This window comes from Pelophylax lessonae, assembly GCF_965119305.1.
Source record: "Pelophylax lessonae genome assembly, chromosome: 11".
Lineage (NCBI taxonomy): Eukaryota > Metazoa > Chordata > Amphibia > Anura > Ranidae > Pelophylax > Pelophylax lessonae.
This window is the reverse complement of record NC_138778.1, coordinates 203,626,604-203,770,782: the sequence shown is the minus strand read 5'-3', so window position 1 is coordinate 203,770,782 and position 144,179 is coordinate 203,626,604. Positions and strand designations below refer to the sequence as shown.

Below are 144,179 nucleotides of genomic sequence, written 5' to 3'. Positions count from 1 at the left end.
TGTCCGCTGGTCACACTACGATCGTCGGTAGAGCGGGAGAAAGGCGGTCGGCTTATGTAAACAAGCCGCCTGTCATTCTCCCCTGTGTAAAAATGGAGATCAGATGGTTCTACTATGTAGAACCGTTGATCTCTGTTTTTACAATAGGAGACATGTCCCATCACAGTTAGAAACACGCCCCTAGGACACACTTAACCCCTCCCTCTCCAATACAGTTAACCCCTTCCCTGCCAGTGTCATTTTTGCAGTAACAGTGCATATATATAGCACTGATTACTGCAGTAATGTCACTGGTACCCCCAAAAGTGTAAAAAATGTTAGTCAAGGGTCCGATCTGTCCGCCGCAATGTCGCAGTACCGCAAATAAAAAATTAAAAAAAAACGCAGATCGCTGCCATTACTCGTTAAAAAAAAACACCAAAAATGACAAAAGTCTTTCCCTTTGTTAGTAAACGCGATAACTTTTGCGCAAACCAATCAAAATACGCTTTTTGCGATTTTTTTTTTTTACCAAACATATGAAGCATAAAACAAACTGGCCGAAAATTTTAAAAAATTTTGATTTTTACATTTTTTTGGGGGGAATTTCATATAAAAAAAACGTGAAAAATATTGTTATTTTTGCAAAATTTACGCTTTTTTTGTTTATAGCGCATGATCAAAAAATCGCACAGGTGATCAAATACCACCAAAAGAAAGCTCTATTTGTGGGGAAAAAAAAAGGACGTGAAATTCGTTTAGGTACAGCGTCGCACGACCGCGCAGTTGTCCGTTAAAGTCACGCAATAAATAAATAAATAAAAAAAAAAAAAAAAAAAAAAAATCGCAAAAAAAACCCTGGTCAGGAAGGGGGTAAAATCTTCCGGGGGTTAAGTGGTTAAAAAGTAATGGATTAAAGTGAAGTCTGGAAGGGCACCTATCTTAGGATGGTATCTGTCCCCTAGTTATACAGGAAGCCCAGAAAACATGGCTACATTTTAGAGGCAATTATGATGTAGCATTAATAGATATTCTTGCTGTGTAATAAATTATATTATGAATATATATACATATACACACACACCTATACATACATATAATTATTATTATTATTTTTTTTTTTTTTTTACATACACAAAAAAAAAAGTCAAGTCAGGTCAACCATTGATGATAGATGTTTTCCTGTGAAGTCATGTATTAATTGTTCTAGCCATTATATAGTGGAAGTAATTACATATAATGAATGTCAAGCTCCCAATCTTGGCAGGACTACACGGTGTTGAAGAGATAATTTGAGTGATCCTTTGCATGACCCTGCTAGGAACAATCCCAAGAACACTGCAAGACATTTTAATACCTGTCACTATGGGAAGACTTCACCAATAAGTGGTCTAATTATAAAACATTTGTTGGAACGAATGTCCCACACATTCATGCAGGCTGGAAAAAAAAAATGTTCCTGTAATACAGGGGTGCCCAACTGGTTGCCCTTGGAGCCCTCGGATTTGGCTCGTGACCTCCTGCTCTGGGATGGCAGGTTGGTAAGCCTAGATTGTGGGTTGCCCACCTGCCATCCCAGAGCCTCAGTGTTGTGGATGGAGCCGGCGGTAGAGGAAACAAGCGGCTGTGAAGGAAGGAGTCGCCAGCTTCTGTCCCAGGCAGAGGGATAGCAAATGCACTCCACTTGGGACAGGAACATTTTCTACAGTCAGCGATTCCTGCAGATGCAGAAAGTAAAGGAAGGTCAGTTTATGAAAACCACAGTTTGGGCATAACAGCATAATATCAAAGTTTGGGCATATATTAACAATAGCTTTGCCATGGTTATTAGCCTGCTTTCACGCTGGCCCGCAAATTTAGCACGGTGCTTTTCTGCGGGTTACCTGCACTGAGCCATAGACTTCCATTATATCCTGCACTGAGCCATAGACCTCCATTATATCCTGCACTGAGCCATAGACCTCCATTATATCCTGCACTGAGCCATAGACTTCCATTAGATCCTGCACAGAGCCATAGACTTCCATTAGAATCTGCACAGAGCCATAGACTTCCATTAGATCCTGCACAGAGCCATAGACTTCCATTAGATCCTGCACAGAGCCATAGACTTCCATTAGATCCTGCACAGAGCCATAGACTTCCATTATAATTCTGCACTGAGCCATAGACTTCCATTATAATTCTGCACTGAGCCATAGACTTCTATTATATCCAGCACTGAGCCATAGACTTCCATTATATCCTGCTGCTTAGTAAGCTTTCTGAAAACGCACCAAAACTCCTCAATGCAGAAAGTAAACTGCAATGCATCCATGTAAAAATAGCTCAGGACAGTAAGGGCCCATATACATTTGAGGTTTGGAGGGCGGTAAAAGCATATAGTTCGCGACCGGTTACCAAATCCCTTGTGGCCCACACTCTTTAAAGGTTTGAGCACCCCTGCCCTTATAGATTTGTTCCTATGACCATCAGTTCCATCTAGTGGCCAAAATATGGTATCTTTTTCCTGAAGAACCTCAATGAGAAAACATACCAGTAGTAGATTATCCTCTCTCGACATTTTAAACATGGAGGAACCCTTGAAATAACTTTTTTTGCTTCAGAGAACCCTTACTAACAATGATTAGATTTACAGATCACAGTAGATGGTCAGTGGGAAGAATGATCCTTACACTTGTGGTCATTGGGAATAATTACCCCATTACAGATAGCCAAGATCAATGGTGTCAGTGGGAACTCATCTGAGAGGCAGAAATTGCTCAAGGAACCTATAGCAACCTTTGGAGGAACCCTAGTTGAGAAAACCTGCAGTAGATGGAGATGACGATCATAGGAATTAATAATAAAAAAAAAAAAAAATACAAGAAAAACACATTCGCCCAACAAATGCTTTTTTTAAATAAGCCCTTAAGTAGGAAAAAATTAGACGAGATGGCAATGTCTTTTTTGCCTAAACCAAAAATGGAATGTTTGGTATTAATATTAAATTGGTATTAGGAGTCTCCCTCTCACATACGGATATTGACTCTAAGATTGGTTTGCGTTGTATGGTTGTGTTTTATAGGGATACGCTGAGTTCTTTGTTTGTAGAGATGCCGTCATGCCATGGTATTCATGCTGTACATCAGATGGTTCCAGGAGGATACAATGGTATCAATAGTTGGACAAGCAAGAGGTTCTATATCCTGGTGGCCCATGGTTCTATATCCTGGTGGCCCATGGTTCTATATGATGGTGGCCCATGGTTCTATATGATGGTGGCCCATGGTTCTATATGATGGTGGCCCATGGTTCTATATGATGGTGGCCCATGGTTCTATACGATGGTGGCCCATGGTTCTATACCCTGGTGGGCCATGGTTCTATACCCTGGTGGGCCATGGTTCTATACCCTGGTGGGCCATGGTTCTATACCCTGGTGGGCCATGGTTCTATACCCTGGTGGGCCATGGTTCTATACCCTGGTGGGCCATGGTTCTATATCCTGGTGGGCCATGGTTCTATACCCTGGTGGGCCATGGTTCTATACCCTGGTGGGCCATGGTTCTATACCCTGGTGGGCCATGGTTCTATACCCTGGTGGGCCATGGTTCTATACCCTGGTGGGCCATGGTTCTATACCCTGGTGGGCCATGGTTCTATAACCTGGCGGGCCATGTTTTAAAAGTTAACAAAGATTCTTCGGTGTGCCATCATCCATTCGTTGGAATTTAAAACAGGAAAAAAAAGTCAGGTTCACTACAAATGACAACTACACACAAAGTAGGAGAGCCCAATGGTCAACCAAATATTTTACAAGGAGGTCCGCAATGATGACCAGTTACAAGAGATAAGGGTTGACCTTGGAACCATCCTGCTAGGATGGCTAGGGTTCCCATTTGGCGCTGAGGTTGCCACGGCTTTTCTGCTCCTGTCCTCCACAGTGGCATGCGCACCCCGGGATAATCACAGCTTCCATGGGTGGGAACCTCGGTTGTAGCCACCAGTTGGAGCTTACACAAGGCAGAGAACCATCTCCCCATTCTATGTGATTGTCTCAGCACTATCGCCAAGCACGGTCACATGGAGAAAGTCACATGCTCCTCCATTACCAGAATTTTCGGTTATTTTCTTGGCTCCCCTTTGGAAGAACGGGAAAGCAGAGGTCAGTATGCTTCTGGGGAGGGGGGGTAAAAAGGGAAATGGTTACTTCCCTTCCATGGACAAAAAATAGGCCTGTTCTATAAATGCATATATAAAAGATAAATAAACATTGGGTTGCCGAAAAAGGAAATAGTGTCCATTACGTTTTTGACAGATGGGAGACTCTCACCTGAGATGGACTCCAAGGCCCCGATGTTTTCCGGAACATTCTAGACATATCCAGATACCATAGGTCACGCTGACCCATTGAGGGTTAAATGCCCCGCACTCAAAGCAGGTCTAGAAGAGAGAAAGACATGTTCATGGCTACTGAGATGTTCCTATAAACAGCCAATCAGAACCTCCTATGCCAGTGATGGTGAACCTTGGCACCCCAGATGTTTTGTAGCTTTATCTCCCATGATGCTCATGCACTCTGCAGAGTGGATGAGCATCATGGGAAATATAGTTCCAAAACATCTGGGGTGCCAAGTTTCGCCATCACTGTCCCATGCAATGCGTCACCCAAAGAAGTAGACATTGCCTGGTCCTAGGACCACTTTTTCCTACCTTCTGTGCCCCACTATTGGCCAAATGGGCTATCAATCAAAGTGATCACCCAACAGTTAGGTGCAGATGGTAGGATCAGGAGGAGCCAGGCTCTTGGAAAGGACAGCTGGTCAATATCTACATAGCAGACCACCCCCAAAAGATCTATCTGGACAACTGTAGAGGTCTACTAACACTTATCAGTGGCACTTTAGCATCAGTTACCACTGGCGATTCTCTTGAAAGTTGAACTGCCGCACTATATAGCTAGATGGTGAAACCACTATTCAGATCTTGTCACCATTGGCCTCCAATCTGTTCACTAGGCTATGAAAGAACAAAACGCAATGGTGGGTGGTGCCACTAAAGCAAGACAGATTCCCCTAAAGAGGACACCTATTGTGGTGACACATACCTAAGAGGTACGAAACCCTTCCACATTCTATCAAAACTAAATGAGGAAAAAAAGATTTGGCTTTAGATAGGAAACCAGCCAGGAAGTGACATCGCTCTTTAACCACTTACCGCAAAGTGACGTATATTTACGTCGGCAGACTTTGTGGGGTTATACCGGGATGATGCCTCTAGCTAGAAGCACCATCCCGGTACCGTGGTTTAGAGACAACGGTCGGCCTTCCGTCGGTAACGGCCGATGTGGTCCGGGAGCAGCTCGATTGTTACCCGGGTGAGCGGGAGGGGACGTCCCCCCCCCCTCCCGCGACTTTGCCCGGGCCTCCCGTCCCACCGGGAGACCCGAGCACCCAGCTGGCACGTCTGCCGGCTGGATGGAGTCCCGATCTAAGCCAGAAACGGCTTAGATCGGGTCTCCGATGACGTAACCCGGAGGCGGCGTCCATGACGTCACTTCCGGGTTACTCTGCTGCAAAAGGCGGCAGATTTAAAAAACGGCTGTATGCAAAAATGCCGTTTTTGGCGTTTTGCATGCATGAAAGTGTAGTGGAGGGGTCGAGGGTCTTTGACCCTCGATCCCTCCATAAAGAGCACCTGTCACTGCATATTGCTGTCACAAGGGATGTTTACATTGCTTGTGACAGCAATAAAAGTGATCAGATTTTTTTTTTTAAAAAACCTGTAATAAAGTTAAAAAAAAATTAAATAAATAGGAAAAAAAGAAAAAAAAAATTTTAGACGCCCCCGTCACCGTTAGCTCGCGCATGAAAAAAAAAAAAAAAGGGTATACGGAAGTCGAGCCGCGAATGAAATCACTGTTCAAACCACACGTGAGGTATCGCCGCGATCGCCAGAGCGTGAGCAATAATAAAGAAAAAAAAAAAAAAAGAGCTACACTCACTCTAAACTGGTAACCGTTATAAAATTTTAAAGCGTCGCCTATTGAGATTTCTATTGACCGTAGTTTGTCGCCATTCCGCGGGTGTGCGCAATTTTAAACCGTAACATGTTGGGTATCTATTTACTCGGCGTGACATCATCTTTCCCAATATACAAAAAAAATGGGCTAACTTTAGTATTTTTTAAACGCAGTGAAATGTGATTTTTCGTAATTTTTCCCCAAAAAATTGCGTTTTAAAGACCGCTGCGCAAATACCGCGTGACAAAAAGTATTGCAATGACCGACATTTTATTCTCCAGAGTCTTTGCTAAAAAAAATATAATATATATATATATATATATATATATATATATATATATATATATATATATATATATATAATGTTTGGGGGTTCTAAGTAGTTTTCTAGGAAAAAATACTGATTTTAAAGAGGAAGTAAAGTCAAAAAAAATAACGAAAAAAAAAAAAGCCCTGTAAAGAGAGAGGCATAATGAGCTAGTATGCATCGCATACTAGCTCATTATGTAGTACTTACCTTAAAACGAAGCCCCCGCTGTGCCGCCACCTCAGCGACAGGACGGCGACATGTCCTGCCGTCCCGCTTCCGGGTTCGCGTCCTCCGGCCATCTGATTGGCCGGAGGCGCGATTCTATCACTCCCGCGCATGCGCGCGGGAGCCGCCGTTCACGGCACTGAGCTCTGAAGGAACGGCATGGGTGGCCGTTCCCTCAGAGCGCCTGCGCTGATGACGTCATCGGCAGTTTGCGCTGTAAATATCTCCTAAACGGTGCAAGTTTGGGAGATATTTATAGCACCTATAGGTAAGCCTTAATATAGGCTTACCTATAGGTAAAAGTTATACAAGAGGGTTTACAACCTCTTTAACTTGTAAACAAAAAGTGTCCGAAATAGGGCTGGGGGTAAAGTGGTTAAAATCAATAGAGGTTGACTTACATTGTTTTCATCCTGTACTCGAACCTCCTTCAAGACTTTTCTTGTCCGAGGACTGGCCATTGCTCTGCAAGACATAAAACATGGAGTTATAACCTCCACATAGCTCCGTCCCCATGATGGCAGCCTACGATAATTGGGGAAGTGCTTGAAGATTGTGGAAATTTCAGAGAGCCCCATGGTTGGCCCATGTCAGTCATTTCTTGCCCAACTTGTAAAACACCTCTGTGTTCCATGAGAAAGCCCATGTTCATTTCCTAACAAGACTGTGAAAGCACAGTGCTCCAGGGTTGGCCGTGTCCATCATTTCACAGAGTGTTCCATGTTCCTCATTCCCTGCCAAGATTATAGAAACCAATGGTGTTCTATGGTTGGCCCATCTCCCTTATTCCCAGCCAAACCACAGTGCTCCATGCTTGACCCAATCTTCTCATCTCCCAACCAGCTATTGAAACTACAGTGCTCCATGGTTGTCCCATGTCCCTCATCTCTTCCCCAACTCTTGAAACTAAAACACTCCATGGTTTTCCCATATCTCCTACCCAACTCTTGAAACTACAGTGCCCCATGGTTGTCCCATGTCCCTCATCTCTTCCCCAACTCTTGAAACGACAGCGCTCCATAGTTGTCCCATGCCCCTCATCTCCTACCCAAGTCTTGAAATCAAAATGCTTCCAGGTTGTCCCATTTCCCTCATCTCTTACCCAACTCCTCAAACTACAGTGCTCCATGGTTGTCCCATATCTCCCACCCAACTCCAGAAACTACAGTGCTCCATGGTTGACCCATGCCCCTCATCTCCTGCCGAACTCCTCAAACTACAGCGCTCCACGGTTGACCCATGCCCCTTACCTCCTGCCCAACTCCTCAAACTACAGCGCTCCATGGTTGTCCCATATCTCCTACCCAACTCCTCAAACTACAGCGGTCCAGGGTTGACCCATGCCCCTCATCTCCTACCCAACTCTTGAAACGACAGCGCCCCATGGTTGTCCCATGGCCTTCATCTCTTCCCCAACTCTTGAAATCAAAATGCTTCCAGGTTGTCCCATGTCCCTCATCTCTTATCCAACTCTTGAAACTAAAACACTCCATGGTTGTCCCATATCTCCTACCCAACTCCAGAAACTACAGTGCTCCATGGTTGTCCCATATCTCCCACCCAACTCCTGATCTACAGCGCTCCATGGTTGTCCTATGCCCCTCATCTCCCACCCATAAATAACCGCCATGAATTGATCAGAATACACGTATGTCCGCCATGAATTGATCAGAATACACGTATGTCCGCCATGAATTGATCAGAATACACGTATGTCCGCCATGAATTGATCAGAATACACGTATGTCCGCCATGAATTGATCAGAATACACGTATGTCCGCCATGAATTGATCAGAATACACGTATGTCCGCCATGAATTGATCAGAATACACGTATGTCCGCCATGAATTGATCAGAATACACGTATGTCCGCCATGAATTGATCAGAATACACGTATGTCCGCCATGAATTGATTAGAATACACGTATGTCCGCCATGAATTGATTAGAATACACGTATGTCCGCCATGAATTGATTAGAATACACGTATGTCCGCCATGAATTGATCAGAATACACGTATGTCCGCCATGAATTGATCAGAATACACGTATGTCCGCCATGAATTGATCAGAATACACGTATGTCCGCCATGAATTGATTAGAATACACGTATGTCCGCCATGAATTGATCAGAATACACGTATGTCCGCCATGAATTGATCAGAATACACGTATGTCCGCCATGAATTGATCAGAATACACGTATGTCCGCCATGAATTGATCAGAATACACGTATGTCCGCCATGAATTGATCAGAATACACGTATGTCCGCCATGAATTGATCAGAATACACGTATGTCCGCCATGAATTGATTAGAATACACGTATGTCCGCCATGAATTGATCAGAATACACGTATGTCCGCCATGAATTGATCAGAATACACGTATGTCCGCCATGAATTGATCAGAATACACGTATGTCCGCCATGAATTGATCAGAATACACGTATGTCCTCCATGAATTGATCAGAATACACGTATGTCCGCCATGAATTGATCAGAATACACGTATGTCCGCCATGAATTGATTAGAATACACGTATGTCCGCCATGAATTGATTAGAATACACGTATGTCCGCCATGAATTGATTAGAATACACGTATGTCCGCCATGAATTGATTAGAATACACGTATGTCCGCCATGAATTGATTAGAATACACGTATGTCCGCCATGAATTGATTAGAATACACGTATGTCCGCCATGAATTGATCAGAATACACGTATGTCCGCCATGAATTGATTAGAATACACGTATGTCCGCCATGAATTGATTAGAATACACGTATGTCCGCCATGAATTGATCAGAATACACGTATGTCCGCCATGAATTGATTAGAATACACGTATGTCCGCCATGAATTGATCAGAATACACGTATGTCCGCCATGAATTGATTAGAATACACGTATGTCCGCCATGAATTGATCAGAATACACGTATGTCCGCCATGAATTGATCAGAATACACGTATGTCCGCCATGAATTGATCACCAATACGTGAATGGTCACTTATAAAGTTTCTCCGCCCCCACCAGTGACATCAATATGTCACCATCGTCCCTCTGCCGGCCAATCAGTGAGAGTCTCCTCAGACCCGGGGACTATATTCCGGTGATTCTGCCGCTGTCCATAAAGCGTATTCCGGGTCTCATCGGACATTATTATTCTCCCACGCCGGGCGCCATAAGTGGGCCGGTTCCCTGGGGCGCCATGTCACCCATCCCCCGCAGACCACCAATGGGAGATCCCATAGACAGCGCCATCCCATTGTTACCGATGACAACCACCGGGGCGCCAAATAACCAACGAGTCCCCAACGTCACCGATCGGATTTCTCCACCGGGGAGATCACCCAGACTGGGAATAATCCGATGGATGGGGATCAATCACCAATCAATGTTATTTATTAATCGGTTCTATGGCTCCAGGAAGAGATCTGCTCGGTGTGATAGAAGATCTCTGGAAGATGGAGATCCTCCATTCATCGGTCATCCGATCTCAGAGGGGGAGGGGAGGACACACTGACACTCAGGCCGGAGATCCAGGGTGGGGGAAGGGAGGGGGTTCTCACCTGCGGGCGGCGGGTCACGTGATCCTGTGCTCGGTGCGGTCGGTAGATCGGTCGGTGGTGATCGGTGATGTCAGTGTCTCTCCGCCGCCATCTTCCGGCTACGTTGCAGCCGCGCAAAGGATTGTGGGAAAGGCCGGCATTAACTCCTCCTCCGCCGGAGGACCCGAGACCCCGCCCCCTCCCCTGTGTACCAATATATGAGGTGAGGAGAGTCCCCTCCCCCCTCCCATCACCTCACAACGTACACAGGGGCCACACAGGTAATAGAGGGGCCCACAGGGGCCACACGGGAAATACAGGGGCCACACAGGGAATATAGGGGCCACGCAGGTAATACAGGAGCCACGCAGGTAATACAGGGGCCACGCAGGTAATACAGGGGCCACACAGGTAATACAGGAGCCACGCAGGTAATACAGGGGCCACACAGGTAATACAGGGGCCACGCAGGTAATACAGGGGCCACACAGGTAATACAGGGGCCACGCAGGTAATACAGGGGCCACGCAGGTAATACAGGGGCCACGCAGGTAATACAGGAGCCACGCAGGTAATACAGGGGCCACACAGGAATTATAGGGGCCACTCAGGTAATACAGGGGCCACTCAGGGAATATAGGGGCCACTCAGGGAATATAGGGGCCACACAGGTAATACAGGGGCCACGCAGGTAATACAGGAGCCACGCAGGTAATACAGGGGCCACGCAGGTAATACAGGGGCCACGCAGGTAATACAGGAGCCACGCAGGTAATACAGGGGCCACGCAGGTAATACAGGGGCCACGCAGGTAATACAGGGGCCACGCAGGTAATACAGGAGCCACGCAGGTAATACAGGGGCCACGCAGGTAATACAGGGGCCACACAGGTAATATAGGGGCCACACAGGTAATACAGGAGCCATGTAGGTAATACAGGAGCCACACAGGTAATACAGGGGCCACACATGTAATACAGGAGCCATGTAGGTAATACAGGAGCCACACAGGTAATATAGGGGCCACACATGTAATACAGGAGCCACACAGGTAATATAGGGGCCACACATGTAATACAGGAGCCATGTAGGTAATATAGGGGCCACACAGGTAATATAGGGGCCACACAGGTAATATAGGGGCCACACAGGTAATATAGGGGCCACACATGTAATATAGGGACCACACAGGTAATATGGGGGCCACACATGTAATATAGGGGCCACACCTTTGTTTGATGTCAGCTGACATCTAGTGGTGGTTTAGAGCCACTACAACTTGTTTACTGTGTGATTTTGGTTTTTCCCTGTGTTCCTCCCTCCTGTTTAATCAATGAATCAAAAAATATTTATATGGAAATTTGCAAATGCACTTCTTTCATTCTGATGACGTCCAAGGATGCCATAGTGGGGGAATAAATACATTTTCTAATTCATTCGATATTCGTATTCAGATAACAAACGGATACAAATTTCGCTCTATTCATTATTTCAGATGCACATGATGCCAGTTCATATTGTCCAATCAGCTCATGCCATTGCTCCTGGTGGGTTGGACTAATGTCAGAAAATATCCAATTCTTTAATGCTGAATATATATAGCAATCTTCTGGAAAAACTGCAACATTTTCTGCATCCACCCGGACCAACGGATTTACGAAACAAATGCTGATAACGAATCCGGTCACCACAGCAAATGTGACAAAATTACATTCTACAGAGAAGAAACAAAACGCATATTTCCAGCTTGCGCATATCTAGTAACCCCCTGCACAGCAGGTAATACAGGGGCCACACAGGTAATACAGGGGCCACACTAACAATACAAAGTCCACACTGACAATACAAGGGCCACACAGCTAATACAGGGGCCACACTGACAATACAAAGTCCACACAGGTAATATAGGGGCCACACAGGTAATATAGGGGCCACACAGGTAATATAGGGGCCACACAGGTAATACAGGGGCCACACAGGTAATATAGGGGTCACAGGGGAAATACAGGGGCCATGCTGACAATACAGGGGCCAACTAAGACAATACAGGGGCCACACTGACAATACAGGGGCCACATGGGTAATTTAGGGGCCACAATGACAATACAGGGTCCACACAGATAATATAGGTGCCAAACTGACAATACAGGGTCCAAACGGGCAATATAGGGGCCTCAATGTCAATACAGAGTCCACACTGGCAATATAGGGGCCACACTGACAATACAGAGTCCACACAGGTAATATACCGGCCGCAATGACAATACAGGGTCCACACAGGTAATATAGGGGCCACACTGACAATACAGGGTCCACACAGGTAATATAGGGGCCACACTGACAATACAGGGTCCGCACAGGTAATATAGGGGCCACACTGACAATACAGGGTCCACACAGGTAATATACCGGCCGCAATGACAATACAGGGTCCACACAGGTAGTATAGGGGCCACACTGACAATACAGGGTCCACACAGGTAATATAGGGGCCACACTGACAATACAGGGTCCACACAGGTAATATAGGGGTCACGGGGGAAATACAGGGGCCACACAGATAATATAGGGGCCAGACTGACAATACAGAGTCCACACAGGTAATATAGGGGCCACAATGACAATTTAGGGTCCATACAGGTAATATAGGGATCACAGGGGAAATACAGGGGCCACACTGACAATACAGGGTCCACACAGGTAATATAGGGGCCACACTGACAATACAGGGTCCACACAGGTAATATAGGGGCCACACTGACAATACAGGGTCCACACAGGTAATATAGGGGCCACACTGACAATACAGGGTCCACACAGGTAATATAGGAGCCACACTGACAATACAGGGTCCACACAGGTAATATAGGGGCCACACTGACAATACAGGGTCCACACAGGTAATATAGGGGCCACACTGACAATACAAGGTCCACACAGGTAATATAGGGGCCACACTGACAATACAGGGTCCACACAGGTAATATAGGGGCCACACTGACAATACAGGGTCCACACAGGTAATATAGGGGCCACACTGACAATACAGAGTCCACACAGGTAATATAGGAGCCACACTGACAATACAGGGTCCACACAGGTAATATAGGAGCCACACTGACAATACAGGGTCCACACAGGTAATATAGGAGCCACACTGACAATACAGGGTCCACACAGGTAATATAGGGGCCAGACTGACAATACAGGGTCCACACAGGTAATATAGGGGCCACACTGACAATACAGGGTCCACACAGGTAATATAGGGGCCACACTGACAATAGAGTCCACACAGGTAATATAGGGGCCACACTGACAATACAGGGTCCACACAGGTAATATAGGAGCCACACTGACAATACAGGGTCCACACAGGTAATATAGGGGCCACACTGACAATACAGAGTCCACACAGGTAATATAGGGGCCACACTGACAATACAGGGTCCACACAGGTAATATAGGGGCCACACTGACAATACAGGGTCCACACAGGTAATATAGGGGCCACACTGACAATACAGGGTCCACACAGGTAATATAGGGGCCACACTGACAATACAGGGTCCACACAGGTAATATAGGGGCCACACTGACAATACAGGGTCCACACAGGTAATATAGGGGCCACACTGACAATACAGGGTCCACACAGGTAATATAGGGGCCACACTGACAATAGAGTCCACACAGGTAATATAGGGGCCACACTGACAATACAGGGTCCACACAGGTAATATACCGGCCGCAATGACAATACAGGGTCCACACAGGTAATATAGGGGCCACACTGACAATACAGGGTCCACACAGGTAATATAGGGGCCACACTGACAATACAGGGTCCGCACAGGTAATATAGGGGCCACACTGACAATACAGGGTCCACACAGGTAATATACCGGCCGCAATGACAATACAGGGTCCACACAGGTAGTATAGGGGCCACACTGACAATACAGGGTCCACACAGGTAATATAGGGGCCACACTGACAATACAGGGTCCACACAGGTAATATAGGGGTCACGGGGGAAATACAGGGGCCACACAGATAATATAGGGGCCAGACTGACAATACAGAGTCCACACAGGTAATATAGGGGCCACAATGACAATTTAGGGTCCATACAGGTAATATAGGGATCACAGGGGAAATACAGGGGCCACACTGACAATACAGGGTCCACACAGGTAATATAGGGGCCACACTGACAATACAGGGTCCACACAGGTAATATAGGGGCCACACTGACAATACAGGGTCCACACAGGTAATATAGGGGCCACACTGACAATACAGGGTCCACACAGGTAATATAGGAGCCACACTGACAATACAGGGTCCACACAGGTAATATAGGGGCCACACTGACAATACAGGGTCCACACAGGTAATATAGGGGCCACACTGACAATACAAGGTCCACACAGGTAATATAGGGGCCACACTGACAATACAGGGTCCACACAGGTAATATAGGGGCCACACTGACAATACAGGGTCCACACAGGTAATATAGGGGCCACACTGACAATACAGAGTCCACACAGGTAATATAGGAGCCACACTGACAATACAGGGTCCACACAGGTAATATAGGAGCCACACTGACAATACAGGGTCCACACAGGTAATATAGGAGCCACACTGACAATACAGGGTCCACACAGGTAATATAGGGGCCAGACTGACAATACAGGGTCCACACAGGTAATATAGGGGCCACACTGACAATACAGGGTCCACACAGGTAATATAGGGGCCACACTGACAATAGAGTCCACACAGGTAATATAGGGGCCACACTGACAATACAGGGTCCACACAGGTAATATAGGAGCCACACTGACAATACAGGGTCCACACAGGTAATATAGGGGCCACACTGACAATACAGAGTCCACACAGGTAATATAGGGGCCACACTGACAATACAGGGTCCACACAGGTAATATAGGGGCCACACTGACAATACAGGGTCCACACAGGTAATATAGGGGCCACACTGACAATACAGGGTCCACACAGGTAATATAGGGGCCACACTGACAATACAGGGTCCACACAGGTAATATAGGGGCCACACTGACAATACAGGGTCCACACAGGTAATATAGGGGCCACACTGACAATACAGGGTCCACACAGGTAATATAGGGGCCACACTGACAATAGAGTCCACACAGGTAATATAGGGGCCACACTGACAATACAGGGTCCACACAGGTAATATAGATGCCACACTGACAATACAGGGTCCACACAGGTAATATAGGGGCCACACTGACAATACAGGGTCCACACAGGTAATATAGGGGCCACACTGACAATACAGGGTCCACACAGGTAATATAGGGGCCACACTGACAATACAGGGTCCACACAGGTAATATAGGGGCCACACTGACAATACAGGGTCCACACAGGTAATATAGGGGCCACACTGACAATACAGGGTCCACACAGGTAATATAGGGGTCACACTGACAATACAGGGTCCACACAGGTAATATAGGGACCACACTGACAATACAGGGTCCACACAGGTAATATAGGGGCCACACTGACAATACAGGGTCCACACAGGTAATATAGGGACCACACTGACAATACAGGGTCCACACAGGTAATATAGGGGCCACACTGACAATACAGGGTCCACACAGGTAATATAGGGGCCACACTGACAATATAGGGGTCACACTGACAATACAGGGTCCACACAGGTAATATAGGGGTCACACTGACAATACAGGGTCCACACAGGTAATATAGGGGTCACACTGACAATACAGGGTCCACACAGGTAATATAGGGACCACACTGACAATACAGGGTCCACACAGGTAATATAGGGGCCACACTGACAATACAGGGTCCACACAGGTAATATAGGGGGGCCACACTGACAATATAGGGGTCACACTGACAATACAGGGTCCACACAGGTAATATAGGGACCACACTGACAATACAGGGTCCACACAGGTAATATAGGGGTCACACTGACAATACAGGGTCCACACAGGTAATATAGGGGTCACACTGACAATACAGGGTCCACACAGGTAATATAGGGACCACACTGACAATACAGGGTCCACACAGGTAATATAGGGGTCACACTGACAATACAGGGTCCACACAGGTAATATAGGGGCCACACTGACAATACAGGGTCCACACAGGTAATATAGGGGTCACACTGACAATACAGGGTCCACACAGGTAATATAGGGGCCACACTGACAATACAGGGTCCACACAGGTAATATAGGGGTCACACTGACAATACAGGGTCCACACAGGTAATATAGGGACCACACTGACAATACAGGGTCCACACAGGTAATATAGGGGTCACACTGACAATACAGGGTCCACACAGGTAATATAGGGGTCACACTGACAATACAGGGTCCACACAGGTAATATAGGGACCACACTGACAATACAGGGTCCACACAGGTAATATAGGGGTCACACTGACAATACAGGGTCCACACAGGTAATATAGGGGTCACACTGACAATACAGGGTCCACACAGGTAATATAGGGACCACACTGACAATACAGGGTCCACACAGGTAATATAGGGGTCACACTGACAATACAGGGTCCACACAGGTAATATAGGGGTCACACTGACAATACAGGGTCCACACAGGTAATATAGGGACCACACTGACAATACAGGGTCCACACAGGTAATATAGGGGTCACACTGACAATACAGGGTCCACACAGGTAATATAGGGGCCACACTGACAATACAGGGTCCACACAGGTAATATAGGGGTCACACTGACAATACAGGGTCCACACAGGTAATATAGGGGCCACACTGACAATACAGGGTCCACACAGGTAGTATAGGGGCCACACTGACAACACAGGGTCCACACAGGTAATATAGGGGTCACACTGACAATACAGGGTCCACACAGGTAATATAGGGGCCACACTGACAATACAGGGTCCACACAGGTAATATAGGGGTCACACTGACAATACAGGGTCCACACAGGTAATATAGGGGCCACACTGACAATACAGGGTCCACACAGGTAATATAGGGGTCACACTGACAATACAGGGTCCACACAGGTAATATAGGGGCCACACTGACAATACAGGGTCCACACAGGTAGTATAGGGGCCACACTGACAACACAGGGTCCACACAGGTAATATAGGGGCCACACTGACAATACAGGGTCCACACAGGTAATATAGGGGCCACACTGACAATACAGGGTCCACACAGGTAATATAGGGGTCACAGGGGCCATACTGGCAATACAGGGAATATAGGGGGTCTAAGGAGGTATAACAAGGAGGCAAAAAATAGCAGCCCCCTGGAACCCCTGCAGAGCAGCCAGACCTGGAGGGGGAGGGGCAGCATAAGGTGCCACTCGGGGACCCTATTGCTGGTTATTTGATATTTCTGCATTAAGGAAACCCATTAAAATGAATGAGCTGCCAGCGTACCCTGAGTGCCCAGAATCAGAGGGGACTCTTTGTTTTTGGAGGCGCCATGCAGCGCTCAGTACTGCCACGCATGGCGGCACACTGCTCCCTTAGTACATTGGGGTGCCATTCATAATGAACATACGTTGCCATAACACAGAGGTGTAAATGGGACCCTTGCTGCACACAGTTACATGAGGGGAAAGCGGCATCTTGACCTTCTGTCCAATCACAGGGGCAGTTTGTGACCAGGCTGTTTTTCTTTCGACTGCAGAAAATTGGAGTCGCCAACCTGGCTGTGCTGCCTGGATCAGAAGACTGGCTGAGCAGAATTACAAATCCATCGGCAGGTAGGACAGTCCATGTGTTTGTATGTCGGCTCTGTATTAAGCAGGTTGGTCGGAGTTCTGCTTTAGGGTAAACCATGCTGGAGCGATGACAGGTTCACTTTACAGTGACAATAAAAGATAGAGGTCACCTTCTACCAGGTACATATTTTTATTGAAGAAGCCAATCTTACTGGTTGGCCAGTGGAAATGGGTGGAGCCGGCTTCATGTGGGGCTTGATTGGGACCTGGGGACTTTAAAGTGGACCTGTCCTGTGCCTATGATAAGCTGTTGGTATCAGCACAGAGGGTTGTGCTCTATGGGGAATACAGGGATTCTGAACACACCCTGATGAATGACAGAGGGCTTGTTATGCCGTATTCAGGACACCAGGGGGCAGCAGTGCCCACAGTACAACCAGCAGCACTCCGCTCTGCTTGGTGGTGGAATTCAGTGTAACAAATGTTATGGCTCACATGACACAAACAAATAAATCTTTATTTTAAACATTTCAGCGGCTTTTTCAAACATTTGAGCTATGTAAGTTATTGGAATCCGCTTGAAGTCCAGTTGAACTTTCAGTTTAAATCCATTAAATGCGTTCCAGGTGAATCAAAACCAAAAAAGTATACAAAATCCAACCGTTTGTTCTCTAGAAAGGAGCCACAACCTGAGAAGGAAAGCCTGTCCCCTGCTAGCATGCTGAAGAGAAGGACCCTTATGTTCAATGTGGAAGCAGTTGCCTCTCTGCAGAGGTCCAACACGTCCTCTGATGAGTCAGAGCTAGAGCTCTTCAAAGCAAAGCGCATGCTTCCTGATTATTGGGGATTTCTAATTGGGGGTGGGGGGGCATGTTGGACCTCTGCAGAGGGACCACTGCTTCCATGCAAGTCCTTCTCTACAGCATGCTGGTAAGGGATAGGCTTCTCTACTCAGGTCCAACACACCCACTGGCTGGAATGCTACAAAGCAAAGATCATGCACCCTGATTATTAGTAATCTCTAACTCTGATTCAACAGGGGGCGTGTTGGACCTCTGCAGAGAGACCACTGCTTCCACGCAAGTACTTTTCTACAGCATGCTGGTAAGGGAAAGGCTTCTCTACTCAGTTCAACCTGTCCTCTGAAGAGTCTGCGCTAGAACTCTTCAATGCAAAGCTCGTGCTCACTAAATATTGAAGATTTTTAACGCAAGGGGGAATGTTGAACCTCTGCAGAGGGACCACTGTTTCCACGTAGGTCCTTCTCTACAGCATGCTGGTAAGGGACAGGCTTTACTGCACAGGTCCAACACACCCTCTGATGAGTCAGAGCCAGAACTCTTCAAAGCAAATTTTTGGAGATTTCTAACTCCGCGGGGGGGGGGGGGGGGGGGTTTGTACACAATTGCTGTTTCCACGCAGGTCCTTTATAGCATGCTGGTGAAGGACAGGCTTATCTGCTCAGGTCCAACACACCCTTCGGCTAGAATGCTTCAAAGCAAAGTTTGTACTCCCTGATTATTTGGGTTTTCTAACTCGGGGGGGGGGGGGTAGGACCTCTGCAGGGGGACCACTGTTTCCACGTGGGTCCTCCTCTACAGCATGTTGGCAAGGGATAGGCTTTTTTGCTCAGGTCCAACACACCCTTCGGCTAGAATGCTTCAAAGCAAAGCTTGTACTCCCTGATTATTGGGGTATTCTAACTCGGAGGGGGGGGGGCGGTTGGACCTCTGCAGGGGGACCACTGTTTACACGTAGGTCCTCCTCTACAGCATGCTGGCAAGGGACAAGCTTTTTAGCTCAGGTCCAACACACCCTCTGGCTAAAACGCTTCAAAGCAAAGCTCATGCATCCTTATCATTAGGGATCTCTAACTCTGATTCAACAGAGGGTGAGTTAGACCTCTCGAGAGGGACCACTGCTTCCATGCTACAGCATGCTGGTAAGGGACAGGCTTTACTGCTAAGATCCAATGTGTCCTCTGATTAATCAGAGCTAGAACTCTTGAAAGCAAAGCTTGTGCTTCCTGATTATTGGAGATTTCTAACTCGGGGGGGGGGGGGGGGGGGAGGTTGATCCTCTGCAGAGGGACCACTGCTTCCACGTAGGTAGGACAACCTTTTTCTACTCCGGTTCAGCACATCCTCTGATGAGTCAGAGCTAAAACTCTTCAAAGCAAAGCTTGTGCTCCCTGATTGTTGGAGGGGTGGTGTGTTGGACCTCTGCAGAGGGACCACTGCTTCCACACAGGTCCTTCTCTACCACATGCCAGCTAAGAATGGGTCTTTCTACTCTGCTATGCTCACCGTGCCCTAGAGCACGATTAATCGTTAAAAAATCACTATCTCGATTCCCCCCCCCCCTCACGATCGTAAAGCGGAGTTCCACCATAAAATGATACTTACCTCCATCTTCTCGCTCCGGGTCACCTGAAAAACAAATGGATAATCGCAATTTATTTTTTTACTTACCTCGTAGAGAAAATATACTTACCTTACTTCCTCTTCCTCCCCTCTGCGGCCACGACGATTCGTCACTTCCTGGCTTTGCAATGATTCCTGGGAGCTGAACGTCATCCCTCCCAGGAATCAATGCACTGCACCGGCCCCGACGTCAGTTTCGGTGCAGGCGCGTCATACCTTGCTAAACAGCCTCTGGGCATGCCCAGAAGCTGTGCAGGGATGACGCTGCAGCCCCGGAAGTGACGGCGGGGCCGGTGCAGTGCATTGTGGGACCGAGGAAGACGGAAGAGGACGCAGAAGAGGACGCGCTGGCTTCAAGCTGCCCACACCTGAGATGGCAGCGCTGGAAAATACATTTTCAAGGTAAGTATTTCTTCTAAAAGGTAAGTGCAACCCGGGACAGATCAGAGGCTAGCCATTGTGGAATGCACTAGTCCTGACTGTCCCAGGGGTATTTTTATTAAAAAAAAACGTTCACTGGGTGGAACTCCGCTTTAAATTGGCAGTTCCTGAGCTGTTCTCTGCTCACTCACAGCTGTCAAAAAAAAAAAAAAAAGCCTCCAGCAAATGTTTATTAACATTGTTAAGGCTGCTAGATAACTATAAGCACAATGTTTTACAATGTATCATTTCCTTCTTTTAGATCAAAGGAATGAACTTCCATCTGTAGGGCAGTTTAACCTCCTTAAAGACTAAACCTTTTTCTGACACTTGTTGCTTACAAGATAAAAACAGTATTTTTTGCTAGAAAATAGAAATGTATGTGTGTATATATATATATATATATATATATATATATATATATATATACAGTGGGTACGGAAAGTATTCAGACCCCCTAAATGTTTCACTCTTTGTTATATTGCAGCCATTTGCTAAAATCATTTAAGTTCATTCTTCTTCCTCATGAATGTACACATAGCACCCCATACTGACAGAAAAACACAGAATTGTTGACATTGTTGATTTATTAAAAAAGAAAAACTGAAATATCACATGGTCCTAAGTATTCAGACCCTTTGCTCAGTATTTAGTAGAAGCCCCCTTTTGATCTAATACAGCCAGGAGTCTTTTTGGGAAAGATGCAACAAGTCTTTCACACCTGGATTTGGGGATCCTCTGCCATTCCTCCTTGCAGATCCTCTCCAGTTCTGTCAGGTTGGATGGTAAACGTTGGTGGACAGCCATTTTTAGGTCTCTCCAGAGATGCTCAATTGGGTTTAAGTCAGGGCTCTGGCTGGGCCATTCAAGAACAGTCACAGAGTTGTTGTGAAGCCACTCCTTCGTTATTTTAGCTGTGTGCTTAGGGTCATTGTCTTGTTGGAAGGTAAACCTTCGGCCCAGTCTGAGGTCCAGAGCACTCTGGAGAAGGTTTTTGTCCAGGATATCCCTGTACTTGGCCGCATTCATCTTTCCCTCGATTGCAACCAGTCGTCCTGTCCCTGCAGCTGAAAAACACCCCCACAGCATGATGCTGCCACCACCATGCTTCACTGTTGGGACTGTATTGGACAGGTGATGAGCAGTGCCTGGTTTTCTCCACACATACCGCTAAGAATTAAGGCCAAAAAGTTCTATTTTGGTCTCCTCAGACCAGAGAATCTTATTTCTCACCATCTTGGAGTCCTTCAGGTGTTTTTTAGCAAACTCCATGCAGGCTTTCATGTGTCTTACACTGAGGAGAGGCTTCCGTCGGGCCACTCTGCCATAAAGCCCCGACTGGTGGAGGGCTGCAGTGATGGTTGACTTTCTACAACTTTCTCCCATCTCCTGACTGCATCTCTGGAGCTCAGCCACAGTGATCTTTGGGTTCTTCTTTACCTCTCTCACCAAGGCTCTTCTCCCCCGATAGCTCAGTTTGGCCGGACGGCCAGCTCTAGGAAGGGTTCTGGTCGTCCCAAACGTCTTCCATTTGAGGATTATGGAGGCCACTGTGCTCTTAGGAACCTTAAGTGCAGCAGAAATCTTTTTGTAACCTTGGCCAGATCTGTGCCTTGCCACAATTCTGTTTCTGAGCTCTTCAGGCAGTTCCTTTGACCTCATGATTCTCATTTGCTCTGACATGCATTGTGATCTGGAAGGTCTTATATAGACAGGTGTGTGGCTTTCCTAATCAAGTCCAATCAGTATAATCAAACACAGCTGGACTCAAATGAAGGTGTAGAACCATCTCAAGGAGGATCAGAAGAAATGGAAAGCACCTGAGTTAAATATGAGTGTCACAGCAAAGGGTCTGAATACTTAGGACCATGTGATATTTCAGTTTTTCTTTTTTAATAAATCTGCAACAATGTCAACAATTCTGTGTTTTTCTGTCAGTATGGGGTGCTATGTGTACATTCATGAGGAAGAAGAATGAACTTAAATGATTTTAGCAAATGGCTGCAATATAACAAAGAGTGAAAAATTTAAGGGGGTCTGAATACTTTCCGTACCCACTGTATATATATATATAATTTTTTTTTTTTTTTTTTTTTAGCAGAGACACTAGAGAATAAAATGGCAATCATTGCAATCTTTTATGTCACACTGTATTTGCGCAGAAGTTTTTCAAACGCAGTTTTTAGGGAAAAAATACACTTTAATGAATAAAAAAAAAAAACTAAACAGTAAAGTTAGCCCAATTTTCTTTTGTAAATTGTAAAAGACGATGTTACGCTGAGAATTGTAATCTTTATTCTAAGCAAAAAAAATTGTGATTCTTATTTTATCCAGAATAATTCTGCTGCTCCTGCTGAGTCAGAGCTCGAGCTGTCCAATTATCAGGCAGCATTAGCTTTGGTGATTGGAGAGTTTTAGCTCTGACTCAGCAGGGGGTGTGTCGGTCCTTAGCAGAGAGACCGCTGCTTCCACACAGAGAGGGGAAGGGTGCCAAAGGTCCTCCTCTGTGGGTGGTCCTTTACTTCAGATTAATTTGCGTACTGTGTGAGCGACATTCTAGCTGTAGTACTGTAAACCCGGATGCACCATCATGGGGCGGATCCACTCATAGGAAGTTGGTTGAATGGCGCTGGCCCCGAAAAAGGCGGACACCCATCAGCACAGAGGACGTTCTGTGGAGGGGGCAGTACCAGAATTATTTTAATTCATGCTGAGCTATTTATTTTATATCCTGGAGTTCTGCTTTAACAATTGCTGAGATAAGCTCATTTAGCTCTACTGGTTACATAGAGGGAGGGGGATGGTGAAGCACAGTCACTGTATAGCTGCTATGCTGGAAGCAGAGCCCGCATATGGAATACACAAACACCCTCCCCTATTTTATTATACATGTTAGTGTGTGTATCTGAATAGGACCTGGCATCAGCCTCTTGCAGTCCCCTGTACAGCTGGGCTGGAGTGAGAGGGAGAAGCAGCACAAAGAGCCAATCAGTTCATGTGCTGGCAAGGGGCATGTTAATAGGAGGAGAGAGCAGAGAGACAAACCCATCACTGTGCTGCTTCCCCTTTCACTGTCCAGGACTCCCCTCATATCCAGAGCTGTCTACTGCAGTACTTTATTTCTGCCACTAGATACCCTCAGTCTGTTGCTGGCCATCAGACTGAGGACATCTACTGGCAGAAAAAAAGTACTGCAGTTGACCGCTCCAGATAAAGGATGAGAATTGCAATCTGATTTTTGTGTTTTTATTCTCTTTTAATCAGATAGTATTTGATTTATTTATGTTTATCACGCTCACATCTGTACCTAGAAAACAGTGGACAGACCGGAGCTCCCTGGTGAAGATAGCTATGCACAAATCCATTAAAAAAAAAAGGAGTCCTCTGTCTATTCTGTAGCAGTTACCACCCAGCGGGCGGCTCACGTTTTTTTTTCCGCTCAGCTAATATTTTTTCCCCTGATGCATGGAAACTGCATGAAAACGCGGGAGCAGAGACGGCTTTACTGCCAGGAACAGATAAATAGAAAGGCGGAAAATACCATTATTTCTGGAACAAATGCTGCACAACCCAGGGTTTATGTTCTCCAAAGCCAGGGAAAATTGAATACAGAATCGCATTCCTGCTCCTGAATGTGGGGTCTGAGCGGCTGCGGCGGAGCCCTTCCCATCATGCTGTGCACATTTGTAGCCCTAGACATACGGGCGTGTGAAGAGGGCGCTCATTAATGTCAATTAATTTCCTTTCCTAAAGCACCATTCATCAGTAACCATCACCATGTTTTACCATTTATATCGTCATTTGTTGCCTCTCAGCGCTGCTGATCTTCTGCAGCTTATTCGCAGCCACTTCCTGCCTACATGCTCTCCAGGGGTGGCTGCATGGCATTTCTCAGGGCGGGTTTCCTGATGGTGACAACAGTTGACCACGGCTGTGTAATGTATGTGGGAAACGGCTCGTAGCCTCCTTTTTAGAAGTCCATGTGACAGGGTGACAACGCAGGAGGACAGTTAAAAGGGCGTTGTCACCCTTTAACAGGAAGCATCTGAACAAGGTGGGGTCACCAGGGATTATTTTAGCATGTGCTCACAGTGGGCATGGTTGTTCCTATGAATCCCATGCCAGGGGTTCAACCGGCATGCCACCAACCCCCCAATATCCTTCCACCCACTGCTCTGCACACCGATGGCCGCATGGCATATTTTCAGGGCGGGTTTTCTGATGGTGACAACGGGGGACCATGCCGGCATCAAGTGTGTTGTTTCACCCATTTATAGTCTCTGCTTGGAAGCCCATCTGGCAGGGTGACAACACAGGAGCACTATTGGGAGACAGGAACAGATGGTTGTCATCCTATAATAGGAAGTGTCTGAACAAGAACCTTCATGGCAGGATCACCAGGGAATATTTTTAGGGTTGGTACACACACTGGGCAAAGTTGTCACGAACTGTGCCCCCTTTCAATTGACATGGCCGTTCCTCCCCCGTTTGACCAAAGTGTGCGCAATTTCAAAGAGTAATACGATGCTGTAGGTATTTATTTACTGGGCATAACATCCTCTTTCACATTATACTAAAAAATTGGGCTAACTTTACTGTTTTCTTATTTTTTAATTTATGAAAGTGTTTTTTTTTTGTTTTTTTTAAATCGGGTTGGAAAAATCGCTACGCAAATACTGTGTGACATAAAAAAAATTGCAATGACCGCAATTTTATTCCTTAGTGCAGTGATGGAGAACCTTGGCACCACAGATGTTGTGGAACTACATTTCCCATGATGCTCATGCACCCTGCAGTGTAGATGAGCATCATGGGAAATGTAGTTCCAAAACATCTGGGGGGGGGGCCAAGGTTCACCATCACTGCCGTAGGGTCTCTGCTAAAAAATATTCATAATGTTTTGGGGGTTCTGGGGGTTTTGGGGGTTCTGAGTAAGTTTCTAGCAAACAAACGATGATTTTTACATGTAGGAGAGGAATGCCGGATCTCACCTGGCATTAACCACTTGCCGACTGCCGCACGACTATTTACGTCTAGTCAGCCCCTCTACGTCGCTAGCCTGTGAGGGTTTTGGGGGGGTCCGCTCCCGCGCGGTCACGGACCCCCCCCCCCCCCCGCACGCATGTGACCGGTGGACCCGATGTCCGCCAGGCACTCGCGATCGACGGTTACAGCGGGAGAAAGGCAGGCGGCTGATGTAAACAAAGCCGCCTGTCATTCTCCCCTGTGTAAGGGTGGAGATCAAACGGTTCTACTATGTAGGACCGTTGATCTCTGTTCTTAAACATCAAGACACAGCCAATCACATTTATAAACACGCCCCTAGGACACACTTAACCCCTCCCTCTCCAATACAGTTAATTCCTTCCCTGCCAGTGTCATTTTTACAGTAACAGTGCATATGTATAGCACTGATTACTGCAGTAATGTCACTGGTAACCCCAAAAGTGTCAAAAATGTCAGTCAAGGGTCCGATCTGTCCGCCCCAATGTCGCAGTACTGCAAAAAAAATCGCAGATCGCCGCCATTACGCGCTAAAAAAAAAAAAACAACAAAAATGACAAAAATCTTTCCCTTAGTTAGTAAACGCAATAACTTTTGCGCAAACCAATCAAAATACGCTTTTTGCGATTTTTTTTTTTTTTTTTTTTTTTTTTTTTTTTTAACCAAACATATGGTTAAAAAAAAAATTGGCCTAAAATGTTAAAAAATGTTGATTTTTACTTTTTTTTGGGGGGAATTTCATATAAAAAAATGTGAAAAATATTGTTATTTTTGGAAAATTTACGCTCTTTTTTTGTTTATAGCGCAAAAAGTAAAAATCGCACAGGTGATCAAATACCACCAAAAGAAAGCTCTGTTTGTGGGAAAAAAAGGACATCAAATTAGTTTAGGTACAGCGTCGCACGACCGCGCAATTGTCCGTTAAAGTCACGCAGTGCCGAATCGCAAAATAGGCCCTGGTCAGGAAGGGGGTAAAATCTTCCGGGGCTTAAGTGGGTAAAGAGGTTAAACCCATGAGTGCTTTTTTTTTTACCACTACAATTCCTTTATACTGGATTATGAAATTCACAAATGCAGCAATTTAGAAATTGGATGAAAGGTTTAGCACTGGGAAACACATTTTGAAAGATACAAAGTGCATTTTATATACAAACTATATAGATCAGACCAATATGAGGGACAAATGAGGAGGAGGAGAAGGGACTTTGTTGTGAATTGGAGACAGTCCCTTGAAATCAGGGACAGTTGGAAGCTATGTGATATACAGGATGCCCACCAGAGGGAGCTATTCTAATATAAAACCTGGAAATATGGAACAGCAAACCAGAAAAAAACTAAAAGCAAATCCATAATTCCCATCAACTGAATGTCACCGCAATAACGTAAAGACGTCTATTTACTAAAAAATGTTCATTCCATTGAAAGCCGCAAAAAAAAAAAAAAATGTTTACAAAACAAAAATATTTGTATTGAATTGTATTGTCTTCCCTCATGTTGTAAAGCGCTGCGCAGACTGTTGGCGATATAAAAATTCTGTATAATAATAATAATATTTAGAGACCCTGAAGTATGGCGATTCTTTTTTTTTTTTTTTTTAAAGTAGTAAAAGACGTTGGTGAAATTTTTTACAATAAGATAAAGGCATTCCCATCTTTTTAAAAAAGCGTTTTCACTTTAAGTGCCTGTTGCCCCAGTGTGTGTGTGAGACCATTGTCAGGCTCTTTTGTTTGTGATTAGCGTGACATGGCTCCTTTAAGAGGGACCCTGGCCCCTCCCTCCTCCTTGCTATGGTGAGAAATAGAGGTTGGGGGGGGAGGAGAGACTTGGCATCCATGGTGTGGTTACAGTGTGATCCCAGAATCTGTCCCCGCTCAGGACTACTGAACATGGTCTGCGCTGGAGCATCCTAGTCCTGGGCACAGGTCTCCGTACCCCCCCCCACCCCTCCCCCCTTCTCCAGTGACAGGATGGGATGCTGTACTGGGAGATGCACCTTGATCCTCCTCTGCACCGTCCAGCTGGTGAGTACAAGTTATAGACTTCTCTCTTCCAGGGGCAGGGACCCCAAAACTGGGGGGGGGGGGGTCATCACTCTCCCATCTCTACATCAGCCTTGGACACTAGCGGAGACACCTATGTCCCTTCCATATCAGCTCCACATATTCTCATCTTAATTACAGGGAATGAAGCAAGATTAGTGAGACTGCATAGGAGGAGGAAGAGGGGTTTACTCCTTCATTCCCCCCCCCCCAATTCCTGATTTCATTTACATTACAGGGAGTAAGTCAGACTGCCTCCTCACTTGGCATTGCTTGGGGGGGTCACTTTGATCGCCCCCCCCCCCCAGGTCCCTTTTTAACTTATCTTGCAATGCAGTGAGAGGAGTGGGACTACCTCCTATGCTTGGGATTGCTGATAGGAAAGGGGGTTCTCCTTCTCACCCCCCCCCCCCCAATTAATTTATGTTACAATGTAGCGAGATGAGTGAGACTGCCTCCCATTCTTGGTATTTGGGGGGGGGGGGTTGGTATTGCTGATAGGGGAGGGGGTTCTCCTTCTCACCCCCCCCCTTCCTAATTAATTTATGTTACAATGTGGCGAGATGGGTGAGACTACCTCCCGTACTTGGTATTGGGGGGGGGGGGATCACTTTGATCACCCCCCCCCCCCCAGGTCCCTTTTTAACTTGTAATGTAGTGAGATAAGTGTGACTACCTCCCATGCTTGGTATTGCCAATGGGGCAGGGGGTTCTCCTCACACTTCCCCCCCCCCCCCCAATTAATTTATGTTACAATGTAGCGAGATGAGTGAGACTACCTCCCACATACTTGGTATTGCTGATAGGAAAGGGGGTTCTCCTTCTCACCCCCCCCCCCTTCCTAATTAATTTATGTTACAATGTAGCAAGATGAGTGAGACTACCTCCCATTCTTGGTATTTTGGGGGGGGGGGGCAATCACTTTGATCACCCCCCCCCCCAGGTCCCTTTTTAACTTGTAATGTAGTGAGATGAGTGAGACTACCTCCCATGCTTGGTATTGCTGATGGGGCAGGGGGTTCTCCCTCTCACCCCCCCCCCCCCACCCAATTATTTTATGTTACAGTGTAGCGAGATGAGTGAGACTACCTCCCATGCTTGGTACTCTCCTTCATATCCCTTCTTATCCCCCCCCCCCCCCCCAATAAATTTATGTTACAATGTAGTGAGATGGGTGAGACATACTTGGCATTGCTCACAGGAGGATGAAGAGGGGTTTCACTGTTATCCCCCCCCCCCCCATTCCTTTTTAAATTTACATCACAGGGAGTGAAGCAAGATGAGTGAGACTGCAGAGGGGTTTACACCTTTATCCCCCCCCCCCATTTCCTTATTTATTTACAATACAGAGAGTGAAGCAAGATGAGTGAGACTGCCTTCCGTACTTGGAATTGCTCATATCAAAGGGAGATCTCACCCCCCCCCCCTCTCTCTTTCTCTTTCCCTTTTTAATACATGTTACACTGTAACAGGTTGAGTGAGACTGCTTGGAGCACGGGGGGGGGGGGGGGGGAGAATAAGGGGGGTTCGCTCTGATATCCAACCCCCCAAAAAAATCCTTATTTAATTCACATTACTAGGAGTGCAGCAAGATGAGGGAGACTGTCTCCTTCCTTTGGCATACCCTTTTTAATTTGTGTTACAATGTACCAAGAGGAGCGAGACTGCTTCACTTGAGATTGCTCTTAGGAGGAAGGGTTTGGGGGGGGGGGGAGGGTAAGCTAGTCTTCTCTCCCCCCCCCCCGGTTCGGTTTTTAAATTTTTAAATATACATTACAGGTAACGAAGCAAGATGAGTGAGACTGCTTCACTCACAGGAGAATGTATTGGGTGGGGTGACTCTTATCCCCCCCAATTGCTTTTTTTGTTTCAATTTACATTACAAGGAATGGAGCAAGATGAGTGAGACTGCCTGCTTCGTTTGGTATTTCTTCTGGGGGGTGGCTCTTGCTCCCCCCCCCCCTCCATTTAAATGTTTTTATTTTTATCGTGCTGACAATATACACAGGGCTTTACATACTATATATTCACAGCAGTCCCTTCCCCGAGGAGCTTACACTCTAATGTCCCCGTCACACATACTGAGACAGGAGCCATCCCACCTGCATGTGTGTGGAGGGTGGGAGGAGATTTGTACACACAGGCACCAAGGATCCCAGCGCTGCGAGTCAGAAGTACGACTACTGTACTGCTACATTCCATTACAGAGACTGCAGCGAGATGAGTGAGACTGCCACCCCTGGCTCAATAATGCCTGTAGGGCATCTGATAGATATAAAAGGCTGAAGGGTTGTACATTTTTTTTTTTTGTCTTAATAAAATGTTGCGTACTGTGGTATGCCAGGAATTTATTATTATTATTATTATTATTATTATACAGGATTTATATAGCGCCAACAGTTTTATGCCAAGAATTATTTAATATTATTATTATTTACTATTATTATTATTTTTTTTATTTGTTTTATTAATTATTATTTACTATTATTATTTATTATTATTATTATTATAATGCAGGATTTATGTAGCGCCAACAGTTTTATGCCAAGAATTATTTAATATTATTATTATTATTATTATTTACTATTATTATTTTTTTTTTTCAATTTGTTTTATTAATTATTATTATTATTATTATTTACTATTATTATTTATTATTATTATAATGCAGGATTTATATACCGTAGCGCCAACAGTTTTTGCCAAGAATGTATTATTTAATATTACTATTCTTATTTATTATTATTATTTACTATTATTATTATTTTATTATTATTATTTACTATTATTATTATAATGCAGGATTTATATAGCGCCAACAGTTTTATGCTCCTCTTTGTGCTTCAAGGATGGTTGGGGCTGTCAGATACCTGAAATGGTCACACCCAGCCCACCCAGATTACTCCCACTTTCCTGGCAGTCCCACCAAGAATAACACACCAACTTTCCCGGGCAGTCCCACCCAGATCACGCCCACTTTCCTGGGCAGTCCCACCCAGATCCCACCCACCCTGATTAAAGGGGAGTGCTGGGAACTATGATGTAAGTGGAGGCTCTGGTTACCAGAGACCCCCTTATATAAGAGTTACACTTTCACCAGAGTCTGCATTGTTCCCCCTTACATCAGAGTTCCCAGCGTTCCTCCTTACTTCAGAGTTCCCAGCGTTCCTCCCTACATCAGAGTTCCCGGCGTTCCTCCCTACATCAGAGTTCCCGGCGTTCCTCCCTACCTCAGAGTTCCCGGCGTTCCTCCCTACCTCAGAGTTCCCGGCGTTCCTCCCTACCTCAGAGTTCCCGGCGTTCCTCCCTACCTCAGAGTTCCCGGCGTTCCTCCCTACCTCAGAGTTCCCGGCGTTCCTCCCTACCTCAGAGTTCCCGGCGTTCCTCCCTACCTCAGAGTTCCCGGCGTTCCTCCCTACCTCAGAGTTCCCGGCGTTCCTCCCTACCTCAGAGTTCCCGGCGTTCCTCCCTACCTCAGAGTTCCCGGCGTTCCTCCCTACCTCAGAGTTCCCGGCGTTCCTCCCTACCTCAGAGTTCCCGGCGTTCCTCCCTACCTCAGAGCCTGCAGAGTTCTCCCTTTCATCAGAGCCTGCAGAGTTCTCCCTTTCATCAGAGCCTGCAGAGTTCTCCCTTTCATCAGAGCCTGCAGAGATCTCCCTTTCATCAGAGCCTGCAGAGTTCTCCCTTTCATCAGAGCCTGCAGAGTTCTCCCTTTCATCAGAGCCTGCAGAGTTCTCCCTTTCATCAGAGCCTGCAGAGTTCTCCCTTTCATCAGAGCCTGCAGAGTTCTCCCTTTCATCAGAGCCTGCAGAGTTCTCCCTTTCATCAGAGCCTGCAGAGTTCTCCCTTTCATCAGAGCCTGCAGAGTTCTCCCTTTCATCAGAGCCTGCAGAGTTCTCCCTTACAGTGTGAGAAAACTCTGCAAGTGCAGATGTAAATAGGAACTCTTAGGATTCAGGTATAAAAGTGGAACTTTGAAGATTCAGATGCAAGGGGGAACTCTTGTGATTAAATCCATGTAATTAGGAATGTTATTTAATCACAAAATTATATGTATAGTGGTGAAAATAATGATTTGATTCCCTGCAGATATTGAAGGTTTGCCCACTTACAAAGAAATGACGGGTCTATAATTGTTATCTTAGGTGTATTTTAAATGATAGAGACAGAATATCAACCTAAAATCCAGAAAAAAACACGATACAAATGTTATAAATTGAATTGCAGTTCAGTGAGTAAAATAAGTATTTGATCCCCCCTACCAACCAACAATAATTCTGACTCGCACAGACTGGCTACAGTGTGTGCTCATGTGGTACACAGATTAGTCCGGTCATTTTAGGAAGGTTCTCCTAATGACCATTCAATATGTGTACAAAAGACACCTTACCACAGAATCTCTTTCGTCCAATCAAACCTCACCATCATGGGCAAGACCAAAGATCTGTCATAGGATGTCAGAGACAAGATTGTAGACCTACACAAGGCTGGAATGGGCTACAAGACCATCAGCAAGAAGCTTGGTGAGAAGGAGACAACTGTTGGAGCGATTATTCGCAAATGGAAAAAATACAAAATAACCATCAATCCCCCCCCCCCCCCCCGGTCTGGAGCTCCATACAAGGTTTTGCCACATGAGGTAAGGATGATCATGAGAAAAGTGAGGGATCAGCCCAGAACTACACAGTAGGAGCTTGTGAATGATCTCAAAGCAGTTTGGACCACAGTCACCAAACAAACCATTGATAACACAATACGCCGCCATAGATTGTAGTCCTGCAGCGCCTGCAAGGTCCCCCCTCCTCAGGAAGGCACACATACAGGCCCATCTGAAGTTTGCCAATGAACATCTAAATGATTCAGAGAAGGATTTGGAGAAAGTGCTGTGGTCAGAGGAGACCAAAATTGAGCTCTTTGGCATTAAGTCCATTCTCCGTGTTTGGAGGAAGAAAAATGCTGACTATGACCCTAAGAACTCCATCCCTACAGTCAAGCACGGAGGTGGAAACATGATGCTTTGGGGCTGTTTCTCTGCTAAAGGTACAGACCGACTTTGCCACATTGAGGGGCCAATGGACAGGGCCATCTATTGTAAAATCTTGGATGAGAACCTTCTTCCCTCAGCCAGAACACTGAAGATGGGTCATGGATGGGTCTTCCAGCATAACAATGACCCAAAACATACCGCCAAGGCAACAAAGGAGTGGTTTAACCACTTTAGGACCGGAGGATTTTCCTGCTTTACGTCCAGGCCACTTTTTGCAACTTGGCACTGCGCAACTTTAACTGACAATTACGCAGTCATACAACGCTGTTACCCAAACGAATTTTACGTCCTTTTTTTCCCCACAAACAGAGCTTTCTTTTGGTGGTATTTGATCACCTCTGCGCTTTTCATTTTTTGCGGTATCAATAAAAAAACGACAATTTTGAAAAAATAACAATATTTTTCTACTTTGACAGTTAAAAAATATCCAATATATTCAATTTTTGTCAAAAATTTAGGCCAAAATGTATTTAGCTACATATCTTTGACAAAAAAATTTTTAATGAGCGTATTTTTAACCGCTTTAAGACCGGAAGATTTTACCCCATTCCTGACCAGGCCATAATTTGCGATTCGGCACTGCGTTATTTTAACGGACAATTGCGCGGTCGTGCCCAAACTAATGTCCTTTTTTTCCCCACAAACAGAGCTTTTTTTTGGTGGTATTTGATCACTGGTGCGATTTTTACTTTCTGCCACAATTTTGAAAAAATAACAATATTTTTCACATTTTTATATGAAATTCCCCCCAAAAAATGTAAAAATCAAAATTTTTTAACATTTTAGGCCAATTTGTTTTCTGCTACATATGTTTGGTAAAAAAAAAATCGCAATAAGCGTATTTTGATTGGTTTGTGCAAAAGTTATTGCAGCTACTAACTACGGGAAATTTTATGTCATTTTTATTGTTTTTTTTTTCTAACTAGTAATAGCGGCGATCTGCAATTTTTTTTGCGGGACTGCGACATTGCAGCGGACAGATCGGACCCCTAACTGACATTTTTGACACTTTTGGGGGTACCAGTGTCATCACTACAGTAATCAGTGCTATAAATATGCACTGTTACTGTAAAAATGACACTGGCAGGGAAGGGGTTAACGTTATTGGTGATCAAGGGGTTAATGTATGCCTGGTGCTTACTGACGTGTGTGGGGGGAGGGGGTTGTGTGACACAGACACAGATCGCAGGTTCAGCTATGCTGAATCCTGTAATCTGACCCTGCCTGTCACATAGGAGATCCGCTTGCTTTGTTTACACAAGCGGGCGGATCTCCTCACTCGATCCCTGACGATCGGGGAAGAGCGGCGGTGATTACCGCCGCTCCTCCCCTGGCCCGACTCCCGCAGTGTCTGAATACAGCGGGAGCGAGGCTCCGGCGGCGCGCGCGCGCGCGCCGCCCACAAGGGGAGGAGTCCAGCGACGTAGATCTATGTTGCTGGACGATAACAAGCCACATTGCTGCAGTACGCTCCATGTGAGTGGTCGACAAGTGGTTAAGAAGCACATTAACCGCTTGCCGACTGCTCACAGTATATTTACTGCGGCAGTCGGCCCCTCACAGGCAGAGTGACGTAGGTCTACGTCGCTCGCCTGTGAGGCTCTGGGGAGCGAGCGCGCGCCCGCGGAGGCGCGCTCACGGACCCCCCCGCGCGTGTGACCAGCGGACCCGATGTCCGCCGGTCACTCGGCGATCGGCGGGGGAGATGGAGAATGTCAGGCAGCTTGTGTAAACAAGCCACCTGTCATTCTCCTCGCTGTAAAGACACTGATCACATGGATCTAGTATGTAGATCCGTTGATCAGTGTCCTTACAGCTCAAGCCACAGCCAATCACAGTAGAAAGCACGCCCCTAGGGACACACACAGCCCCTCCCTCCCAAATAAAGTTAACCCCTTCACTACCAGTGTATTTTTACAGTAACAGTGCATATGTATAGCACTGATTACTGTAGAAATGTCACTGGTAACCCCAAAAGTGTCAAAAATGTCAGTCAAGGGTCCGATCTGTCCGCCGCAATGTCGCAGTCCCGCAAAAAAATCGCAGATCGCCGCCATTACACGTTAAAAAAAAAAACACCAAAAATGACAAAAATCTTTCCCTTTGTTAGTAAACGCGATAACTTTTGCGCAAACCAATCAAAATACGCTTTTTGCGATTTTTTTTTTTTCTACCAAACATAGGTAGCAGAAAACAAATTGGCCGAAAATTTTAAAAAATTTAGATTTTTACATTTTTTTGGGGGGGAATTTCATATAAAAAAATGTGAAAAATATTGTTATTTTTGCAAAATGTACGCTCTTTTTTTGTTTATAGCGCAAAAAGTAAAAATCGCACGGGTGATCAAATACCACCAAAAGAAAGCTCTGTTTGTGGGAAAAAAAGGACGCCAAATTTGTTTAGATACAGCGTCGCACGGCCGCGCAATTGTCTGTTAAAGTCACGCAGTGCCGAATCGCAAAATACCCCCTGGTCGTTTAGCAGCCAAATCCTCTGGGGCTTAAGTGGTTAAGGTCATGGAAGGGCCTAGCCAGTCTCCAGACCTTAATCCTATAGAAAATTTATGCAGAGAGCTGAAACTTCGAGTTGCCAAGCGACAGCCAAGAAACCTTAAGGATTTAGAGAAGATCTGTAAAGAAGAGTGGACCAAAATCCCTCCTGAGATGTGTGCAAACCTGGTCACCAACTACAAGAAACGTCTGACCTCTGTGCTTCCCAACAAGGGATTCTCCACCAACTACTAAGTCATGTTTTGCATAGGGATCAAATACTTATTTTACTCACTGAACTGCAAATCAATTTATATTTGTATCATGTGTTTTTTTTTCTGGATTTTGGGTTGATATTCTGTCTCTATCTTTGTCTCTATCATTTAAAATACACCTATGATACCATTTATAGACCCTTCATTTCTTTGTAAGTGGGCAAGCTTACAAAAACTGCAGGGGATCAAATAATTATTTTCCCCACTGTAAAATTTATACTACAAGAAAAGAATTTGCTGTGAGCCAATAAAGGATTCTGATTTGGCTTGAAGAAAAAGTGGCAACTCTACACAAGACAGCAGGAAGAGGGCCTGCTGCATACATGTAAAAGTGCCCCGCAACTGGAGTAAAGGGCTCTGGGATCATTTTTAAGGGCCCTCGGGGTTGGAGGGAAGGGTCCTGGGACCAGAGGTCAGTGGGGCCCTTCATGGTTTCTTACACCAGGGCCTTGCAAGTTCTAGTTACGCCTCTGATTTGTCATGTTTGAAAGTGCAAGAAAACCCCCAAATTTTGGCTTGTCACCAAAACAGGTATAGAGGGGAAATCCTTTAGTGGGGACACCATTTCTGGTGACACACTGGGATTCCTTCACTTTGGAGGGATTTCCTCTCACTTCCTGTTTTGACTATGGGACAGGAAGTGAAGGGAAATCTCTCCAGTTGGACACAGATGGCAAAAAAAAAGAGGTCCTAACCCTACCTTACCCTACCCAAAATGAAAAAAGTTTTGCTTTAAGATCTACTTTCAAGATAAGGGCATACTGCACCGAAATGCATGCACGCTATGGCACCCGTATCCGAGTCTTACATGGTTCTGGTGAAGCTAATTTTACATGTTGTTATTTTTTGAATAATTTTCCCTGTTTGGGACATTTCATTCCTCTCCCCACCTTCCCCCGCCTCCCTCCCCCCAGGGCCACTTCTCACGCTTGTGGTGTTTATTGATTTGATAGATGAATAAGGGATCTGCTGTGACTTGTCATGGTCCAGCGTCGCCGATGGAACTTAATGTCCCCCGGGGGTGCACAGATCGCTTATTCTGGTTCTGTAGCAGAAACATAACAGCTGTTGCAGATGTAGAGAGAGACAGGTGACACTCACTGCTGGACGAGCCCGCTGCCATGGAACTACAAGTCACAGCATGACCTGCCAGCTGGTGCTATAACAGGGATGGGCTACCTCAGCCATTGTGGAACTACAAGTTATAGCATAACCTGCCAGCTGATCCTATACAGGGGTAGGCTACGTCAGCCATTTTGGAAGTAAAAGTCACAGGATGACTTACCAGCTGGCCCCATACTTAGGGTAGGCAGCCTCAGCTATTGTAGAACTACAAGTCACAGCTTAACCTGCCAGCTGGCCCTATACCAGGGGTAGGCTTCCTCAGCTATTGTGGAACTACAAGTCACAGCATGACTTGCCAGCTAGCCCTATACCAGGGGTAGGCTACCTAGGCTGTTGTGGAACTACAAGTCACAGCATGACTTGCCAGCTAGCCCTATACTAGGGGAAGGGAACCTCAGCTATTGTGGAACTACATGTCCCAGCATGAAATGCCAGATGGCCCTATACTAGGTGCAGGCAGCCTTTGCTAATTTGGTACTACAAGTCACAGTGTGGCCTGCCAGCTGGCCCTATGCCAAGGGAAGGCAGCCTCAGCTATTGTGGTAATACAAGTCACAGCATTAAATGCCAGATGGCCCTATACTAGGGGTAGGCAACCTCAGCTACTGTGGAACTACAAGTCACAGCATGAAATGCCAGCTGGCCTTATACCGGGGGTGGAGGACCTCTGCTGTTGTGGAACTACAAGTCCCAGGAGGCATGACAAGACTGACAACCACAGGCATGACTCCCAGAGGCATGGGATTTGTAGTTTCACCAAAGTCACATTCACTTCTTTATAAACCGACCCTGTGTGGTGCTCCAGAGCAGGAAGCAGAGCCTGCCTATGTAATGAATACATAGAACCCATTAACATCTATAGAAACACATTCCCATGCTGTGAACATTCATCTGCACATGGAGGAATGTGGAGCGTCCGGCCTCTCCCGGTTGTCAGTATGCAATGAGGTGCAGCATGAGAGAAGATTCCAGTGCCGTGATTGGTTTATTGAATTCCATATTTGACATTGCATTGTAGAGCACTGCACATGGGTCACTTTCTCCGGCCCCTACTCAGTGTTGGGGGTAACTAGTTACAAAGTAACTAATTACAGTAACTAAATTACTTTTTTTGGTAACTAAGTAAAGTAACTAGTTACAATACTAATATTGGTAACTACACTACTTTACTAGGCTATAAGAAGTAACTACACTACTTTACTAGGCTATAAGAAGTAACTACACTACTTTACTAGGCTATAAGAAGTAACTACACTACTTTACTAGGCTATAAGAAGTAACTACACTACTTTACTAGGCTATAGGAACGCCCTTTCCTGCGTTACCCAAGCCGTGCGATACAATCGTTATTTAGAAGAATAGAGAGGGATGAAGTTTATGACTTTTTGTTGCACTTTATGTTTTATTCTGTTTTTTCAGGTTTTGTTCTCATTTTTCCCAAAGCCTGTGTTTATACAATAAACTCTATGCAGAAAGAGTGTCATGTATCTTCTTCTACACCGTCAATTATGAAAGAGGAAAGTAAAGTAATAAGTAGTGAAGTTACTTTTCAAATGCAGTAACTAGTAAAGTAATCTCATTACAATTTACAGAAGTAACTAGTAACTAGTTACATTTTTTGAGTAACTACCCCAACACTGCCCCTACTTATCAGAGACCCTCCGCCACTCTCATAGGACCATGCTGGGTGGAAGCTCATCAAGCTGGACACAAAAACTGTGTTTAAGGATAGAAATTCACCAAATGCCTTGGCAAACCCAGATATTGCTTTGTAAAGTAGTAGTGACATCATCAGTGTACTTTGTAGAAGGAATCCCATCTGTGCTGCCCTGGAATGCTGCTGAATCTCCCTCGCTAGTGGTCTGACTTATGAGGGGACCACTCCATAGACCCAGGTGAAGGATCTCTCAGGGACTCTGTCCTTGCTGGGTTGTCCCCAGGACAGGATGGCCCGTGTGACATAGCCGCTGGGATAAAATGACAACTTCACATAAGAGGACTCCTGTACCTCCACAGACCTCCTTTACCCCCCCCCCCCCCCTCCATGGACCACTTTATAGGGAATGAGCCATCTTTGCCATCTTTGAATGTCTTTGTTTTGTACATCATGTAGAAATGATTATTGGACAAACTCCCCAGTCTGCAGCTTTCAATCTGAATATCTTTATTATTTAGCAGAACAGAGTTTAAATGATGTACAAAGTCTATTTTATACCTGACACAGAATCCCAGATGAGGACCGAGAGCTCTGTAGATCCAGAGAAAGGCGAAGAAACCCCCCCCCCCCCCCCGGAGGCTTTTGTAGCCAATTGTGTCTCAGTGCCGGCTCATCACACTATAGCAATGTCTGACAACGCATGTGATTCGCACCGCACTGCTCTGAAAATCACCAGCGATGTCTGTGCGATGTGAATTCAGCCATACAGATTAGTGATCGACCCATATCGGTTTTTCGTTGCCGATACCTACTATATTTTGGCCATTGCATATCGATATTGGACGATATTTTTGTACATTTAAAAAAAAGTTGTTTTTTTTTTTTTTTTTGACAGGTACTCTTGTGGAGGGATCTGGGGGTCTAAAATACCCCAAACCCCTCCTCTGCACTTAAAAGCATTCAAAACGCCAAGTTTGGCTCTTTTGAATGCTGTCATTTTTTTTAATCTGGCGCCAGTACCCGGAAGTGATGTCACTCATGACATCACTTCCAGGTTTTTGCATGGAGACCCGATCAGAGCCGAATGCGGCTTCGATAGGGTCTTCGGCAGCCGTGCAGGCCGGTTGCTCGGGTCTCGCAGAACCCGGCGGGAGGGGGGGGGACGTCCCCTCCCTCTCCTTGTAATGACAGCCGAGTGGCTTCTCAGCCGCATCGGTTGTCATTTCAAGACAGCCGACCGTTGGCTATGGACGCCGGTACCGGGGTGATGTCTCTAGCTGCTGGCATCACTCCGGTACAGCATTTTCCGAAATATCGGCAATATCGGCCACCTTGGTGGCCGATTCCGATATATTGGGGAAAGTGCATATCGGCCCTCGATACATCGGCTTTTCCGATAATCGGTTGATCCCTAATACAGATTGTATGGCTGAATTTGCATCGCATTCGGACCAAAGTTGTGCAGGACCCTTATTTTGGTCCGCACCAGAATCAAATCGGATGGGTGTTCACATCTAATGCGATCCAATTCCTGTCTGAATTGACAGTTCAGACTGCGATATGCGAACCAATCTGGGGTTGTCATTAACTTTGTATTAACACTCCCAGCAGTTTGCATAGGGCAGTGTGACTGCCTGGGAGTCGGGTGCGATGCGGGAATCCGCAGTGGATTCGCAGGGTTCCCCCATCACACCAATGTGAACCGGAAGTCAGAGGGGAAAAAAAAAAGTAATTTCTGACCCCAAATCTGGCGATCGTTATTCCCCCCCGGACCCCACATCCAGAATTTCACTGCTTATTGCTGGATGGTATTGGCATAAACAACCAATTCCCTCTCCTATAAGGCTCCGTTCACACCTATTACATGGAAATATAAAAATGGCGCTCCTGATGGAATAGCACTAAAAATGTGTTACATTAATAAATTAAATTATTATTATACAGGATTTATATAGCGCCAACAGTTTGCGCAGCGCTTTACAATGTAAAGGGGAAGACAATACAGTTCAAAACAGGAGGAACTAGAGGGCCCTGCTCGTTAGAGCTTACAATCTAGAATTAAATGGATACAGCTGCCATCAATTTTTTGGTGTACCCAAAAACATAGGAAAAAAGGGGGGGATTTGAGGCGCCGTAACTAAAAAATTGCTAATTGCAAAATATAAATAATGAATATATAAATAAGATACATAAATAAATGAAAAATGAATAAATAAAATTAATAAAAATAAATAAAATAAAAATAAATAAAATGAAAAAATAAATAAATAAATGAAAAAATAAATAAATAAATGAATGAAATTATTAGGTGATAAAATACATTATATATAAATACAATATTAGGAAAAGTCTATTAATTCCACCACAATTGTGACAAAGTGCTCAAACAGGTCCTCTTTTTCAAGCACTTTATGAACAGGAGGACCTGTTTGAACACTTTTTTTTTTTTTGCACTGGATGAATTAATGGACTTTTCCTAATATTGTATTTATATATTATGTATTTTATCACCTAATAATTTCATTCATTTATTTATCAATATATTTATGTATCTTATTTATATATTCATTATTTATATTTTGCAATTAGCAATTTTTTAGTTACAGCGCCTCAAATCACCCCCTTTTCTTCCGTTCACACCTATGCAGTTTTCTTTTGATCCGTTTCTACAGTGCTTTTTGCTGTGCGTTTAGCATTTTTGCCACATTTTTTGACACTTTTTTTTTTTTTTGCTTTGCATTTTTTATGCTTTTTTTTTTCCTTTGGCCAATTAGTTGTTGGGCAGATTAAAAAAATGCTAAATTGTGGCAATAACGCATTACATGCTTTTCTGCAGCTTTTTAATTGAAGTCTATTGGGCCATAAACACACTGTTTTGCGTTTTAAAAAAAACCCTGACCCTTTCCATAGAGGCAGCGGCTGAAAATAGCATAGATACTGTATGAATGTGTCCCATAGAAAAACGTGTTTAATGGACTGTAGTGCGTTTCTGCAAAAAGCACTAAAAAACACAAAGGTGTGAACCAGGTCTAATGGGACAGAGGGAGGGAAGGAGGATCCGCTGGGTCTGGGTGATGTCTTCCTCCTCTCTTCTCATTTAGCAATTCTCTCCTCCACTTTTTCCCTTTTTGCCTTCATCCTTTACTTATGCCTCGTACACACGTGCAGATTGTCGGACGAAAAGATTCGGCCGACGACCGATCGGCCGATTGTCGGCTTGTTAGTATGATGCTTCCGACAGCCGACAGCGCACTTTCGGTCGAACAGAATCTGTCGTGCAAGCATTAAAATTTTTGTATGCCGACACCAGAACGGCCGATTGTTCGCCAGTCAGTACAGAATTCGGCCGACAGACAGCAGATTTGCAAGACTGGGCATGCTCAGAAAAGAAAAAAGACAAGGAAAGTTAACCATCACATGACATCACTTCTGCAGTCGGCTGTTGTTGGCCGACAAAATTTGTGTGCAGTCTTTTGCAGTTTTCAACAGACACGACAGCCCTGGACAAAAAACGGCCGATCGTTCGGCCGACAATCTGCACGTGTGTACGAGGCATTACCTTTTCCTTTTCTTTATTCATCAAAGCTTATAAACAAAAGGACAAACAAATATACATACAGTGGGTATGGAAAGTATTCAGACCCCCTTAAATTTTTCACTCTTTTTTATATTGCAGCCATTTGCTAAAATCATTTAGGTTCATTCTTCTTCCTCATGAATGTACACATAGCACCCCATACTGACAGAAAAACACAGAATTGTTGACATTGTTGCAGATTTATTAAAAAAGAAAAACTGAAATATCACATGGTCCTAAGTATTCAGACCCTTTGCTCAGTATTTAGTAGAAGCCCCCTTTTGATCTAATACAGCCAGGAGTCTTTTTGGGAAAGATGCAACAAGTCTTTCACACCTGGATTTGGGGATCCTCTGCCATTCCTCCTTGCAGATCCTCTCCAGTTCTGTCAGGTTGGATGGTAAATGTTGGTGGACAGCCATTTTTAGGTCTCTCCAGAGATGCTCAATTGGGTTTAAGTCAGGGCTCTGGCTGGGCCATTCAAGAACAGTCACAGAGTTGTTGTGAAGCCACTCCTTCGTTATTTTATCTGTGTGCTTAGGGTCATTGTCTTGTTGGAAGGTAAACCTTCGGCCCAGTCTGAGGTCCAGAGCACTCTGGAGAAGGTTTTTGTCCAGGATATCCCTGTACTTGGCCGCATTCATCTTTCCCTCGATTGCAACCAGTCGTCCTGTCCCTGCAGCTGAAAAACACCCCCACAGCATGATGCTGTCACCACCATGCTTCACTGTTTGGACTGTATTGGACAGGTTATGAGCAGTGCCTGGTTTTCTCCACACATACCGCTAAGAATTAAGGCCAAAAAGTTCTATTTTGGTCTCATCAGACCAGAGAATCTTATTTCTCACCATCTTGGAGTCCTTCAGGTGTTTTTTAGCAAACTCCATGCGGGCTTTCATGTGTCTTACACTGAGGAGAGGCTTCCGTCGGGCCACTCTGCCATAAAGCCCCGACTGGTGGAGGGCTGCAGTGATGGTTGACTTTCTACAACTTTCTCCCATCTCCTGACTGCATCTCTGGAGCTCAGCCACAGTGATCTTTGGGTTCTTCTTTACCTCTCTCACCAAGGCTCTTCTCCCCCGATAGCTCAGTTTGGCCGGACGGCCAGCTCTAGGAAGGGTTCTGGTCGTCCCAAACGTCTTCCATTTGAGGATTATGGAGGCCACTGTGCTCTTAGGAACCTTAAGTGCAGCAGAAATATTTTTGTGCCTTGCCACAATTCTGTCTCTGAGCTCTTCAGGCAGTTCCTTTGACCTCATGATTCTCATTTGCTCTGACATGCATTGTGATCTGGAAGGTCTTATATAGACAGGTGTGTGGCTTTCCTAATCAAGTCCAATCAGTATAATCAAACATAGCTGGACTCAAATGAAGGTGTAGAACCATCTCAAGGATGATCAGAAGAAATGGAAAGCACCTGAGTTAAATATATGAGTGTCACAGCAAAGGGTCTGAATACTTAGGACCATGTGATATTTCAGTTTTTCTTTTTTAATAAATCTGCAACAATGTCAACAATTCTGTGTTTTTCTGTCAGTATGGGGTGCTATGTGTACATTCATGAGGAAGAAGAATGAACTTAAATGATTTTAGCAAATGGCTGCAATATAACAAAGAGTGAATAATGTAAGGGGGTCTGAATACTTTCCGTACCCACTGTGCATTCATATATATACAGTGCATCCGGAAAGTATTCACAGCGCTTCACTTTTTCCACATTTTGTTATGTTACAGCTTTATTCCAAAATGGATTAAATTTATTATTTTCCTCAAAATTCTACAAACAATCCCCCATAATGACAACATGAAAGTTTGTTTGAAATCTTTGCAAATGTATTAAAAACTAAAAAACAAAAAAAATTCCCATGTACACACTGTAAGTATTCACAGCCTTTGCTCAATACTTTGTTGACGCGCCTTTGGCACCAATTACAGCCTCAAGTATTTTTGAGTATGATGCTACAAGCTTGGCACACCTATTTTTGGGCAGTTTCTCCCATTCTTCTTTGCAGGACCTCCCAAGTTCCATCAGGTTGGATGGGGAGGGTCGGTGCACAGCCATTTTCAGATCTCTCCAGAGATGTTCAATTGGGTTCAAGTCTGGACTCTGGCTGGGCCACTCAAGGACATTCAGAGTTGTCCCGTAGCCACTCCTTTGTTATCTTGGCTGTGTGCTTAGGGTCGTTGTCCTGTTGGAAGATGAACCTTCGCCCCAGTCTGAGGTCCAGAGAGCTCTGGAGCTGGTTTTCATCAAGGATGTCTCTGTACATTGCTGCATTCATCTTTCCCTCTATCCTGACTAGTCTCCCAGTTCCTGCTGCTGAAAAACATCCCCACAGCATGATGCTTCCACCACCATGCTTTACTGTAGGGATGATAATATTGGCCAGGTAATGAGTGGTGCCTGGTTTCCTCCAGACATGACGCTTGCCATTCAAGAGTTGAACTTTTGCTTCATCAGACCAGAGAATTTTGTTTCTCATGGTCTGAGAGTCCTTCAGGTGCCTTTTGGTAAACTCCAGGTGGGCTGTCAAGTGACTTTTACTGAGGAGTGGCTTCTCTCTAGCCGCTCTACCATACAAGCCTGATTGGTGGAGTGCTGCAGAGATGATTGTTCTTCTGGAAGGTTCTCCTCTCTCCACAGAGAAACGCTGGAGCTCTGTCAGAGTAATCATCGGGTTCTTGGTCACCTCTCTGACTAAGGCCCTTCTCCCCCAATTGCTCAGTTTGACCGGGCAACCCACTCTAGGAATAGTCCTGGTGCTTCCATACTTCTCCCATTTACAGATGATGGAGGCCACGGTGCTCATTGGCACCTTCAATGCTGCAGCATTTTTTCTGTATCCTTCCCCAGATCTGTGCCTCCATACAACCCTGTCTCTGAGGTCTACAGACAACTCCTTGGACTTCATGGCTTGGTTTGTGCTCTGACATGCACTGTTACCTGTGGGACCTTATATAGACAGGTGTGTTCCTTTCCAAATCATGTCCAATCAACTGAATTTACCACAGGTGGACTCCAATCAAGTTATAGAAACTCTTTTTTTTATTGCATTTATTGAACAGATCTAAACGAACACATTTATTGGTAAATTTAACAAACCGGGAGCACATACTGTATGAGATGTTGGGATTGTTAGAATTGACATACACTTTATCAGTAAATGATGGCCATAAAGTTTTATCCTTCCCCCCCCCCCCCCCCCCCCAACATGCACGAGGTTACCTATTATGTGCTGCGGATTATTGGCATTTATGTCCACAGGTGTCCTAGGTGCATGTATATGTGTATGTATGGTAGGGTGGGGTGTCCTTTTAAAAAAGTCCTTTTTTTTTTCTTTTATAAATTTTAACAATATAATTGTTCTTTTTTTTGTTTATATAACTATAAACATAAGTTTAACTAAAGCCCCATTCACACTTGTGCGACTTGTCATGCATGGCAAGTTGCACTGCATGTTTCTAAATGAGTACCGCTTATATTTGTGTGACTTAAAATTGCAGCAACTTTAAAGTAGTTTCTGTACTACTTTGGTTCAGCTTTCATGCGACTTGAGGGCCATAGACTTCAATGTTAACCCTCAAAAGTTGCAGCTACATGCAGGGCAGCCATCAGGGGGGGACAGCCCATACACATGTAAGGGGCTCAGGCATTCCGAGGGGTCCAGACGCCAAGGCCCCAACCAAGGAGACCGAATAGTTGCAGCTGCAGTAACTAGCAATTGCTAAAGCATAGCGGGTGCAGAGTAAGCTGATGCAGCTGAAGGGATGTCTCTTTGCTGGATTGCGTTGTCTCTTTGCTGAAAATATGAGGCTGTCTCTTTGCTGGATTGGGATATCACTTTGCTGAATATATGAAGCAGTCTCTTTACTTGATTGGGAAGTCTCTTTGCTGAAAATATGAGGCTGTCTCTTTGTTGAATTGGGATATCTCTTTGCTGAATATATGGGGATGTGAAATCGAAGTGGGTGCACTGAAGGACTCGGTGGGATGGCCAGTGGGCGGATTCGGTGGGACGGCCAGAGGGCGGGCCCTGCGGAATGTTGGTGGTCAGGCACGGTGGGGCCCAGGCCTTAAGCTGTGTAAGGGGCCCCAAAATTTCTGATGGCTGCCCTGGCTACATGATATACATGCGACTTGTGTGCAACTTTGCTAAGCATAAACAATCACATAGTCTGCTTTTCGACCCCCCCTCTCCTAGCCCAATACTCCTGCAGAGAAGCCCCTCCTGAGAAAATTGTCCATCTATCTCTGTTCCCGGTGTCCCTTCTGCAACAGAAAGGGGCTCTAACCTTAACCATAACCCTAACCCTAGCCATAACCCTAACCATAACCCTAGCCATAAACCTAACCCTATCCATAGCCCTAACCCTAGTCATAACCGTAGCCATAAACCTAACCCTAGTCATAAACCTAACCCTAGCTATAACCCTAACCCTAGCTATAACCCTAACCCTAGCTATAACCCTAACCCTAGCCATAAACCTAACCCTAGTCATAACCGTAGCCATAAACCTAACCCTAGTCATAAACCTAACCCTAGCTATAACCCTAACCCTAGCTATAACCCTAACCCTAGCCATAAACCTAACCCTAGTCATAACCGTAGCCATAAACCTAACCCTAGTCATAAACCTAACCCTAGCTATAACCCTAACCCTAGCCATAAACCTAACCCTAGTCATAACCGTAGCCATAAACCTAACCCTAGCTATAACCCTAACCCTAGCTATAAACCTAACCCTAGCTATAAACCTAACCCTAGCTATAACCCTAACCCTAGCCATAAACCTAACCCTAGCCATAAACCTAACCCTAGCCATAAACCTAACCCTAGCTATAACCCTAACCCTAGCTATAACCCTAACCCTAGCCATAAACCTAACCCTAGCTATAACCCTAACTCTAGCCATAGCCCTAACTCTAGCCAAAGTCTGCATGAATACGTTTCTGATATTCCAATATATACAGTAACTGTATCTTTTATACAAATCCTAAAACGTTATCTTTGAGCTCCATTCAGTGATATTGCCTGGGCTGAGATCAGTCTGCTGCAGGCAGGAGGAAGCATTTCCTCAGTCTCCTCTCCCCCAGGGATCAGGCTGTACATTGTAACTTTGTAGCAAGTCTCATGGTGAGAGGCTGCAGCAGGGGTTGATCTGTGTCAGACATTTGTGATCAAAGACCAGAGCTGCACAGGCCACACGATTTTACCTGTCCAGGAAGTAGATAATGAACCTGGATGATGCCTGAACAAAGATAGTTTTATCCTTCTAGAGAGAATAGTGGATGAAGACATTAATGCTGTGAGTGGTAATAAATACCCGAATGTGTGACAATGACACATTACTCAGCATGAACAAGTGTATCTGATGACAGGTCCTCCTAGTTATTTCCATGAAATTATCACTTCCAGGCATGTGGTTGACAACTTTACAAAGCCTGCAGCTCCTTATTAAAGGATGGGTGGGTGAATTGTGTAGAATCCCTAGGTGGATGAATTGTGTAGGATCCTGGGGTGGGTGAATTGTGTAGAATCCCGGGGTGGGTGAATTATGAAGGATCCCGGGTCCCGGGGTGGATGAATTGTGTAGGAGTCTGGGGTGGATGAATTGTGTAGGAACCCGGGGTGGATGAATTGTGTAGGAACCCGGGGTGGATGAATTGTGTAGGAACCCGGGGTGGATGAAATGTGTAGGAGCCTGGGGTGGATGAATTGTGTAGAATCCCGGGGTGGGTGAATTATGAATGATCCCGGGGTGGATGAATTGTGTAGGAACCCGGGGTGGATGAATTGTGTAGGATCCCGGGGTGGATGAAATGTGTAGGAGCCTGGGGTGGATGAATTGTGAAGGATCCCGGGGTGGATGAAATGTGTAAGAGCCTGGGGTGGGTGAATTATGAATGATCCCGGGGTGGATGAATTGTGTAGGATCCCGGGGTGGATGAATTGTGTAGGAACCCGGGGTGGATGAATTGTGTAGGAACCCGGGGTGGATGAATTGTGTAGGAACCCGGGGTGGATGAAATGTGTAGGAGCCTGGGGTGGATGAATTGTGTAGAATCCCGGGGTGGGTGAATTATGAATGATCCCGGGGTGGATGAATTGTGTAGGAACCCGGGGTGGATGAATTGTGTAGGATCCCGGGGTGGATGAAATGTGTAGGAGCCTGGGGTGGATGAATTGTGTAGGAACCCGGGGTGGATGAATTGTGTAGGAACCCGGGGTGGATGAATTGTGTAGGAACCCGGGGTGGATGAATTGTGTAGGAACCCGGGGTGGATGAATTGTGTAGGAACCCGGGGTGGATGAATTGTGTAGGAACCCGGGGTGGATGAATTGTGTAGGAACCTGGGGTGGATGAATTGTGTAGGATCCCGGGGTGGATGAAATGTGTAGGAGCCTGGGGTGGATGAATTATGTAGGATCCCGGGGTGGATGAAATGTGTAGGAGCCTGGGGTGGATGAATTGTGTAGAATCCCGGGGTGGGTGAATTATGAATGATCCCGGGGTGGGTGAATTGTGTAGGATCCCGGGGTGGATGAATTGTGTAGGAACCCGGGGTGGATGAATTGTGTAGGAACCTGGGGTGGATGAATTGTGTAGGATCCCGGGGTGGATGAAATGTGTAGGAGCCTGGGGTGGATGAAATGTGTAGGAGCCTGGGGTGGATGAATTGTGTAGAATCCCGGGGTGGGTGAATTATGAATGATCCCGGGGTGGATGAATTGTGTAGGATCCTGGGTTGGGTGTACTAGGAGGCACGCAGTGGATGTGCACAGGCAGGCACTGTGTACTCAGTACATAGCAGAAACCTGGGTGGTCATTATGGTAGGGGGTTGGGGTGGAGGATTGGGACTCCAGGGAGGCCGGTTTCCAAGCACCCGTTGTAGGAACGTCAGTCTTCCAGAATCCTGATCTCTTCAGGAAAATGGAATTGACTGGTTAACTACTTAACCTCTGCTAAGCTGCCAATGAGCGATTATTTACCTAATATCTCTTTCACTTAGTCAGCCATCTCAAGCCTCAGTTGGTTGCTTTGCGCCGGTGCTAGACCCCATCGCAGCAAACAAAGGAAGATTGTATAGTGTAAGGCTAGCTAAGGCAGGCCTCTCCTCTCGTATGGCAGACCTAAGGATCAGTACGAGCAATGGTTCCAAAAAATGTGAACAACTATGAAAGCATTGCACATTGGAAACAGGATTATAAAATACCCATGTGTGTTATGTGCACAATGACCTAAAGAGGACCTATCAGTAGAACTCTTGGCATGCATGAGTAGAGCACATGTCCACATCACCAATTCACATTTTTCTTGCCATGACCTAATGGAGACTTATACATACAGGCTGTGCATGTGCCCTCCAATCTCAGGTAATTGGATGCGCAGACACTGAGCACTGATTGGGGGGGAATGATATGGGGGTGTTGCATGTTCCTTCGTACCCAGAAATACAAGATATTTTTATGGGACACTGAGCTGTGTGGTGAGGGTGGTGGAAGGTAAAATAAACCTGTTACTTTGCTAAGTACATTGGTGGCCAGTGAGAAGAATGTACCTTACATTGGTGATCAGTGAGAAGAATGTCCCTTACATTGGTGGTCAGTGGGAAGAATGTCCCTTACATTGGTGGCCAGTGGAAAGAATGTCCCTTACATTGGAGGTCAGTGGGAAGAATGTCCCTTACATTGGAGGTCAGTGGGAAGAATGTCCCTTACATTGGTGGCCAGTGGAAAGAATGTCCCTTACATTGGAGGTCAGTGGGAAGAATGTCCCTTACATTGGTGGTCAGTGGGAAGAATGTCCCTTACATTGGAGGTCAGTGGGAAGAATGTCCCTTACATTGGAGGTCAGTGGGAAGAATGTCCCTTACATTGGAGGTCAGTGGGAAGAATGTCCCTCACATTGGTGGTCAGTGGGAAGAATGTCCCTTACATTGGAGGTCAGTGGGAAGAATGTCCCTTACATTGGAGGTCAGTGGGAAGAATGTCCCTTACATTGAAGGTCAGTGGGAAGAATGTCCCTTACATTGGAGGTCAGTGGGAAGAATGTCCCTCACATTGGCGGTCAGTGGGAAGAATGCTCCTTACATTGGAGGTCAGTGGAAAGAATGTCCCTTACATTGGAGGTCAGCAGGAAGAATGTCCCTTACATTGGAGGTCAGTGGGAAGAATGTCCCTTACATTGGAGGTCAGTGGGAAGAATGTCCCTTACATTGGAGGTCAGTGGGAAGAATGTCCCTCACATTGGTGGTCAGTGAGAAGAATGCTCCTTACATTGGAGGTCAGTGGGAAGAATGCTCCTTACATTGGAGGTCAGTGGGAAGAATGTCCCTTACATTGGAGGTCAGCAGGAAGAATGTCCCTTACATTGGAGGTCAGTGGGAAGAATGTCCCTTACATTGGAGGTCAGTGGGAAGAATGTCCCTTACATTGAAGGTCAGTGGGAAGAATGTCCCTTACATTGGAGGTCAGTGGGAAGAATGTCCCTCACATTGGTGGTCAGTGAGAAGAATGCTCCTTACATTGGAGGTCAGTGGAAAGAATGTCCCTTACATTGGAGGTCAGCAGGAAGAATGTCCCTTACATTGGTGGTCAGTGGAAAGAATGTTCCTTACATTGGTGGTCAGTGGGAAGAATGTCCCTTACATTGGTGGCCAGTGGAAAGAATGTCCCTTACATTGGAGGTCAGTGGGAAGAATGTCCCTTACATTGGGAGTCAGTGGGAAGAATGTCTCTTACATTGGTGAGTGGCAAAAATTGGTACCCCTAATGCTTATCATAGACATTGTTGGCATTTGCTGTACCTGAATTCTGTTATTTAGCCAAGTCAGAGAGGAGAACAGAAAGGTTCTCAGCTAAGCAAAGGGAGAAAAGGAAGTGCATATTTCAACAAAGCACATTCCTCCACTGCCCAAGCTAAGAGAAGGTTGCAGCGGTTCTACATTGTTTATGAGGTGGACATGCGTGGCCAAACCCGTGTCCTCTCCAGTTTTACTGATATTGTGTATATCATTGCTACACTACTCCTTTTGCAATTTTCTTCTATTGGAGTCCAGCCAGCTTTTTGTTTGAGATATGGCATCCCCTGCAATGTTCTGATGTTTCGTGAACTGGAAGTTCCATCTTTTGCTGAGGAACTGCAGTGTTTCCTATTACAACACTGGAAATGATTATTTGAGTACAGGGCTTACCCTTCTACTGAGCAATCACTTATATTTCACTGCATTGCAGTAGCCTTATCCCAGTATCTCCAGAGCACAAGCAGGTAAGGCTCTGCAGTAAAGTTTTCTTTAATCCTTGTAATTCATATAGTCATTGATTTTCTCTCTGCACAGCTGGGATGCTCTCACGTTCCTCTGTACAGAGGTCTATTATTATTACTGAGAAAAGACGCAACCTTCGGTAATGAAGCTCTGATTTGATTGCTGTCAGGTCCCTGTATAGCAATAGATCGCAGGTTGCCATGGAGAAGTATTGTCACACACCCCCTCCACCCAACCCCATCGTCACCCTCCTCCACCGCTGGTCCTTTGTGTTGTAATCCGCCTGCATGCAGAGGAGGGAGTATGTGGATGCAAGTTTATTAGAACAACAAGGAGCCTTTTCATTTATCACAAGGGGAAAACAAAACTTTATATAACCGATTTAACAAACTTTATCCAACGGGAGAGGAGGGATTTGTCCTTCTGATCCAATCACTGAGGCTGTATGAAGGGAAAACACTGCTCTATCTTCTATCATGCAGTGATGGTGTTTATGGTGCTTGCTAATGCTTAAAGGGTCAGTCCACCCAAAAGTAATATTTTTGTTGTAGGTGGAGCCTGGCGGGCTGAGTCAGTCCCACTACATTCTCACTACTATAAAATAATGTTTTAAAATCCATCAGGGATGGTGGGAATCCCTCGTAATACGCATAGCAGGGAAATCAGCAACAATAGAGACTGTTCAGGTGTTTTATAGAGGAGCTTTACCCACAACCGTGAGTATTAAAATAAAGACACCATTAACAATGTTTAAAAAATAAATATGTACTGTTAAATGCAGGCTATCGTTTACATCAGCAGTCTCCAACTTCAGCTCAGGGGGCCGGATACGGCCCTTTGCTTGCCTGTATCTGGTCCTTTGGGCACTGTTTTTCATCCACTGACGCCCAACAATGGGGCATAAATCCTGTCACTGACAGCATCAAAAGGGCTCAATTCCTCCCACTGACACCAACAGTGGGGCCCAATTCCTCCCACTGACACCAACAGTGGGGCCCAATTCCTCCCACTGACACCAACAGTGGGGCCCAATTCCTCCCACTGACACCAACAGTGGGGCCCAATTTCTCCCACTGACACCAACAGTGGGGCCCAATTTCTCCCACTGACACCAACAGTGGGGCCCAATTTCTCCCACTGACACCAACAGTGGGGCCCAATTTCTCCCACTGACACCAACAGTGGGGCACAATTCCGTCCGCTGACACCAACAGTGGGGCATAATTACTTCCACAGCAACGATGGGGCACAAATTCCTCCAACTGACACCAATGAAAGGGCAAATATCCCCCCACTGACACAAACAGGGCAGAATTCCTTCCGTTGACACCAACAGTGGGGCACTACACTTCCAACTGATACCAGCAATAGGGCACTAGTCCTCCCACTGTCACCAAAGATAGCACATTGTTTATTCCCATTGGATGCCAGGACATTTGGCCAAGTCTGGCCCCCCTAGTCTGAAAGTCTGAAGGACAGTAATTTGGCCCTTGTTTAGAGCGTTTGGAGACCCCTGGTTTACATGATAATTTTACCTTTCAAAAACCTTGGTCATATCCTGGCAGCCATTTGCAATAAGGGCAGAGAATTATCAGTTCCTTTATACCCTGATGAGGCTCCAGAAGTTCCCCCGTCTGCGCACTCAGCGCTCTAGTCGAGGAATCATATTGTTTACATGTGGCCATTGTGTTGAAATACCATTCCGAAATCTTCCTTCTTTCCACTTCCATAGTTCTTGCCTAGGCAAGGATGATGTCACTGGTACTGCCGGCAAGCTGCTGGGATATGAACGTCATTTACCCAGAAGTCCTTGGGCAGCTCCAAGAGTCCTGAGTACAAAGGTCCTGGATTGATGGAATCTGCACACTCACCACTCTACCCACAGAATTGTTTTTACATATTGAGATACAGTGGTCATGTGTGAAATACAGTGATTCCCCACCTTAGAGGCTAGACGCAGGATTGAAAGCTCATGCACGGGATTGGTGGCACTTGCATGTTCAATCCTCTACCTGCACAGTCACATATACACATTGAATACAATGGTAATGTGTAAACAATATAACTCCGCAGTTAGAGAGCTTAAGTGCACTGGCACGGGATTGGTGGCACATGTAAAGGATTGGCAGCACCTGTGCATTCAGATATCTACCCACAGAATCATATACAGTATACACATTGGATGCAAAGGTAATGTGTAAACCTTATAATTCCCCAGCTAGAGTACTGAGTGCACATGCAAGGGATTGGGGGCACAGGCACAGGATTGGCAGCATATACAATTGTTCAGGGGCACAGGCACAGGATTGGCAGCATGTGCAAGGGATTGGGGGCACAGGCACAGGATTGGCAGCACATGCAAGGGATTGGGGGCACAGGCACAGGATTGGCAGCACATGCAAGGGATTGGGGGCTTAGGCACAGGATTGGCAGCACATGCAAGGGATTAGGGGTACGGGCACAGGATTGGCAGCATGTGCAAGGGATTGGGGGCACAGGCACAGGATTGGCAGCACATGCAAGGGATTGGGGGCACAGGATTGGCAGCACATGCAAGGAATTGGGGGCATGTGGCACAGGATTGGCAGCATGTGCAAAGGAATTGGGGACACAGGCACAGGATTGGCAGCACGTGCAAGGGATTGGTGGTACATGCACAGGATTGGCAGCACCTGTGCATTCAGATATCTACCCACAGAATCATATATACGCATTGGATACAAAGGTAATGTTAAACCTTATAATTCCCCAGTTAGACTATTAAGTGTGCAGGTGTGGGATTGGCAGCACCTGCAAGGGATTAGAGGCACAGGATTTGCAGTACATGCAAGGGATTGGGGGCACAGGATTGGCAGTACATGCAAGGGATTGGGGGCACAGGATTGGCAGTACATGCAAGGGATTGGGGGCACAAGATTGGCAGCACATGCAAGGGATTAAGGGCACAGGATTGGCAGCACATGCAAGGGATTGAGGGCACAGGATTGGCAGCACATGCAAGGGATTGAGGGCACAGGATTGGCAGCACATGCAAGGGATTGGGGGCACAGGCACAGGATTGGCAGCACATGCAAGGGATTGGGGGCACAGGCACAGGATTGGCAGCACATGCAAGGGATTGTGGGCGCAGGCACAGGATTGGCAGCACATGCTCTCTAACCACAGAATCCTATATTCCCATTGGATACGATAGCGATGTGTATACAATATAACTCCCCGGCTAGAGCACTAGGTGCACAGGTGCCACCAATCCCGCGCCTGTGCACCCAGCACTCATGGAGTTGTCTGCAGACGTCTGGCCTATATAACATTCATATCCTAGGAGTCTGCAGCCAGTACCAGTGACATTATTCTCCCCTTAGGGAAAAAAATACAAAAAGAAGCTGTAAAATTGTATTTCATCAAAAAACACTATTAAATGAGGGTGTGAAAAATTAAATGAGGATGAAAGTCCTTTTACTTTCTAGCATGTACTAAATATTGAAATGTCAGTTCTGGGTGGACCAAGCCTTAGACACACCATGAGCAGACTGTGGGAATCATTTGTATCCTGGCTCAGTCTCGCTAAGCGTATGGCGCCCTTTAAACTGACCCTGAATTGTTTAACCAGAAGAGTGTTATTTGTGTTGCAGCAGGGGGTCCTGTGGGATGCGGCAGTAATAACACTTTCCAAAATATCCTGTCCTCCCCTTTCAATGGCTACCCCGACAGATGGTCCTATTACATGGACTGCAACTCTTCTGCTTCCATTTCAGCTTCAAGGGACTGTTTCCAGATGCCGCTGAAAGAAAAAGACTCTGCGTATTGACAATGAACTTGAGCTATCCGCAGCTCTCGTACAGGAGTCTGTGCAGCCAACCTGATGGTTACCATTCAGGAAAGTCACATCTGTTCTTGGCCCATATTTTCTATCTGGTCACTGGGGAAATTCACTTCTGTTCCCGCTCTGTCCTTTCTATCATAATTCAGGAAAGTCGCGTCTGTACTCGGCCTGTACTCTCTGTTGGGTCATTCGGGAAAGTCATGTCTGTACTCATCCTGTCCTCTTTGTTGGGTCTTTCAAAAAATGCATCTGTTTGCAGGCCGTCCTTTCTAGAAATATGTGCGTACTTGTCCCATCCTCTCTATGGGTCATTCTGGGAAATACATCTATACTCCTCCCGTCCTCTTTCGGGTCATTTGAGAAATTTGTGTGTACTCAGCCCATCCTCTCTATGGGGTAATTTGGGAAATAGGTCTGTACTCATCCCGTTCTCTTTTTTGATCATTTGGGAAATATGTCTGTACCCGTCCTGTCTTCTCTATTGGGTCATTGGAGAAATTTGTGTGTACTCAGCCCGTCCACTCTATGGGGTAATTCGGGAAATATGTCTGTACCCATCCTGTCCTCTCTATTGGGGCATTACAAAAATGCATCTGTACTTGTCCCATCATCTCTATTGGGTCATTTGGGAAATACGTCTGTATTCGGCCCAACCTCTCTATGGTTCACTCTGGAAATACATCTGTACCAATCTCATCCTCTCTATTGGGTCATTTGAGAATTGTGTGTACACCGCCTGTCCTGTTTATTGGGTCATTCAAGAAATATGTGTGTACTCATCCCGTCCTCTCTATCGGGTCATTTGAGAAATACGTCTGTACTCGACCCATCCACTTTATGGTTCACTCGGGAAATACGTCTGTACCCATTTATGTCTGTACTTGTCCTGTCTTCTCTAGCGGGTCATTCGAGAAATACGTCTGTACCCAACCCATCCTCTGTATGGTTCACTCTGGACATAAGTCTGTACCCATCTTGTCCTCTCTATTGGGTCATTTGAGAAATATGTGTGTACTTGCCCGTCCTCTCTATCGGGTCCTTTGAGAAATACGTCTGTACTCGACCCATCCTCTCTATGGTTCACTCGGGAAATACGTCTGTACCCGTCTCGTCCTCTCTTTTGGGTCATTCGAGAAATATGTTTGTACTCGTCTCATCCTCTCTATTGGGTCATTTGGGAAATATGTCTGTATTTGGCCTGTCCTCTATATTGGGTAATTCCGGAAATACGTCTGTACTCGTCCCATCCTCTCTTTTAGGTCATTCGGGAAATAGGTCTGTGTTCAGCCCATCTTCTTTATTGGGTCATTGGGGAAATACGTCTGTACTCGGCCTGTCTGCTTTATTGGATCACTTGAGAAATACGTCACTACTTCCCCTTCCCCCGTCCCGTCCTCTCTATCGGGTCATTTGAGAAATGTGTGTACACGGCCTGTCCTCTCTATTGGGTCATTTGGGAAATTTGTGTGTACTTGGCCTGTCCTCTCTATCGGGTCATACAAGAAATTTGTGTGTATTTGGCCCGTCCTCTCTATTGGGTATTTTAGGAAATACGTCTGTACTCGTTCTATCCTCTCTATCGGGTCATTCAAGTAAAATGTACTTGTCCCGGGTCACTCGAGAAATACATCTGTACTCATCCCATCCCATACTGTACGTCTGTACCTGTCCTGTACTCTATCAGGTCATTCAAAAAATATGTCTGTACTCGTCCTGTCCTCTCTATTGGGTCATTCGAGAAATATGTCTGTACTCGTCCTGTCTTCTCTATCGGGTTATTCAAGAAATACATCTGTACCTGTCCTGTCTTCTCTATCGGGTCAGTCGAGAAATACGTCTGTAGTAATCCTGTCCTCTCGATGGGTCATTTGGGAAAGTCAAATCTGTACTTGGCCAGTCCTTTCTATCGTGTAATTCCCATCATAAAATTAGAGAATTGATTCAGATTTGGTTGCTTTCACATCCTTTCTTTTGCCCCCTGGTCTTTTTTTCATTTGTTAGGATTGATGGCCCAGCAGGGGGTGTTGGGTCCATTTGCTGGATGCTGTAGCCCCATCTGTCTGGCCAGCCGCCTGTTGTCGCTTTATATTTTTAGAATCCTGTTATGATGTCAAAATGGCAATCTTGTCATTTTCATCATTGCAACTTTTTGCCACTGAGAGTTTTGGTTGCATAAAAAACTGCGGTGAACAAATTCTTGAGTGTTCTTTGCAATATTTATTACAAGGAGTTTCAATTTTATTTTTTTTTAATTTTTCAAATAACTCCTTTGATGTTCGCACCTAATGCTATTCATAATGGAATGTGTATGAAATGTAGGTATTAAAAATATTATTCTTTTCAAATAAACTTACTTTTTAGCCCCCCAGCGAGCACGCTCCCATCTATAGTATGGGCATCTGAAGCCCACTTGTTCCTCTTTCTGTGATACGGCGCTGCTGGCTACCCAGCATGCACCTCCTGATCTCATAGTACAAAGTGCACCGCACTCATTGTGATGCTACATGCGGCAGATGCCCATTGACTCCTGAGATCATATCCCAAGAGCCAATAGGTGGGTGGACATGACGTACCTCGGCAGAAGTGGAAGAAAAATCATACAAATAAGGTATTTATATTGCTGGAAAAAAATTGTGTCCAAATAGGTGTCACAAACTGATCACAAACACGAGGGTGGGGGGGAGGAGTTAAAAAAAAATGCCTGGAACTCTGCTTTAAGCAGTACTTTACATATTGCACATTCACATCAGTCCCTGCCCTCAAGGAGCAATCTAAGGTCCCTATCTCACATGCAAAGCCCTCCAGGGGCAATCTAAGTCCCTATCTCAAATGCAAAGACCCCAAGGGGCAATCTAAGTTCCCTATCTCACATGCAAAGCCCTCAAGGAGCAATCTAAGGTCCCTATCTCACGTGCAAAGCCCTCAAGGAGCAATCTAAGGCCCCTATCTCAAATGCAAAGCCCTCAAGGAGCAATATAAGGTCCCTATCTCACATGCAAAGCCCTCAAGGAGCAATCTAAGGTCCCTATCTCACATACAAAGACCGCAAGGAGCAATCTAAGGTCCCTATCCCACATGCAAAGCCCTCAAGGAGCAATCTAAGGTCCCCATCTCACATGCAAAGCCCATGAGGGGCAATCTAAGGTCCCTATCTCACATGCAAAGCCCTCAAGTGGCAACCTAAGGTCCCTATCTCACATGCAAAGCCCTCAAGGGGCAACCTACGTTCCCTATCTCAAATGCAAAGCCCTCAAGGGGCAACCTACGTTCCCTATCTCAAATGCAAAGCCCTCAAGGGGCAATCTAAGGCCCCTATCTCACATGCAAAGACCTCAAGGGGCAATCTAAGGTCCCTATCCCACATGCAAAGCCCTCGAGGAGCAATCTAAGGTCCCTATTCCACTGGCTGCTAGTGGGTAAATCCAGCAGCAGATCAAGAGTTAGGCTGGCCATACATGTTCAATTTTCTTGTACAATTTTCTGTTAGATTTACCATAAACCACATAATATGGGGTCAAAACACTTTCACTTGTATCCAATTAGGTAGGCCTTTGTACTACATAGTTGAAGGTAAATTTCAAGAAAATTGTACAGAAAATTGTATAATGTATGCCCAGCCTAAGACTGCAGAGAACAGGGTGACTGGTGCTCTGGGGATAGCAGAGAGAAGCCTCAGGACTCTCTGCAGTTCGAATACATGCAGCCATCCTCCCTTTTTATAGGCGTGTGCAGTGGGTGTGCCAAGTGTGCCTTAAAGCGGAGTTCCGGCCTCAAAAACCACTGTGGGACATGCACTTGCTGACAATCACCTGAAAAAGAAATGGATAGTCCTGATTTTTTTTTTTGTTTACTTACCTTGTTATTGAAGAAAATATACTCCCCTTTCTTCCACTTCCATCTCTTCTTGCTTGCTTGCATTGACTCCCGGGAGCTGAACGTCATCGCTCCCAGGAATCAATGCACCTGGACCGGCCCCGCTCGTCAGTTCCGGTGCAGGCGCCGTCATTCCCTGCTAAACAGCTTCTGGGCATGCCCAGAAGCTGTGCAGGGATGACGTGCCTGCACCGGAACTGACAAGCGGGGCCGGTGCAGGGCATTCTGGGACCGAAGAGGACACGGACGAGGACGCTCTGGCTTCAGCTGCCCACACCTGAGATGGCAGCGCTGGACAAGACCTTTTCAAGGTAAGTATTTCTTCTAAAAGATAAGTGCCACCCGAGACAGTTCAGAGGCTAGCCATTATGAAATGCACTAGCCCTGACTGTCCCGGGGGTATTTTTATCTAAAAAACGTTTCCGAGGCTGGAACTCCGCTTTAATCTCTACATGCAGCTACATCACTAAATGCAGTGCTGCTTCCCCTGTATTAGCCCCCTGTCCCACAGTGCTGCTGGCTTCCCTCCTCTCCCCCCAGCTGCTGCAGGGGGATGTTTCAGGATAGAGAGTGGGGGAAGGGGCTAGTAAATGTCTTTTACCAGCGCCTTCCTTTTCTAAATGAACACAGTGAACACACTCACTCACTGAGTCATTTATAACTGAAGCATAGTAAACTATATTTACTATGCTTCAATTTGCGAATGAACAGGAAGCCGCTCAGCCCAGAGCACTTCCCATTCATTCACTGTCCCATTCAGCTGAGGCTGCAGAGAAAGCCATGTGTGTTTGAGCTTTGGGGTGCGCACCCTACTGCAATAGGCTGCGCACACCTATGCTCCCTTTATAATTATGCTGCAGACCGGTGCCCTTCATATGCAGGAAAAAAAAATCAGAAAAATGGCAGTTCATTAAACCTGAAAGAATAGAATGGCATAGCGGGTCAGTTCTGCGGTTTCCATCTTTGCCTTGTAGATACGGTCCTTCTCCTCGCTGACAGAGAGCCTTTGTGTCCATCGGAATGCGGGGCACGGAAGGTCAGGGAACCTGAAGACCGATACATCTGTAATGAGTTTTAATTTTCCAGCGGAATACGGCCGTTCTTATTTGCCAAGCGCTAAGGCTTATGTAATAGGATTTGTAGAGATCTCTGCATGGGCCAGGGGTGTTGGACGGGAGGGGAGAGGGATGTAAGGCGCAGGTACCTAGCACATCATTTGAAAAGATTAAATACAAATCAAGATCTGTTTGATGTTCTCTCATTGCAAATCCAGCCGGCTTAAAGGAATCTTTTCACCTTACTTCTGAAATACCGGCTGTTCATAAAGATCTTCCTGCCTTTGGTGTGCGGCTTGTTAATCGGCTTGTTAATCTAAAGAACCGTTGGTTGTAAAAAGGCAGGTGGTCAAAAAAAAATAATCATAAAGACAGAATTCCAACGGATAATGAGCATTATTGCAAACATGAGGAGGCGAAGTAGGAGGAAGATAAGGGGGAACTGTTTTCCTAACCATCTATTGATAGAAAAGGTGGACACGTAAAAACAATAATATACATGCAAAATGCGCAATGATGTCAGCACCTTCCATGCAACCATGTCATATCGCTTGCTTGAAGGCTGCATGCAGTGAAAGCCCCATATTGCAGACTGCCGGATGGGGTTATTTGGGGCCTCGTTGCAGATGCTCTTTAATTACCCAGCTCAGTCTGGCGCTCAGCACGTGCCGTGGCTTTGTCTAACGGTCTTGCATGACAGAGGATTTCCCCCGGGCTTTTACAGCTCCAGGATAGAAATGTGCGCAGACAATGAGCCGGTTTGGATGCTTTGTTTTACGGCGGGGAATTGTTTTGTGTGCCTCCAATATACACACCACCTCCCGGTGTCTGCAGCGACATCTGTTCACTGCGCTATAACCGCACAGGTTGTAGAGTCACTGCCGGCAAAGCAGCAAGTCATCCCGCCTCTGTTTAACCTATTGGAAAATTTTGATCGCTTTTGACAAAATTGCCATAATTTCCTCCTGTTTTTTTTAATTCGATCTTTCAGTAAACTATACTGAAGCTTTCAATTTGTTGGCCATGTTCGACTTCACAGTCAACCTAATTCTGGGGGTCGACTGAACTTTTAGGTGCTCAGTTTCTGGATACTATTAAAATAAGGAATTGGCGATTCTTGGTGGAAAGTGACAGAAAATTGCCAAGTGTACAGTCACCTTTTTTAATTTTTATCATAAAGATTCATAAGAACAAACCAACGCACTTTGGTTCTCAGGGGTTATGATGAGTAAGTGTAACCTTCTCAGAACACCAGTTACTGAAATGTAACAGGAGGTCATTTCCCAAGTCTAGAGTTGGAGCCAGTGATTATTGGTAATCCATTAGTCCCGGTTCACACTATAACGATGACAGCCATTGCATGTGATTCAGAGCGCACTGCTCTGAAAATCAAATGCAATGTCTGTGCGAAGCGAATTCAGCCATACAGATTGTATGGCTGAATTTGCATCGGATTGGGACAGAATACGCACAGGACCTTTTTTTGGGTCTGCAGCAGATTCAGATCGCATGGTGGTGGTTTTAGTAAATATAAACTGCTAAATAGCTCTTCTCATCAGGAGTTAGAGCAGGGCTTGACAAATTTGTTTGAAATCTAGGAGCCAGCTAAAAAAGTTAGGAGCCAGTTTTTTTTTTTCACGCATGCTGAATGGTCGGCTTCTGTCGGACCGGCTGCCATACACAGGGGTCCAATGGCGGCCAGTTTTTAATCAACTGGCTGATGTTGCCCGGCATTCGACCCGTGTGTACTTTGTTTACTTCTTCTGAGAGATATTAAAGGAACACTCCAACCACCATGACGGTGGTAGGAGTCAGAAACACTGCACATGCTGGGATATTTACAATTATGTGCTGGGGGCTAGTTGCACCCCTAGCACATGTAACGTACTGCTGGTGGGCACTGCTGGTGGGCACTGCTGGCTGGTACTACTGGCTGGTACTGCTGGCTCGTACTGATGGTGGGTACTGCTCGCTGGTACTGCTGTGGGTACTGCTGCCTGTTACTGCTGTGGTTACTGCTGGCGAGTACTACTGTGGCTACTGCTGGCGGGTACTGCTGGCGGGTACTGCTGTGGGTACTGCTGGCAGGTACTGCTGGCGAAGAGTGTGAGGAGCGGCGCTGGAGGAAGCATGCAGAGCCGATGCTTCCTGTATCTCTCCTCTCACAGACGGAGTGCATTTGATATCACTCCGCCTGTGGCCGGATGGAGCTGGAACTATACAGGAAGCATCGGCTCCGTTCTGTCACAGCTGACAGACACCGTTCTGTTGCCAAACATCCCAAGTCTCCAGCGAGGTGCGGGAGTCTCCCGCATGCGGGCATGGAACTTGTGGGTGTCAGGGAGCCGCAGCCTGCATGCGGGAGATTCCCGCACCTCGCAGGAGACTTGGAATGTCTGGCAACAAGACACCTGCTGCAGTGTAACCCAGGCGCCAGGCCGCTAATTCTAGTCGCCAATGCGACCTGGGGCCTAGGGTTTGTAGAGCAGTCTTGTGACTTCTATCAGTGTCTGTTTAAAGCTTGTAGGAGAAGTTTTCATTTTCCCCTGATTGTTCTATAAGGCTTCAGGACCCCTGACCCTTTGCCTGGACAGTGCTAATTGGCCCTGTGCTAATCACATGCACTCTCCCAAGAAAAGAAAAAAAAACTCTCTAGCAATACGCACCAACCTGAGCATGTGCAAAATGCCCCCAAGCCTCTGTTCTATCAGGAGATGGTTTGGGGACTGTGGAAGAAGGGGAGGATCAGGGAAGACAGGATCAAACAGCCTATTTACACAATGTGCAGGAATAACCCCTTAGGTTCCACAGTGAGTATAGCAAGCAAGCTTTATTGCATATACAGACTGATTTTACAGTTGTGGGTTTAGCGACACTTTAAATTTCCGAATGTGAATTTTTACGTTGCGGTAAAGTGCTTCAACTGTGAGCCAAGCATTTGCCTCGCAGGCCCCATTGCACTCAGTAGGCAAGTTTGACAGGTGGTGCCGCCTGTCAAGCTCTGCACCTCAAGTTAAATATTCAGCAGCCGCGAAACAAAGCATCATGGCCATGACATGTGTACAGCCCAGTCCAGCTGTATTGTTACAGTTCAGGCTCTCACTTTAGCTGGAAAGACAGCAGCTGGAGTTGTACACATGCAGCAGCCTCCATGCATTGCTTCATGGCTGCAGAGAGAATTATACTCCTGGACGCGACCTATTGGAGTGCAACCTTGTTCCATTCAAGTGCATTTCCACCTGGTTGTATAAAGCAATTAGGGGGTTAAACAGGCAGTGAGGAGACGACACAACACCTCCTTACAGCCTGTCAACCGCTCTTCAGAGAGCAATGCAAGTGTAAATGAGGCCTTAAAGAGTTTCCCTGAACGTTTGGCTCACCACTACAGCTGTCAAGCTTCATTTCTGACCCACCTAGCCATCTAAGCAGGGGAACTCTTTGGTGGATTATTGAGGGTCATGGGAAGTTTCCTCCTGCTACATATCAGTCATTGGTGTTGTGAAAAGTGAAACTGAACATGACCACTGATGAAGGGGCCCTTAAGATCCGAAGCGTGTTGGTTTGTCCGATGGACGTTTATTTTAAAAAAACACTCAAACTCTGAAGCTGGCCATACACAGGGCAGTTATCAGTCGATTTGCACCAGGAAACGCACAGACAGCCTGTCACACGCAGGCAAGGCAGCAAGTCATCTGTTTAACCCGGTAAAAGACTTTAGATTACCTTTTCTCTCTATTCTGTTATTTCTCTCAATTCAGACACCTTGAAAATTAAAAAAATTGTTCATTTTGTGTTTATCTGACCCCTGCCCCTCAAGCGTAAACAGGATTAAATGGTATTTTTAATATCAGCCCAGGAGCTCAGCTTTAGTATCTATAGACATTGTGCGGTTTGACTCCTGCATGCTGCACATCAGCTAAATATGAGAGTGCTGAGCTTTTATTACAATACACAGCAAGATACAGTTTTCTGAAACAAATGATAGCTTTATATTCAGCAGGGAGCTCCCACTGCTCTTCTGGAAGCTGTAAAATCTTTTTATTTTCTTGGTTCTGGCTTGCCCAAGAGCAGAGGTGGAGGAGTGGACACACCCAGGTCCCGCAGGGGAGGAGTGGACACACCCAGGTCCCGCAGGGGAGGAGTGGACACACCCAGGTCCCGCAGGGGAGGGGTAAACACACCCAGGTTCCGCAGGGGATGGGGTAAACACACCCAGGTCCCGCAGTGGAGAAGTGAACACACCCAGGTCATGCAGGGGGGAATGGCCGCACACAGGTCATGCCAAGGAGTGGTGACCACATAGAGAAAGAGTGGCCATGCAGGGGGAGGAGGAGTGGGCCACAAACGGGTCATGCGGGAGAGGAGTGGCCACACACAGGTCATGCATTGGAGGAGTGGGCACACACAGATCTTGCAGAGGAGTGGCCACACATACGTCTTACAGAGGAGTGGCCACACTCAGGTCATGCAGGAAGAGGAGGAGTGGCCACAAACAGGTCATGCAGGGAAGGAGTGGCCACACACAGGTCATGCATTGGGGGAGTGGCTGCGCAAAGATCATGCAGAGGAGGATTGGCTACACATACATCATACGGAGGAGTGGCCAAACCCAGGTCATACAGGGGAGTAGTGGCCATACACAAGTCATGCAGATGAGGAGGAGTGGCCATACACGGGACATGCAGGGGAGGAGTGGCCACAAACAGGTCATGCAGGGGAGGAGTGGCCACACACAGGTCATACATTTAGGGAGTGGCCGCTCAATGATCATGCAGAGGAGGCTTTGACACACATACATTATACAGTGGAGTGGCCACACAGAGAAAGAGAGGCTAAACCTAGGTCATGCAGGGGGAGGAGGAGTGGCCACACCCAGGTCATGCAGGGGGAGGAGGAGTGGCCACATCAAGGTCATGCAGGGGAGGAGTGGCCATACACAAGTCATGCAGAGGAGGAGGAGTGGGCAATACAGGTCATACAAAGGAGGAGTGGCCACACAGGTCATACAAAGGAGGAGTGGCCACACACAGGACATGCAGGAGGAGGAATGGCCACACACAGTACATGCAGGGGAGGAGTAGCCATACACAGGTTATGCAGGGGATGAGGAGTGGCCATCTGAAACCCCTTAAGTTTAATAATTTCTCTACATGTTTATGACTGTTAAAGCTGTAAACTATAGGGTTCATTATAGACAAAGAGTTGTTTTTCTGAGGTTGGATTTGGATATGTTAGATGGTTAATATAATACAATTATGTGCCTAGCATGGTTCTCCCTTAGTTGTGTAGGCAGACATTGAATAACTGAGTCTGTATGGAAGATATATGTCTTGGTAAGCCCCCTTCTCCTGGCTGTGAAATATGACTGCACTTGGACTGTATTAATTTCTCTATAGCTTTTACTGCATTTACTGCTGACTCGTCAGCCAGGCCATGACCATACATGAAAAGTTGCCCCGCACTGCATCCTGGGATCATTTTTTACACCTTCTCTCCCTGTCTCGGAGAGGTGACCTTACTTGCGGGAGGAGAAACATGAGCTTTGTATGCCTGAGACATTTTACTATCACTATCTTTCATTTATATAGCGTAATATATTTTGAAGGTCTATAGAGGAAACATTGAGCCATGCAAAACAATCCCCTGCCAAGTGGAGCTTGCAATTCAGTATCCTTAATGGATAAACACAGGCCAGGGTCAATTATAAAGGTCAGAGCTCTGAAAGGATAGACGATGTAGAGATAAGTTCCCTGGACTGCCTACCTTCCCCTTGTTGGATTTATATTTCATTGTATAGGATAGACGATGCAAGCGGGGGAACACCCAAAGGTGACTGAGAACACCTAGATCTTCCGAGATTCCACTCCCGGAGTCCCTTAGACACATCTGTCTAACAAATGATTCATCCCTACAGACTTAACCTATAACTGCAATACCACTTGTGACTGAATTGGGCCATTAAGGGAGCCAAAACTCTCATCTAGCACTGTGTGCATTGCCTGTCTCTTGAAAGCAGTGCTGGTTGGCCAATTTCTGGGCAATGCCATTACAAAGGGCTACTGCTCTCCCACCTGGACCACTACTTTATGATATAGTTCCAGTCTAGTTATAGTCTGGGCAATGCCATTACAAATCTCTTTTTCTCTCTCTCTCTCCCTCTCCCTCTCTCTCACTCTCTTAGTTTGACCAATGCGTTCTTATATAGGATAAAGAATGCAGCAGGATGAGTGGGAAAATCCAAAACCCCAAAGCCAGGAGCTAAATTGACTCAGTTTCCCCTGCCGGATTCCCCTTTAGAGGGGCCAGTTGGTTGAGTTTGGCCCTCATGCAAAGGCTTCCAGTCATCCTTAGACACGTGTGCATTGACGGACTCCTAAAAGCAGTATCAGATGGCATTGGCCTATTCCAATAAACCATGTAAGCAAAGAATAAATGAGACATACCCAATTTAATTGCCTCGCTGGAGCCTATTGAAACAGGTACCCCCTAGCATTGTGGGAATTTGCCAACTCCTGAAAGCTGGTTGACCAATTCTTTAGTAATGTCATTACAAATGGCCCTCTTTCTCTTAGCTAGACCATTACATTCCTATATAGGATAAAGAATGCAGCAGGATGAGTGGGAAAACCCAAAACCCTATAGCCAGGAGCTACACTGACCCAAAGGTTACCCTGCCAGGGTCTTCAAGTCATATAAGAAGACAGTAGGTGGTTGTGCACACCCAACTTTCACTATTACTAGAACATCACTTTTAGGTGGACTACTCCCAGGGGAGGTCTGAGAAGGGGACAATAGGAGCTGAGCCAGTACTAAGAAGATACTCTATCTTGGGCTGGTGAAAGGAAAAAACTTTACAGTTTGGACATCAAACCTGTGCCAGTGTAACATACTGGGTATTGTATAGCTACATGATCCCTCTTTATATTTGTGACCATAGCATCTGGTAAGGGAAGGTCTTCCAGCACCGACTTTCTTTGCGACTCTGGGATGTCATGTGACTGAATGCCAAGAGCCATTATCGACTTATATTGGAAGATGTGTCACAATAAACCATGTCCTTAAGGAACACCAACCTTTTACCATGCACCTAATCAATGTGGCACCATATCATATTTTGGGGGGTATTCTTTTTTTTTAGCCCACCAAAATCTGTTCCTACCACAAAAGGGGCCAGTTGGCCTCAAAGGTTTCTAGTCATCCCTAGACACATGGGCATTGCCGGACAAGGGCAATAGCATTTGTGCTTCTACTATGGAGGCACTGGAAATTTAGAGTTAGGACCGCAGTATATACAGAGGTCCCTTGGCGTGGGCACTACGGCTTGCGAAAATATATTTGCAAATGTGTGCAAGCAAAACCCTCTGTTTTTAATGAGAATTGTTAGACAGGTCCAATTTGTTTGTTTTGCAGGCTGGCTGGTAAGTGTACTGGGAAATCTTTTGTTTGTGATGTGCACCTTGCTGCAAAGGCCAGTTATAGGTTGAGGTGGTTGCCACTTTTTTGAACATTGCCAGACATGGGCATTGCTGGAATGCTTAAAGCAGTGCTAGATGGCATTGACCAATTCCTATGAGCCGTGAATAAATGAGACATACCCCAAGCGGAGGTCCAGTAAATGCATCGTTAACGTGTTTAGAAGATAAAAATGTGTTACGGCACAATTTAATTGCCTTGCTGGAGCTTGCCGAAACAGGTACCCCCTACCAAAGCACTTGGAATTCTTGCAGAGCTGCAGCCATACTGTTGCTCGGCAAGGGGTTAAATGCAAAATTGACTTTAGGCATCCTTCACGGGTGACCTTTGCTTGCATGCAATGGATGCCGGGAAATGAATAACAAATTGAAGGACCCCAAGGAAGGTCACCATAGCAACCCCCGGCAGGGGGTAAACCAATTAAAACAAACACATTGAGGTGGCAGGTAGGCTGCGGCGTGTGCAGAAAAGCGCACAGGTAAAGTCTCTTCCCTTTCTCGCGCTCCCCTCCAGGATCATTTGCATGCAAATCAGATCTGTAGCGAACATCGTTGGCAGTGCCAAGCCTGTCTCATCTTCACCGGGGTGACCCTGGAGGGTTGTCGCAGAGAATGCATGTAGAAAGGGCGGTGGGATAAATCCGCTTGGTATCAGGAGCAGTGGCCACAGAGACAGGATGATGGATTCCTCACAAAGAAAGTGGACAGGGATATCCATCATGCTGGAGGAGAGGCCTGGATAGCTCGCCAGCTCCCAGGAGCATTGCTGTGCCGACCGTAATTGCTGTACAGTGGCCAAAGGCCCCTCGGTGCTGAGCAAGGGTAAACTCGATAATGAGGACAGCCGATGTGTCCCTAGGCACCTCCGGCACACAAACAATTTCACACCTATATGGGCCTGTTCGGGCAGACAGCGCGAAGAGCGACAGTACATTAACCCGCAGGAACCAATAACATTTCAACATGGCTCCCAACGGTCCCTTCTACCACCCAGCCCCCTCTGCCCCTTTTCCTTTTTGCGCTCGTCACTCTGACAGCTCTAAAGAGTAGATCTATAGAAGAACACGTTGTCCACCAAAAAGGTTGATCAAGCCAACTAAGGGCTGCAGAGCTTATGCAATAATTTGCTTGAATTGTTAGTATAACTACAGGCAGCAGTTGAAGCCTTGTCGTTTTCCAAAGCTCATGCTAATAGCCTCTCTCAGCTACTAAATGTGACTAACCGGATCAAATTATAGTGTTTTGTAGTTGAGAAGATTGTGAGAGCTGTACGCCTACACAATAATAATATTAATTAGGCTGAATATTGCAGAAAGTTTGGAGCTTAAATTATACTCATTATTGGCTAACCTTTACCCTCAGATGTTCCACTCTTACCTACCTCTTTTCCAACAACCAGATATTTTTTATTCTTATCTTTTAAATACCTTTTTTTGGTGAATTGCTCCCCGCACTTCTGGATTCTCACCTGGGTGAGATTGACATATTTTTTTAAAGTACTGTAGGGTGCATGCACCACTGCGGCATCATCAGGGAGCCAGCTGTATCTTCCTGGCTGCTGGATCTGGCCCCCTGATGACATGCCGTGTTGCATGCACATCATAATGGGGGTGGCTACAGGAACCCAGAGAAGACATACTGCAATGGCACACTGCAGCACATACCTGTCATCAGGGGGGTGGCAGCAAGAACCCAAAACCAAGCCCAAGAATCAGGGGGCAGCTACAAGAATCTGGAAGAGTCAGTCCCTGATATAACGCACTGCGGCTCAGACATGTCACCAGGGAGACGGCTTCAAGAACCTGAAAGAGGCAGCCAGTCTCCTATTGTCACATTGCGGAGCATTCCTGTCATCAGGGGGGAGGCTGCAAGAGCCCAGTGAAGACATCCAGCCCCCAATGACGAGTCATGGGGCATGCATATCATCAGGGAGTGACTACTGTAATGGTTAGCGAACCTCAATCAGGTTCAAAATAGATTTCTTGCTGCTGGATCTGATTAGATTGGTAATTAGAGTGCATGTACGAGGATATCACAGACTGACACATTGTTCAGGTAAATGATACTTCCTGTTTATTTCTACTGGACAGCCTATTATATAGTTAGTAGGCGGTGTCATATGTTAGTATGTCATAAGCATAATATTAGCATAATACTGATTATTTGCAGCTTTCTGATTAGTCATGTCCATTACAAGGTGGTCCCATTCGAGTTTATGAATGTTATCTTCTCTTGAAGGCTCTGTGCCAAGGCTCCATCTTTCTTCTAACATTCCATCTCGGTGGTGGGGGGGTATCTAGTAACGGCCATTTTGAGTAAGGACGACAGGTAAAAGATATGTACATATATAGTAAAATATAGACATTTTGCTTAATTCACACGTGTTCATCACATTCCTTCACACTACAAGAACCTGAAAGAGACAGTCCCCTGATGATGCACTGCGGCTCAGACATGTCACCAGGTAGATGGCTGCAAGAACCTAAAAGAGGCAGTCAGCCTCCTAATGACACACTGAGGAGCATTCCTGTCATCAGGGGGGCAGCTGCACAAACCCAGAGAAGATATGCTGCCCCCGATGACCAGTTGTGGAACCTGCAAGTCATCAGAGGGGAGCAGGTAAAAAAACCCGGATGAGACATCCGCCCCCCTGATGATGCACTGCGGCTCATGCAGGTCACCACCGAGCCAATGCAAGAACTGAAAAGAGACAGCCGGCCTCTTAATGACACACAGCAGCACATACCTGTCATCAGGGGGGCGGCTGCACAAACCCAGATATCCAGCCCCCGATGACAAGTCGTGGAATCTGCACGTCATCAGAGGGGAGCAGCTAAAAAAAACCCGGATGAGACATCCGCCCCCCTGATGATGCACTGTGGCTCATGCATGTCATCACCGAGCCGCTGCAAGAACTGGAAAGAGACAGCCGGCCTCCTGATGATGCATACATTACCTGTCATTAAAGGCGGGCGGCTGCAAAACCTGAGGGCACAGCTGGCCCCCTGATGATGTGCAGTGGTGGTTGCATGTCATCAGTGGGCCTGCTACTAAGGGAAAAGAGATGGTGGCACAGGACTGGGTGTGTAGCTGGTGTGGGTGTAAGGCAACTGATCTTACAAAACACTGCAGGATCACTGGACATGTGTGTTTTTAGTGTATAACCCAACAAAGTGAAGTTCCCTACAGCAAGAAGATTTCTATTACGCATAATGCTACACTGGCTGTGTGGGCCCTGACAACTCATTACCTACAGAGGGCAGTACGATGGGGACCGGGGGGAAGAAAGGGGGTACGGTGTTCACCTTTTCATTTTTTTTTTTTTTCTGGAAAGGTGAACATTTTAAAGCAAATCTGTCATTAGGATAGGATTTGTAAATGAATGTCGCACTGCGATAGCCGATAATGCCAGCTGCCGTTATAAATGACTGGCTTTTGGTGCCTCCAGTGCCATGAGGAAGGCCTTAAAGCAGGGATCCTCAAACTACGGCCCTCCAGCTGTTGCTACACATCCCATGAGGCATTGTAAAACTCTGACCCTTACAGACATGACTAGGCATTATGGGAATTGTAGTTCCTGAACAACTGGAGGGCCATAGTATAAAGACCCCTGCCTTAAAGGTCATGTAAACCTGAACCATGCACATTTCCTATTTGCTCCCTTTTAGTCATTTAAACAAACCATTTAAAATGTTATTGCAGCTTACCAGTTCTTAAATGTAGCGGCTGCATTAGTTTGCTATTTTCAGACTTTTTATCACTCCAAAGTGACAGGTTCTCTTTTTTTGGCAGTAGGGTGATGTCAAAGCAGCATACCCCATCGCCTATTGCTCAGTTATTTACCTCATGTTCTGTTTCTTAACCTATTTCTTTCTTCTCTCTATACAGATCGCAGCACTAGAGCGGCAAGTCTTTGACTTCCTGGGCTATCAATGGGCTCCAATTTTGGCCAATTTTCTACACATCATCGCTATCATATTAGGCCTGTTCGGCACCTTACAGTACAGGCCGCGTTATGTCACCGCGGTAAGTCTTTGTTATTGGTGGAGTGCTTTGGGTACTACAAGAGAGAGGCACAGACAGAGCATTACCAGGTCCATGTGTACAGTAGCAAAGGATTCTGTGAAATGAAGCAGCCGTCATTGGTTCAGCAGCTTTATCCTGCTGCAAGATAGACGGGGTTGTGCTCCCTTTACAAAAAAAGTGAACCTCTGATGCAAGTAGGATCCTTTCACACGGAGCGGACCGTAATTAGATCCGCTCCGGCACTTTTTTTTTTTAACGGACACGGATGACACTTGTGTCATCCGGTCCGTATGTCCGCATATCATCCCATCCGTTTGCGGATGATATACGGACATAATGTATGTCTATGGGGATTGCGGATGTCAGCGGATGACACCACTGACATCCGATTTTGCGTCCTTTCCGTTTTTTAAACGGAAGAAAAATGGGGTTCTGTTCCGTTCCAAAAAACGGAACTGATCGGAAAGGACGCAAATCGGATGTCAGCGGATGGTCATCCGCTGACATCCGCAATCCCGTTGACATGCATTATGTCCGTATATCACCCACAAACGGATGGGATGATATACGGACATACGGAACACTCGTGTGAAAGAAGCCTAAAAGTGCCGCCATAGAGCAGCTGCTGTTACCCAGGAAACTGCTCCTGTGCCCCTCTCTGAGTTTCACTTTGTTACTGGGAACTGGCAAAGCTCTATCAACTGTCGTCTCAGAACTCCTGCTGGACAAAGGGAAGGTAGTTGAGGACATTAAAGCGTAACTAAACCCTCCTATCCTTTTCAGCCAAGGAAGCTACCATCTTGGCCTCTGTTTGATCTGCCACTGCTATGATTCTGCACGTGATCAGTTATGACACCAGCCATTTGATGGTTAAATTGAGAGCACGAGCAACTGTGACAGTTGGAATTGCGTGGCATGCCTGGAATGTAAATGTTTTTTGAAACCGTTAAATCTATGGGTTTAGTTCCACTTTAACTGGTTCCAGACCTCCCACCGCATTTATACTGCGGCAGGGCGGCCCTCCTGCGCGAACCGACGTAGGGCTACGTCGATCGCGCGCCTGCAGCTAGGGGGCGAGCGGGGCACTCCGATGCACTCGGCAGCGGGGACTCCAATGCACGGGGCAAGCGGCTCCGATTGCCGCCTGCCACCTGCGATTGCTCCCCGCTGAGCTATACCAAGCTGTTCCTATGGGGGCACTCAAGCATGCTTGCTCCTGAGGCAGCTCTGTGTGTCAATTGACACACAGAGCATGGCTTGACCCCACCTGCTACTTTCTCCTCACTGGCTGTGATCAACATCAGCAGTAGCTAATGACTCCCACTGCTGCCTCTCTGTCCAATGAGGAGAGAGAGCTGCTGCTCTCATGCAGATTGCTAGATCAAGATCTCAGGTAAGTATAAGGGGGAGCTGCATTCAGAATGTTTTTTTACCCTAATACATAGAATGCATTAATGGAGAAGTATGGGGAAAGCTCAATTGCCTGTACTTCCTCTGTGGATCACAGGAGTGCAGTTTGTCCTACACTCCTGGAACCCTCTGTCAGCTGACGTCACAGAGCCAGTCCAGGCTTGAGAAAGATCGTGACTATATGGTCGGGATTCGCCCAAATGTGTGGACCAGCACCCGGCTCAGCCTATTGGGGAGTCTTAGTACGCTGCTCCCTCCCCTTCCACAGTGAGCGCTCCTATGAGCTTTCTGCTCAGGGAGCTCTAAAAACCGAGCAATCGGTGATGTTGGTTCACTCCGTTCTTAGCCTTAGAGCCGGCGGGGGACAGAGGTAGCATCGGACCCATGCTGCAGCCACCTAGGTAAGTATGATTCTGAAATTAAAAAAAAGAACCCTATACTCTTTTAAGATTAAAAAAAAAAAAAAAAAAAAAAACTTCTTCCCTTAGAACCACTTTAAAGAATTAAAATAATGAATGAAAGGAGTGGGCCAGAGACAATCAAGATGGGGAGGAAAGAGCTAGACGATGCTAGATGTCCTTCAACTAGAAAATGGAGCAGGCTTTATCTGTCTATCTGCAGCTTCTAATGCACATTATGAGAAGTTCACAGTGTGCAGTGAAATCAGAGGAAGCTATTTCAGGCCAGGAGAGGATCCTGTACAACTGTGCAAGACTGGTGAAGGCTGGAGAAATAAAGAAGAAATCCACTCAAGGCAGCTTCAGTTTTGATCAGGGACAATATACTGTCCCACAGAGGAATATAACCCATCTGAACCTGAGCTCCTTTTGGGTGGTGCTGGCCTTTAATGCAATGAATAAATGTAATCATGTATGAGTCACCACCTAATACAATCACCATTCCAAGAAAAACAAGTCCTAATCCATAATCCATTGTTTATTTGCAAATTTCGGCACGCGAGCGGGGGCCTGACACCGAGATCTAGTCAAATCTGTTCATTTTATTCAGTTAAGTATTCCTCAGAGCCGCTAAAGCAGCTTTTCTCAGGAACAGAACAATTATGTATTTCTCTTTCGTTCATTGACAGACACAGCTCCTGGTATTCATAACCATTGGATTATACTGCCCCCTACAGGAGTAGGACACTAGGCAGAAAAGAATTCTGGCTACGCCTATGGGTAGTCCTAGGGGGTATACTCCCTCTCTCTGCTATAACCACTCAATTTGTTTTCTGCCTAGTCAGGAGTAGGGACCTATTTTCTTGCTGGAATCTTTGGTCCTGGCAAATGTTTTTCTTTTTAGATAGAATTTTTTTCTCCTGGATTTTTCCTGTAAGATCTACAATCAACTGCCGGACTGGGCGACGGGCTGGATAATCTAGATCCAGTGGTCACCCCAATCTGGCCAGCGCGTGCAGACCTCAGCTCCGCCTCGCGAGGTTGCATACAGCCAGGTCTCTGCCCAAATCGCAGCGTTCCTCCTGGCTGACAGCCCCCCATATAGATGGAAAGGGGTTCTGTCTGGAGCGGTGCCCGCCTGATTCCTGGTATGGTGAGTAGCTGTCCCCCCCTCTCCCCCTGAAGGGGTTTGGGGTAGACATAGGCCCCTCCTTGGGACGGTCGGACCCCCCGGGTTCCCCTCCTTCCCGCAGGCACCCCCCCTTGCAGAGTCCCTCACCAGGCCCTCCCCTCCACATATGCTGGGGATGTTTTGGTGGTCTGGCCACTGTCCCTGGGGTGGGGCAGGGCCCTTACTAGTGATGAGGCCCGGGGGGGGGGGAGAGGGGTACGCTGCCGGCGAACAGACAATCGAATGTGCAGGGGGGGGGGTTGTACCTGATGGGGGCTTCTGCCAGGGCCCGCCCCCCCATACTGCCTGGATCTGTCCTTGAGGCCTGGTCTCCCTCCTGAAGCCCTTTATGCCTCGTGGTGCCACCATTTTGTTGTAGAATGTGTATTCCTATACACAGGGGCCATGTTTGTGTTGTCTGGTGGCCATTTTGCTGTGGCTTGCCATTGAAATTAGCGGCAGCTATGACAGTGGAGCCCTCTGGGCAGTGATTGCGGCGGTGGGAGCCCCTCCTCATCCCCTGGTGCTGACTCCTGGGTTATTTTACTTCCTAATCGTCACATGTGTAGTGCATTATCCTGGTGGCTGCATGCGCTTGTTTCTGTGGGTGGTGAGTCTGGTTGGGTCCTCTCCCTCTCTGCTGAGGATAACTTAGTGCTTTGTGCCTGGCGACCGGGTGGTGCTGTCGGCGTGGTAGGGGTTGCCCCTAGCAGTGTTTTACACCTTGTGTGGGGTCCCCCTGGTGACTCACGGAGTCTTTGGAGCACATTTTCCCACCTGATCCCCTCTCTGAGGCTGTGGGTCCCTCCGGGTCCCAACCATCCATCTATGCACTGACCGCGGTCCTAGAGTCCCTTGTGTCCCAGGTGGAGGTGGCTTTTGGGCGACGGGCTACCAAAAAGCACCCCCGCCTTCCCCTGCCTCATATGTCTCATCAGATCCTGAATCTGATTCGGCCGCCACGAACGTGGGTCACCCTGCTGGGTCTGCAACCACATGCCTGGAATCATCTGATGGTGAGGATGATTCCTCCATGTCTGCGACCACGCACGAAAAGACGCTGCTGGATGCACTGATTGTATCTGTGCATGAGACCCTAAGGATGGAGGATGTAGCTGAAGCTGCGAATGAGATGCAGGTACCCTTTGGCACTCACAAGCCATCCAGGGCGGTAAAGGTGTTTCCTCTCCCTGCCTATTTTGACAGATTGTCACTAAAGAGTGCAGATGACCAAAGGATGGAGGCAGAAGATCAGGTCATCTTGGTGGCTCTGGACTGGCCTCGTCGAGCTTGGTACGCCGATCTGGTAAGGCTGGTCGCCGACGTTCCTTGGAAGCTTCCTCTCAGGGAGGATCTGCTGTCCCAAGGACCGATCTTCCATCCTGCTTTACAGTCGCTGGCTTTGATGGCTTGGGTGTTTAACGCAAGGCGCTGAAGGATAGGGGTTTATCTGAATCGCAATTCCTACACTGTTGAAAGCTAGGAAGTCTACTTTTAGGAAGATCTACCATCGCACATGGAAGACGTACATTGCATGGTGTGAGTCGCTTGGGGTTCATCCTCGCTCCTTCTCGGTGGCACGGATCTTAACCTTCCTTCAACGAGGGCTTGAACAGAAGTTGGCCTTGAGTACCATCAAGGGTCAGGTGTCGGCTTTATCGGTCTTCTTCCAATGACCTTTGACCACACAATCCCTGGTGCGTACCTTTCTTCAGGGTGTCCGACATTTGGTCCCTCCATTGCGGGCTCCGTTGCCACCTTGGGATCTCAATTTGGTGCTTTCAGCTCTGCAGAAGCCTCCCTTTAAAAATATTTGGGAGATTCCCCTGCTTACCAGAAGGTGGCCTTTTTGGTGGCTATCGCCTCTGCGCACAGGGTGTCGGAACTGGTGGCGTTATCCGGTCGTTCACCTTATCTGGTGATTCACAGGGATAAGGTGGTTCTTCGCCCCTATCCGTCTTTCCTTCCAAAGGTTGTCTCTGATTTTCATTTGAATGAAGACATTGTGTTGCCTTCCCTGTGTCCCAGGTCTAAACATCCGAAGGAAATTGCTTGCATGCCTTGGATGTGGTCCAGGCTATTATGGTGTACCTGGCAGCTACGGAGTCTTTCAGGAAGTTAGACTCTCTATTTGTGCTCATGGACAGACCTCGAAAAGGGTTGTCTGCTTCCTCTGCGACCATTTCCAGATGGATCAGACAGACCGTGGTTCAGGCCTATTCCATCGGGGATCCGTTTCTTCCTTTCCCTGTCAAGGCGCACTCTACTAGGGTGCTTAGTGCCTCCTGGGCCTTCCCTCATCAGGCATCGGTGACGCAGGTTTGCAAGGCAGCCACCTGGTCGTCGGTGCACACTTTACAAAGCTTTATAAAGTGGATGTGTTGGCATCTGCGGATGCTTCCTTTGGCTGCAAGGTTTTGCAGGCTGCTGTTTAAAAGGACCTGATCCTCTTTGAGGATGTATTGTTTTTTTTCAGGTGGGCTCCAGTTGTTTGGTTGAGCTCCTGTTGCCTGGTTGGCTAATGTTTGTTTAGCCTTAGGAATGTTTTGGTTGTTCCCACCCCTCCTGTTTAACACTGCTTTGGGATGTCTCAGTGGTTATGAATAACAGGAGCTGTGTCCCTCAATTAACAAAAAAGAAAATGGGATCTTTTACTTACCATGAAATCCATTTCCCTGATGTTCATTGACGGACACAGCACCCACCCCTCTGTTGAGTTATAATTCTCCTGACACTGCTTGTAAAAAAACTGTGTGGCTTTAGCAGAGAGAGGGAGTATATCCCCTGGGACTGCCCATGGGTGTAGCCAGAATTTTCTGCCTAGTGTCCTACTCCTCTAGGGGGCAATATAACCCAATGGTTATAAATACCAGGAGCTGTGTCTGTCAATGAACATCCGAGAAATGGATTTTACAGTAAGTAACAAATCACATTTTTTCCATGCTGCTGCCAGTAAAAGAGGATTAAAATGAATTAGCTTCACTCTTTTGTTTTCATTTTAGAATATGGATTGGGGAAGAGGCGCTCAGCTCCTCTGCAGATACCCAACGCCTCGTAATGAAGTGGCAAGCATATCGGGGGCAGGAGAGGAGGGTTGTCAGCCCTCTTCTTTCCCGGAGATGGACCACCTCTCTGTCTGCTATTACTGGCCAGTTAGGCTGAGCTCAGGTCTGGCTTGGGGAAGAGACACTCGGCTCCTCTGGGGATACCTAATCCCCAGTAATGAAGTGGCATGAATCTCAGGGGTGGGAGGGTTGTCAGGCCTCTTTTTTCCTTTGAGATGGCCCACCTCCCTGTCTGCTATTACTGACCTGTTGGGCTGAGCTCAGGCATGGCTTGGGGAAGAGCCACTTTTCACCTGTGCAGATATCTAATCCTTCGTAATGAAGTGGCATGAACCTCAGGGGTGGGAGGGGATGGTTGTCAAGCCTCTTTTTTTCCTAGAGAAGGCTCACCTCACTGTCTGCTGAGCTAAGCTCAGGCATGGCTTAGGGAAGAGGCACTCGGCTCCTGTCCAAATAGCGAATCCTTCGTAGTAAAGTGGTATGCACCTCAGGGGTGTGAGGGAGGGTTGTCAGGCCTCTTTTTTCCCCAGAGATTGCCCGCCTCCCTATCTGCTATTACTGGCCAGGCTGAGCTCAGGTGTGGCTTGCGGAAGAGGCACTCAGCTACTCTCCAGATACCTAATGCCTCGTAAGGAAGTGGTGTGCACCTCAGAGGTGGGAGGGGTGTTAAGTCTCTTCTTTCCTGGAGATAGCCCACCACCCTTTCTGCTATTACTGCCCAGTTAGGCAGGGGCGTGAGGGAGGGTTTTCAGGCCTTTTCTTGTTTTTTTTTCCTGGAGATGGCCCGCCTCCCTGTCTGCTATTACTGGCCAGACTGAGCTCAGGTGTAGATTGGGGAAGAGGCACTCCCCTCCTCTGCAGACACCTAATGCCTTGTAATGAAGTGGCATGAACCTTGGGGGCTGGAGGGTTGTCAGGCAGCTTCTTTCCTTAAGATGGCCTGCCTCCCTTTCTGCTATTACTGGCCAGTTAGGCTGAGCTCTGGTGTGGAATGGGGAAGAGGCACTCGGTTCCTCTGCAGATATCTAATGCCTTGTAATGAAGTGGCATGGACCTCCAGGGTTGGAGGATAGAGTTGTCAGGCCTCTTTTTTCCTGGAGATGGCCCACCTCCCTGTCTGCTATTACTGGCCAGTTAGGCTGAGCTCAGGCATGTTCAGAGCTAATGTCATCTCAGCAGCCCCAGCAGACTCAGAGGTGTCACGTTATAGTATTTCTCTTTTGCTCCCCCCAGCTGCTACATAAAAGGTTATGTAGAGAGGGGAGGGGCAGAGGAACTGGGCCAGCACAGACAGTAATTAGGCACTCCCAGAAGAAGACAGAGCTGTGAAGTGCGAAAAGGGAGGGGCTGTGCTAGGAAAATGACTCTGCCCAAAATTTGCTAAGCTGGTGACAGGGTCTCTTTGTATAAAAATATTAGGTAAGGTGTCAGTTACTATCTGATGCTATTTTCTCCTCTCTGTTCCTTCTAGTACGCCATCTGGGCTGCTGTGTGGGTGACCTGGAATGTATTCCTTATCTGCTTCTACCTTGAAGTGGGCGATCTCTCCAAGGTAAGACCCCCAGGGGCTACTAAACATTGCAGTGAAGATCAGTCTAATACTGTATACTGCAGATGTCTTTATTACCCTGCAACTCATTTTACTTGGAGCACATTACACAGGCCTTGTCTTCTGCTCCTCCCTGGAGCTGTGACCCCAGCGATTGAAAATCCAGTACGAGAGCCCCATTTTTCTGTAGTGACATTAGCACTGGATTGTTGGATGTTGTGGAGGGGTATGACACAGCTTTGACCCAGAGCAAAAGTCAAGGCCTGTGTGTAGATTTCCCCTGAGAAAACCTGACAGGGGTTCCAACTCTTCACCAGTCTACCAAAAACCAGAAAAATGTTTTCACTGGAGTTCAACTTTAAGGGGTCTGTTTATGAAAAAAAGTTTTTACAGCTATTTATCCAATGAAATTCCATTCCATTTGTTCTGTGGGAATTTACCGGCTGTTGGGAGAATTGGGCAAAATAAAATATTTTCAGGGTATTTTCTCACCTGGTCAAATGTTCTTACGCTGCTTCTTTAGGATACTTTCTATTCTGGTTGAATGTTATCAGCCTGTTGTTGTTTTACAATACTTTCTCTTCTGTTTGAATTTTCTTAGCCTATTGTTTTAGGATATTTTCTAATGTGGTCGAATGTTTTTGGGCTATTGTTTTAGCCTAAGAACATTCAACCAGAATGGAAAATAGCCTCATCAATAGCTTAAAGCCGGCCATAGATGAATTGATTCTCGGCCAGGTCAATCCATCGATTGACTTCAGTGCAACCAGCCTGTCAGATTTTTTCCTGTGATCACTGCTGGTGGCTATAGCCGCCACCAGTGACCTTTGTGTTCTGCCTGAAGAACACAATAGCGCAAGCAGGGATTCAGTCATTGTTGATGGGGGAATCAAGCCATTTTCTTTCCTTCCACTTGTGGTGGAAGGAAAGAAAACTGCATAATCTATTGGCTGCTTAAAAAGAACAATCGACCAGCAGAGAAAAAATTGTAACCCAATAGCCCAAGAACCTTTTGACAAGAATAGAAACTAACCCCAAAAAAAGAAATAGCCTAAGAACATTCCACCAGAAGAGGAAATAGTCTAAAATAGTAGCCTAAGAGCATTCAACCAGAATTAAAAATAGCCTAAACAAGAGCCTAAGAACATTTGACCTGAAAAGAAATGAGCAGAAACAATAGCCTAAAAACATTTGACTAGAAATTAAAATAGTCTAAAACAAAAGCCTAAAGCCGGCCATAGCTGGTTTGAATCTCGGCCGGTTCCTGCTTCGAACCATGAATAGACAGGCTTGAATGTCAACCAGCCTGTTGGATTTTTTTGCTAGCGGCTTTGTCATTTTGGATTTTTTTAGCCTAAACGATCGATTTTCTGAACAGTGGTAGAATTGATAGAAAACAGATCAAAAAAGTTTACAGTACATGCGCATGCTAAAATGTAACCCTGGATCGTGTAATCGATCAGCGAAAAATGTACCACTTTGTTGTTATCTAACGATAATATGGTGAAATATTTAGATACAATGATGGCGTTATCGCATGCACATCGGCAGATCTTTAGAAAGCTGAGGTTTTTTTTTCCAAATGATTTTTTTTATCGTGTATGGCCAGCTTAAAGTGGAGCTCCAATCAAAATGTGAAGCTCTGCTTGTTTGGCCACTGCCACATTTGGTACCTTTCGTTGGGAGGGAGGAGCGGGTACCTGTAGGGAACCTGAAAACCGCTGGTTTCCCTTACAAGAAATGGTGGCGGCAGACTCTGAGAGCCGATAGAAAAATCTGCTGGGATGCTGACATCGTGGGATCCCTGGACAGGTAAGTTGTCCTAATAAAAGTCAGCAGCTAAAGGATTTGTAGCTGCTGACTTTTGATTCTGTGGGGGGGGGGGGGGGGGATAGAGCTCTGCTTTAAGAGCAAATAGCTCTTAAAGCAGAGCTCCAGAAAATAGCCTAACAACGTTCAACCAGAAGAGAAACTAACCTAAAGCAATAGCCTAACAACATTCAACCAGAAGAGAAACTAAACAAAAGCAATAGCCTAACAACATTCAACCAGAAGAGAAACTAAACAAAAGCAATAGCCTAACAACATTCAACCAGAAGGGAAACTAACCTAAAGCAATAGCCTAACAACATTCAACCAGAAGAGAAACTAAACTAAAGCAATAGTCTAACAACATTCAACCAGAAGAGAAACTAAACTAAAGCAATAGCCTAACAACATTCAATTATAAGAGAAACTAACCTAAAGCAATAGCCTAACAACATTCAACCAGAAGGGAAACTAACCTAAAGCAATAGTCTAACAACATTAAACCAGAAAAGAAAATAGTCTAAAATTGTAGCCTAAGAGCATTTAAACAGAATTGAAAATAGCCTAAACAATAACCTAAGAACATTTGACCAGAAATTAAAATAGTCTCTAAAACAATAACCTAAGAACCTTCAAACAGAAGAGAAACTAACCTAAAAAAAAGCCTAAGAGCATTCAAGCAGAAAAGAAAATACCCTAAAACATTTAATTTTGCCCCATTCTCACAGCAATTGGTCAACTTGCACAGAACAAATGTCAGTCAGTTTTGTTGGACTATAGCCATTGCTTTATAAATCGATCCCTTAAGTGTAATTCGGGGTCCCAATCTTCCTGTTTGTTTAGAGATCTTTGTGGAATATAAATTGACACCAGTAGAATTATGTAAGGCATGACACGATTGTGTGATTTTCCTCTATCAATTATGAATGAATGGAGGGTTAATTAGCATGCAGTGCTGAGCAATAATTAGATCAATAATCCCCTATTGCAGAAATCATATCAGACCTAACACATACAGTGGGGAAAATCATTTTTTGATCCCCTGCAGATTTTGTAAGTTTGCCCACTTACAAAGAAATGAAGGGTCTATAATTTTATCATAGTTATATTTTAAATGATAGAGACAGAATATCAACCATAAATACAGAAAAAACACACAAAACAAATGCTATAAATAAAGTTGCAATTCAGTAAGTAAAATAAGTATTTGATACCCAAAGTAAAACATGACTTAGTAGTTGGTGGAAAAACCCTTGTTGGCAAGCACAGAGGTCAGACATTTCTTGTAGTTGGTGACCAGGTTTGCACACATCTCAGGAGGGATTTTCACCCACTCTTCTTTACAGATCTTCTCTAAATCCTTAAGGTTTCTTGGCTGTTGCTTGGCAACTCGAAGTTTCCGCTCTCTACATAACTTTTCAATAGGATTAAGGTCTGGAGACTGGCTAGGCCTCAACATGACCTTAATGTGCTTCTTCTTGAGCCACTCCTTTGTTGCCTTGCCGGTATGTTTTGGGTCATTGTCATGCTGGAAGACCCATCCATGACCCATCTTCAGTGTTCTGGCTGAGGGAAGAAGGTTCTTATCTAAGATTTTACAATACAAGACCCCATCTATTGGCTCCTCAGTGCAGCAAATTTGGCCTGTATCTTTAGCAGAGAAACAGTTCCAAAGCATAATGTTTCCACCTCCATGCTTGACTGTAGGGATGGAGTTCTTAGGGTCATAGTTAGTGTTTTTCTTCCTCCAAACACGGCGAGTCGAGTTAATGCCAAAGAGCTCAATTTCGGTCTCTTCTGACCACAGCACTTTCTCCCAATCCTTCTCTGAATCAGTTAGATGTTCATTGGCATGACTGTACATGTGCCTTCTTGAGGAGGGGGATTTGCCATGTATGGAGGAAGAAATGACCCTAAGAACACCATCCCTACAGTCAAGCATGAAGTTGGAAACATGATGCTATGGGACTGTTTCTCTGCTAAAGGTACAGACCGACTTAGCCACATTGAGGGGATGAGAACCTTCTTCCCTCAGCCAGAGCACTGAAGATGGGTCATGGATGGGTCTTTCAGCATGACAATGACCCAAAACATACCGCCAAGGTAGCAAAGGAGTGGCTTAAGAAGAAGCACATTAAGGTCATGGAGTGGCCTAGCCAGTCTCCAGACCTTAATCCTATAGAAAATTTATGAAGGCAGCTGAACCTTCGACTTGCCAAGGGACATCCAAGAAGCCTTAAGGATTTAGAGAAGATCTGTAAAGAAGAATGGACCAAAATCCCTCCTGAGATGTGTTCAAACCTGGTCACCAACTACAAGAAACATCTTACCTCTGTGCTTCCAAACAAGGGTTTCTCCACTAAGTACTAAGTCATGTTTTGCTTGTTGTTCAAATACTTATTTTACTCACTGAACTGAAACTTAATTGATAGCATTTGTTTTATGTGTTTTTTTCTGGATTTTTGGTTGATCTTCTGTCTCTATCATTTAAAATACACCTATGATAAAAATTATAGACCCTTCATTTATTTCTAAGTGGTTAAACTTACACAATCTGCAGGGGATCAAATAATTATTTCCCCCACTGTACATGTCATCACCTGTTCTATATACATGTATATGGCATACCGAGCTGTATCCTGCCTCCTCCTCCACAAGGGGCCCCATCTGCCGACATTCCCCACTCCCTGTCTATCTGTTTTCTCCCTTGCAATGACATTCTTTAACAAAGTTGTAAATCACAATCCCATAGAAGCTTTAACAGGTTAATGTCATTTTCTATAGTTTTTTTTTTTTATTTTAATCTGCATCTTTCAATAAAATAACCCCTGGCAATTCTTTCATGATGGTCCTTGTTCAGGCACTTCCTGGTATAGGGTGACTATGCTCAGCCTCTGTCTCCCAATTGTCTCCTGTGTTGTCACCCTGTCAGAATCTGTCTTACATCTGTCTTACATCCTATTCACACTTGTGTGACTTGTCATGTGACTTTGGACATCAAAGTCAAATGAGAAGTCGTACCCCATGTTTTCCAATGATAACCGTTTAAATATGTGTGACCTAGAGTCGCAGCGACGTCAAAGTAGTTCATGCACTACTTTGGTCCAACTTTCATGCAAATTGAGGGCCATAGATTTCAATGTGAAAGTTGCTCTAAAGCCTGAACATGTTTTACCTTAATGCATTCCCCATTTACTTACCTAAAGCCCTCATTCAATCTAGCACCATGCACGTCTGCAGCTCTTCATTCTCCTCACTTCCAGGTCTCGCTGGCCTTTCTGGGGTACCGGGAGACATTGGCTCCCAGTGCAGTCAATCAAAGCCAGTGATGAGGGAGCAGGGGGCGGTCAATGGATGAAGCAGCGGGGCTCAGAAACGAGCGCGCACAAGTGCCTCCATGTGAAGCGGCTTCCCATTGGGGCACTGGAGAGAGAGGAGGGGCCAGGAACGCCAGCGGGGCAACTCCATTGCACAGAACAGGTAAGTATAGAGAGTTTTTTTTTTTTTGGTTTTTGTTTTTGTTTTTATTTACCTTTACAATCTTTAATGCCCCTTTCACACGTGGTGGATCCGTTCGAGAGTGGAATCCACCTTCTCAGCGGGGGATCTCTCCGCTGATCACCACTGAGCAGGCAGATGACAGGTCTGTGTCTGCTTCGCTATGCAGAGTGGACAAGGACGAAGCCCACTCTCCTCTAAAGAGCTATCTGATGGAAACGGACTGCATGTTCCTTTCCATCTGATTGTCATTTGATCCGACCCGCTGACATCCACTGCCCCATAGAAGACAATGGGTGGCCCGATCGGGCCTGCCTGAAAAACGACAGGCGGACCTAATCAGTCCGCTGGTGTGAAAGGGGCCTTGGGCTCCATTGACACTTGTACAAGTGCAACTTTGACGCAACTTTGGATACGAATTGGATGTAACTTTGACTTTGACCACCGATAATGGAGATCTGTTGCACAACTGTTGCATGTAAAACATTTAGGTGTGACTTTCATGCAACTTTTATGGATTAACATTGTCTGTCTATGGAATTCAAGTCACATGAAAGTCAGACCACAGTAGTGCATAAACTACTTTGAAGTTAAGTCGCATAGATATGAACGGCACTCATTGGAAAACATGGGGTGCGCCTTGTCATGTAACTTTGATGATCAAAGTCGCCTGGCAAGTCGCACAAGCGTGAATGGAGCCTAATGCCTCGTACACACGCATCGATTATTGGCCGGGAATTTTCGGCCAACGTCCGATCGGCCGATTTTCGGCTTGTTAGTATGATGATTCCGACAACCGACTCCGACTTTTCACCCGAAAAAAATCTGGTGTGCAGGCTATAAAATTTTTGTTGGTCGTCAACACAACGGCCGATTTTCGTGCAGTCAGTACAGATTTCGGCAGGCAAAAATCTGATGAGCAAGACTGGGCATGCTCAGAGAAGAAAAAACACACGGAAAGCAAACCATCACATGACATCACTTCTGAAGTAGATTTTTGTTGGCCGAGAAAATTTGTGTGCAGTCTAGAGCACATTCCAACCAACACAACAACACTCTGGACAAAAGTCGGACGATCGGTCGGCCGATAATCGTTGAGTGTGTACGTGGCATAACCCTCCAAAGTTGCATGAAAGACGTACCTGAATGTTTTACATGCAACAGTGAGTTCAACTTTGCAGAGGGACAACAAGTCACATCCAAGTCGCACCCATCCAAAGTTGCTGGGCTTTGAAGTCGTACAAGTTTGAATGGAGCCAAGGTGAACTCTGAAACTGTAAAAATAAAAACATTCTCTTGCATTGAGGTCTCCTCGGTGCTGCTTGTTATTTCTAAGGGTTGAGGGAAAGGCTATATTACTTACCCTGATACCCCATTCCAGCCAGCTTCAGCTCTGTCTTATTCTTCCTGGTGCTCCAGACGGTGGGTGGTCCCTCTGTATCATCAAGTACAATGCAGGGCTATTATCCCTGCATTTTACCTGGAGGAGGCGAGCATGTGACCTCGGCTGAGAGCTCCCTAGAGAAGCAGCAGCACTTGACCCGTTGCATTGATGGAGGAATCCTGCTGGAGCCAGGAAGAAGGTAAGTATGACCTCTCATTCCTACACCCTGTAGACCTAATGATACAGAATGGGGCCCCACTGCACTGCTACAGGAAATTGTCTATTTCCTTCAACTGCTCAGCTTCCAGACACAGATTAGCCATTGCTCACCATCTAATTCCATTCAACCGTGGCTCTTCCCCCACCATCAATGAGAACCCTTGCCTTAAGCTAAGAGTTTGGAGGGTTGTTAATCTGTGTGATCTGTGCATTGATTAATGGCGGTTGTGGTTTCTCACACACAGGACAGTGACTTTCTGACGTTCCGCGTGTCTCAGCACCAGTCATGGTGGAGTGAACATGGACCCGGCTGTGTCAGGAAGGAGGCCCCTGTAGCTGGCATGGTCGGCCTGGAGAGCCACTCTTACGTATCGGTGGTGGGATGTGCCATAGAGTACCAGTATATCGAAGTGTTACACAGCGCCACCCAGATCCTGCTGGCGGTAAGTCCAAGCTTCATGTTCTCTGGAGCTGTGCTCATTGGAGACTGCGGAGACATTGCATGTGGAGGCAACTATAAGCATTCGCTGAAATCTAGCTGTACCCCGACCTCCCATATAAACAATACCCCTAGCTCTGTGGTCACATGATGCATCAGTTCCTGAGTCTTCCCTCATCAATAATAATGAGCACAGCAGATGTACAGACCCGGGAACTCAGCACAGGGATGGTGGGAACCCCTCATAATGGGTACAGCAGGTGTACAGACCCGGGATTCTGGGAACTCAGCTTGGGGATGGTGGGAACCCCTCATAATTGGCACAGCAGGTGTACAGACCCAGGAACGTAGCACAGGGATGGTGAGAACCCCTCATAATGGGCACAGCAGGTGTACAGACCCGGGATTCTGGGAACTCAGCTTGGGGATGGTGGGAACCCCTCATAATTGGCACAGCAGGTGTACAGACCCAGGAACTTAGCACAGGGATGGTGGGAACTCCTCATAATTGGCACAGCAGGTGTACAGACCCAGGAACTTAGCACAGGGATGGTGGGAACTCCTCATAATTGGCACAGCAGGTGTACAGACCCAGGAACTTAGCACAGGGATGGTGGGAACTCCTCATAATTGGCACAGCAGGTGTACAGACCCAGGAACTCAGCACAGGGATGGTGGGAAACTGCCATTCCACTCCCTGACAGCGAGGTGTGAGGTTGCTGGTTCCTTAGCTCGTGTGCTTCCAGAAGCCAGGGGCTAGAGTTGCTTCTCTGCCCCAGGAAGGATGCTGGATCCTGGGGAGGACCCTGGCGGGGGCCCCCTGGATAGGCCTGAGACTATGGAAGACATGGAGCTCGGCCCAAGGAGGGGTGAATCCCTGCCTACCTTTAGACGGAGGACTGTTGAAAAGCTGAGGCGGATTGAGAAAGAGGAGGAGAAATTGGCAACTTTGAAAGTAGAATTTAAAAAGAAAAAGTTGTATTGTGCCAAACTGTACAGCAAGAAGAGACCGGCTCTGAGGCCTGAATTGAAGGACTTGGAGCAAGCTTTGAGGAAGCAGAAAGAGTTGGTGAGCTCTCTGAAGGAAAGCTGTGAAGCACTTAAGGAGAAATACAGGAATGAGGAGCGTTTCAGCCGTATGAGGAGAGGAGCCGTTTCCAGCATGGAGAGTGACCCAGCCAGTGAAGAGATTCAGGTACTGACAGAGTCAGCAGAGAGTGAGAAAGTGGGCCCGGAGGATGAGCCCAGCTCTTCGACACCTCACACATCTGCTGAGCCCCCAATGGTGGAGGCCTCTGTCTCCCTCCCTCTGCAGCAGCAATGTGGAACATCTGAGCAGGAGGTTGAGGGGGGTACTGGCATGTTGGAGTTCGTCGCTGAGCTGGAATCCCCTCTGGATGGAAGAAAGTTCCATTTTTCTGCAGATTCCCCAGATGAGGAGATGGATACCGTTCCTCGCCCTATGAAAGAGAGACCTGTGGAGAGAGGAAAATTCACCATTAAGCCTGCAACAACCAGGAGGGAGTTTGATCCCGCCATCAACCATGACACTGCAGAGGTAACACAGCAAGCAGGTACAGTGTGTGTGCAAAGTGGTGATGTGAACTTTATTAATGACAATATGCTTGCTGAGGGTTGTAGTGCTATGGGCTGTCAGCCCACACCCATAGACAATGTGCAGCATGCAGTGCAACCTGATACACCTGCTGAAAAAATTCCACTTTTAAATGCAAGTGGTGAGAAAATTGGAAAAAACTGTGTGTTTCTGGTTGAAGAGTCTGCAGAGAGGTGCACCACGGACATTGCAGAGGCTTTGCCTGGACCAAATACAGTGGCTGTTCCTGAGCATGGTGGAGGAGATGCTGGGAGCAGTAGTACTATAACTTTTTTGGAGTCTGCAGTAGACAAGGCTGTGATTGAACCCAGGAAAGCAGCTGAGTGCTCAGAGCAGGGGGTGGGTCTTGTCTCTGCTGCTCCAAAGACTGCAAGGGTTGATTCAGGCTCCTTGTCATCAGGTGTGGTTGGGTCTAAAGACAATGCTGTAATTGCTGGTGTTTCTGGGAGGAAAACCTATGCTGGTGCTGCTGAAGGGTTTGGGAGGGGGGTGCAAGCAGGGAAGGAGCATGGAAATGTTTTATCTTCCTCATTATTTAAAAGGAGGAATGTGGTACAGCTCAGATGGGAAGGCGAAGGTATTCCCCCATATAGGAGAGCTGTGGTTGATAAGATTCTGCAGATGGGCTTTAAACCTGCAGATATCTTTGCCCTGATCAGTCCGACCGGCTCCTATGAGTATGATTTGTCCTTTGTCCGTCCGGAGTCTTTGGACATATTTTGGGAGAAATATGAGCATGTGTGTAGGAGCCTGCCGGACTGGAAAGGGCTCATCCCCAAAGTTGTGTCACGTCAGCCACTCATTAAAATGGTGACAATTCTTGTGCGCAATGAGTCCATACCGCAAGGGGATTTATCTGTATGGCTGAGGAGATATGGAGACATCCTGAGCCCCTTACACAAAATTATGGATGATCGAGGAATATGGACGGGGGGATGGTCTGTGCAGCTAAAACTAAGAGTCATGGATAATGTCATCCAGCATCTGCCATCCTCAGCTTTCCTGGGGAGGGACAGACTGACCATATTCTATCCAGGCCAGCCAAAGCTGTGCAATAAGTGTGGGGATAAAGGGCACTTTGCATCCTCCTGTCCAGTAATGAAATGCTCTCTGTGTCAGGATTTAGGGCATTTGGCAAAAGATTGCAATATTATAAGGTGTAACTTGTGCAATGCAGTTGGGCATCCTTATAGCCAGTGTCCTGAGGCAATGCACAACCAGCCTGAGCTCATGAGAGAGTTCTTCCGTCTGGACATGGAGGATGCTCAGAGCTCAGCAGCTAGGGTGCCTGCGATTCCCTCCGAGACTGTACCAATACCCAGTGTGTCAGTGTCTTCCCAGTCTGTGGTGCCCCAGTCTGTGCCAATGCCCAGTGTGTCAGTGTCTTCCCAGTCTGTGGTGCCCCAGTCTGTGCCAATGCCCAGTGTGTCAGTGTCTTCTCAGTCTGTGGTGCCCCAGTCTGTGCCGATTCCCAGTGTGTCAGTGTCTTCCCAGTCTGTATGTAAGGTATCGGTTACTAAGAATGTGTCCAATCCTTCTGTGTCTATGTCTTCCAAAATTGCAGAGGCGGCAAGAGGTGCTGAGGCAGGGGCATCAAGTACAGTGCCAGTCCCCTCCCCTAGACATTGCAGGGCTTCTATTAGGGACCATGGGGTGCAGAGGAGTGGGGAGAATGGTGAAGAGGCTGGCCTGGTGGTAGATAAGGTAAGGGAGAGTGGGGGTGAAGGGGAGGGTGAGAGTGGGGAAACTGTTATTTCCAATTTGTCCAAGGGGGATGTGGAATGGTTGGAGGAGAAAAGAAAGAAGGGCAAAAGAAGGAAAAAAAAGTGTTCAGCTACCCACAGTCCTGAGGTTTTGCCTTTGACAAATAAGTTTGGGGTCCTGTCAGATGATGAGGATGAATGGGACTTGTTGAGTACAGCGTCTTCTATGGATGATGAGTCGCAGGGTGCACTGAAGCGCACTGGTTCTCCAGGGGGAGAGAGTAGTCAGGCTAAGAAACGGCTGCCTCAATTATCCGTTAAAAGTGGCAACCAATAATGTTATCAGCTGAAAATCAGTCATAAAATATAATTTTTGATTAAAGGCTCCATACATGGTGAAGTTTCTTAGTCTGGCTCTCTCGTAGGGTTTATGCTGTGTGCAATTTGGTTTATTTATTATGTTCTTGTTTTGTATAGTTATATTCAATTATTTTGTAAATATGTTATTTATAATTTATTTATTATGGTTTTATTGTATATAAGTTGATTGTTTGTAAGAATTTCCAATAAACAAAATTAACCCCTCATAATGGGAACAGCAGGAGTACAGACTCAGGGACTCAGCACAGGGATGGTGGGAACCCCACATAATGGGCACAGCAGGTGTACAGACCCAGGGACTCAGCACGGGGATGGTGGGAACCCCACATAATGGGCACAGCATGTGTACAGCGCTGGGAACTCAGCACAGGGATGGTGGGAACCACTCCTATTAGGCAAAGCAGGTTTACGGACCTGGGAATTCAGTACAGGGATGGTGGGAACCCCTCATAATGGGCACAGCAGGGGTACAGACCCGGGAACTCAGCACAGGGATGGTGGGAACCCCTCATAATGGGCACAGCAGGTTTACGGACCTGGAAACTCAGCTTGGGGATGGTGGGAACCCCTCATATTAGACACAGCAGGTTTACGGACCTGGGAATTCAGCACAGGGATGGTGGGAACCCCTCATAATGGGCACAGCAGGTGTACAGACCCGGGAACTCAGCACAGGGATGGTGGGAGCCCCTCATAAGGGGTACAGCAGGTTTACGGACCCAGGAACTCGGGACAGGGATGGTGAGAACCCCTCATAATGGGCACAGCAGGTGTACAGACCCGGGAAATCAGCACAGGGATGGTGGGAGCCCCTCATAAGGGGTACAGCAGGTTTACGGACCCAGGAACTCTGGACAGGGATGGTGAGAACCCCTCATAATGGGCACCGCAGGTGTACAGACCCGGGAACTCAGCACAGGGATGGTGGGAGCCCCTCATAAGGGGTAGAGCAGGTTTACGGACCCAGGAACTCTGGACAGGGATGGTGAGAACCCCTCATAATGGGCACCGCAGGTGTACAGACCCGGGAACTCAGCAAAAGGATCTCATTAATCAAATCCCTATGAGACAGAAGAGCCTGTCAGGTGGTTTTACTCTCCAGCATCCACTATGGAATATCAGTTTTAGCCGGTGTGCATTACCCCCATCTACCTTTTCAGGTGTGTGATGATTTCTGATTGGTCGTTAGGTTACAGCCCCGTACTCTGCTCTCTGCCTGGCCCATTGTACCCACCACCACCAGATGAGGATGTGGGAGGACTTTGGGAGCCACACAAAGCCCGGGAGCCCCAGGGAGGGGCCAGAGCCTGGCAGACACAATTCTGGGTCATTAGTCTCTAAATAATTCAGCAGACTGATTGACAAACAAAGAACAAAGAGTGTGTGAAGGCCGCTGTCTAATGGTCCGATTTCAGATAAATCTTCTTCCGCTGCTTTGTAGAGGGAGGTTGGCACAGAGCACACAGACACATTATCAGGATACGCTGTGCAAGTGGAGGCTTACAGGGAATAAATACAAGTTTTCTAGATATTTCCTTGTTTATTACAGTCATGACTACATAGAAAAAATAAAATAAAAAAAATAACATTTAAAACCCATTTTCTTTATTTTAAATCAAGTAAATGTGTAAGTTTCAGGCTACAATATATTCTTCTATCTACCCAGTTGGTTTAGCTTTAAAGATACATAAAACTTATATAGATTACCTGCCAAAGGATTTGTAGTTCTGTCCGTCCAGTCCTGATATTTACATACAGTATCTCACAAAAGTGAGTACACCCCTCACATTTATGTAAATATTTTATTCTATCTTTTCATGTGACAACACTGAAGAAATGACACTTTGCTACAATGTAAAGTAGTGAGTGTACAGCTTGTATAACAGTGTAAATTTGATGTCCCCTCAAAATAACTCAACACACAGCCATTAATGTCTAAACCACTGGCAACAAAAGTAAGTACACCCCTAAGTGAAAATGTCCAAATTGGGCCCAATTGGGTGTGAATATTTTGTGTAGCCACCATTATTTTCCTGCACTGCCTTAACCCTCTTGGGCATGGAGTTCACCAGAGCTTCACAGGTTGCCACTGGAGTCCTCTTCCACTCCTCCATGATGACATCACAGAGCTGGTGGATGTTAGAGACCTTGCGCTCCTCCACCTTCCACTTGAGGATGTCCCACAGATGTTCAATAGGGTTTAGGTCTGGAGACATGCTTGGCCAATCCATCACCTTTACCCTCAGCTTCTTTAGCAAGGCAGTGGTCGTTTTGGAGGTGTGTGTGGGGTCATTATGTTGGAATACTGCCCTGCGGCCCAGTCTCTGAAGGGAGGGGATCATGCTCTGCCCAAGTATGTCACAGTACATGTTGGCATTCATAACTCTGCCCACTAGACTCCTCTTATAGCTAAAATATCATTTTTGGGTGGACTGTCCCTTTAAGAGTCTCATGCGGTCTCCTAGTCATGATGTCAGTTACAGATTGCGCTCATTGGCGATCTCTGTGCTTGCCGGTATTTGGAGGAGCAGCTGGGAATGTTTGCCCTGAAGGATGAGGGAAGACCAGAAAAACACAGATTATTTTTAGAAGTAAGATGTAGAATGTTCAGGGAATGTTACTGTCACGCTGCGATACAAACCCCTCTCTGCGTTACGCCATGCGCACCATTCCTGCAGCCTGTGACCTTTTCATGTCCCTGCTGGGACTGCGCAGGGGGTCTCCCCGATACCGAACATTCCTCAGCCAATCCCCTGCCATCCAGCTGTGCATACTTCACACATCATCCATAATAAACAGCTGAGTGCTGGGGATGCCTGCTGTCCTCCATATTATTATCATTGTAATTCATACAGGAAAGGCAGAGGCCTTGGGTGCTTTTTACCTGCATTTGGAATTTAATGAACATATACAGTCATAAATCTCCCACCTGAGCTGTGCTCCAGAAGCATAACAGCACCCATCCCAGTCAGACTTTGTACCACTGCCAGCTAGTAAATCTTCCACCCCCTCCTAAGCTGTACACTCGCTATTTTACATTGTAGCAAAGTGTAATTTCTTCAGTGTTGTCACATGGAAAGATATAATAAAATATTTACAAAAATGTGAGGGGTGTACTCACTTTTGTGAGATATTATATATATATATTACACATACATACATATTTAAATATTATCGTTATTATTTTATTATTAAATATTTTTTCCATGGTGTTATTCAGGATTTATTCAGGATGTATTTTGTACATGTTCATGGTCTAATCCTATGCATTAATTCTTTTCCAGCTCTTTGGCTTTGTGTACGCCTGTTATGTGACCAGCGTGTTCACAGAAGAAGAGGACAGCTGTGAGTACGCCCCTCTAAAATCCTGGCTACAAACACTGGCCATACACTATACAATCTGATTGTACAATCTGCTGTAGTTCTACCAACAATTATATAATGTGATGGTTGGCCTGACTGGATATAATATGAATGGATTGTTCAGGTTTTGGTAAATTTAAAGCAGATTGTACAATCAGGTTCTAGTGTGTATGGCCACCTTTATGCATCAAGCCATTTCCTCTTTTTGTTATATTGGAATGGTAAACCGAAAATGAAAGTTGCTGTAAGTGAAAGGGATACAAATGCCATTCATGACTATTATTGTAGAAGCCCCCAGACCTGTACAGACGCCAAATGCCTGATTTTTATCTGCAGCTTGTTGTGGCCATTATAGGCTAAAGGAGGCTTAAAGCGTCTTTACTTCAGTGATGGACGGGGCGGAGAAAAGTTAGGGCCCCTGTCAGGTTTTTATTGCTGTGTTAATAATCACCTTGGTTTATGATGGTGACTATTGTCACTGGGATATAAAGTAAGGGGACACCCAACGTTTGACAGTTGTCACCAGAAAAGGAACAGAAGGGGAATCCTCTGATGGGGAGGGGGTTAGACCCTCTGTCAGGTATTTACCAATGTTTGTGTCCCCATTGGAAAGATTCTTCCTCTACTAGTACTGGCCTCTATTGTCATGGAGATAGAAAGTGATGAGAAATCCAACATTTTAGAGTTGCCACCAGATCAGGAATAACGGGGACAACTGTCGGGTTATCGCTGTCTGTGCCCCCGTTTGTATTGGGGATTATTGTCACCGAAACAGAAAATGAGGGGAAATCCGCAAATTGTCACTAGAACAAGAGGTGAGGCAACTCCTTCAATGGGGACACCTGTCCAAAGTAACTGAATCTAAGGGCTCCTCTGAAAAGTACTCCAGATCACTTTTCAGAGGTGTTGGAGAGGTGGTGAGGATGTGATATATCGCCTTTTTAACCCCCTAAATGCTGCACTACCGCACCACAACCGTGTGCATTCTGGCCCCTATTCACTCAAATGGGTCTCATTTGGCAGTTGGTTGTGCCTGTTGGATGCAGTTGTGCCCACTTAATATAACGTGGGTATATTTCCTGCTGGAGCCCTGACATGTGTACACCCCTGGCTGCTGCCATTGTAGCCTAAGAAGGGAGCGGTTGGGAAGGGTGGCACGGTAAAAACGTGGGTTACATTTGTGAGGCAAGGACAAGGTATTGAGAAATGTTCTCCAGGGGTTTATCACATCAACTCACATACAGGTAATGAGAGATAAAAAAATGAGAAGAGCAAGTGATAATCTCACATCAATGGGCCAGGCAGGTACCTCCCCATCTGACCGCTCAGGAAAGGACCTATGGATGGGATAGGGAGGGCCAAGACACATGACAGGTCATGCTGGTACAATCCAACCCCATGTTATCTCTGTGCCCACACGTTACAATTTATTTGGACAATAGCGGTCTGACCTTCATCACATTTACCTACAGCTATGAATGCCCCTCCTAGGCAGTCCGCTCAGTGTGTATTCAAGGTGGCCACACATGTGATCATTCAGTCCATCACACAATGTGACTAAAATAATCACATTGAATAGGCATCATAAACTACAGATCCTCCATCAGACCGATATCCCCAAAATAAACCCTCCACCCCCACCCTCTGTTGGATGGAAAGCTGTCGATTGATTTGAACGCAGGAAAGTCAGAATTATATACATTGTTTCTGATCATATGATCAATATTATCCTTTAATTGATTATATATGCGACTATAAAGAACAAGTTGAATTATAGACCACTGACCATTTTGATCTGTGTACTGGGCTGTCACTCGATTGACACTGGCACATTAATTGGCTGCATTTTATTGATCATTTCTGATCCATCAAATGAATATCTGTGTTTGTGTCAGACTACCGATCATAATTTAGATCGATTAAATCATCTTTTCTGATTGATCATATTTTCAGTCAGTACTGCATGTGTTGCTGAAAATTTAGTTGAGGATGAATCACTTGCTTGTGATCTCTTGAAGCTAGCTAGATCGATCACAAATAAATACATATATGGCTATCAAAAATTGAGCGCAACTCAATACATGTATGGCCACCATAAATTGATCGCAAATCAATACATGTATGACCACCATATGTAAGTCAATCACAAATCAATAGGAGTATGGTCACTTTAAATTGATGATTTATGGTGGTCATTCATGTATCGATTTCTGATCAATTTATAGTGGCCATACATGTATTGAGTTGCGATCAATTTTTGATAGCCATATTTGTGTTTATTTGTGATCGATCTAGCTAGCTTCAAGAGATCACAAGCAAGTGTGTTGCCACTATAAATTGATCACAAATTAATACATGTATGGCCAGTATAAATTGATCACAAGTCAATCTATGTATGGCCACTATCAATCGCTCACAAATCAATAAGAAGACTTATCAATAAACTGCAGTCATTGAGCATGGACTCCCATATTGTTGAGTGGATTAGGCAGTGGCTGAGTGACAGACAACAGAGGGTTGTAGTCAATGGAGAACATTCAGAACAAGGTCAGGTTACCAGTGGGGTACCTCAGGGATCTGTACTGGGACCAATTTTGTTTAATATCTTCATAAGTGATATTGCAAAAGGCCTCGATGGTAAGGTTTGTCTTTTTGCTGATGACACAAAGATATGTAACAGGGTTGATGTTCCTGGAGGGAAACGCCAAATGGAAAAGGATTTAGTAAAACTAGAAGAATGGTCAGAACTCTGGCAACTGAAATTTAATGTGGATAAGTGCAAGATAATGCACCTGGGGCGTAAAAACCCAAGGGCAGAATATAGAATATTTGACACAGTCCTGACCTCAGTATCCGAGGAAAGGGATTTAGGAGTAATTATTTCAGAAGACTTAAAGGTGGGAGGACAATGTAATAGAGCAGAACGAAATACCAGCAGAATGCTTGGATGTATAGGGAGAGGTATAAGCAGTAGAAAGAGAGAAGTGCTTATGCCGCTGTACAGAACACTGGTGAGACCTCACTTGGAGTATTGTGCGCAGTACTGGAGGCCATATCTCCAGAAGGATATAGATACTCTAGAGAGAGTTCAGAGAAGAGCTACTAAACTAGTACATGGGTTGCAGGAAAAAAACTTACCAGGAAAGGTTAAAGGACCTTAACATGTATAGCTTGGAAGAAAGAAGAGACAGAGGGGATATGATAGAAACTTTTAAATACATAAAAGGAATCAACTCGGTAAAGGAGGAGAGCATATTTAAAAGAAGAAAAACTAACACAAGAGGACACAGTTTTAAATTAGAGGGGCAAAGGTTTAAAAGTAATATGAGGAAGTATTACTTTACTGAGAGAGTAGTGGATGCATGGAATAACCTTCCTGCAGAAGTGGTAGCTGCAAATACAGTGAAGGAGTTTAAGCATGCATGGGATAGGCATAAGGCTATCCTTCATATAAGATAGGGTCAGGGACTATTCATAGGATTCAGATATATTGGGCAGACTAGATGGGCCAAATGGTTCTTATCTGCCGACACATTCTATGTTTCTAATACATGTATGGCCACCATATGTAAATCGATCATAAACCAATATGTCTATGGCCACTATAAATTGATGACAAATCAATACATGTATGGCTACCATGAATCAATATGTGTGCAGCCACTATAAATCAATTAGAAAATTGATACATGCATGATCATCCTAAATCAATCACAATTTGATACAAGTATGGCCACCATAAGTATATTGATCACAAATCAATAAATGTATGATACATATGTAAATCGATCATAAATCAATATGTTTATGGTCACTATAAATTAATGACAAATCAGTACATGTATGGCCACCGTAAACTGATCAGAAATCAATACATGTATGGCCACAATGAATCAATGACAAATCAATACATGTATGGCCACTATAAATTGATGACAAATCAATACATGTATGGCCATCACATGTAAATCGATCACAAATCATTATGTCTATAACCACTATAAATTGATGATAAATCAATACATGTATGGCCACCATAGATCAATATGTGTACAGCTACTATAAATCGATCACAAATTGATACATGTATGGCCATCATAAATCAATCTCAAATGGATACAAGTATGGCCACCATAAGTAAATTGATCACAAATCAATATGTGTATGGTCACTATAAATTATTAACAAATAAATATATGTATGGTCACCGTAAACTGATCAGAAATCAATACTAGTATGGCCACCAAGAACTGATCAGAAATCAATACAAGCATGGCCACCATAAACTGATCAGAAATCAATACATGTATGGCCACCATAAACTGATCAGAAATCAATACAAGTATGGCCACCATAAACTGATCAGAAATCAATACAAGTATGGCCACCATAAACTGATCAGAAATAAATACATGTATGGCCACCATGAATCAATGACAAATCAATACATGTATGGATACAATATGTAAATTGATCATATGTATTGTCACTATAAATTTAGGACAAACCAATACATGTATGGCCACCGTAAACTGATCAGAAATCAATACAAGTATGGCCACCACCAACTGATCAGAAATCAATACATGTATGGCCACTAGGAATCAATGACAAATCAATACATGTATGGCCACCATAAATCAATACATGTATTGCCACTATGAATTGATGAGAAATCAATACGTGTATGGCCACCTTTACATTGACCAGGAACTAAGTAGCTCCCCTTCCTGTAGTACCATCCAATCATTGGTAATATATAGGAGATTGTTAGGTGTGTGGCTGATCATACAATGCAGACATATCTGGAGTACAGAACACAACAGCTCTGTCAGTGTCAGATATTATTGATGTACAGCAGGGGATGTGGGGGAGGGGGTCTCATTAGCGGAGCCCCCCCTAGGAAGGAGAATTTCCATGGATGAATGTGATGAATCGGAGGTCCCGGATGTGTCCTCGTTATTTTCTGGCTGGAAGAGCTCCGGGCTCTTTAATAGTTGCCATCACGTGTCCCTTGATTAACCCAGATTCTGGGGACAATCAGTCAGTGTGTGGGAAAGGGGTGGAGAGGGAGCCACACAGGAATTCACAGAGGAGCGGATTATTGGGGGGAGGGAGCAATTAAAGGACCACAGCCTATGAAAGACAAGGGAGGGGGGGGGGGTAAATTCCTTGGAAAGAGCTTGGTAACAAAAGATATTTGATGCAAACTCGATCCCTGTGATCTTATATCTATCACTGGTATTTATATAGTGCCAACAATTTACACAGCTCTCTACATATACATCAGTCCCTGCCCTTAGGAGCTTACAATCTAAGGTCCCTATCACATATGAGGGCCATTTAACCTACCAGCATGTCTTTGTAGTATTGGAGGAGCTCCATGCAGATAGTGTCCTAGCTTGGGTATAAACCCAACGCTCCGGTTCTGCAGGGCAGAATAGCTGACCACTGAGCCACTGAGCATTGACTGGGGGGTCCTACAGACACAAGGTCATCGCCCGGACCAGCCCCCTCCCCCCTCCCATAGTCTATAATGACCGATAACACAGCTGGTGTACTGTACAGTGATGGCGGCTTCCCAGAAGGTTATATCTAAGAATCATTTTTTTATTTGGGGTCATTGAACCTTCATTTCCCCCCGGGCGTGATCTGTATTGTCTGTCATCCATTCTTCCCATGTCTCTGCTCCTCCCCTCCATCACCCTGCATGCCGTCTCATTGTTTTTTGTTGCTTTTATTTTGGGATTTTGTTTCTTTCAGTTGATTTCATTGGTGGATTTGATCCATTCCCCCTCTACCATGTCAATGAAAAGTCCAATCACCCGCTGTTCAAGCAGAGTTATTTGTAAGTATAAGATCGGCACTCTGCGGTCTGCCAGGTCTCTGCCAAGATGCCAGCCAATCAGATGCATACCCAACCGGACTTTACTGACCAATCACACCTTTTGTTGTTAGATTCTGATGGATGCAGGCATATAATTGGCTGCTGTGGCGTCACCTGTAGAGCTGGCTCACCTCTGAGCCAATGTTCAGCATGTGTTAGAATAAATACACTGGGGTTGATTTACTAAAGGCAAATAGACTGAGCACTTTGCAAAGTTGCAGTTGCTCCAGAGCTTAGTAACTGAGGTGAAGCTTTTCTGTACAAAGAATAACCAATCACATGCAAGGAAAAAAAAAAAAAAAACGTAATTTCTCTTTCGGTTATTGACGGACACAGCTCCTGATTCTAACCATTGGGTTATACTGCCCCCTACAGGAGTGGGACACTAGGCAGGAAAAAGCTTGACTATGCCTATGGGCATTCCCAGGGGGTATACTCCCACTCTCAGCTATAGGCTCTCAGTTTTTTTCTGCCTAGTCAGGAGTAAGGACCTAGTTCCTTACTGGGATCTCTGGTCCTGGCAATTTTTTCATTATAAATGGAATTTTTTTTTCCTCTTTTATTATTTTGTTCCTGTGAGAACTACAATCAAGTGCCGGACAGGGCGGCGAACTGGATAATATAGATCCTTAGGGTCCCCCCCCCAGTCCGGCCATCGAGCGCGTGCAGACTGCAGCTCCGCAATAGGTCGGCCATGACCTAGTCATACTGGACGGGGGCTGGCCTGCAAGTTAAACGTCTCGCAAGGACGCATACAAACTGGCTTTGGCCTGAGTCGCAGTGTTTCCTTCTGGCCAACAGCACCCACATTACAATGGAGTGGTGTCCTGTCCGGCGCAGTGCCCACCCTGTTCCTGGTGTGGTAAGTAGCTATGTCCCCCTCTCCCCCTGGAGGGTTTTTGGGTACCATGTGGACCCCTTCATGGGATGTTCGGACCCCCGGGTTCCCCTCCTTCCCGTCAGGCACAAGAAGTGTCCTGGTGGCTCTGGAGGTAGCTAGATTTCTAAGGTGGGCAGGACGGTTTGTTGCAGCCCTCTCCGCCTTACACATTTCAGGGGTGGAAACTGGCAGGCGGATTACCTCAGTCGGCAGGCGTTGGTCGAAGGGGAGTGCTTCCTTCATCCAAAGGTGTTGCAACAGTTGTATGTCCGGTGGGGCATCCCCGAGGTGGATCTGTTGGCATCTCGGCTCAACAGAAAGGTGCAAAGGTTTGTGGCTCGGTCACAGGATCCTCTGGGGGGACACCACAGATGCGCTGGTGGCCCCGGGGGGTCAGTATCGTCTGATTTAAGCCTTCCCTCCTCTCAAGCTTCTACGCAGGATCGAGGCAGAAGGGATTCCAGTCATCTCAGTGGCCCCGGACTGGCCTTGCTGGGCATGGTACCCCAATCTGGTGCGGCTGGTCGCCGACGTTTCTTGGAAGCTTCCTCTCAGGGAGGATCTGCTGTCACAAGGGCCAATCTTCCATCTTGCTTTACAGTCGCTAGCTTTGATGGCTTGGCTGTTGAACGCCAGGTGTGGATGGATAGATTTTTTGTCTGAGTCGGTGATTCGAACGCTGTTAAAAGCTAGGAAATCTACTTCTAGGAAGATCTACCATCGTACATGGAAGCCATACATTGCATGGTGTGAGTCTCTTGGGGTTCATCCTCACTCTTTTTCATTGGCTCAGATCTTGACCTTCCTTCAATGGGGGGGTTGAGCAGAAACTGGCCTTGAGTACTATCAAGGGTCAGGTGTCGGCCTTAGCGGTCTTCTTTCAGTGGTCCTTGGCCACATACTCCTTGGTACGTACTTTTCTTCAGGGAGTTAGGCACTTGACCCCTCCAGTGTGATCTTTGTTGCTGCCTTTGGTGCTCTGTCTTCCAGAAGCCTCCTTTTGAGAATCTTCAGAAGATTCCCCTGCTTATGCTGTCCCAGAAGGTGCCCTTTTTTTGGTGGCTATCACCTCTGGGTGATGGAATTGGCAGTGTTACCCTGTCGTTCACAGGGAAAAGGTGGTTCTTCGCCTCTGTTCATCGTTCCTTCCTCAGGTTGTCTCTGATTTTCATTTGAATGAAGACATTGTGTTGCCTGCCCTGTGTCCCAGGCCAAAACATCCAAAGGAAATTGCCTTGCATACCTTGGATGTGGTCCGGGCAATTAGGTGTATCTGGCAGCTACGGAGTCTTTTAGGAAGTTACTCACTTTTTGTGCTCACAGATGGACCTCGGAAAGGGTTGTCGGCTTCCTCTGCGACCATTTTCAGATGGATCAGATGGATGGTGGTTCAGGTCTTTTCCATCCAGTGTCAGGTTCCTCCTTTCCCAGTCAAGGCGCACTCTACTCAGGCGCTTAGTGCCTCCTGGGCCTTCCGTCATCAGGGGTCAGTGACGCAGGTTTGCAAGGCAGCCTCCTGGTCGTCGGGACCCACTTTCACAAAGTTCTTTAAAAGTGGATGTGTTGGCATCTGTGGATGCTTCCTTTGGCCGCAAGGTTTTTGCAGGCTGCTATTTAGAGGACCTGCTCCTCTTTGAGGGTGTATTGGTTTTTTCAGGTCAGCTCCAGTTGTTTTGGTTGAGCTCCTGTTTACCTGGTTGGCTATAGTTAGCCTTGGGAGTTTATTTTTCGCTGTTCCCACCCCTCATGTTTAACACTGCTTTGGGACGTCCCAATGGTTTAGAAGAGAAGGAGCTGTGTCCGTTAATGAATGAAAGAGAAAATGGGATTTTTGACTTATCATAAAATCCATTTCTCTGATGTTCATTGATGGACACAGCTCCCACCCCTCTGTGGAGTTGTAATTCTTCTGACACGGCTTGTAACAAAAGTACCTATAGCAGAGAGAGGGAGTATATCCCCTGGGACTGCCCATGGGAATAGCCAGACTTTTTTTCTGCCTAGTGTCCTGCTCCTGTAGGGGGCAGTATAACCCAATGGGTTTAGAAGATCAGGAGCTGTGTCTGGCAATGAACATCAGAGAAATGCATTTTACGGTAAGTCAAAAATCCCATTTTTTGCTTGCACATGATTAGATGATGGAAGTCAGCAGAGATTTCCCTTATTTACTAAGCTCTGGAGCAACTGCCCTTTGCAAAGTGCACAATCTATTTACTATAGTAAATCAGCCCCAGTATAACATTTCTGGGTGAAGCTCTGGCACGTTTTGGTTTGATCTATAATCTGCTTTAACCACCTAAATGCCAGCCCGTCACCCTCCTTCATTACCAGACTGTTTTTCAGTGACATGCAACACTGTTCCAGAATTTTTTTATATCATTTTTTACCAGATAGGGATTTATTATGCTTTACTCTATAAAGGAAAGAAGACCAAAAATGTAATACTCCCCCAACACCACCACCAACCCTGACCTCATTGGTGGACAGTGACACTTTAGCCCCACTGTCTATTTCAATAGACGCAGACAGGGCAGCTCGAGAGTGAGCCCACACAAGTGCCCCCCATAGAAACATCATTGGTTTGCCAACATACCAGGACGATACAAAAATCAGAAGTGCCACAGTATTTGGAGCGGGGGGCGGGGCCTGCCCCACTGTCTATTTCAATTAGGGATCGACCGAATATCGAGGGCCGATATGCACTTTCCCCATTATATCGGAATCGGCCCCGGATATTGCCGATATTTTGGGAAAGTGCTGTACCGGAGTGATGCCTGCAGCTAGAGGCATCACCCCGGTACCAGCATCCATAGCCGACGGTTGGCTGTCATTACAAGGAGCGGAGTGGAGACCCAGGCAACCAGCCTGCACGGCCGCCGAAGACCCGATCAAAGCCCCATTTGGCTCTGATCGGGTCTCCATGCAAAAACACAGAAGTTATGTCATGACTTCACTTCCGGGTACTTGGCGACAAATTCAAAAAATGACAGCATTCCAAACAGCCAAACTTGGCGTTTTGAATGCCTTTAAGTGCAGAGGAGGGGTTTTGGGGCCTTTTAGACCCCCAGATCCCTCCACAAGAGTACTTGTGAAGTAAAAGAAAAATACATTTTTTTTTTTTTAAATGTACGAAAATATCGGCCTATACCGATACGCAATAAAAAAACTATATCGGTCGATCGCTAATTTTAATAGACGCAGAAAGGGCAGTATTTTGTGCGGGGCCTGTCCCACTGTCTATTTCAATAGACGCAGACAGGGCAGCTCGGTAGTGAGCGCACACAAGTGCCCCCCATAGAAAGATCATAGGTTTGCCAACATACCAGGACATCTCAAAAATCAGAAGTGCCACAGTATTTGGAGTGGGGGGGCGGGGCCTGTCCCACTCTCTTTCAATAGAGGCAGACAGGGCAGCTCGGGAGTGAGCCCACACAAGTGGCCACCATAGAAAGCAGCTTTCTATAGGGGCAATAAGTGTGTGTGTGTGTGTGTGTGTGTGTGTGGGGGGGGGGGGGGGGGGATCCAAGAGCGCTGACAATGGCACTGTTCAAATTGATGTGACACCAACTTTGCGGTGCCGCATTGATTTGAATAAGTGGTACATGCACTCGTTTTGGCGATATTGGGTGCGACTTCAATAGACATCAGTGCATGAAGCCGAACAGATGTCTTCAAAGTTGCACCCAAAGTCACCATGAAATCGTGTCATTTCAAAGCCGCACTCAATATGAACGGAGGCAAACAGAACGCGTGTTAACCCATGCATTAACGCACTGCAAGAATGTAAAAACCCTAAATCCACCCATTTTTGCTGATGAACCAATTACAATACTTTCATGAAGCAACGCTTGTGTCCAGAAGCAACTTACTGCAAGAGTTTTTTTTATTTTACAGCTGGGTGGAGCACCCCTTTAAATATCAATTATGGCAAAAGTAGTCTTTTTTTTTTTGTAGCTGAAACATCCTTGTGCCCGACCGCCCTCCAGGTATTGGCTTACAAGCCGGGGCGGTTCCGTAGCATAATTCCTCATTTTTGGTCCATCTCATCTATAGCTTGGTGTGCCATAAAAACAGAGAGCCATGCCTTGTGCGAAATCCCCGAGGCGGCCCCCTGCGCTCTCTGACAACCTACAGTAATCACAAATGTGCACTAATCCTAAACAAGAATGTGATTGGTCATTTGTATCTATTTTTTTTTATTTTATTTACTACAGTCATTCTTTTTTTATTTTATACGGTAGGGAATCCTCCGCTCTTACCGTAAAGAATCCCTTCCTCAATTGACGGTAAACTCCTTTATTTTCCATACACAACTAATATTTCTGGTACAGAAAAAATGATCATAAATCAACAATAACACTGATCGATGATTCACAATCAGACCGCATCATCGTAGTTTTTATGCGTCTGACTTTCTCTTGTCTTCACCGCAGGCCGGCGTAAGTGAGAGGACCCATCCAGCGCGGATAGGGGGACGCCCGTCGCAGCCATGACGCAGACTCAGCGTTGGACTGAGGAGTCACCAAGAACCGGGACTGTTAACAATGCACCACAGCAAAGAGACAAAGGACTGCGCACTTCTGACTGTTATTGGGTTGGTGCCCCCGCCCGTTCTTCCGACCCCCCACCCTCAGATCCCCAGGCCTTCTCTGAATCCAATGTATGTAAAGTCATTGTTCAATATACAGCACCCCAAACGTAGTGTGCGCCCATCGTTCGGGGGGCACAGCCCGTTCATACAAGGGTTTGTTTTTCTTTTTTTTTTAAGTTTTAATAAAAATTGTCACATTAGATTGTTTACCGTGTCAAGCGACCGCCTTACCAGCATTGCTTCCGGGACAGGATGGTCGGTTATCTGAGATCCCCTGCGGATACTGATTGCGGTCCTCAGAACTGCGGCATGAATCTTTAGAACTAAAAAAAAATTCATTTGAGCGATTGAAATTTATTACCGTGGGGTCGTGTCACATCTATTTCTCTAACCGTACAGTAACTGAACGATCGCACACCGTTTCCTGTAGTCGCAGACTTTTGACATAACCGGCTCCGCAGCCAATGTAGGATTTAATCCGTTATAAGACGGTGGGTTGTTTGTTTTTTTTTGTTTTTTTAGGATAATAATTTGTAAAGAGAAAAAAAAAAATTGTCTGAAAAAAATCGGTGGCAAGGCCAGCGATCGCTGTCCTGTGTATATGGGTGTCCTGAATGCCCATGTGTATAGCTGTGGACATACACGCTACCATTTTATCAATGTACAGTTTGTTAAAACGATCGAATAAACAATAAAATTGCCATAACTCCCCTTCTGATTTATTATAGACTGAATTTAGATCGGATTCGAATAAACTGAGGTGGGGGCAGAAAATGAATCAATCGTGTTGCATTGATCAGCATCACTGAAATGTTAATGAATTTAGGTTTAAAAATGTAAGCCTGGATTCCCAATGGTGCAATGCGGGAAACACAGCAATTCCTGTGCAGGTTCCCGCACCGCCTCAGAATCGCAGGCAGTACACACTGCGCTCTGCCAACCACTGTGGGTGTCAATAGTTAATGACACCCCCAAATCAGTTAGCAAAACGCAGTGCACACATCATAGTTTGAACTGGATGGACTGGTGTCTTTTTTCAACCTCACTAACTATGTAACTATGTAAGTGCGAACTGTGGAATCTAATGGCATTGGGTCTGAATACCCATGCGATCCGATTCCAGTGCGGACCCGAACAAGGGTCCTGTACCATTTTGGTGCGAAGGCGATGCGATTTCAGTCATACAAACTGTATGGCTGAATTCACACTGCATAGAAATCGCATGTAACCTGCACAGGGATGCGGTGTAAATAACATGCAATGTCTGTAATCGCATTAGTGTGAACCCAGCCTAATGCTGGCCATTCACTAGCCGAAAAATCGTTCAAAAATCTGTCGTTTGTTTTTCGTCCAGTTAATGGGCACAAACAGAAAATTGGTTTTAACTTTTTAGAGCTGAAAATTCGAACAGTTTGGAAAATTCTTCCGAAAGATAAATTGAAAGGTTAATGTGTTTATCACCCAAACTGTTTGCACTAGGAATATGTGACCAAACGAACGAAAAACTGATTCATTTATGTCCATTGAACGATTTATTATTACATGACGGCACGATAGTCTGCTCTCACGGCCGATTTTTCGTTTTTCGAAAACGTGTTTGATTTTCGGCTAGTGTATGGCCAACATTAGACCTGTTTCACATGGGCTTCAGCTTGTATAAGCAGTGCAAACAGCAAGCTTTGTTGAAACATTTAAAGTGCGCTTCACCTCATGTTCACACTGAGGGGGGGGGGGTTTGAAATTGTGCGAGTTCAGCTGAACTCGTAAGATTTCAAACGGGCATTTCAGTCTGACTTCGGGGGGAGGGCGATTTAACAGATATCTGTACGGGTTCATGCACAGGTGTCTATTGAAATCACCCCCAAAGTCACCCAAAGTAGTGCAGGTACTACTTTTGGTAATCAGTGCGGCACAGCAAAGGCGGCGTCACGCCGATTGGGACAATGCCATTGCAGGCAATAGGCTGCGATTTGACATGTCAGATTGGCCCGATGTGAACGTGGGCTCAACTCCAGTTTGTGAATGTTGAACACAGATTTTAATGGGAGTGCTCTTTGCACTTTAACCATTTGAAGTCTTTTCTGGCACTTTTAAGTTTACAAGTTTGAATCAATATTTTTTGCCAGGAAATTACTTATACTTATAACCCCCCAAAAACTAATATATATATATATATATACACACAAATTTTTTTTATAACAAAGACCCTAGGGAATAAAATGGTGATCGTTGCAATTTATCTCATGTATTTGTTATATACATACATATACATATATATATATATATATATATATATCCCAATTTGTTTGTAAAATATCAAAGATGATGTTACGCCGAGTAAATAGTGAGGTCGAAAAAAGACATCAGTCCATCCAGTTCAACCTATGATGTGTGTTTGCTGTTAACTGTACATTGTATACCCCTGTATGCTGTGGTCTTTAAGGTGCCCATCTAATAGTATTTTGAAACTATCGATGCTCCCTGCTGATACCACTGCTTGTGGAAGAGAGTTCCACATCCTTACTGCTCTTACAGCGAAGAACCCCTTAAGTATTTTAAGGTTAAACCGTTTTTCCTCAAGTTTTAGGATTTATACCTATAAATAAAATACACAAATCCCCCACGCTACAGTAGAAAATACTACTCAATGCTGCTACTTCAGTGTTAAATATACAAATAAAGGGGAAATCCAACATGCAACACTCAGTCCATGTAAGAGAAACCAGTAGCACAAGGAGACATAGCACTCCCTGAAATAATTGCATAAATCACACAATCTATACAAAAAAGAGAAGTGAGCAAAAGTCCATCAATAAAAGTGAAAAAATAGTCCATCAATATAAACAGATGGACTTGGAAGAGACTGTAGTATCCCATTGTGAACCAGAAGAACACCTCACACTCCACCATGAGTAGGTGATCCCACTCCCAATGAAATGGCCACTCACCGGAACGAATTGCGTTCCATTCTCATGGACAAGGCAAATTCACTTTACAATTTATCCCGGTCATCAAGATGCTTGGAACCATTCTTCTCTAGTCTCTACACCTCCTCCTCTCTGAGTTGATAGTCCGGGTATATGCAAAAAAATATATCCTCCACTAGTGTGATATTGTTTAAACAATCTTAACATTTATTTTAAAACCTCCTCATATCCACTCACATTTTCATAGGTAAAACTCACCTATAGGGCCGTACTGGGGATATCCTGCAGATTGTACCCTCTCCACGCTGGTAAACGATCCTTCGGAGACACCAGTCAGTCACACTCAGCCGTTTCCGGAGGCCGTGCAGTCATGCAGATGCGTTTTGGGATTTCCGACTTTGTCATGGTGGGGGGGGGTGCTTCTGGTTTACATACCAAACACTGTTTACATATGCGTATTCAACCTACATATACATTCACTTTTGCGCACGAGCACGGAGAGATGGGGGGGGGGGTAGACTTAGTTTTGTTTTCTTATTTTATTTTTGTTACCACTTTTATTCCTATTACAGGGAATGCAAACATCCCTTGTAATAGAAACAGGATGAGAGGTCCTCTTTATGGAGAGATCTGGGGTCAAAGACCCCAAATCTCTCCTTTACCTTTGAAAGCCAAAAAAAAGTTAATCTTTTGCTTTACAAAAAAAAAAAAAATTATCCCCACCCTGAATGTGAAGTGACGTCTTGACGTCGCTCTGGTCCTCCAAGGCCAAAGAGACAATCAAAGTTGATTTGGCCTTTTTTCACCTCTGATCAGCTGACCGCACCGTCGGCTCGTTTGTCGGGCACAACCGTGAGAACGGTAAGCCAGAGAAACGCGAGGGGGGGGGGGGGGGCGACCGTCTGAAAGCAATCCAGTGGCCAATTTAAATGGCAGTCCCTCCTATTAGGACCTGTGTTCAGCATTTAGAAACTGGAGCTGAATGGTACCCTAAAGACTTCAACAAAGCCTTCTGTTCACACTGCTCTTATACTAGCTGAAGTCTGTGTGAAACATGTTATTGTGTTTTTTTTTTTTTTTTTTTTCCCCATTGATCTGAATAAGGCCCCTTCATACTTGTCCTCCAGCTTGGGACTGCAAAATCACATGACAAGTCATACTTCATGATTTCCAATGCATAGCATTCATATCTGTGCGACTTGAAGTCGCAACAACTTCAAAGTAGTCTCTGCACTACTTTGGGCTGACATGGAGGTCCATAGTCCTCAAGACTACATAGGCGTTGCTTCAAGTCCAGTCAAAATTGTGGCAAAAATCACGTGACTTTTAAAGTCCCGCAAGTGTGAAAGGAGCATGCAGACCGTTCATTTAATCGATTCAGTCACGTCAAAATGGATGAAGTGATCATCCTTTTTCATCCGTGATCAGTTTTTTTTTTTTTTACATCCACCACCAATGCAAAAAAACTATCAGTTTACATTAGTTTTTCCTCCAATCCATTTTTTTTTTTTTTTTTTTTTTTTTTTTTTAAACGTAAGAAAACTAGAGCTTTGATCAGTTTAAAAAAGAAAAAAAAACAGAGGATCATCAATTTACATCCGTTTTTCCATAGAGCTGCATTGATGTCCATTTTTCATCTGCCAACGGATGGATGAAAAACAGACAAACGAACAGCAGTGTGAAAGGGGCAAATGGTATCTTTTACCCATCATCCTAAATCCACTTTCCCATGTGCGTTCCATCAATCGAATGGGTTGTTACCTATAAGCCCCCGTTCACATAGCAGGTCAAATTGCAGCCAATTGTCAGCAATGGCACTGTCCCAATTGGTGCAACACCGTACTGATTTCCAAAAGTAGTTCCTGCACTACTTTTGGTGACTTCAATAGACCTCTGTACATGCACACAGAGGTCTTTCGGGTCTGCCCCTGAAGTCAGACTGAAATGCGGCTTTGAAATTGTGCGATTTCATCTGAACTGACACAATTTCAAAGTCACATTCAATGTGAATGAGGGCTCAATCAAATAGTTCTTAATTGGGTTGACCAATTAGGACAAAGAAAATGATTAGTGTATGGCCACAACAAAGCTCACCCCACACATTGCAATCTCCTAGACTTGTAAAATATAAAGGCGGTTTCATACAGGTAAAAAATAGAATGAAAGACTTCCTTTACATTGACTCATGATAAAGGACACAACCAGTCCATCCCCATATCATAATCTTAGTATATTATCTTATCAGTTGGACTTCCCTTTATTATATGAATTGATGTATTAGGAGTTTTGCACCATTCGGTGCAAATAAAATTTTAAACCACAGACCCTCCACTTGCTCGATTTAGTAAGCTTATCGATTTAGACACCAGCAAGGTCGATCAGCTGCGGCAGAACTTTGATTGCTTCTGTCTTCGATCCAAACAAACTAATACAGATTGATTAAAACGCCGTTTTTAATAAATAGTTTCGGATGAGATTTTCAATCGATATCGCATGTGTTGCTTTGTTTGATCTTCTGATCAATAATGAGTCACCGGTTCACAAAATCATACCTAGATCAATCACAAATCAATAAATGTATGGCCACCTGTGGGGCTCGTTTACATAAGACTGGATACATGGTGCATAGTTTTTCAGAGGGTACTCGAACCCCTAAAAGCTGATGTCACCACATCACAACTATGGGGTTTATTTACTAAAAAGTATATTTACTGTGCACTTGGAAGTGCAGTCACTGTAGATCTGAAGGGAACATGCAAGGGGGAAAAAAGACTGAATGTTTGCTTGTACATGATAAAAGAGCTTCCCCTCATTTCAGATATTCCCTTATATACAGGTGCATCTAAAATTAGAATATCAAAAAGTTAATTTCAGTAATTAACCACCGGAGGATTTTGCTGTGTTACGTTCAGGCCACTTTTTGCGATTGGGCACTGTGCGAATTTAACTGACAATTGCGCGGTCGTGCAACGCTGAACCCAAACGAAATTTACGTCCTTTTTTCCCCACAAACAGAGCTTTCTTTTGGTGGTATTTGATCACCTGTGCAATTTTTGCGCTATAAACAAAAAAAAAAAAAAAAAAAAAGGAGCGTTTACTTTGAAAAAATAACAATATTTTTAACTTTTTTATATGAAATCCCCCCCCAAAAAAAAAAAAAAAAAAAAAAATGTAAAAATCTAAATTTTTTGGCCAATTTGTTTTCTGCTACCTATGTTTGGTAAAAAAAAAAAAAAAAAAAATCACTAAGCATATTTTGATTGGTTTGCGCAAAAGTTATTGCGTTTACTAACTAAGGGAAAGATTTGTAATTTTTGGTGTTTTTTTTTTAACACGTAATAGCGGTGATCTGCGATTTTTTTTGCGGGACTGCGACATTGCAGCGGACAGATCGGACCCTTGACTGACATTTGACACTTTTGGGGCTACCAGTGACATTACTGCAGTAATCAGTGCTATAAATATGCACTGTTACTGTAAAAATTACACTGGCAGGGAAGGGGTTAATTTTATTGGAGAGGGAGGGGTTATTAAATGCCTGGTGCTTACTGACGTGTGTGGGGGGAGGTGACTGAGTGACACAGGGACAGATGGGATGTTCAGCTATGCTGAACCCTGCAATCTGTCACTCCTTGTCACTTAGGAGATCCGCCCACTCTGTTTACACAAGCGGGCGGATCTCCAAACTCGATTCCCCGACGATCGGGGAAGAGCAGCGGCGATCGCCGCCGCTCCTCCCCTGGCCCAACTCCCGCTGTGACTGAAAACAGTGGGAGCTCGCCTCCGGCGGCGCGCGAGCACCTACAGGGGGAGGAGTCCAGCGACGTAGGTCTACGTCGCTGGACAGAATCGAGCCACTTTGCCGCAGTACGGTCAACGTGACCGGTCGGCAAGTGGTTAAATTCAAACTCCTATATTTTCTATAGATGCGTTACACTTCATTTCTTTCTTTTAATTTTGATGATTATGGCTTACAGCTAGTGAAAACCCAAAATTCAGTAGCTCAGAAAATTAGATTACATAGGACCAATAAATAAAAAAAAGATTTTGAATACAGAAATGTGTTAAGAAGCATGTCTCATGTACAGTATAAAAATGCACTCAGTACTTTAATTTTGCATGAATTACTGCATCAATGTGGCATGGAGGCGATCAGCCTGTGGTTCTGCTGAGGTGTTATGGAAGCCCAGGTTGCTTTGCTAGCGGCCTTCAGCTCATCTGCATTGTTGGGTCTGGTGTCTCATCTTCCTCTTGACATTACCCCACAGATTCTCTATGGAAGGGATCTTCAAACTATGGCCCTCCAGCTGGTGAACTACACATCCCATGAAGCATTGTAAAACTGACATTCAGACATGACTAGGCATGATGGGAATTTTAGTTCCTGAAAAACTGGAGGGCCATTGTTGAAGACCCCAGCTCTATGGGGTTTAGGTCAGGCAAGTTTGTTGGCCAATCAAGCACAGTGATACCAGGATCCTTAAACCAGGTATTTGTTCTTTTGGCAGTGTGGACGGAGCCAAGTCCTGCTGGAAAATGAAATCAGAATCTCCATGAAGCTGGTCAGCAGAGGGAAGCATGAAGTGCTGTAAAATTTCCTGATAGGGTCCTTTCCCACAGGGCGGATCGTATTTTCCTCCGCTCTGGCACTTTTTTTACACGGACGACACTCTGGAGTGTCCGTCCCGTATGTCCGTTTATCATCCCATCCGTTTGCGGATGATAAACGGACATAATGTATCTCTATGTAAATACGGATGTCACAGCTGACATCTGTTTTTTTAAAACGGAAGAAAAATCGGGTTCTGTTCCAAAAACGGAAGAGATCGGAAAGGATGCAAATCGGATGTCAGCAGATGGTCATTCGCTGACATCCTCAATCCCATTGACATGCATTATGTCCGTTTTTCATCCGCAATTGGATGGGATGAAAAACGGACCGCCCGTGTGAAAGGACCTGTAGAGGGCTGCACTGACTTTGGACTTGATAAGACACTGGGGCACTAGCACCAAATGACATGGCTCCCAAAATCACCACACACTGTGTGAAGTTTTTAATTTCATTTGGAAATCAAGGTCCCAGAGTCTGGAGGAAGAGTAGAGAGGCACAGAATCCAAGTTGCACAAAGTCCAGTGTGAAGTTTCTACAGTCCATGATTTGGAGAGCCATGTCATCTGCTGTTGGTCCACTGTGTTGGGACTAGGCTGGCAAGAAAATGCACCACAAGAGGACTGACCACTGCCGCTTCCCTGCCATGCTCTTCATATGAAGAAAATAGTATTGTAATAATGTGCCTTCCAGAGGCGTAACTAGAACCTTCAGGGCCCCGGTGCAAGAAACCACAAAGGGCCCCCCAGACCCCTGGCCGGGGCTCTTCCCTACAAGTCTGGTGCTCTTCCCACTAATCCTGGGACCCTTTACTCTCGTTGCGGGGCCCTCTATTACAGTCCCGCAGCGGGACCCTTTCACAAGTTCTGCATAGACAGCAGAACACAAGTGAACTGGATAGGCGGAGTGGCAGGGGCAGCATACAGAAGAACCAATCTCCTCCATTTTCCTCCTGCAGCTACAGGAGGAAAAAGGACAGTGATTTCTCTACATGCTGCCCCCGCCGCCCCTCCTATCAAGGTTTACAGTGGAGCCACACAGGCCCCCTGGAGCATGGGGCCCGGTTGCACTTGCACCCCCTGCAACCCCTGTAGTTACGCCCCTGGTGCCTTCTGACACCCTTTATTCCACCTTGCTGCCCCCTGTATACTCTTACAGGTTGGACCCAAAATTTAACATCTGTGCAGAAAAATCAAACACGTTTCACATGAAATAGGTAGGTTTTAATACAGATTCCATTATTTCACACCAATGTTCCTTGAGCTGTAGATGGACATTTCAGGGGTTCCACAAGATAAGACTTTTGGCCAAGGATTCCTCCAAGGTAAAAAGGTTGAGAAACCAGTTTCCATTTTATGGAACAGTTAACAGAAGGATCTGAGACGTAGAGGGAGCACCCAAACCTCAGGGGACACAAGTCCAGAATTAAAGCTCTTGCTGTTGGGGGTATCCAAAATAGATCAGGATCTGCCTATAAATGTTGCACATGGAGCAAAAGTTGGATGCTTTGAGTCCCAGCTAGGGAAAAAAAAAAAATCTGTAACAGTCCATATACCTGTTCCAAAGAACAGATTCTGGAAAAAAGTGCATAGCAACAGAATGAACTAAGCCACTAAATCAGCCTCTCAACCTTTTCAACACAGAGGAACCCTTGAAAAAAACATTTCTTGTCTCGGGGAACCCCTGCTAAAAATGAAAAATCTACAACTCATGACACATTAGTGTGACAGTCAGTGGGAAGAATGCTCCTTACTTTTATTGGGAATAATAACCCCTTACAGAAATAAACTGTACCTTTAAAAAGGTTTAGCTTTAATGTGTGGGAAAGGTGCAAAAGCAGATGAGTGAATGAGGACATTCTAGACTGCAGCAGGTGTCCCTGGTTGAAGCCTAAACTGCGACTGCTTGACAATACTGCCATCTAGTGGTCATATAGGGGCACAACAAGTATAAGCAAGCTATTGCAGTGGACTAGCTAAAAGTGTGGAACTCCAGCCCAACCTTTTATTTATAAAAAGTGGATACCTCCTACTGTTTATTGCCGCCTGTCTCCACTGTGGCAATCCTCTACTTATCTGTCCTAGGGTAAAGAACCACTTGACCTCTGGAAGATTTACCCCCTTCACAACCAGGCAGTTTTTTGCAATATGGCACAGCATTACTTTAACCGACAATTGTGACGCTGTGACCAACTCAAATTTATGTTTTTTTCCCCACAAAGAGCTTTTTGGTGGTATTTGATCAACTCTGGGTTTTTTTTTGCAAAGTCAAAACTTAATTTATTTTTTTAAAACCCAGCTGCCATAACCCCGGTCATTTTTTTTAACTGCCGGCGGGCCTCTTTCTTATAAGGGTGGTCCCAGCGGCGGATTCCCCGCGGGATCACAATTAGCCTGGGTTCACACTGGGGCAACTTGTCAGGCAACTTAGCCGCCTGACAAGTCGCGCTCCATTCATTGCAATTGAACCGTTCTAATAGGAGCAACTCAAGTCGCTCTGACTTAGAAAGGTTCCTGCACTACTTTGGGGGCAACTTGCATTGACTTCCATTAGAGAAGTCGTTTGCAAGCCCCGCTGAAGTCACGCTGCGGCTTCAGAGTCGGCCGACTTTGAAGCCGCCCCCATTGTGAACTCAGACTTACGGTGGGGTGGGCAGAAGTGATTACATACGCAAGTTGCGCCCACATATGTAAAGGGTGTTCAAACCACACGTGAGGTATCACCACGATCATTAGAGCGACAACAATAGTTTGAGCCCTAGACCTCCTCTAACTCTAAGCTGGTAACCTGTAGAAATTTTTAAAGTGTCGCCTATGGGGATTTTTAAGTACCAATGTTTGACGCAATTCCACGAGCGTGCGCAATTTTTATGCATTACATGTTGGGTAGCTATTTACTCAGCGTAACATTATCTTTAACATAGAAAAAGAAAAAAAAAAAAAGTGATTTTTTTCCCCCAAAAAAATTGCATTTGGAAGACTGCTGCACAAATATGGTGCAATAAAAAATATTGCAGCGATCTCCATTTTATTCTATAGGGTCTCTGCTAAAAAATCTATAATGTTTGGGGGTTCAAAGTAATTTTCTAGCAAAAATTAAAACTGATTTTTATCTTGTAAACAAGTGTCAGAAAGAGCCGGGTTCTTAAGTGGTTAAGTAAATTTCCCCAACTGTCACAGGAGGCATGCTAAAATGGACCAGGACCTGTTCTGACAATATCACATCACTCGGCCATACAGAAGAAGTCAGCAGCAGGAACCAGCACCTTCCATACTAGAAGAATAAAGTTATACTTTTACCAAATGAAAGACTGACCACCATGAACATCTTTCTATAGTACATCATAGCCTTCCGCTACATGTTAGAACCATTTTAGTTTAGATGCCAATAGCACATTACATATGAGACATTTTGTAATCAAAAATACTTTATTGAATACCACATCATAAATTAGCTGAATGTCACATCATAAATATAAGTTGGCCACAGGAGGCCATCGTCATTAAATAAAAAAAAAGCACAGGACTGCAAATGACAGCGCTACTAGCAAAAAAAAAATTAAATATAAAAAAATAGGATCACACTACCACTCCAGCATGGACAGAAAACGATTGCCTTTTGTAGCCCTGTACACAGATTCCTAGCTGCAGGAACTGGATGCTTCAAGAGACCAGCTCATTGTTCAGTGATTGGATTCAGGCGGGGTGACCATGCTTGATGTATCCAGTGATGTTGAAAGCCTTTCTATTCTGGTCCAGTATCTTCAGTACCGAGTCAGACCTGGAACAAGTATGCAGATCAGAAACACTGAGAACACTTTTTCTAAATGTTCAGGCAATAGGCGAGTGCACAGGGTGTGCCGAAAGTGCCTGGGCACACCCTAATCACCCCATGCCTATCACTGTGTGCCAGCAGGAAGATGGCAAAGGTCTCCCACTCTGCCATAAGTAGTGCTTGTGCACCTTTCACTGATGGTCCATACATGTACACACAGATGTGTGTGTTTGAGCTTTAGTGTGCACACCCTAATGCAATAGGCTGCGCACACCTATGGTTCATTCCCAGTTCATGTGATGTGCGGGAATCTGAGCCAATGGTGGGCAGTTCTGGATGATTGAGCCCTGTTGACCTCCGGCACAACAGTAAGCATCACTATACGTTAAGGGTGCCACGATGACACCCACTGGAGGGTAGGCAAATGATACTCTGCATGCATCCACAGTATCAATCTTTAAAAACCAATGCAGGGTATCAAATCTAGCACGCAGTATATTTTCCCATTGTATTGGGACGCCTGCCTTTACACTCCCATAACTTTAACCACTTCTGGACCTGAAGGTTTTACCCCCTTAATGACCAGGCCATTTTTTGCGATTCGGCACTGCGTTACTTTAAATGACAATTTCACCGTCGTGCCACACTGTACCCAAATAAAAATGATGTCTTTTTCCCCACTAATAGAGCTTTCTTTTGGTCACCTCTGCTGTTTATTTTTTGTGCTATAAAAACAAAAAAGCGACAATTTTGAAAAAAAATTAAACGCTTTACTTGGTATAAAAAAATACAGCCCAAAAAAAAAAAATTAAAAAAAAATTTTCTTCCATCAGTTTAGGCCAATATGTATTCTACATATTTTTGTTATAAATAAAAAAAATCCCAATAAAGCGTATATTGATTGGTTTGTGCAAATGTTACAGCGTCTACAAATGATATGGAATTTGTATTTTTTACTAGTAATGGCAGCGATCAGCAGCCTAACGGGACTGCAACATTGCGGCAGACAAATTGGACATTTGACCGACACTTTTTGGGGACCAGTGACTTCACAGTGATCACTGCAATGACACTGGCAGGGAAGGGGTTAACATCAGGGGTGATCAAAGGGTTAAGTGTGTCCCTAGGGGGTGCTTACTAACAGAGGGGGGGGGGGGGGAGATCCTGGTTCCTGCTTAGCAGGAACACAAGATCTCCGTCTTGTCCCCTCACAGAACGGCGATCTGCATTGTTTACATAAGCAAATTGCCATTCTGCCTCTCCCGGGGATGTTCGCAGGTGGCCGGTGGACAATAAGGTCCACTGGACCCGTTGATTGACATCCCCGCTAGCCAATCACGGCGTAGGAGGACGGGCATCCCTGCAGTGAATATTTCTCGTGGATCCAGCTGCCTGCATAATGTGGGCACACTTCATGACTGATAAGTACATGTGACTAAACTTGTAGGGAGTTAAGCCAAAATTCAGCTGTAGTATGTAGCTCTATTACTAGATCATTTTGTAAATGAAAGTACCTAAATCTGACTGTCAGCCTCTTACAATCGCCCCCCCCCCCCCCCCCCCAAGACTGGGGCCCAGCCAGGCGTGCTGCATGCATGCGTTCAGGTACCTGCTGATGGGCAAAGCAAGCAAAGGACAATCTTATTAGTCTGCTACTGCTCAGTCCAGTCAACAGCCTGGAGGTTTAGAGACGACATCATTGCATTCCCTCTATAGCCTAACAATTTAGTGTCATCCCTTGGCTATCCTGTCTAGGTCTAAGAACCTGGATGGACTGAAATACAAATCCTTTGGCATCTTAATGGCTTTAATATCTTTTATGCTTTAGTACAGGGGTCTTCAAATTATGGCCCTCCAGTTCAGAAACAATTCCCATCATGCCTAGTCATGTCTGTGAATCTGAGTTTTACAATGCCTCATGGGATGTGTAGTTCTGCAACCGCTGGAAGGCCGTAGTTTGAGGATTCCTGCTCTAGTAGCTCCATTTGCCAACATTCTCAAAGCTGAAATCTAGGTGGGAATTGAAGACACGTCTGACCTTTTTTCCTGTATCCATAAGTTTGTGCACAGACAGGACTCGCACCCCCCCCCCCCCCCCCACACACTACATAAATTGGCAGTCCCTGGTGTGCTGTGTACCTCAGGATTTTTTTAATGCAGGATTCACTGTTGAGGTCGATTCATCTTGCCTACCTCTTGTAATAAGGCCTCTTTAAAGCTAGTTTGCAGATTCCCAATCCCTGGCAGAGGCAATCCTCCCAACTTGCACTCAAGCCCTAGAACCAGCATGAGAATAACTCCCAAATGCAGCTTTTTGTACAGCCTGCTGATCAGATCCATCCCAGGCAGAGCGGTACACCAAAATGAACCCTGCTACACCAAGTACACAGCACCTGCTACTTTTGTAGTAAAGAGAACCATCTGCATCTATAAAGTAATGTTTTGTACTCAAGACAAGCACTCATTCAGGAATATCCAAGAGATGGAAGGCATCTTGTCTGGTCTTTCTTTAATGGGATAGTTGAGTTTAGGGTTAGAGTAAAGACAAGCTTACTCACCTGCCAGCTCAAGACATGAAGGCCCGCATGCTGCCTCTGATGGTTGCCCGGCAAATGGGACAATGTCTGAGATTAGGGGCGCAGTCCACACACACCACCAGGTGTCCACAAGGTACGAAGACCATAGACGAGTCTTTGTCCATACAGACTTTACACATCCTTTCCTCCTTCAGCCGTCGCAGCTGTTCCTCTGTACTGAGGGTAGCTTCTGAAAAGAGCAAATTGCGTCAAGACCAAACCATTTTAGAGTCACCCTCGCCCAATCTTCAATACTTGTGCTTAACCAAAATGGTCAATTCCATGCTTCCATTTTGAATAGGTCATCATGATTACCTGGTTGTTTGGGGGGCTGGGATGCAGATCTTTGTGAAGGACCTTCTGAAATTTGGGTACGTTCTGGAAGAGAAGAGCATTCATCATACAGAAATCCACATTTAAGTTTAGGAAGCCAGTTAGATGACTGAGGTACCTTCCAACATTGCAGTAGTAGAATTGAAAGCAACCTACTAGCAATAGGAGACCCTTCGCCTACCCAACTATACAAAGCAGCAATTCCAGACCTTGCTAGCTTCCCATCTCTGGCTTTAAAACAAGGGGAAATTGTGTCCAAGTGAGAAGGCATGCAGAACTATTGACACCAAAAAAAAAAAAAAGTGGACCTGTCTAAAAATAGTTGATTTCAAATGAAGTTGGTGTTTTCCATCAACATTCTTAAAGATATTGGATACCTGGCTTTGCTGCTGATCAGTTGGGAGGAAAGCCATGGAACATGTACCTAGATGAGGAAAGCCATGGACCATGTACCTAGATTAGAACGCTTGACTAAAGGCTACATGCCTGGACATTCAGTGGGGAAACCAGGGAACCAGCATCTTCAGAAGGACAATAGGCTCTGACAGATTCGCTTTAAAGATGAACTCCAGGCAAGTATTAAAAACCGATAAAGCTTAATACAATTAATGATTAATATCTTTAATGCAAGTAGCAGAATATAACCCGTGTAAGCCTCTTGTCCCCTGTACAGCAGAGGTCATACTAGAAAAGGAAGAAGCTGAACAAAGCCAGTTGTACTGCAGTGCTCACGTGCGATTGGAGGGGAGGGCTGAGGGACAGATAAGCTCACCATTGTGGTGCAACAAGCTCACCATTGCGGTGCATCTCCTTGCAAAGGCTTTGGGAGGACCAGAGCTGCCAAAGCAGAGAAAAATCAGCTCTACTGGCCTGACCAGGCTGCGCTTTGTGGCAGAGCTGAACACAGTATGGACAGAAATGCCAATCTTGACAGGTAATACAGCTCAAATTTTAAGATATTTGCCTGGAGTTCAGCTTAACACCCAAGTTCACCACAAGTGTTGGAAATCTGGCTGTACAATCGAAATGAATTTAGTAGAAGGGCCTGCCTGACTTCATACAATAGTTTCAGTAGGTCCTCATTACACAGTTTTGGAAAATCCAAGATTTTACAGTCACATTGTACAATGTATGTTGAACTTTAGGCTTGGGCTATGTACCTGGGATCTGTGGCACACTCTCCTCTTCTGCCAGCACGGTTTCATCGACCAGTTCAGAGACCAGCTCAGACAAGCAGCTGTAAGGGGCTCCCACCATCAGAAATCGGCTCTGCACCACACTGGCCACCAGGCTCTCATCAAAGCCCATCCGTAAGGCGTCCTGTACTATGGACGACTGGAGGAAGTCCTGCCAGTGTCCTGGAGAATCTGCAAGGGACCAGCAGGCCAGGGGTTATGGTCAAATCAAAGTCCTACAGTAGCAGTCAAATTAAGGCAAGCTTGTAATTTCATGGGAGAGAGGGTAGACCCTGCACTGCTCCAGCAAAGAAGGTTTTAGGGTCTGAAAGGAGCCATGGTGGAGTAATGATGTAGCCTTGGTGAGGCCCAACTATTAAAGCTGAACTCACAGCAGATCTCAAAAAAGGCACGAACAATACAGCTGTATTCAAATCGTAATCAATAGAGATGAACCGAAATCTCAGCATCTAAATACCAGCCAAAAATGGAGTTTGGCATTTTGCAACAATTTTACCGTGTTTATGGTGTTTTCCATAAGTCATGTGACTCAAACTGCACCAAAATGTTAACACTGGCGTGTTATTGATGTGTTCTTGCTGCATTTTCAATGCTTTTTTTTTTTTAAATGACCAAAAATGCAGCAAGCCAGATTTTTTAACACCACAACAGAAGCGCAACAGACCAGTGAAGACGTTTTAAAAGGATGCATTTTTCTTGCGCTAAAGATGCCGCTAATAGCCAACAATAAAGTCCTAGTCATTTCAATTCATGATAGCAATTAAAAAGTCAAATATTATATACACACAAAATTATAATAACCCAACACTCGTTTTTGCCCCCATTTTTCATGAGCTGAACTCATCTAAGACTTTCTACACAAAAGGCCTATTTCTCTCAAATACGGTTCACAAATCTGTATAAATCTGTGTTAGTGAGCGCTTCTTTGCCAAGATAATCCATCCACCTCACAGGTGTGACAAAGATTCTGATTAGACAGCATGATGATTATTGCACATGTAACCAGACCAAAACATCCACATCCAGCATCTTCACCTCCAAGATTGTTTGAGACCGGCCACCCGAACAGCTGCTGCAACAAAGGGTTTGCATAACCAAAGAATTTCTGCATAAACCGTCAGAAACCCGTCTCAGCGAAGCTCATCTGCATGCTCATCCTCATCGGGGTCTCCACCTGACTGCAGTTCGTAGTCGTAACCGACTTGAGTGGGCAAATGCTCACATTCGATGGCGTCTGGCACTTTGGAGAGGTGTTCCCTTCATTGATGAATCCCAGGTTTCACTGTACAGGGCAGATGGCAGACAGTGTGTATGGCGTCATGTGGGTGAGCGGTTTGCTGATGTCAACATTGTTGATAGAGTGGCCCATGGTGGTGGTGTGGTTATGGTATGGGCAGGCATAGGTTATGGACAACGAACACAGATGCATTTTATTGATGGCATTTTGAATGCACAGAGATACCGCAACAAGATCCTGAGGCTCATTGTTATGCCATTCATCCACGACCATCACCTCATGTTGCAGCATGATAATGCACGGCCCCATGGTGCAAAGATCTGTACACAATTCCTGGAAGCTGAAAACATCCCAGTTCTTCCATGGCCAGCATACTCACCGGACATGTCACCCATTGAGCATGTTTGGGATGCTCTGTATCGGCATATAAGACAGCGTGTTCTAGGTCCTGCCACTATCCAACAACTTTGCACAGCCATTGGAGGAGTTGACCAACATTCCACAGGCCAAACAACCTGATCAACGAAGGAGATGTGTTGCACTGTGTGAGGCAAACGGTGGTCACACCAGATACTGACTGGTTTTCGGACCCTCCCCAATACAGTAAAACTGCACATTTTAGAGTGGCCTTTTATTGTGTCCAGCCTAAGGCACAGCTGTGCAATAATCATGCTGTCTAATCAGCATCTTGATATGCCACACCTGCGAGGTGGATGGATCTCAGCAAAGGAGAAGCGCTCACTAACAGATTTGTGAATACTTGGGAGAAAGCGGCCTTGTGTACATAGAATGTCAGATCTTTGCCCCCATTTTTCATGAGCTGAACTCAAAAACATAAAAGTGTTGTGTATATTATATTGTATTCGACTTTAATGACCATCACTGTTTCGGTTTGGTGCATCCTGAATTTACAATTTCAAAATATCCATTCGGTACCCCTCCAGTAGTCAAGTTATCTAAAATTTGTGAGCTGTGCAACTACCCAAATGTAAGCTTGTGTACAGCTTCTAGCCCCAGTACAGCAGAGCTGAGAAAGGGGGAGGGAGCAGCACAAGAAGCATGCTGAAAGTAGGGAAGAGCAGAGCGACAGGTGAGCTCATCAGTGTGCTGTTGGGGGGGGGGGGGGAAGACCAGATCTGTGCAGCTGAAAAAAAAAAACACTACACTTCCAGACAGGGCTGTGCTGTGTGGCAGAGCTTTGTAGTCTTCAGGACTGGTTTGTCTGAAGTACAAATCCTTGGGCAGCCAACATCCCATATGCATTCCATGCATCAATTGGTTTATTAGTTTGCCTGGAGTTGAGCTTTAATCACCACTGACACCATAAGAGCATCAATCTCCCACAGCCTCCTAATCAAATTTCACGCAGCATTGTAATAAAATTAGAAAAGCAGTAATTTTCTGTCTTTGTACCCAAGCTTTTATTCCCACCCAAGAACTCTGCTATGCATGAAGGACCTTGTTTAGGCACTCTTAAACACAGCAAGCTCTGTCCCCATCCCGTAGTCATGCACCTGCAATGGCACTCAAACATTTCCAGTCAAGACCAAGCAGCCACTCCACCCATCCCGAGAAAGGTCATGCAGCCTTTGATTGTGTATACAGACATCTCCTTCAGCCATTGGCTAAGTGGCACTGAGATGTAAAGACTGAAAACCGCCATTTTTGCTAACAATTCTCAGCAATAGTCTGATACACAGTGCATGAGAATACAAAATACACTGCGCAAACAAATTAACACTTTGAAAACATCAGATCTCAATGGGGAAAAATCTCATGCTGGATATCTATACTGATATGGACTGGGTAATGTGTTAGGATCTATACTGGTATGGACTGGGTAATGTGTTAGGAAAGGATGTCACATCGTTTGATGGAAAAGTGATCAACCTTTAGAGGGCTGAATTCAAAGACACCCCGAAAATCAAAGTGAAAAATTGATGCAACAGGCTAGTCAATTTTGCTGAAATCTCATTGCAACTCAATGGTCCTTAGTAGTTTGTATGGCTCTCCATGTGCTTGCATGCATGCCTGACAATGTCGGGGAATGCTCCCGAGATGACAGATGGTGTCCTGGGGTATTTCCTCCCAGATCTGGATCAGGGCATCACTGAACTCCTGAACAAACTGAGGTGCAACCTGGTGGCATCAGATGGACCTAAACAATGTCCCAGAGGTGTTCTATTGGATTAAGGTATGGCGAACATGGGGGTTATTCAATACCATCAATGACTTCATCCTCCAGGAACATGCTGCATGCTCTCGCCATAAGAGGCCAGGTATTATCGTGCACCAGGAGGAACCCAGGACCCACTGCACCAGCGTTGGGTCCGACAATGGGTCCAAGAATTCAATCCCGATATCAGTCAGGATGCCATTGTCTACCCTGTAGAGGTCTGTGCATCCTATGGATATGCCTACCCTGACCTATGGATATGCCCCCCCCCCCGCCCCCAAGACCATCACTGACCCACCAAACAGTTCATGCTGAACGATGTTACAGGCAGCATAACGTTCTACATGGCTTCTCCAGACGCTTTCACATCTGTCACATGTGCTTAGGGTGAACCTGCTCTCATCTGAAAAGCACAGGGTGCCAGTGGTGGACTAGCTAATTTTGGTATATAATGGCAAATGCCAACTGAGCTCCACGGTGTCTGGCTGTGAGCACAGGGCCCACTAGAGGACATCGGGCCCTCAAGCCACGCTCATGAAGTCCGTTTGATTGTTTGCTCAGAATCATTCACACCAGTGGCCTGCTGGAGGTCATTTTGTAGGGCTCTGGACGTGCTCATCATGTTCCTCCTTGCACAAAGGAGCAGATACAGGTCCTGCTGATTGGTTAAGGACCTTCTACAGCCCTGTCCAGCTCTCCTAGGGTAACTACCTGTCTCCTCCTCAATGCTCTTGTGTGCTGGGAGACAGCAAACCTTCTGGCAATGGCACGTATTGATGTGCCATCCTGGAGGAGTCTGACTGCCTGTGCAACCTCTATAGCAGTGGTCCTCAACTCCGGTCCTCAGGGCCCACTAACAGGCCAGATTTTAGGTATTACCTTAGGGAGATGCAGACTAGAGTACTTCAATCACTGAGCAGCAAATGATATCACCTGGGATGCATTTCAGTTATCTTGCAAACCTGGCCTGTTAGTGGGCCCTGAGGACCAGGGTTGAGGACCACTGCTCTATAGGATCCATGTATCACCTCATGCTACCAGTAGTGACACTGACCCTACTAGAGAAAAAAAAAAAAAGTAGAAAAAAGGAGCAGGGAAAAAAAATGTCAGTGGCGTCCACCTGTAAAACTATTCCTGTTTTGGAGGTCGTCTCATTGTTGCCCCATCTAGTTCACCTGTTAATCAGTTTCAGCGGCTTTGGTGTTCAACAACCCCCCTCTGCTACTTAACTGACCAGATCAATAATTGGGGTTTACAATGTCTTATGTAGCACTACCCCCCAGCAAGGGCTACTATTTTTTTTCCCCAGGGTATTCTTCCACTAGTGAAGCAACAGCCAGGCAAACAACAAAGTTCACCGTCGGAGAAACAGTCTAGGGGTTGCTTTTTTGAACGTTTACTGCACCTCAACTTGGATGGGGTTCGGGGATACTCAAACTCAAGAAGGGACACTCGTCACTTATAGCAGCTGGTAGCAATGGACAGCACTGGCTGCCAAACAAGCCGATAGGTCTGTGCTTTCCACTTACACTGGAATAACCCTGATGAAAGGGGGCAGTTAAGCCCCCAAAACACTTTGGCCATTTGATCTGTACCCCTGCCCTGACCTTTAATGGAATACATGTTCTATCCTAAATTTCAACCCTTCTTGCATCATACTACAAGCCAAGGTGACTGGAGATCCTCTGGGGTGTAGAAGCTGCCTGCCTATGAACCAGATCATTTACACCAACATTGACACCTTAAGATAACAGCAGTAAAATAAAGTTAAGGGTCCAGCACTTTCCACTTCTCTCAGCACTGGTAGCAATGTCCCAGACCAGGCAAGCCTTGCACTTGTGCAGCAGGGGTTAACAGTCATGGGTAACTTCTCCCTTATTCAAGTTGTGGGGACACGGAGTACAGAATGTTTCCCTCAGACTCCAGCAGGCAGATGCCTCTGAAGCTTCCAAAGCAGATCCCCCCCCCTCCTTGGCTCCTAATGGGAATGTGGCTGGATATGCCCCCCAGCCGAGTACAGCTGGGACCTCTCCTCTAGAGAAAAGACCCCACGCTGGGACTCTACTATTCCCCAACCACCATCACTGCACACCCCCTCAGGGATTGGCTGGAGCTGCATAAATATTCAGGCTGCCTGACTGCCAGCCCCCATGTTGTGGAAATCTCCATAAAACAGAACTAGCTAGGATTCCGTTTAAACTTAAACTTTGAAACCAAGAGGCTTATTGAGTATACAATGTAAGGTTCATCACACCCTTTCATAAAACACAAACCTTGGGAGTACAGGGTCCACCTTCTCAACCACCTGCTGCAGAGAACTTGGCTCTAAGAACCCGGTAAAAATACCCTAATTGTCTGATCTAGCCAGTTTCAGAAGACACCAAATAAGACAAAAGTTCAAAAGCCTTCTCCGATGGTTTTGGACCTACCAGGCCAAGTCCACACCAGAGACTTCTGTGCCTTCCATCCTAATGCCAGAACATTACAGTGAAAGCTCAGGAGACCCCTCCATGGATGCTGCTGAACGGCAGAGTTGGGAATCTAGGTTCAACTGTAAGACAAGCTTTGTGCGCTGACCCCAAGAAAACAAACCCAAGCCAACCCACTGGACATGGTAGCAGAACATGCATCTATAACGCGGGCAATCTGAAAGCCAGTTTCCCTGCGCCAAGTAAAGATTTGAGAACCACAATATAAAAGACTGATTTTTCTGGCGTCCAGGCAAGTGGTCACTTAACAGGTCAATTCATACCTTTAACAGTTATTTCTTTATAGCTGCTTGTTATTTTTGATTAGCTGCCTAATTTGACAGGTCTCATACTAGGCCCACCATAGCACGCGAGTCCTTCTACAAAGATTTTGGTGAACTGCACCCATTTCAAAAAGTTAAATATGAAATAAATGTGTTTTCATGGCACGTGGCTTTTGCCTTGAAATAGTTAACCTTTACAGCACAAAGCAAGCTGTCACTTACCACTGGGTGTGATGGGGCTCCTATCAGATGTCCTCAGGAATTCAGACTGTAAAAAAAAAATTTGGGATAATGAGAACTGTAAATGCAGAAGCCACCAATCCATATTACCCAATGACTGAACAATCCCAACTTCCATGCCCCAGAGAAAAAAAAAAATGTAGTGCGCAAATCAGGACTGCTTAGTGGTCTGTAAACAAGGTTACAAGGCATTCAGGACTGTTTAGTGGTCTGTTAAACAAGGCTACAAAGCATTAATACATAGGATACTCACTGAACTCTCTGGACTGCTGCCTATAGAGTCTTGCACGCTACGAATGTACGCAGGTCCCATGGACTGCACAAGAAATTCACACCTACAATGAAAAAATGTCAAGTTACCTCATATCTGCAGGTGGCACTCCACCACAGCAGCACTCTTGAGAAGTCGAGAGGAACAGTGTTCCTCTATGGTTTCCTGGGTCACTGGAGAAGCTATCATATTGGACGCCATTTTCCCATGCGATACTGGCAGCCATCTTGGGTCAGGCAGAGACCCTTGCTCCCAGGCTTGGCACCTTTCTGCTAGTTGGTAGAGTAGGGACAGGTACCCTGCCTGTTAGGAACAGTACTAGCATTAAGGGAAAGTGTAGGGGTGCATCTCCTTGGACATCATCCTATTTGGGGCACAAGACAGTCAAGACATCCTGCTCTTTTAACTGATGCTGTCAGTCTGGCTGATACCTGCTCTTCTCATTACTGGAAACCATGAGTGCACCCGGTTGGGCAGCCTTCCTATCCTGTCTGTAAAAACTGTTGCTGTACTATTTTAATACAAGTTCTTCACAGACCTGAATGTATTGCCGCACCCCACCTACATATCCAAACCAGAGTGAGGCAAGAGGACAGTACTGGCTGCTGGGAGAAGTGCAGGTAAGGGCACGTAAAACTCATTTAACAGTACCCGAGTCTGTATTCGATTTTTCTGAAGATCACTTTAAAGTGTATGCCCTGAAATCATATGCAAGGAGTGCTTGTAGGCATAAATTGCCCTGGCATACGCTAAGGAACCCCACTGATCTTGGGGGAGCAGCTCTTCCTGATAACCTCTACTACATTGCAGCCCAGTTGTCCCAATTATACTATATTGACAAAATACAGGCGTATCTCAAAAAATTTGATCAAAAAGGTAATTTCAGCAATTGAATTGAAAGTGTGAAAAACTCAGATTCATTACACAGTGATACATTTCATGCATTTCTCTTTAAATTTTGAGGATTATGGCTTACAGCTAGTGAAAACCCAAAATTCAGCATCTCAGAAAATTACAATATTGTGAAAGTTTATTGTAGACTCATGTCACTATAATCAGCCAACTCAAAACACCTGTAAATATTTATTGAGCCTTTAAAATCAGGGGGTCTTAAACGGTTGGCCCTCCAGCTGTTGCTGAACTATAAGTCCCATCATGCCTCTACCTATGGGAATAATGCTTGCAACTGTCAGCCTTGCAATGCCTCATGGGATTTCAAGTTCTGCAACAGCTGGAGGGCCACCAGTTTGAGACCCCCGATTTAAATGGCCTCCAAGTTCAGTTCAGTAGGTCACACAATCATGGGGAAGACTGCCAAATTGACAGTTGTCCAGAAGACGGTCACTGACACTCTACCCAAGGAGGGTAAGTCACAAAAGGTCATTGCTAAAGAAGCTGGCTGTTCACAGAGTGCTGTATCCAAGCATATTAATGGAAAGTTGTGTGGAAGCAAAGTGGTAGAAAAAAAAAAGAAAAAAGAGTGCACACGCAAAAGGAATAACCAGTCTTGAGAATTGTATAGCAAAGGCCATTTAAGAATTTGAGGGAGATTCACAAGGAGTGGACTACAGCTGGTGTCAGTGCTTCAAGAGCCACCACAAAGACGTATTCAGGACATGGGCTACAACTGTCGCATTCCTTGCGTCAAGTGACTCCTGAACCAGAGATGTAACCTGGGTTGAGAAGGACTGGACTGTTGCTCGGTGGTCCAAAGTCCTTTTCATAAGTAAATTTTGCATTTCTTTGGAAATCAAGGTCCCAGAGTCTGGAGGAAGAGTGGAGAAGCACAGAATCAGGGCTGCATGAGGTCAGGTGTGAAGTTTACACTCCCTGATTTGGGGAGCCGTGTCATCTGCTGGTGTTGGTCCACTGTTTAGCAAGTCCAAAGTCAGCGCAGCCCTCTACCAGGAAATTCTAGAGCACTTCATGCTTCCCTCTGCTGACCAGCTTTATGGAGATGCGGATTTCATTTTCCAGCAGGACTTTACACCTGCCCACACTGCCAAAACTACCAATACCTGGTTTCAAGATCATGGATATCACTGCTTGATTAGCTTGAAAACTCACCTGACCTAAACCCCATAGAGAATCTGTAGGGTATTGTCAAATTTAAGATGACACCAGACCCAACAAAGAGGAACTGAAGGCCGCTATCAAAGAAACTTGGGCTTCCATAACACCTCTGCAGTGCCACGCCCCACTGATTCAGTAATTCATGCAAAAGGAGCCCTGAAGTATTGAGGGCATAGTCTTATGCAATTCTCATTTTCTGGCCATAAGCAACGTTAAGAAAAAGGATAGAATATATATATATATATATATATATATATATATATATATATATATATACACTATCTATCTGTGATGAATCTATAGAATATACTAGTTTCAATTTTGGAATTGAATTACTGAAAAAAATTGACTGGTGATATTCTAATTTTGCCTGTAGATAGGCCGAGGTTCAACTCTGCCCTAAATGGCCACAATTGTCCCTTGGTCCCCTCTGCCATTTCAAGCTATATAAGGAGCTGAAGTTGCAGTGGACTGAAAGTCCCTATTCTACCACTAAAGACATATGTGGGATTTGACAGGATTTTATTTAGACGGGTCTTGGTATGCTGTAGACTTTTTCTTGAAACTTTGGAATGTACATATAAAAGCCGAGATTAAAACCATGCTTACCAGGTTGTGATGTGATCAAACTTACCTTGGAAACCATTTGGCATGCTCCCTCCAGGGGTCATCTCCCCGCTCCCAGTTCCTCAGTTCCCCATCACAGTGGAAGCACCGGACATTATCCCTCTGCCCTAGAACAAACCACAGAACATTATTCCTCTCTCCTAGAATGCACAGGACATAATCCCTCACAAAAAAAACCAAAGATGGGGCATTATCACTCTCAGAACCCAAACGGTCAAAGCATGGGACATTAGCCCTTTGTCCTAGAACCTAAAGCAATGGACACCATCCTTGTCCTTGGACCCAAAGCACCATAAATTATCCATGTGTCCAGGGCCGGCCCTACTATGGGTCCCAGTGGGTCCATGGGACCCAGGCAGCACTTTAAGAGGGGCAGCAACAGGGGCACACTGCCCGAGAACCCAAGACTCCCTCCTTCCCTCTGGGCATGTCTTTTTGCTTAATATATAGGAATGTCTCTTTGCTGGATTGGGCTGTCTCTTTACTATAGGGATATCTTTGCTTCATGGAGAAGTCTCTTGCTGAATATATGGGTATTTCCCTTTGCTGGATTGGGCTGTCTCTTTACTATATGGGGGAGGTCTCTGCTTTATGGAAATCTCTTTGCTGGATATGCATGCAATTTTTTTGGATGGGGGGGGGGGGGGGGGTGGCAGCATTTCATTCTTGGACCCAGGCAGCACTATGTCTCGGGCCAGCCCTGCATGTGTCCTAAAACAGTCAAAGCAGTGGAACTCAACTTTCTTAGAACACGGTCAAAGCCTAAAGGTACACATAAGATATGGGAGACTAACATATTTTGCCATTTTTAAAAGGATTTGAACTCCCAGATTTTTCTATTGAACTGTATTCTTCTGAATTCTACGCAACTTCAATACAAAGCATCAGTGCTTTAAATCAATATCCATGTAGACCTAGGACAGCATTGTAAGGACATCAATGCAATTGAATATCTACCTAGAAAAAGAAACCTTAAAACCAAATAAAAGGTTGCCCATAGAAGCTTACTGCTCCAGGAAACACCTGCCAATGTCAGTACAACCGAAGAGCCATTGTTCTGGGCCATTGTGATCAGGTGAGCCCTATAATAACTTCCTGTTCTGGGGTCTTCCCAACACAACAGGGAGATGTGAGGCCAGAGGTATCAGCTGACCTCCAAACTACAGAGCATAGGACTGTTCCATCCTCACCTGACATTACACACCCCATAACTGTCCCACTCAACTGCATGTCAGAGGTCACCTGAACCACGAGGGCCAGCATGCCCTTTCACAGTAATAGGATTAGGTTTTATTTTTGAATAGGTGCACCAGTCACAATGTTATGCTTGATGCATCTTCCCCTCCCCCCCTCTACCCTGTGACCTCTGCTGCTGTACAATCAATATACCTCTTCACTACGTGATGTGCATTAAACAGATTGATTGTCCATACGGGTCCTTCAATCACAGGGGCTGCAATTTGTAGATGGCAATTTTGTTGAGTACTATTAAAAAAGGATGAGACCCCATCAGAAAGTTGGGATACAACATAAGGAACCCACCATCAGTAAATTTGGTGATACAGCATTCCTATAGGTTTGAGCCATCAAAGACTTGGCTAATATATGGCCATCATTGGCATGCAATCAGGGACTTATTTGGATACAATACTGCTGTCATTTGTTTCGGAATACTAGATCTCCGTTAAGAGTGTCTGATCCATCAAGGACTTGACTTAAGGTTGCAATCATAAAATTAGATGGGCCATCAGGGACTTCAGCTACACATAGGAGTTCATGAACCATCAGTGACATAACTGGATACAATATCATTAAAGCGAGCCATAAAGTAACTTGATACAATCTTCTCATAGGAGTAGATGAAGCATAAGTGACATTCTGATACTTTCCGCATCATGGGTCTACGAGCCACCAGTGACTTATCTGGGATACAGAACAACCACCCTGGCGGTCATCCATGACATCTCAGTAGATTTGTAATTTTGGGGTGTAAATAACTCAACTCTGGTCAGTGAGAGACAATGTTAAATTGTGGGGATAATCAGTGTGATCTGAACCCAAAAGAATACAGCTACAGCGAGTTGCTTGGGGCCGACCCTTATGTTGCAGAAGGTCCCTCTCTTATAACCTCTAGGGTATAAACCATCTCAGTCCCCCCTGTAAAAACCAGTATAGAAGAACTCCATTATTAGGGAGGGATAGGAGTGATCCCTGTCTACCCAGTACAAACCAGTATAGAAGAATCCCCCAACAATGAGGTAGGAGTAATCCTAGTCCCCCAGTACATGCCAGTATGCAGGTATTCCCTGTGGTGGGGAAGGAGTGATCCCAGTCCCCCCAGTATATATCAGTATAGAGGAATCCCCCTATTGTGGGGTATGATCCAAGTTCATATAGGAGAACCCCCCAATGCAGTATGATCCTAGTTCCTCCTAGTACATAGTATAGAAGAACCCCCACCTATGGTGGGGCATAAACCAGTTTCTCCTCATACATACCAGTATAGAAGAACCCCCCCCCCGAATGATGGGGTATGATATAATGATACCAGCTCCTCCCAGTACAGAACAATCCCCCTATGGTGGGGGGGTTGATCCCGTATAGAAGAATCCCCCCTATGGTCGGGGATTATCCCAGTACAGAAGAGCCCCCCCCCCCATGGTGGGTTATGATCCCAGTTCAGAACCCCCCCCCCCCATGGTGGGTTATGATCCCAGTTCAGAACCCCCCCCCCCCCCCATGGTGGGTTATGATCCCAGTTCAGAAGCCCCCCCCCCCCATGGTGGGTTATGATCCCAGTTCAGAACCCCCCCCCCCCTCATGGTGGGTTATGATCCCAGTTCAGAACCCCCCCCCCCATGGTGGGTTATGATCCCAGTTCAGAACCCCCCCCCCCCCCCATGGTGGGTTATGATCCCAGTTCAGAACCCCCCCCCCATGGTGGGGTATGATCCCAGTTCAGAACCCCCCCCCCATGGTGGGGTATGATCCCAGTTCAGAACCCCCCCCCCCCATGGTGGGGTATGATCCCAGTTCAGAACCCCCCATGGTGGGGTATGATCCCAGTTCAGAACCCCCCATGGTGGGGTATGATCCCAGTTCAGAACCCCCCATGGTGGGGTATGATCCCAGTTCAGAACCCCCCATGGTGGGGTATGATCCCAGTTCAGAACCCCCCATGGTGGGGTATGATCCCAGTTCAGAACCCCCCATGGTGGGGTATGATCCCAGTTCAGTAGAACCCCCCCCCCCCCCCCCCCATGGTGGGGTATGATCCCAGTCCTCCCAGTACATACCAGTATAGAAGAATCCAGCAGCCGCCAGTTGCTGGGGGTTGATGCCGGTGTGTAGCGGCCAGTTGCGGAAGGTCCCCATTCGGTTGGTCATGTCCAGTAGCTCGGGGTAGACGGCGGGGTCGTCGTTCTCCGGCTCTCCCGGCAGTCGGTGGATCTGGCTGAGGATGTGTCCGTCCGGTAGGTCGGGTTGTTGGGGGATGGGGACGTTGCTGAGTTCGGTTCCCTGGAGGAAGGGACAGGTAGGGAAGTATTTTCGGTGCTCGGTATCTGGCCGGTCCCCGGGCTCCCAGCTCCGGAGGATTCCCCCGCAGGAGAAGCACTGTACCCGGTCCCCGGTACCCAGATAGAAGAAGCCGGCCCGGGCCAGGTGATGGGGTGACACCGAGCCCGACCAGTCCCGGAATGTCCGCAGCCGGTTCATCTCCCTCTCCATGCCGGACTTCACCGCACCGGGGGGGCCCCAGGAGCCCAACACCTCCCGCACCGAGTCCATGGAGGAGCGCTGACCACTGAGGCTGCCCAGAGTCACCGGAGCGGAGGAGCGGAGGACGTTCTAGAAGAGACCGGACAGACAGTGTCAGCATCATACCGGGGAGGGAGGGGGAGGGGAGACACGGGACAGGCAGCATCATCACACCTGGGGGGGTGACCCACACCTGTCCGTCCCACTACATATGGGGGGGGGGTCACACCTGTCCGTCCCACTACATATGGGGGGGGGGGTCACACCTGTCCGTCCCACTACATATGGGGAGGGGGGTCACACCTGTCCGTCCCACTACTTATAGGGAGGGGGGTCACACCTGTCCGTCCCACTACTTATAGGGAGGGGGGTCACACCTGTCCGTCCCACTACTTATAGGGAGGGGGGTCACACCTGTCCGTCCCACTACTTATAGGGAGGGGGGTCACACCTGTCCGTCCCACTACTTATAGGGAGGGGGGTCACACCTGTCCGTCCCACTACTTATAGGGAGGGGGGTCACACCTGTCCGTCCCACTACTTATAGAGGGGGGGTCACACCTGTCCGTCCCACTACTTATAGAGGGGGGGTCACACCTGTCCGTCCCACTACTTATAGAGGGGGGGTCACACCTGTCCGTCCCACTACTTATAGAGGGGGGGTCACACCTGTCCGTCCCACTACTTATAGAGGGGGGGTCACCTGTCCGTCCCACTACTTATAGAGGGGGGGTCACACCTGTCCGTCCCACTACTTATAGGGAGGGGGTCACACCTGTCCGTCCCACTACTTATAGGGAGGGGGTCACACCTGTCCGTCCCACTACTTATAGGGAGGGGGTCACACCTGTCCGTCCCACTACTTATAGGGAGGGGGTCACACCTGTCCGTCCCACTCCATGGGGTACACTTGTCCATTTTACTGAAGGTTAGGGGTCACAAGTCGCATCTGTCTGCAACAATATGAGATGGTGTCACCTGTCCATATTACTGAAGAGCAGGGGGGGGGGGGTCACCTAAATTAACCACTGAGGGGGAGGAGTCATGCCCGTCCATACCACTATATTGGGGGGGGGATTTGGAATAAGGAAAAAAAAAAAAAAACAGGTCCACGCCACTATGAGGGAGGAGGGGGGGGGGGGTCACATTTGATATAACACTATAGGGGAAGTGGCTTTCCCATCACCCAAAGACTCACCGGCCAGCTGATCTCCCACTGCATGCCATCATGTCCCCTGGGTTCCAGCATGTCCATGCTGAAGGCTCCTTCCCTGACCATGGTTGTGTTCATGCCGATACTCCAGCGGATCATAGCTGAGGGAGACCAACTGTTCTGGAAGAGACACGGAGGCCTACTCATCACATGGGGGGCATTGTGCACCTGGGTACATAAGGGAAGGGCATCACCCGCCTGGGTACCAGGCCACATCATATAGGGAAGGGGCATCACCCACCTGGGTACAAGGCCACATTATAGGGAAGGGGCATCACCCACCTGGGTACCAGGCCACATCATATAGGGAGGGGGCATCACCCACCTGGGTACCAGGCCACATCATAAAGGGAAGTGGCATCACCCACCTGGGTACCAGGCCACATCATAAAGGGAAGGGGCATCACCCACCTGGGTACCAGGCCACATCATAAAGGGAAGGGGCATCACCCACCTGGGTACCAGGCCACATCATAAAGGGAAGGGGCATCACCCACCTGGGTACCAGGCCACATCATATAGAGGGGGCATCACCCACCTGGGTACCAGGCCACATCATATACGGAAGAGGCATCACCCACCTGGGTACCTGGCCACATCATATAGAGGGGGCATCACCCACCTGGGTACCACTTAAAAGTGGAGGGTCATTATTCACCTGGGGGTGCATTTTTCACCTATGTATAATACATCACCCACCTGAATATGCTACATCATACAGCTACCACCCATACACTAATACAGAGCACTTACCTGCTATGTGACCAGAAGGGAGTACCAGGAAGTTAAGAACTTGAATATGACGCATCCACCTCTTGTAGTGTCCTGTGCAGCAGAGCTCAGACTGGAGAGGAAGAAGCAGAAAAGGAGTCAGGAGAACTGCATGAACCGGGGGGGGGGGGGGGATCTGTCCCAGTAAACGCCCCAGCTACAACAATCACCCATCCTGTAGATCAGGGGGTCTTCAAACTATGGCCCTCCAGTTCAGGAACTACAATTCCCATCATGCCTAGTCATGTCTGAATGTCTTCTCTCCCTCCCGCCAGCTGCTGCAGGATACAGGGGATAGCGGATCAGGTAGGCTGTACTGGACCCTGTGATTTCTAACAGCAGCCCTGGGCATCCTAGTAAATCAATAGATCAGACCTTAGGATGAATTAGGTCTTCAAAAACATGAACAGTTGGAATCTATGCATGTCTTGTTAGCAAAGTGTACAGACTCCACTAGAATGTGTGGATTCAACGGAGTGTTGGAAGAATAAATCTGTTGGTAAAAGGAAATCAGTTCTATACTTCACATGTAATATTCCAGAAATCTTCCAGGACAGCACATGAGATGGTTGGAGGAACATCGGATGGAAACCACCCCCAGAGTCACTGACACTTCAATCAAGGCAGTAGAGCCATAATTTGGAAAAGCAAAAGCATCTTTCATAAAATACAAGAACACAAAAACAAAAAAAATACAAACAAACAAAAAAATAAACACAAAAAAATAAACACGAACAAAAAAAATAACAAAAAAAATACAAACAAACAAAAAAAAAAATACAAACAAAAACCCACAACCCTACCCACCCCCTCCAGATCATCTTCCAGGACCGCACACAATGGACAAGATGTTCAGGTTGAACAAAAAAACCATCAAAGCCAGGATAGTCCAGAAGATGGAGCCAACAGGCAAGAAATCCATCTCTAAAAAGGAAAATGCATACAAGCTGTTCTAGCATTAGGCTACATTCACACCTGAGCGTAGCGTTTTCGCACGTTTTTTACCGCGATTTACAGGCGTTTTTTTGTGCAGGCGTTTTTTGATTGAATAGATACCAATGGAAAACGCCTGTAATCTGCCCAAAAAGAAGCTCATGTACTTTGAGCGTTGGGCGTTTTGCTTACAGCATCAAAATGCTCAGATGTGAACAGGGGCCATTGAAATGAATCGGATTTGTCTTGTTGGGTATTTTGAGAGCTGATCCTAGAGCAGAAAAACTCCCCAAAAACGCCCCAAAACGCCTACATGTGAACGGAGCCTTATACTTCACATGCAGCAAGTGTTATCCAAAAAATAAAGGAGAGAAGCTTACAGGTGCATCTTAAAAAAAAAAAAAATCTAGAATATCAAAAAGTTAAATTTCAATAATTCAGTTCAAAAAGTGAAACTCACGTTTTATATAGCTGCGTTGCAGTGTGATATTTCAAGCATCTTTTTAATTTTGAGGACTATGGCTTACAGCTAGGGACAACCCACAATTCAGTATCTGAGAAAATGTAATTACATAAAACCAATAAAAAAAAGGATTTTTAATACAGAAAATGTTGGCTTACAGGAAAGTGTGTCCATCGGCCTGTGGCACTGCTGAGGAGTTATGGAAGCCCAGGTTGCTTTGATAGTGGCCTTCAGCTCCTCTGCATTGTTGGGTCTGGTATCTCATCTTCCTCTTAATACCCCACAGATTCTCTATGGCAGGAGTCTTCAAACTATGGCCCTCCAGTTGTTTAGGCACTACAATTCCCATCATGCCTAGTCATGTCTGAATGTCAGAGTTTTACAATGCCTCATGGGATGTGTAGTTCTGCAACAGCTGGAGGGCCGTAGTTTGAGGATTCCTGATCTATGGGGTTTAGGTCAAGCAGGTTTGCGGGCCAATCAAGCACAGCGATACCATGATCAATAAACCAGGTATTGGTCCTTTTGGTAGTGTGGGCAGGTGCCAAGTTCTGCTGGAAAATGAAATTGGCATCTCCATAAAGCTGGTCAGTAGAGGGAAGTGCTCTAGAATTTCCTGCTAGAAGGCTGCACTGACTTTGGACTTCAAGCAGAGCTCCAGTCTCCTTGTCAGTTTTCTCCACTAAGCACCCCCGTGATTCTCTTTATTTGCACAATATAAACAGGATACTGGTATAAGTATATTTTTTATTACTTACAATTATATTTATCACAGGGTCCCAGCAGACAGGCAGCGGTCATAAGAATTGGCATCTGAAGGACTTTGTGCAGCTGGCTACCTAGCAGGCATGTTCCAAACTCGCGCCTGCGCAGGAAGGATGCAGCGCGGCGCACGTTTACAGGTTACCATAACAATGGCAGCGGCGGAAGTTCCCGCTCTGTTGCTATGACAACCTGTCAATAAAGACAGAACCTTAAAGGAAGTCAAGTGTGGTTCAAAGATGCCTGGGATAGAGGACAGACATCCCAGAAGTCCTAGCAAATCGCCTTATGATGAAACCGCCTAAGCGGCCGAGCCCAGAAGTGCAGACTAGATAAAGAAAAAAAAAAAAAAAAAGCATTTAGAAAAAAATATTTGCCATTACAGACTGTTTTATGGGTGGGGATGGGGATTGTGCTTCAAGGAACTTTAAATAAATGGGTGGAACTCCACTTTAATAAAACCCAGTGGAGCAACACCAGCAGATGACATGGCTTACCAAATGATTACTGACTAGAAACTTCATAGGACCAGGGCCGGCGCTACCTGTAAGGCGACCTGGGCAGCCACCTAAAGCGTAACTTAGCAGGGGGCGCACCCAGAATCAGTAATGGACAGGCCGGTGCGTCACTTCTCATGCTATGTGCCGCCTGAGCGCTACAGCAAGCCTCAGACTGCACAGCACTGCTGTATGGAGGGCGGCCACAGAGTTGTGACAAGACCACAAGTTGTGGAGTAGCAACAGTCCCAAGCCAGTGGGGTGTACAGCTGCAGTGAGCGTGTGCATGAGTGGAGCTGTCAAATTTTAACTCTGATGTAGGGAAGGGCGGGGCTGATATGCGGAGCTCCGCCCTTTTGTTCCATCCATAGAGAAAACAGCCAGTGTTTTACACATTGGTGGGCGGGGAAGAAGGTGGCAGTGGGGGGACAACTACTGCATGTGCACCCACAGCTCTGTATAATTCAGGTTGATTATTCTGAGCTGTGGGTGCACATGCACTAGTTGGTCCCGCCCCCTGCCACCTTCCTCTGCCCACCAGTGCATAAATGCCAATTGTTTCTTCTATGCAGGGGACAAAGGGGCGGATCCCTGCACTTTGGCCACACCCTTACCAACATCACAGCTTCAATTTGACAGCTCCTCTCATGGACTCACTCATTGGCTGTACACCCCCCCTGGCTGTGCACTCATGAATCCTTCCACAATAAGCATACCATAAGCATACCACAGACATGGGCAGAGAAAAGGGTGTGGAGTCAGGGGTGGAGCTGCAAAATCAGGTTTCGCTTGGGGTGTCAAATATCCTTGCACCAGCCCTGCATAGGACCTCATGCAACTTGGATTCTGTGCTTCTCCACTCTTCCTCTAGACTGGGCCCTTGATTTCCAAATAAAAAAAGCAAAATTAACTCATTCATAAAGAGGACTTTGGACCACTGAGCAACAGTCCAGTCCTTCACCTTACCCCAGGTAAGACCGACATCTCTGGTTCAGGCGTTGCTTGACACAAGGCATGCGACAGTTGCAGCCAATGTCCTAGATAAGTCTGTGTGGTGACTCTTGAAGCACTGACACCAGCTGAAGTCCACTCCGTGTAAATCTCCCCCAAATTCTTGAATGGCCTTAGCTTCATAATCCTCTCAAGGCTGTGGTTATCCCTGTTACATGTGCACCTTTTTTTAACACTTTCATTCCACTCTTTCCATTATGCTTGGATACAGCACTCTGAACAGTCAGCTTCTTTAGCAATGACCTTTTGTGACTTATCCTCCTTGGAGGGTGTCAATGACTGTTCTGGACAACAGTCAGCCACGACCTTGCTGTGGAGGCGGGTGCAGAGGACACATCCGACAACAGAAGCCCCATAGTAAGTCTTTGGGTGATGTCACTTCCCATTCATTTCACAGCCATTGTCGGCCATGTCCTCTGCAGAGCTTCCAGCTCTGGAAACCAGATCACCTTCAAAAAAGGTATGTATCCCGATTTCTTCCTTACAGGGCTAGATAGGTTAGTCTTATAGATTCGATCATGGCTACCTGTAGCTGCAGAGATTTTAGTTTTAGGCAGTAGCGGCTGGTAAAGTTTTAAGATGGGGGGGCGCAAGACCCCGCCCTTCTATTTTGACCCCTCCCATTTCTCAGAAACCCCACCCCTTATCGACTCCACCCATTTTGTCCCCTGTATTTTGCTTGCGTGAATTCTCCCAATGTATCACATATATTAAGGGGTCTCTCAGTACTAGTATATCCAATATGGAAAAAGGGGCCCTATTATGGGATATACTGTGAGACACCCTATTATGGGATACACTGACAGAATGGCACAAACCCCACAGTACAGGCCCCCTAGCACAAACCCCACAGTACAGGCCCCCTAGCACAAACCCCACAGTACAGGCCCCCTAGCACAAACCCCACAGTACAGGCCCCCTTTCAATGCATTGACCAGCGTACAGGCCCCCTTTCAATGCAGTAACCAGCGTACAGGCCCCCTTTCAATGCAGTGACCAGCGTACAGGCCCCCTTTCAATGCAGTGACCAGCGTACAGGCCCCCTTTCAATGCAGTGACCAGCATACAGGCCCCCTTTCAATGTAGTGACCAGCATACAGGCCCCCTTTCAATGTAGTGACCAGCATACAGGCCCCCTTTCAATGTAGTGACCAGCATACAGGCCCCCTTTCAATGTAGTGACCAGCATACAGGCCCCCTTTCAATGTAGTGACCAGCATACAGGCCCCCTTTCAATGTAGTGACCAGCATACAGGCCCCCTTTCAATGTAGTGACCAGCATACAGGCCCCCTTTCAATGTAGTGACCAGCATACAGGCCCCCTTTCAATGTAGTGACCAGCATACAGGCCCCCTTTCAATGTAGTGACCAGCGTACAGGCCCCCTTTCAATGTAGTGACCAGCGTACAGGCCCCCTTTCAATGTAGTGACCAGCGTACAGGCCCCCTTTCAATGTAGTGACCAGCGTACAGGCCCCCTTTCAATGTAGTGACCAGTGTACAGGCCCCCTTTCAATGTAGTGACCAGTGTACAGGCCCCCTTTCATCCATCCATCCATGATGATATATATAATGATATCTGCACACTCTGGTCTGGGCCCGGCCAGGGCAACTTGATAAATCTTGCACCGTGGCCTGCCTGTTCTGGCCTGGGTCCATCCATCCATCATGGATGGATTGGCCCAGGCCAGAACAGGTAGGTACAGGCAGGTCACGGTGCAAGATTTATCAAGTTACCCAGGCCGGGCCCAGACCAGACTAGTGCTGTGCTTCATCATGGATGGCGGCAATGGCATTGGCAATTTGGCATGGCAATGGCTGCTGGCTGGCATGGCAATTGGCTGGCATGCATTTTTTTTGTGGAGTGTGGACACTGGACGGAGGCCTGAGGAGGAGGACTGAGGACTCACGGGCTGCTGCTGCACAGGGCTGGACTCCTCTACCGACCCAACCGGCGTGACCGTCCCGTCACCTCCTCACCTCACGCTGCGTGCCTTGCGGCCTGCCTGGATCCGAAGGCCCGCCGCCGCCCGATCCGAGTCCTGACTGGCTTCCGTCTCCTCCTGAAGAACTGAGCGGAGCGGTCGTGTCGTCTTCTCTCTCCACATTCTGCGAGTCTGCGACACACTGCTGCTCAGCTGGAACTGAAGGCGGAAGTGGGGATCGTGACGCTGGGGCGGTGCACCGCCCCACGCGTCACGTCGCCAGCTGATGTCCCACTGATTGGTCCAGGCTGGAGACTGGACCAATCACAGCCAGGATATCACGAAGGTGGGGGTGGCCAAGTGCTCCTTCCTGCGCCCAGGTTACACCCCCAAGAAGGCAGCCAATCGGCGCCTATTCTGGGTTGTAAACCCCACCCCCCCTTTAGCCACCACATAGGTCGGCGATTCCGGCAAACCAATTTTTTTTTTTTTTTTATAACTTTATGGTTTGTCTTTTTTTCCTTTTTTTTTTAGGGGGGGCGGCGCCCTGGCGCCCCCTATGCACGGGCCGCCACTGGTTTTAGGGTAGACTTCTTTAATTGATGTAGTTAGGTGTGTTAGGTGTAATTAGGTTTTGTTAGTGTAGGCAAAATTTGTTTGGCTGAGAGCCAAGCCTGGGCTGAATCTGGGTCAGAGTTGGGCAACTCAGGGAGGCTGGTTGATTCAGCAAGCAGCATCCCTGGTTGCTTCCCCTGCTTTCTGGAACCTTGGAGAAGCTTCCAGATGAAGTGGGTGGAGAATATGAGGAGCTGCTTGGCATATTTATGAGGTCCTTGACCAATCCAAAAAAGAAGAAGAAATAAGGGGCAGGCACCTCAAATAGGCATGAGTCATGCCAACAGGGGCAGTTGGGTGAAAGATGGAGAGTGCAGAGTAGGCTGTCAAAGGCTCTCACAGGATGCCCCCTAGTCTGGGGGGGGGGGGGGGGTGAGTTCAGGCCAGGGGCTCGGGTGCTGGAGCAACCCTCTACAACAGTGGTCCTCAGGGCCCACTAACAGGCCAGTTTTGCAAGATCACAAAATTACATCACAGGTGATCTTATTTGCTGCTCAGTGATTGCAGTTTTCTAGTCTGCATCTCGACAGTAATACTTAAAATCTGGCCTGTTAGTGGGCCCCCAGGACTGGAGTTAAGGACCACTGCTCTACAACACAGGAGTCCTACCCCGGATGCATGGGAGCAAGTCAGCATATCTGGGAGATCGCCTGAGAAGTCAGCAGGGTGGGGCTGGTGAGTGCAGTCTGGGAGGACTGCGGAAAGTGCCAGGCTGGGGAGGATTGGAGGAGAAGTAGCTAGGGGGGCTAGCAAAAAAAGCTGCTGCAGCCAAGAGAGCTGTCAGCCTGAAGAGGTGGTACTGGGAGTAATGACCACGAGAGAAGTGCTGGAAACGTGTTAGCCGTGTCACTCCAAGGTTCTAGAAGTATAGGGGCTGAGTGCCTGGCTGTAATGGGCCATTACTACAAATGCTTTTAGAGTGACACAGCTGGGAGTTCTGCAAGCAAGAGCTGGAGGAAGCAGAGGGGTGTATATAGACTATATAGGAAAAAGTTGTCCCTGAAGTTCTGAAGTCAAGTTAGCATCCCATAATTCCCAATATCTAAGTTTTATTACCCTCTAAACAAAAAAAGAAAATCCCAAAAAAGTAATCGGACTGTTCTCTGAAGTGAAAATTTGGTGTGCCTGTGCAGGGTGGGGGATCCCAATCTACTTGTGGCTCCTAAAGGGGTGCACTACATTGAAATTGCAGTTGAAACCATCTTTTGAGTGTTTTATTCACACTAGTATGGATGGGACTTTTGATGTTATTCAGTGAACATTTGTGGGGAAGCACAAGTGACAACAATGTTTATTTTGTAGCACTTTATTTTGCCATTTTGTTTTAAATGTTTTGCAAAATTGTTTCATTTGATGTTTCAGGGCTGTATTTGTGGGAGATTATAGTGCTCACCTTTTGACAAATGCTACAAGAGGACTGCGAATACAGACATGCTCTTGCAGGTAAACAGGGTCACGGTTCATAAAAAACAAAAATACGAGAAGTCACATTTGGGCTCTATACAGTCTTGCACAGAAAAATCCAGAATAGGCTCCAGTATTAAGTATTTGGCTTCTGTAAAGATTAGGTCTTCGTTGGATTAGGCCAGCACCTAGTTAAGGGGCAATCACATAGTAGCAGCCCCTGATATTTCAAATGTACCACAAACTACATAACTTACGCCCTTACTCATGGTGGCCCTTGCCGCTTCAGAGGAACCGGCCTACCATACTCCCAAGGGTTCCCACAATGAAGCGCCAACAAGCTTTAAGGTCCATTGACCTACAGACAGGAGGACGTTCAGACAACAATTTCATTCTCACCATTTGAGAGACAAGAACACATTTAATACACCAAGGATTCTATAAACCCTTCAGATTCAGGACCATAAACCCCCATGACCTACACCAGGGATCTCCAAACCACAGCCCGCCAGCTGTTGCAGAACTACACGTCCCATGAGGCATTGTAAAACTGACAGACATGACGAGAATTGTAGTTCCTTAACTGGAGGGTCATATGTGCAGATGAACATGGTGTAGGCCAGGGGTCTGCAAACTAAGGCTTTTGCACACCAAGTCTATGACCCATACAACCAGAAACCAGGTGTTTCTTAAACCAGATTTAGTGATGATATTTAACTACTTCCCGCCGCAAGACAAAAGACGTCTACAGCACGGACCTCAATTGCCAGGAGGGCATCCATGTACGTCCCACCCATGCATGAGCTGCCCACGCACTCCTGTGAAGCGCGCGTGGCTCGCTCTGTGATCACCAAGTCCATGAGACTCCGCTGATCAGATGAAGGGGCCGATCCCGGCCCCTTACCACGTGATCATCTGTCAGCCAATGACCGCTGATCATGTGATGCAAGCAGCAGCTGGAGATCAGTTTTATTTTTCTCCTCACGTTGTCAGCGTGAGGAGAAAAAAAGCCAATCGCCGGCTGCTGTAAGAGACATCAGTCCCAAAGAGAAGATAATCTGTGCCCCAGTGTCACCGACCAATGCCCACCAGAGCTGCCACCCAGCAATGCCCACCAGTGCCACCCAGCAATGCCCACCAGTGCCACCCAGCAATGCCCACCAGTGCCACCCAGCAATGCCCACCAGTGCCACCCAGCAATGCCCACCAGTGCCACCCAGCAATGCCCACCAG

General features: G+C 46.0%; 3 protein-coding genes across 9 annotated transcripts in view; 1 reads left to right on the top strand and 2 right to left on the bottom strand.

Annotated features, from left to right (window-relative positions):
* ARFGAP1 (ARF GTPase activating protein 1) overlaps window positions 1–10,232 on the bottom strand; it is a 39,152-nt gene extending 28,920 nt beyond the window's left edge. For all 4 annotated transcript variants that reach the window (XM_082272573.1, XM_082272575.1, XM_082272574.1 and 1 more), the window contains exons 1-3: window positions 10,104–10,232; window positions 6,920–6,983; window positions 4,295–4,404 (exon numbers count right to left, since the gene is read on the bottom strand). In XM_082272573.1, the coding sequence (XP_082128699.1) occupies window positions 4,295–4,404; window positions 6,920–6,979 (170 nt within the window). In that variant the 5' untranslated portion in view covers window positions 6,980–6,983; window positions 10,104–10,232. The remainder of the gene's footprint in view (window positions 1–4,294; window positions 4,405–6,919; window positions 6,984–10,103) is intronic.
* Window positions 10,233–27,585: 17,353 nt separating this feature from the next.
* On the top strand, window positions 27,586–104,808 carry NKAIN4 (sodium/potassium transporting ATPase interacting 4). 3 transcript variants are annotated; one of them, XM_082271970.1, is made up of 8 exons: window positions 27,586–27,735; window positions 71,304–71,441; window positions 78,957–79,037; window positions 86,190–86,387; window positions 93,367–93,427; window positions 99,209–99,293; window positions 104,454–104,498; window positions 104,646–104,808. In XM_082271970.1, the coding sequence occupies exons 1-7, from the start codon at window positions 27,682–27,684 to the stop codon at window positions 104,494–104,496; spliced, it is 660 nt and encodes a 219-aa protein (XP_082128096.1). In that variant the 5' UTR covers window positions 27,586–27,681; the 3' UTR covers window positions 104,497–104,498; window positions 104,646–104,808. The 3 variants fall into 3 exon arrangements, with proteins under 3 accessions (XP_082128096.1, XP_082128097.1, XP_082128098.1); XM_082271971.1 differs by lacking the exon at window positions 104,454–104,498; XM_082271972.1 differs by lacking the exons at window positions 99,209–99,293; window positions 104,454–104,498.
* A 13,868-nt stretch (window positions 104,809–118,676) lies between these two features.
* BIRC7 (baculoviral IAP repeat containing 7) lies at window positions 118,677–133,430 on the bottom strand. 2 transcript variants are annotated; one of them, XM_082272570.1, is made up of 7 exons: window positions 132,891–133,430; window positions 129,602–129,701; window positions 126,877–126,958; window positions 126,606–126,651; window positions 120,183–120,389; window positions 119,005–119,067; window positions 118,677–118,879 (listed from the first exon to the last, which is right to left on the bottom strand). In XM_082272570.1, the coding sequence occupies exons 1-7, from the start codon at window positions 133,381–133,383 to the stop codon at window positions 118,680–118,682; spliced, it is 1,191 nt and encodes a 396-aa protein (XP_082128696.1). In that variant the 5' UTR covers window positions 133,384–133,430; the 3' UTR covers window positions 118,677–118,679. The 2 variants fall into 2 exon arrangements, with proteins under 2 accessions (XP_082128696.1, XP_082128697.1); XM_082272571.1 differs by lacking the exon at window positions 120,183–120,389.
* Window positions 133,431–144,179: the final 10,749 nt, after the last annotated feature.

Bases quoted from the DNA above. Each gene is read 5' to 3' on its own strand.
- NKAIN4 (XM_082271970.1), top strand. From the start codon at position 27,682: ATGGGATGCTGTACTGGGAGATGCACCTTGATCCTCCTCTGCACCGTC. The intron at 71,442-78,956 runs GTAAGTCTTTGT...TGTTCCTTCTAG, and splicing joins GGCCGCGTTATGTCACCGCG to TACGCCATCTGGGCTGCTGT. The intron at 99,294-104,453 runs GTAAGTATAAGA...TTTATACGGTAG, and splicing joins CTGTTCAAGCAGAGTTATTT to GGAATCCTCCGCTCTTACCG.
- BIRC7 (XM_082272570.1), bottom strand. From the start codon at position 133,383: ATGGACTCGGTGCGGGAGGTGTTGGGCTCCTGGGGCCCCCCCGGTGCG. The intron at 120,390-126,605 runs GTAAGTGACAGC...GGTCCCTTGCAG, and splicing joins GAGCCCCATCACACCCAGTG to ATTCTCCAGGACACTGGCAG. The intron at 119,068-120,182 runs GTACATAGCCCA...CTTCTCTTCCAG, and splicing joins GAGTGTGCCACAGATCCCAG to AACGTACCCAAATTTCAGAA.